Source organism: Pieris rapae, chromosome 11 (genome assembly GCF_905147795.1).
Source record: "Pieris rapae chromosome 11, ilPieRapa1.1, whole genome shotgun sequence".
In the NCBI taxonomy this organism is placed as follows: domain Eukaryota; kingdom Metazoa; phylum Arthropoda; class Insecta; order Lepidoptera; family Pieridae; genus Pieris; species Pieris rapae.
Genome location: NC_059519.1, coordinates 5,402,650 through 5,540,593, shown reverse-complemented (window position 1 = coordinate 5,540,593; position 137,944 = coordinate 5,402,650). Strand labels below are relative to the sequence as shown.

The 137,944-nt window shown below is 32.4% G+C and overlaps 7 protein-coding genes and 1 long non-coding RNA gene across 8 annotated transcripts; 3 read left to right on the top strand and 5 right to left on the bottom strand.

Moving 5' to 3' along the window:
- Nucleotides 1–34,417: 34,417 nt before the first annotated feature.
- Nucleotides 34,418–40,248, bottom strand: LOC110998926. The gene is made up of 7 exons (XM_022267738.2): nt 40,136–40,248; nt 37,752–37,869; nt 37,324–37,394; nt 36,961–37,036; nt 36,347–36,493; nt 35,620–35,779; nt 34,418–35,119 (listed from the first exon to the last, which is right to left on the bottom strand). Exons 1-7 carry the CDS (start codon nt 40,229–40,231, stop codon nt 34,981–34,983), a joined length of 807 nt encoding a protein of 268 aa, XP_022123430.1. The 5' UTR covers nt 40,232–40,248; the 3' UTR covers nt 34,418–34,980.
- Nucleotides 40,249–42,094: 1,846 nt separating this feature from the next.
- Nucleotides 42,095–73,131, bottom strand: LOC110998919 (huntingtin). Its single transcript, XM_045630210.1, has 42 exons — nt 72,892–73,131; nt 72,670–72,811; nt 72,428–72,549; nt 72,023–72,240; nt 71,447–71,578; nt 70,722–70,855; nt 70,244–70,430; nt 69,554–69,699; nt 68,963–69,097; nt 68,366–68,472; nt 67,517–67,641; nt 66,501–67,153; nt 65,903–66,084; nt 64,860–64,979; nt 64,236–64,491; nt 63,428–63,599; nt 63,077–63,319; nt 62,661–62,836; nt 60,477–60,998; nt 59,440–59,600; nt 59,263–59,356; nt 58,869–58,980; nt 58,486–58,580; nt 58,009–58,254; nt 57,014–57,395; nt 56,370–56,547; nt 55,671–55,818; nt 54,884–55,066; nt 54,322–54,440; nt 53,832–53,963; nt 53,345–53,497; nt 51,532–52,896; nt 50,944–51,135; nt 50,267–50,415; nt 49,811–49,938; nt 49,147–49,486; nt 48,616–48,785; nt 47,857–47,992; nt 47,109–47,425; nt 46,567–46,802; nt 45,321–45,520; nt 42,095–44,904 (listed from the first exon to the last, which is right to left on the bottom strand). Exons 1-41 carry the CDS (start codon nt 72,954–72,956, stop codon nt 45,349–45,351), a joined length of 9,045 nt encoding a protein of 3,014 aa, XP_045486166.1. The 5' UTR covers nt 72,957–73,131; the 3' UTR covers nt 42,095–44,904; nt 45,321–45,348.
- A 6,102-nt stretch (nt 73,132–79,233) lies between these two features.
- LOC110998918 (pyridoxal phosphate homeostasis protein) lies at nt 79,234–81,019 on the top strand. The gene is made up of 5 exons (XM_022267729.2): nt 79,234–79,452; nt 79,538–79,710; nt 79,857–80,041; nt 80,218–80,459; nt 80,869–81,019. Exons 1-5 carry the CDS (start codon nt 79,360–79,362, stop codon nt 80,935–80,937), a joined length of 762 nt encoding a protein of 253 aa, XP_022123421.2. The 5' UTR covers nt 79,234–79,359; the 3' UTR covers nt 80,938–81,019.
- A 230-nt stretch (nt 81,020–81,249) lies between these two features.
- LOC110998928 lies at nt 81,250–98,249 on the bottom strand. The gene is made up of 5 exons (XM_022267739.2): nt 97,999–98,249; nt 88,881–89,262; nt 88,513–88,680; nt 82,662–82,797; nt 81,250–82,305 (listed from the first exon to the last, which is right to left on the bottom strand). The coding sequence occupies exons 2-5, from the start codon at nt 89,101–89,103 to the stop codon at nt 82,170–82,172; spliced, it is 663 nt and encodes a 220-aa protein (XP_022123431.1). The 5' UTR covers nt 89,104–89,262; nt 97,999–98,249; the 3' UTR covers nt 81,250–82,169.
- LOC110998929 lies at nt 85,983–87,348 on the top strand. Its single transcript, XR_006750514.1, has 3 exons — nt 85,983–86,068; nt 86,490–86,584; nt 87,235–87,348. It is a non-coding gene; the product is annotated as an uncharacterized LOC110998929 (long non-coding RNA).
- Nucleotides 98,250–107,052: 8,803 nt separating the features above from the next.
- On the top strand, nt 107,053–108,858 carry LOC123689538. The gene is made up of 3 exons (XM_045629967.1): nt 107,053–107,841; nt 108,265–108,348; nt 108,673–108,858. Exons 1-3 carry the CDS (start codon nt 107,053–107,055, stop codon nt 108,856–108,858), a joined length of 1,059 nt encoding a protein of 352 aa, XP_045485923.1.
- Nucleotides 108,859–111,186: 2,328 nt separating this feature from the next.
- On the bottom strand, nt 111,187–116,531 carry LOC110998941. The gene is made up of 5 exons (XM_022267756.2): nt 116,445–116,531; nt 116,200–116,284; nt 114,543–114,652; nt 113,579–113,756; nt 111,187–111,271 (listed from the first exon to the last, which is right to left on the bottom strand). Exons 1-5 carry the CDS (start codon nt 116,529–116,531, stop codon nt 111,216–111,218), a joined length of 516 nt encoding a protein of 171 aa, XP_022123448.2. The 3' UTR covers nt 111,187–111,215.
- Nucleotides 116,532–117,702: 1,171 nt separating this feature from the next.
- Nucleotides 117,703–120,116, bottom strand: LOC110998932. Its single transcript, XM_022267746.2, has 4 exons — nt 120,000–120,116; nt 119,356–119,529; nt 117,862–118,024; nt 117,703–117,776 (listed from the first exon to the last, which is right to left on the bottom strand). The coding sequence occupies exons 1-4, from the start codon at nt 120,090–120,092 to the stop codon at nt 117,703–117,705; spliced, it is 504 nt and encodes a 167-aa protein (XP_022123438.1). The 5' UTR covers nt 120,093–120,116.
- Nucleotides 120,117–137,944: the final 17,828 nt, after the last annotated feature.

Genomic DNA, 137,944 nt, shown 5'->3' with positions numbered 1-137,944 from the left:
AATTAGAAGAACAAATCAAATGTTAGCAATTATAGCTCACTTGCAGCTAAAATGATCCCTTTAGTTTTTCCCAAAGTTATAAATTGTAATATTACATTCTTGTTTCTGATATTCCCAAAGGTTAATTACACTTACAGGGATATTGAAGTGTAACTTATATTTAAGTACCTTAAAATAAGCCAAGAATTTATTTTTGCAACCCCTAATTGTATGTTAGTTTTAGGCTCATGTATTATTCGATACAACCCAGTTGTTGTTGTGTTTGTTAAGGCCCAGTATCAAACAAACTTTTATTTAGAAAACCAGTGAAACAACCAACCTTTTTTTTATATTTTTCGGAAATCAATTTCTGACCCCCTCGTCGGGGCAAGGATTTAAAAGTCGCGGGGAATGTGGGGTTCAGTCCGTATGGTGCAATGGACACCTGCCCACTAAAACCCAACAGCCCCATATTCGGGAGGTGCTTTAGCAGTATCTCAAACAACCAAAATAACTCAAGTTAAAGAGCAGTTCTTAAAACTATGGTTATCCTCGTTAAACTGTCTAAATAACCTATCAATAAGTAATAAGTTATAAATTCAAACATATCGTCCGCATGTTACTGAGTTTAACTAAATCCCAGACCACGTAAGCGGACCAAAAAGTTTTGTACATAATCACAGCTAATCTTTCGCGTCACATTGAGAGGACGGAAAATGAAATATTTAGTTAGTAGAAAGCAAACTTTACCCCACAGTAATAAGCTATATATTACCCTACACTAGTAAAGCTAATTATGTAGACATTTCGTTTAGAATAAAATGTTATTCATCCTTTGTCATCCTCACGAGAGTACGATGAAACGAAATGTATTGCGAAATATTTTGTAGGAAGCATGTACTGTTGAATACGTCTGGGAGTTAATTTTGTATTTTGCTTATAACTTATTTAACGAAATATTTGAATGCGCATTTCCAATGTGGCAAAGTTTTGTATAAATTATTGATTTACTTTTAATGGTAGTTCATATTGTGACAGAATTGTTCGAAATATAATGTAAACTGTACTGTCATTTTAATATGTAAACCTAGCTCTATAGAATAAAAGTAAGTACCACAAAATATTGCTTATATATAGAATAAGCTGTAAAAAAGTCAAGTGGAGTGTAGCAGCGGGGAATACTGGACTAAACTGGTTTTCAGGCTATATAAGCACGGCGCGCTGTATGGTCGGGCGCACTTCTTCGACGCTCGCACTAGATATAGGACGTTACTATTGTTGTTGAATTAGCGGTTAATTTCGTGTAATTTAATTTGGTTATTTTTAGTAATTTTATTTGTTAATTTCTTACTTCAGTAGTGGGATTCGTTCTCATTTCTGATTAGTTTAAATTAACGCCCACGTGGTTTTATTTTAGTCAGTTTGAAACGCGAGTGTTATACGTTTAATAAAAATAATGGAGGGTAGGCGGTGAACACGTAAAAAAATGACGGTGTGCCCGTCTCTGGGCTTGAAGAAATGTTACAGTCGATATTAAACCGTCAACCGACGCAAGCGACTGAGCTGTGTCCACCGGTGGTGTCACCACAACTGTGCTCAGCAACACCACCGCGAGGAGATCGGCCCTTTGCATCGACATGCGCAACACCATCGGGTTTGCTGCTTTCTTCCGTAAGCGACACTCGTTACCACCTGGTACTGACGGGTCGCACAATGGTACTGAGAACGCTCCGGTGCCAAGTTCAAGCAGCGCATCCGAGTCAAGCACTGATCTGGTACTTAATCAGGTGACCGACAAACTAGTAAGTGCGTTGAGCACAATTCTGGTAAGATCTAACTCCATTTATATTTCTAATTTTGACCCGTCTTTCAAATATTTCGATATATGATGTGAGGAGGAAGACTGTGCGCGGTTGTCTAATTATTGGGATGACCGTGAGTGCTTATCTCTGATTGGATATTGTTTGAAAGGGGATGCTAAAGTGTGGCTAAATGAGTGGCTTAGTAATGATCATAGTTGAGAGACAACAGACTCTGATAGTTATCTCATGTATTGCGTGTTGTACGAGGAATGAGTGAAAAGTTAATTGTCGCAGTAGTTATTCAGGGTATTAAGGACCCACAAGTTCGCGCCGCCGCGACTTGTGCTAATTTATCATCGGAAGGCTTAGTTAAATTCCTCTCATTATATACCAAGCCCCTAGAACCGCGCTCTATAATACAAAATCACGTTAAAAGGCCAAATTTGCGAGATAATTTCTGAAAACGAGATAATTTTCAGTCTAATATTAACTGTTCATGTTTCATGTAAGGAAATTGGTCATATACAAATTTTGTGTCCTAAAAAAGCTAAGTATGAAACCGCACCAGAGACTCAATCTACAAACAATTCAAGCTAGATAAAAGGCAGTTTTCTAATATCAAAATTATTTGCACATTTTGTAAGAAGGTAGGACATAAAACGGAGGACTGTTTTGTTCGACAGCGTTCCGAGTCGAGCGGTAGGCTAAATGTTAACTTTACATGTTAACAACCAGATAAAATTAAATAAAAAAAATCGACACCACTCCCGAGATTCGTAACACCTGAGGGTCACTATGAGTACATAAAGATGCCATAAGAATTAGGCAATGCACAGGTTGTATATCAACGAATTATATCAAATACGTTACGATTTTACATAGATTCAGGCAGAGCCCTTGTGTGTTGTAATTGTGTATATGACGTATTATTACCTAGTAAAACAATAGAAGAGGGTTTAGGTAAATTACATGATGTGTCAGAGATGGGGGTAAGGGTAAGGGTTCAGGCAGGCTTTTTCATTAATTAAAAAAAAATGTAACTTTCAGACTACGGAGATCGAGTATCTATGCCGAGTCATTAGCAATGGTCAAGATATGAAGACATCGTGCATTGCGAGGTTGACTCGCAAGGGTGTGCATTTCAATGGCGGCGATTTTGCATTTGTGCCAAGCTGTTGGTAAGCTAGACTCCTGTATGCGCGGACCATATGTGGTTTTAGCGACGTTGTCGCAGGACAGATATGAACTAAAATTAGTCGCTGGTTCTTATGGTAAAGCTGCCGCGGAATACATGTTGCCCTGGCGCGGGGAATGGACCCCTGATGTGTGTGCCGCATTCTTTGAGAGTAAGTAATTTTTACTTGCCTTTTCAAAACTTATGTATGTTGATAAATGTTTGTGAAAACTGTCATTTTATTAGAACTGCTTATCATATAGGTAGTACCTATTTTGGTAAAGACCTGCGGGAGTCTTGTGTGATAGTAATGGAGTCGCTCTTACTATCAAAAGCAATGGAGTCGCTCTTGCTTAGTGTGATGTACAGTAATGGAGTCGCTCTTACTGTTAAAGCAATGGAGTCGCTCTTGCTTAGTGTGATGTACAGTAATGGAGTCGCTCTTACTGTTGAAAGCAATGGAGACGCTCTTGCTATGTAAAAAAAAATGAACTAATGTTGTGTCGAGAGTAATGGATGCGCTCTTACTTTCGATGAAGTTATGTTAATTTAACGTTATAATAACAAAAATGATGTAATTTTTAGGTGGCGCTGATGATGACGATAGTCCTTCACCACAACCACCGCACGTGATACAAGAGTCATCAGCAGGTCAAGTTTCAACATGCCAACCTGCCTATCATCACACGGGCGAGGACGCACCGTCGTCAGGAGAGGCCGAATAAGCTGTAAAAAAGTCAAGTGGAGTGTAGCAGCGGGGAATACTGGACTAAACTGGTTTTCAGGCTATATAAGCACGGCGCGCTGTATGGTCGGGCGCACTTCTTCGACGCTCGCACTAGATATAGGACGTTACTATTGTTGTTGAATTAGCGGTTAATTTCGTGTAATTTAATTTGGTTATTTTTAGTAATTTTATTTGTTAATTTCTTACTATAGTCATTTATGTCTAATGCCGAGATCTATAGAGCGCACTTACACTTTGCTCAGACTAAACTATCGAGTTAAGTCATATTTGGTATTTATAGAGCAAACTACGAATCTCTCGGAGTGTTGGCTTAGCTTTATCTCAAGTCCACGAAATCGACGACTTACCAAAAACTTTGACTATAAGCCTAACAAAAATAATGGCCCAAAATTTACTTTGCCATCATATGTTTTACTTGACTTTTTATTTTGTCGTATCTGCCCTATAGCAGTGACATATGTTGACAACAAAATTCAAACTAACTTCAACTCTCGCTTCCAATCTGTTATTTTCGTTTGCCTAAAAATATTAATATCTTAGATATTTAATCTTCTCTACCGTGTCACATACTGTAAGTATCTACACTATCTATAAATATCAATATGCTGTAAGATAAATACAAAGATCTTCATACACTTCATTCACTAATTAGGTATAAGCCCGCGGCAAAAATTTAATGGTTATCTTAGCCAATAAAAGACATTCCTAAATGTTTACTTATTAGACTGTTTACTTTTTTAGCTGGTACTGATCATGACAATAATAGTGAAAGCTGGAGACCAAAGAGGGCAAGAGCGTCCACTATAGATGCCACATTTAAATATGTAAATCAGCCGGGAACAAGCCGCAACTGGACTGAAGAAGCTGGGTTGACGGAAACCAGTGTTATAGTCACCACTAAAAGTGAATCAGCAAGCAGAAAAAATAAACCTTCATTTGAGGACCTTAAAAAAAAATTGCTGTGGCAAGAGTTGGACAACAACAAAAGAAAATATGAGATAGAAATGGAACATTTAAAATTAAAAAATCAGTTAGAAATAGATTCTTCAACAAAAAAATAAATTATCATTAGAAGCTTTACAGTTAAAAAAAGAATCGGAAAATAAATGATTAAAATACAATAAGTTTTGTTTGATTTTCTTTATTACCAAAAACGTAGTTAAATTGGGCAATCACGGATTGCCGGAATGCTAGACCGGTAGGATATATTTCATTGTTTTTGTGTTCTTCAACTTCTGGTGTCTGATCAGCAAGATCGCCATCGTCATAAGCATCCCATCTCTCTATACCTATATTATGCAGTACAGCATAAGCAATATTTATATTACTGGTATTTGTCAATTTTGACCGTAGTCCTAGCTTCATTTTGGTTGTGTTCGTTCCGAACATATACTTTTGGTATTCGGGGCATATATCGGCTGCAGTTCCTACCCTTTCAATGTTTTCTATTAAAGATAGAACTCTCTCTCTATATTCTCCATTATGTCACTTTCGATAAAGCTAGGTCCAGGTCCAAGTCAAAGCCAGTCGTTGTTTTAAAGTATAATTAAAGATTTGTAACAGCTCACACAAACAAAAACAGCAAAAGTGAAAAAGCGATTGAAAATCTTTAATTGTAAATACAAGTTGTCATAACAATGCGATCCGTTCTACATAACAAAAAATTATTGTCATCTCTGTAATTATGTCATTTAACTTTTAAATAATATATTAATAGGTAAACATGTAAAATTCTAGTTATTGCAATAATAAAATAAATAGATATCAATAAATGTGTATCGTTTTAGACGTTTAAATATTTGTTATTGTTATACTTTTTTAAAGAATAATAAAGAAGGTATTCCGTGAAATGAAACATCACTTTGTATTTTGTCATTTTCTGTCTTAGCTTGTGCTTAGCTTATTCTTACCGTTAAAATGTCTATAAATACCAAATCATAGTTTATGCTAAGTGTACACTAAGCTAAGATTTTCGTTAGTAAAGTTTGAGCTAAGTCAAAGCGCGCTCTATAGATCTCGGCATAAGACATAGTTATAGTTATAGGTAAATAATATAGAAAATAAATAAAAATAAGATGATATTAATTTTAATTAGATAAGTAAGCGTTTGGAGATGGGCCAATGTAAAAAGTTATATTTTATTTTTTATTTTATTTTATGTCTAAGACAATCCTAAGGCGATGTCAATGTAATTGAAGATGGTTGCTGCAGCAGCCAGTCACGGGGTCTCTTGTAGAATGATTACGCGACCCCAAATTAGTTTTAGAGGGGTTTAGCAGGTAGGGCTTTTAAAGCGAAGTCCCACACTGTATGCGGAAATGCATTCCCTTCAATAAAAAAAGACATTTATTTAAATTAAATAATTTTTCCTCACAGTGGTGGTGGCCTGAAAGAGATCGTTCGAAAGCGATAAACCAGCCAGTTGCCTTCCTTTTTATTCAATATTTTAATAGCGTATTTCTTGCAACGAAGTGTTAACAAATAAATAAATATATTGTAATATAATCTTGCAAGATTAAACATTCGATTCCTGCTTAAAAAATTGTCTGAATGTGGCAGAAGTGTTGAAGAGATTTGCGCTTAATAATATATATTATTAAGGCCAAAACTGTTTGTTTTGTTAGATATGCTAAAGGCCAAAGTACCATATCCCCTCAAGAGGTCTGGAGCAAACACATGTCTGTATCTGTATCGATCATTTTATTTGTAGGCAATATATTGTGGTTTTTGACATCGGTTTCCTTACAAGGTTGTCTGTTCCAACACACGACCAGAGTTGAGAGTCAGACAACTTCACGTAGCTTGTATTGTAAAATAACCAGGTATAATTTAAACAACTATGAACCTTATATGTTTTATTAATTTCAGATTTCATAAATTACTGAACCTGAATTTTACACTCTCATCAATTTGACGGATAGCTGTCAGTGGGTTTGTTAAAATAGTTCAAACAACATGATATGCCGTTGCAACTTTCAATATAATGGCGTATTCTAACTTTATTTAATTTAAATCAAGGTTAGTTTAGTGTACCCATTACGATGTTTATTGACATCAACTTACAAGTCAACACTTAGGAACTTTTTACACAATTTAAAAAGTTTTTACACAATATTTTCTCAAAGAAAATATATAAAGGGATAACTTTTTGATTTATATGTTTTCTTTGTCATTCTAATATATATTTTTAAAACATAAACACATTATTAAGTAATATAATAGTTGACGTGATTGTTAGCCGTTTACCGTCGTCGTAGCTTCAGTTAAGAACATCTTTCATGCGTGTATATTATCATAAGTAATGGCTTTGAATGTGTGAAACTATCCAATTAATGCTTGCATATAAAACAATTTAACCGAAAGATTGATAACAATAAATATAGTCCGTTAATATTTCTATTTCTTATTCAATTGCGGATCCAGTAGCGGTTAACTCAACAAAGATCACGCAAGCAGCTCGTTAGTTGTTCCTATAGTAACGAGGAGTCGTTATCTCGTTATACCAGACCGCAAGATTTGTTTGAGATAGAATCATAAATTAAGAAAATATGCTATTTTCAACTAGCTTTTAACTTAAACCAAAATTAACCTAAGATAATTATTATACAATAGAGACAAACAGTGTATAAAAACATTAAATCCAATGTAAGTATTATTATTCAATTATTGATTAAACTAAAATTCTTTCCGTATTTATAAAATTTAGCGCAGCTAAATAATTCCTCTATCTATACTGTCGAAGTTGCGGGTCGGGAATTGTAATAGTAAAGCCAGCCCGTGAGTCCGGTCATGACGCGCCCAAATTAATTAATTGGATTTATTTTGTTTGCGTTTAAGTAAAGTTTTAAATTATTGTTCTTTTGTTTAAGAAAAGAATGCAATTAATTTAAATGTACGTAATTGCCAATAAACCTGCAGCTCACCAACACAATGAGGAACTAGACAACGTAAGGTCCATCAAGAAGAGTCTGATGCCTTTATAGTAGGAAATGTAATGTAGTTCAGATATAACATTAAAAAGGATGCTGGCCTGAGAAGCCACTTACCATTGAGTGTGCTTTTTATTTGTTATATAAAAGTAAGTAAGTAGTAATTCTTAAGCTTCCCGGGGCTGCCAGCCGTCTCATCAAAGGTCAACACTAATCTACAAATCGGTGACTGTTTAGATTTTTTTTATATCTGATTTAATAATCAATTTATCTAAGTTATTTTTATCTAAGTTAAGTAAGTAAGCCATGTAGCTTCCACAATGCGTTAAAAGGAAGCGATGAGAAATATGTATAGATTTTAAAATGTGACAAATGTCTAGTAGTTTTATTTTATTGAACAAATAACTTGTATTATATATCATTTTTATGCAATAAGTATTTAAAAGTATTAATATATACAAAGAATAAACCTTACTCATAATATACGAAATAGTAAATAAAAAAATACATTTAATAACTAATGATTCAAATTTTCAGTAATTAACATGACATTTAACCACAAAACCGTTTACCCTTGGCGATATATTATCATGATTTATTGGTGACTTTTATACAATAGAACCACAAACGTTAGATAATATATAAAAGGACCTTTTGCGGTTCAGGGATAGCGTAGTAGAAGTATTATCGGTAGCACATAAAACCAAAGGTCTGCGGTTTTAATCAGCCGAAAGAAACCGCGCTTATTTTATTACCATAAGTAAACACGACCGTTTTAATTAAATTTGGGTGAACGGATTAAGTATGTATTTGAACTTGAAATTATATTCTAAATCAACCAACCTCAATACCATAGTTCTATTTATATTTGGCCCACCGAAGAATTAGTCCATGCTAGCCCAACATTACAAGCCATTGTTATCCGTATGTAAATTTTATTTAGGAAATATTATTAAATAGTATTTTTTTTAATTTAAAATTAAATATAACTGTATAGCTTGGATTTCGGAAGTTGGTAAAATATCGTCATGGACTAGGTATCCATTATATACATATACATATAACCCACTCCTCAGTCTTCCACCAAAATATGGACAGTACCTTATTTATTGGTACTTGGTAGATAGTACTAGAGACCCCAGAGCGGGGTCCTCGCTCAACGAATAAGTATCGCCATCGTTAAAGATACACTGCCACAGTGTATCTTTAACAACTGGAACAAACTTTTTGAATTTTTTTGAATTTCCTTTTTAATTATTTTTATTATTACTACGCAGGTTAAGAATGTAAATATTGTATATTAGATTGTCATTATTAGTAATAAACGTTACTATAATTATATAATTACTATTGCAATAGTTTAATACATCTTCCTAAAATTTGCTATTAATATCATACAAAATATTGTTAACGGGTTTAATTAGTACTTAATCATATTACTTACATAGGCTATTGTGGTATTGGTTACATACGTTACTTAATACCTCCGACGGTACTAATTTAATAATAAAGTTGTGTTATTTAAGGTATATTGAGACTTCCCAATAATAGAAGATAAATCTACGTTTAATTATTTTAAAGGGGTTATGCAAGGGGTTGTTAATAATTTAAGTTAAGAAGTTAAGCTTCGCGCTAAAAATGACATTTTTGCTCCGCGAATATTTATGAAAATATTATTAAGCCTAAAATATTGAGTAGTAAGGTTGTTTATACACAATTTTTCATTTTTGTTATGTATGACAAACAATTGAGTATTCAGTCCCACAACTGACTGTTCTAAATCAGTTGCGGTTGAATATAGATTGTTTTAAAAGCTCCGTAACTATAATACTTGTAATGAAGAAAAATTTTGTGCGCCAACCTAAATGCCTTGTGCATTAAATGAAGATTTCTTTCCAAAGAAATTCCAACCCTTTTATTCATAACATTTCAATAAATGAATTTGAATTACACGTTAAAAGAAATCTGTTTGCTAAAGCCTTAAAACCAATTTAATTATTTCAGTGAAGTTCACTATCATCATCTCTATATATTTAAGTCAAAATGCTGGAAAATACGTAACACGCCTGGATCTCCTGGTTGCTTTTCCAGATTTGGGGGCGATTATAAACATCGGCGTCTACTCAATTAGTAAATGTAAATTGGAAGCAAACAATTATTTATTAATTATCTGACAAATTGGTTGGTCCATGATCACTTAAATGCTTGTGGTGGCGTCCATGCGTCGGGTTGTCTTACTCCCTAAAATATGGCGAGGTAGTCGGGTCTTGTGTACTTGAACGGTCGGGTGACTGGTGATAGATTTGGATCGATATTTTTACGTCTATATATTAATTATTTTCAGCCTTTAATCACCTTGAAACTATGTGTGTTGTTCCCACAGTATTTAAGTTATCCTTCTATAATTTTCGCTTGCCGATGGCGGCGATACGATCGCTTTTCTTATATTGTTGCTTACAAACATTCTGTGAAAACTAACTTGGCAGTTTTAAAGAGTAATGGTTTCTTACAAGTTTTTCTTCGTTTTTCAAGTCTGGCATTTAAGAACTGGCAGAGAATTAATTAGTGTATGTACTGAAGTTCATGAGTGTATATTATCTACATGAATGGATGGAGTCTTTAAACGCTATAGAACATGAACACTTTTATATAAAAATCATTTTTCGCTAAATGTATTACATTTTATCTACTCGCGTGTATACAGCCTAATCATTTTATAAAAGAAAAGGGAGGCCAACGCCGACGTTATCTTTATGTGAGACTTATCTGGATATTTTTCTTGCTATTTTGTTGAAATTTGCTCCGAAATTGTATCTTGTTTTACCAATTTTACGCAAAACAAAATGGAGACACGATGTGACAAGTTATCTAATACATTCACGTCATGGTACTTGCTGTGTTTTCCTACATAAGTGAAATATATCGGATTGTATGTGAGAAATAACATTATTTTAATATATATGTAATAATTCAAAATAACAAAATCTTTACGAAGTAAACGCTATGTATATGCATGTTTTAACTAACTATGACGAGATTTTACTTGCTTTAATGCAGTGTTAGTTTGTTTCCTATCTCAAAAGTACTTAAGATAAATAATTGTCACAAATCACAATAGCAGTTCCTGGGTTAGGAAATAAGCGAAATCTTATTCATTACATACGTAATATTAGTAAAAATAAAGTAAAGCCACTTGCTAATACAATTTAATAGATTACATAGATTCTGTCAGTCTATTTTTATCTATTCGTTTTTATTCAGGTCTGTCCAAATGATTGATATTTAATTAAATATTTTTATATTTGCTTGGATGGCAGCTATGATAAAATGACTTTTTAAAAACCCTTTTTTATTATTTTATTTATTATTCCTGTTCGCTGGCATAAAAGGAAATTATATTTTTACGCCTTTTTCATAAGTAATTTTCACCAAGTAACTTGTGCCTGAACAATAAAAGAAAGCGGAGAAGACTTAAGCGTACTAAATATACTAAATGAATATAAGCAAACATTCGTATCATTTAATCAGACATAATATGTTAGCTTCACAACAAGCAAAGTCAGAGAATAAATAAAGTCACGTGGACATGAGGTAAGAGCCTAATTTGATGGGGTAACTTTTAATGGACGCCAAGTAAGTTGAGACGTTATCTCTAACTTTTTACGAGTTCTTAGTAATAACTTTTACTGTTTCATTTGGCTGAAAATTAATTAGAACTATTTAAAACAGATAAGATACCGCAGTAATTTATATATAAAATAAGCATAATATCTAATATTCTTTATTAGTTTTATTATTCTAATCAATATGCATGTACCATAAATAACGGTTCGGTGGACGTTGATACACAATTGATACTAAAAAAAGAAGTCCTGAGTATGTACCTCTTTATAATGTCTCCTTACCAGGAAGAATGACACATAATATTGTCAGCCGTAAGGATTTGGAGAAATTCTATTAGTATGGGTACAAAGAGGTTTTCTCAAAAAACGCACAAAACACTCACTATAAAATTTTAAATAGTAGACCTAACTAATATCAAATATCATTAACTAAAATTATATATCGAAATAAAAATGAATCTTATAACCCAAGTAAATCTCAACAATGACTCATCAAAAAATGTGAGGATCGGCTGAGTAAAAAAAATATTTGGGATGACCAAATATTATAAAATAAAAATTATGTATTTCGAACAATGCATATAAAGGCAATACGTGTATCCGATACAGTATTTACTTGACTTGATGACTTGCAATATTAATGTAATAAACAGTGCTCTCTTGTCATTTGATAAAGTATTTTTTTTATTTGGATTTTATAGAGTTGGATATCATTAGTTGGCGGTGGCCCTGAGTGAAGTAGCGTCTCGCTAAGCACAACAATCTTCTTGAGGCTAATTTAGCTTTTCCCGCCTTAACTTTTATTTTATTTGTGAGCATTTTTCTGACATCACCGTGCGACTGCCATCCCTGAGGTCGTGGGTTCGAAGCGGGTCCTTGAACCGTACACTACTAGACGTATTACTAATCGTCCGCTTTTAATACTCGTCCGATGTAGGGCTTCGTGAAGAAAAGGCATGCCGCCTTAGACATAAAAAGTCGCCGACGTGTTAGGCACCGAAGGATGTTGACCTATTTGCCTACTAGAAAAAGCCAATGATCTAAATACAGCACTAAGGCCTAACTTTATAAGGTTGGACCCAATTTTTTTTAAATAGTACTAGATGTTAAGAATAACCTAACAAAAAATCTGATTTCTATTCACGTTGGCTTTGCTTTGCATGCCGTGACTGTAAAAGTCAGTGAAAGGTGAGTAGTTACAGACAATCGAAGACGTTCACAGCATCATAGATTAGAATTCCATACCTCTTTTTTAGTTTTCATCTTTATTCCTAAGCGGCAACTTTTATATAAACGATATGAAAATGCTAACTCCTACTGGTAACTACGAACTCGTCACCTATTTTACATATCATGAATCGGACATTGAAGCGGGCGTTAATGTGTCCTGTCATTTTGTTGCTCTGATATCAGGATGATCCTAAGAAAAGATAAAAAGAAACAAATAGAATCTTATAATGTCTACCACACATTTACATTTAATGTATCGTGTAAGGAAAAAGAATAGAATTGCTACAGATAATGGCTCCCTTTCCCTTGGGAAATCTTAATTTTTCCAACAGGCAATTTCCCTCACTGTCGTTCATCACTATTATAACGGAGATTTTCCGGAAAATATATACAATGCAATATAAAATGTTCTTGGCAATTAGTTCGGTTGGAAACCGCAGAACGTTCACAGTTCCGCTCTAGAAAAAATAAAAAGCTTTACTCGAGAAAACTCCCATTTTTCTTTCTATCGAGGTCTTCTGATATTGTCACAATTGTAACTATAAACTCACATTTTAAAAGGAAGATTTGTAGAATAACGGTTTAAGGATTAAATATCTTTAATATTACCTATGATCATGCGTCTTCCTGCATTCCACTTACATGGGTTATAGATGTTTGGAATGAAAAAAGTTAGACGACGTATTCATTCCGTATTCGTTTATTGTAATTTTAAAAATATGTACTTTAGTATATAAAATAATTAATACAAAACAGTTTTCGGTAAAAAGTACTCAGAAAGTGGTTCTGTAGCAACCTGTCATACATTTTGGATATTTAGGATAATATCTTGAAATGCGTAATATTTACAATATGTTCTGAATATATTTTTGGTATAGCCTATAATATAAACATTTCTATTAAATTTATATATATATATATTTATATTTATATATATATAAATTTAATAGAAAGTCTATACCAAAAATTTGTTAATAAATAAATGTTTAAATGTTTAAATTTATGTTTTAAATTTTTGGATAGTTACAGAAAAATAGATTATTCAATTAAAAACTAATAACAATGTCCATTACACTGTATGGGTCTAAGTGTATTTTACCATGAGTTTAATATTTAAAAGTACATAATTATCTTTACAATAATTGTTTAATAGTAACGGCAATTACTTACAATTACGCTGATGTATCCTAAAGTTCTGATTACTAAGGGACATAAGCCTGTTGCAATTAAAAGTATGACTGAGATTATTGTACCCTACGAAACCTTAGAGTACAGAGTACGAAATATACAGAGTATTAAAATTGGCACCAGCGTGCGGCTGTCATACCTGAAGTCGTAGGTTCGATCTCCGGCTGTGCACCAATGGACTTTCTTTCTATGTGCGCATTTAACGATTGCTCGAACGGTCATGATCATGAAACAGATTCAGAAATCTGAGGCCTGAGACCTAAAGAGGTTGTAGTGCCACTGATGATTATTATTATTTTGAAATTTCAACTCTATTATGGGTAATTTTAAATATGTACCTATACTCATATTTTCACATATTTTCCGTACACACGGATTTTTTTTACGTTCATACGCAGAATGGGTCTCAGCCAAAATCGAAGAGAAAATGAATCAAATAATTCATATTGTCTAATTTGCTTCCCGCCGTTTTCCAAAATATATTGTGCTATCTCCAAAATTAATATTATGAAATAGAGGCTTAAGGGTTCATGATTCAGTGACTAATAGAAAATAATAGCATACCGTCTTATCTGATATCGTAAAGGTTAAAGAAATGCTACAACTGTTGAAATAACTTCGATAAATTTAATATAAAGAGCAGTGTTGGCCTAGTGGCTTCAGCGTGCGACTCTCATAACTGAGGTCGTAGGTTCGATCCCCGGCTGTGCACTAACGGAGTTTCTTTCTATGTGCGCATTTAACATTTGCTCGAATGGTGAAGGAAAACATCGTGAGGAAACCGACGTCTTAGACCCAAAAAGTCGATTCAGAAATCTGAGGCCAAGACCTGAAATAGGTTGTAGCGCCACTGATTTTTTTTATATAAAATGGAGACTGTGCTTATTTTTTGTATGTTGGATTGTGAAGGATAAAGTAAGTAATTTTCAAGTTCTCATTACACTGAACATAAATTGAAAATATTTGCGAAATTAAAGCGAAACAATATAGCTGGGCAATGAGTTGCGACTGTTAAAAAAACATATTTATTTGAGAACGTGATCGGAAAAACTGTTCTTTGTACTCTCTTAATAGAATTTTATAAACGACACATTCCATACGAATGAATGATTTTTCGATTCACATGACTTTCGATTTCATATTTAAGTAAGAAAGAAAAAAGATATACCTAAAGCGTCTAAGAAAATACACTTTGCGAAAAGGATCAAGTCAAGCAAACACTTGTTCCGTGAAAGCCTTTATGTCCTTACCCCTGAAACTAATGAAAAACAATAAAACCCTTCAATTGTTCAATATCTCTTGCTCTTTCATAAATCCGTTGAGTTATGTTTTACCAAAGTACTCAAATCCAAACGCCGAGAAATAAACCTTAAGGGTACCATTATACGGGTTATTATAGCATACGATATATGCTTCAGTAGAGATTCGATCGTGGCGTAATGTACGGCTGATCCCAAGTTATGTAAGACTACAGTGACTTCACATATTATTATTACTAGTGAAATGTCGTGATTTTCCCAACTTTGATTTAATTTTATGTTAAGGCTCTGCTTCCAGTATTATTATTAATCCTGGAGGCTTACGTGTTAAAGAATCTCACCTCAGTCAAACAATGGAACACTAAACACACAAAGTCAGAATTCGACTTTACATGAATTGAAATCTAGCCTGTACAATAATAAAGGCTAATAAGAAATATTATGTCGACTTCATTTTTTACAGTACTAATAAATAGCTTAAATGAAGGTAATGTTCATTAACAGTTTATTAAAGAAAACCCTTTTTTACCGGATTGCAGTATTTATTTTTATCTTTTTAATTATGTTTTCACACTATGTCCGTGTGTCCGAGAAACCGCACTTGCACTTTTACTACGCTACGTTTTATAACTCATAAGGTTTAGTTCTCTTTAGCAGTTTTATTCCATAATAATAACATTATTAGTCGCAACTGTTTTAATATTATAGTATGAAGGGATTTCCTGCAATTGGGTATGATGTACAAAACGGACGTATAAAAGAACTAATATTTAAGTAGGTTTAAGACGCACATATAGTGGGATTGACCAATGTTACTGGGTTTGTGTCACATTACCATGACATATCTAATACATTCGTGTTACGAAATTGACTATGGGACTATGTCAAATACTTCTTAAATTTTGACATAAAGGAGTTAAAGTATAACTTCATATGTCTTAATTATAAAAATTCTTATAAATCCAGTACAAATGAATAGTTATTTTCTATTGTATCTATAAGCAAACCATTATACATTAACAAGTAACATACTATGTATTTAAAAATATATGTATTTATGTAACTTATATAAAGGCAATAACTAAAATAAAAACGCAAAATATTTACAAACATTATTACTATTTATTTAATGTTCACGCATATATTCAAACGATTTAGAATTTATCCATACTGTACTAAAATATCGAATCAACATAATAAAAGTCTAAATCCCCAATTTGTTTGAAAATTCATATGTAAGATGTTTTGCATGATAAATTCACTCTAGTCTTTATATATACTTTTATACATACATTAACCTGGATCGAGAACAGTTTGTTTCCATTAGATTATCTAAACTTAAATGGGGAGCTTCTACAAGTTGAAATAACATTGAGTCGATATTTAAGAGTTAATGAATAATTAGCTATTTAATAAAAAAACATACAGACATAAAATCTACCAAGTACATTATGACGATTAAACAACTGTATGTTTAAAGCACCTGTATCTTAATTAAAAAACGTTAAATAGCTCTCTCCTTAGTAACTTATCATTTAAAAAAAATCAAATACACTACACGCAGTACTCGTCGAGCGAGTTTGGTTATTTTGCCGAAGCCGCGTACAATTAAAAATTATTTGAAGAAGTCTATTAGGTATAGGGTATGCAATTATTTAATCAATTACTATCTAAAGTTTGACAAATTCAAAAAACGCATTAAAGATGCATGTTAGAGAGAACATAGTACTACATTTGGTACGGCTAATGGCGACGTGTATCTCGCTCGTTTTTAATTAATAGTGTTTTAAGGTACATATTAAGTTTCTCATGTAAATAAAAATACATTTTTTGTTATGAGAAATAAAGTTCTGTAAACGTTTACATAAAGTACTAATGATAAAATAGATACATTTCAAATATAGGAAACTCAACTTCTTTATTTTATATATGTATATTGCACTGTGTAATACTAACGAGTACATTTTGTCTAATGCAAAATGAATGCATGAAAGCTTGAATTGATGTTAAGTGACTCATACACCGCCAGAATACAAGTCAAGATACGGTCTTTTAATATTTGTATGTAATGAATATTTTACTACCATTGAATTAATGCCTGGAGCAACCAGTCTGGAACCAACTGGAAAAGTAACCAATGTCTGGAAATAGCTTATTATTAACCTCACAAAGGATTCTGAAAACAATACATTTATTTTTGGAAATTAATTTACTGTGTGTATTGTTGTTCGGTGACGTATTATATTATTTGGTTTGTCATTGTAAAGATCCCTAACCAAATACATATTATATACAATATCATTTATAAATACTAAAAGTACTAATATATGTTATATTAACACGATGTTCGGGTTATTAGTTTTGCTGGCAACTTAAAGCGATTCTGTATTCATTACATAGTTTGAAAGCTATTAGCATCACTCAATGTTAAGTACTATTAAGTATACTAGGATATTAAGCACTACGATCCGTATTTCAGTTCGTATTAAGTCATATACTATTTTATTACTATCAAAATTTTTCACAACAACGAAAATGATTTAATAAGAATAAATTTAAATGGCGTTTATTATGGGTTAAATGGTTAAATTTACTATGGTTCTGGAATCACACTGACTGTTAGGCAAGCTTGCAAGCACCAAATGTCACCTCAGTTGCTAGTAGGTCGTCCCGATAGTATGTGATTGTGTTCATTAAATAAATACCTCAGTATATACTATATTTAAGATATAGTTTTACTAATGTAGGAAATCAATCTAATTTTTTTATAAATAATAAAGTACTCTAATGCGATGATGCACAAAATGTCTTCAGGAAGGGAAAGAAAATAGGAGAGTAGACGGTCAAGTCAAAAGAATACCTGTTTAGTAAGGAGAAAATTCGGAACCGACTTTAGTAATTACTAAATAAATTATACGCCAGTATATACTAAGTCTATGGACAAAACAAAACTATCGTAACAGTTTTCAGTTCTGCTTCCTGAACAAGCACAGACCTACACAGAACTTATCCTCGTTAAAAAGAAAGCTATTCCAAAAGAAGTCAAGAGTTTACTAACTGTTATAGTTATATATTAACCAACGGGTTTACAGCCAAATGAAATAAATTTATTGTCCTACGGATTTGATGCATGTAATTTTTAAATGACAAGTCTTACAATTACATCAAAATTTATGACGTCAGTAAAAAAAGCAATTGTTTATGAGCTGAGGTGATCTATGGCGGCTGAAGAGGGATGAGAGTGAAATATAGCCTCATATAACTTTGGACAGCCTTTCTCAAGATAAGCACTAATTTGCAATTCAAATATTTAGAAAGAAGACAAAAATTTGGATAATTTAAAAAATATCTAAGGCCTAATCTTAATATTGCGATACTTGAAGGTTTTACTTATGATATATAATTAATATTTTGTTATGAAATATTGTAGTTCTTATCATTTATTGATAAACTTTAAGTAAACATTTTAGTACTGAAATTTACCTTATTTGGGCGCGGTCTGATGTTCATTTTATGGAGCAGAAGCTCCTATGGGTTAGGATTTTTTGTTTTGGTTTGTGTGAGTATACTACTGTATACTACAAACTACTAAAATATCACAATACACGCCTTCAGTAGTTGATAGTTATCCAGTATATACGGCTGGTACAGGACATAAATACCTCTTTGAACAATAATCGATGTGTATGGGTCGATTAACTAAACGATTTAATTATTGTTATCGTGTTTGTTTGACAATTGATTTTTTTTTATAGAACAGGGGGCAAACGGGCCGGAGGCTCACCTGATGTTTTTCGTGTATTTTGTGTTATCGAAACCTCAAATTAATAATTGAGAACAGAAAATCAAGTCAAAAGGGTGCGAGCCGAGCCTTCACGCGTTCTGCAGTACAAAACTTCGATTAGGTTTGTATTAATGTGGCAGAGAAAAGGACTATTTTTTTCAAAAGCCCTCAACGATCATAATTTAATTTTTAAGGCATCTCAAATTGTGGAATGTGCCAAACTCCGCAACACATGTTCCAGTGTTTGCGGGAGGGTGTTGCTACAACACGTGATGTCAAAATGAAGCAACTTGCCGAAGAAAAAAAAGAAGATCACAAATGGGCTAGACAGGACCATCTACTAGATGAATATAGGATAGAAAGAACTAGCTTTTTAGACGTAAAAACAAAATAATTATAATAATTATTATTTATTTTCTCACAAAGCTTCATACATGATAAGTTACAACTTTTTATTAATGTAAAATATAATCACGAAATAGATACAGAAATCTGAGACCAGACCTAGGAAAAGTTGTAGCGGTATTTTCATTTGAAACTAGGCTGAAAAAGGATTATTAATAAATTATTAGGGTAACAATAAGGAATTGTTTTACATTTGATATTTTAAACGAACACCAAATCACACAAAACTAAGACTTCCATTCTTAAAATAATAATTAAATATTGAACAAAAAAAATTCATTTTCCATTAATTAGTCGATAGCAGTTAACACAGACATTAATTAACGACATACTAAAATCTGTCACGAGAAATTACCGGAACAACAGTACATACTTCACTCGAATAACTTTTCATACTCATAATTTTTACACTGTCAAATATAAGATAGACCAGTGTTGGCCTAATGGTTTTAGCGTGCGACTCTTATCCCTGAGGTCGTAGGTTCAATCCTCGTCTGTGCACCAATGGACTTACTTTCTATGTGCGCATTTAACATTTTCTCGAACGGTGAAGGAAAAAAAACATCGTGAAGAAACCGACATGGCTTAGACCCAAAAAGTCGACGACGTGTGTCAGGCACTGGAGGCTGATCACCTACTTGCCTATTAGATTTTAAAAATGATCCTGGAAAAGATTCAGAAATCTGAGGCCCAAACCTAAACAGGTTGTAGTGCCACTGATATCTATTCGGTGTATCAAAGTTCATTTTCATAACAATCACACACGATCATTTGAAACTTTTATACTGACCGGGATAGTAATTTATACATACATATATTCATTTACAGAAACTTGTTACTTTTTACTTTAACTTTAAAGGCCAGCATTCAGCAACGCACTCGCGAGCCCTCTGGCATTGAGAGTGTCCATGGGCGGCGGTATCACTTAACATCAGGTGAGCTTCCTGGCCGTTTGCCCCTTGTTCTATAAAAAAATAATAATAATAACTAAAGCCTTAGTTTTATATAGGCGCTAGCGACCCATCCCGCTTCGCACGTATAACCCTGACCCGCAAACCTTGAAAAATTATATACTTTCCTCTTGAATCATTCTAGATTTGTGATAACCGTAATAAATTCCACCGCAACCATTAAATTCAGAGAGATACGTTTTAAAGGCAATCGCGAGCAGACAGGTATATAGCCACGGCGGAGGTTTTGTTTTTGTAGGTATTATCAACATTTTAAGATCTTTCTTTTCTGTACAACTCAATCATTTATATCTCTCATTTTATGAAAGCATGAAGGCAGCGTTCGTAAGAGATGTTTCCGTTTTGCCATTTCTCTGACTTTGAAAAGACTACCACGATAATGTTTGTTATTTTTCTGTTTATTATATTATAGTCTATATAAATAACGGGCTAATTCTTTCTTTCTATTGGGCCCTTTAAGTATTACGTAAGCAGGTCTTTGATTTTCTTATTTGGAGATTACGTCATCAGGAGCTATTTAATTTTTTCCACAACAACAAGAGGAAGGTTTAATATGTTGCACTAAAAATGCTTACGTGAAATTGATGTGTGAAAAAAGATCTAAGGTGGCACATATTTTTCTTTTTAAAGACGAAAATATTGCTTGAAATTGCGTTTAGTTTTTGAGTTTCTTCGTAAAATCAAACCCCTTCTCTTTATAATATTAATAGAGATAATCTGTGAGTCATTAACTGTTTATCAAGTTTCAATCTTGATAAGACTCGTGATTTTTGCTTTGGGGTTTGTCTATTAAAAAATACTATAAAAACCAAAATACTTTAGATAAAATCATTTAAAGGATTATCTTAAACTTTGTTATAAAGATAAATAAAATGATAACATAATTTTGTTTATTAAACTGGGATCTATTGAATCTACGTAAATATTTTGATAGTTTTCCTGAAGGTAAGCGAAGGATTTCACTAAACCTGTTTGAGGATAACGTACCCTTAATTTATTTTCGCAAGATTCCATATCGTTATTTCTAGTTAATATATTATATAAATTAATATTGTATTATATAAATATTATATAAATCAATTTTTGATACAGACAATATTTCACAATTGATAATAATACCACTTACAAGATAAAAGCAAGCAGAATAATCATAGTGAAAATTATTGTAAGAAGCAAACCATTATATGAGCCACACAATTCTACATAAATTAATAGTTAAAATCTAAATAAATAAACTTGAAGGAATATAATAACCTTGAATTTATAGCCTTGAAACATTAAAAATATTATATATGTATAAGCTTAATAATATTAGTAGCGACATAGTTTCATTTTATATTTTTAATTAGGTAAATCCGTTTCAAAGCAGTTGCCTACTTGTAAATAATAAGCTCATTACGACACAAACGTGCTTAAATTCTCAAAACTAAGGTCTCTTATGTACTAATATTTCGCTGTCTTTATCTTTATATATAAATTACGTGTCATGTTGTTCGTCCGCGATGGACTCCTAAACTAGCGAACCAAAATCAAATTTACACACCGTGTGCAGATTGATCTAACTTAAAAAATAGCATAGCTTACATCTCAATTTATACCCACAATATCATTTTATTGCAAATATTTTTTTATTATTTCATACAATTCTAACAGATAGCGCTGTGTTGATAGTACCAACGTTTCACATAAGCTATACATATAAGTTCTCCTGCCGTTTCCCTTAAATAGTTAATACTAGGTAATATCACAAAAACGTTTCATATACATATAACATCAGCACTGTTATGAATTAAAAAAAGTATTAACTGTAAAATGGGAAATCGTAGCCAAAATCGATTTCCCGTATTTCTCTATTGAAAACTTTAAGGAAAAATGTCCTGGTAAGTAAGTCATCTTAGTTTGTTAGTTTGTTTGTTAGTTCCTTCTGTTGAGAGAAAGCGTTGGATTCAGGGGATGAAACCTGGTCATACTTTCGAGGAGAGGGCTTTATCCAGCACTGGATGTAGACAGGTTAAAAAGATACTACTATCCTTGTGAATAATACTTAGTTCATTTCAAACGCACATAAGACTATCTATTACCTATTTCATTAATAAAAAACAATTGCTCTATGTCAAAAATAACAAATTGTCGCATCACAATCGTTCGTGTCTAGTGCCCTTAATGTAATATATTTGACACGTAGCCTTCGTAATATAGATGTTGCTTTGTTGTTAAAGGCACTCATGTGTACTTCCTGGGGCACACACGTGCGACTCACCGACCGACGAGCGGCAATAATGTGAGCTCGTTTCTTTACAATATGGTGCTTGCTTTGTTTCTGCATATTAAGAATTTTAGACACCTTAATATGATATAAATTGTAAGAAACGCTACCAGAACCATAAAAGGTTAACTTTTAAAAACAGTAAAACCGATATATACATTTAATTTAATGAAGTAGAAGACTTGTTTCTTAATATAAAGGAATAAAATTAGGTTTTTAATTTTTTTCTTTATCAATTTCTTACTTCAGACTTAATAATAATATATTGTCGTAAATTTAATATAAAAATACAATCTTTATAATAAATATTAGTTTCCATACTAAACAACGATACTAACTTCATCTCATATCCAAGTTCACTCATTCACAAGATTTCAAATAAAAATATTTTGTCGAATTTCACACTTACACCAATCTAACTAACTACAACAATTTAAATTTGATTCCACCTCCATTTGGTTAAATGAACAAAAAAAAAAGTCCAATGGCAAACAGTTTGGCCTATTTCTTGATGACACTGGAAGAAACTAGCGTTTAAGGTACAGGCTAGGCCTAGTTTAAACGCTAGTGCTCATAGATGTATATTATATATAAGGTTGACCACAATGAATGTTGTAATATGTGTAATGTGGTATTGTTTTGGGTCAAATAAAGAAGCTTTTTATTTTTAATTTTTTTTTATTGAATACTAATATTAAATATTATTTTAATAGTACATGTGTCAATAATAAAACTTTCAAAACAGTATTACTGTTTTTAGGTACTAATCTAGTAACAGTACCTACTACATACACCAAAATCCCGAGTGACATCGAAGCCAGGTTGTGTCTAAAGTAATAAGATAAAGGTGCAGATAAGAATAAAGCCTATTGTGGACATAACAATACATTACTTAAGGCGTCCTCTCGATATCCGGCTTTCCCCGGATATCCGGCCCGGGTATCAAGGGTAACCGTTTCGAGACGTGAGCTAAATTCATATTATCATACAAGTTTTGGCCATTAGCCATGCTTTCTATCGTTATGTGGATAACGACTACACATAAATGTGAATTTTCAAATAGAATTTGAGGGTTATTGCTAACGAGGATGTCGTAAAAGCTAGATTTACTATGAGTATGACTTTATATGTTAACGTCGAAATAGTCTTCTCTAAATATTTGTATTGTTACTAAAAATGTACCGCAGATATCTTTTAGAATATTCTTGGGAAGTAATAAAATTATTTATTACTTCTTTATCTATTTGATGAATTAAATAAAACTTGAGTCTAGATTTACACGGGGATCATATTTTTTTATTGGGAAACAAAATTATATCGAGATAACTTGAAATTGAGATTTATTATCATTTTTTGTCTGTGGTGTTTTTTAGATTTATAAACAAACGAATAAATTTATTGTATCCTGACTGGATTAACATTATTCAAAAATGTCGCTTGAATTTCTTACAAAAATATTCTTAAGCCCAGAACTCAAGCAATATTTTATGGAAAATAAATTTATGGCGAAATATTCGTAAATTAGAAAAGTAGAGTTTTCTCAACCCCAGTCCGTGTTTATGTGAAATGTTGGCGCGTATTTGTTTCAACGGGAACACGACTTCGTACTTTTCACTAACTTTTGCTATGACTTTTTTATTGCGGCCTACAAAAACATGACACCAGTTTGATAATGGAATGCAAAAATAATGAGACAGTAGGAATTTGTTTTTATGATGATTAATGCCTTTTTTCTGAAGGTTTAACGATAAACTTGAATTATTGCTTAGGTTTAAATAAACATTTTCAGATCATATATACAAATGTATCATCCATGTTATAACATAAAAATTAGCTTTAGTTAATTAATTAATCAAACGCAAACGAAAAAGAGGGAGACAACTTAAAGGCTAAAATACAGAAACAGCAAGTGGTAAATGGCAGAGAGTGCAAAAAGTAATGGCGGGATTTGGTTGAGACCTTTGCCAAAAGGGGCGCGTAGATACTTAAAAAAAGTATGACATGAATGTGTTTAATTGTAAAAGTATCTGAATTAAAAGACTATTTTTACTATTTATTAATCGACCTCAAGGGTTTTATTTATAGATAAAACAAAAAATGGTTCAATGTTGTTCTAAGTAAGTTAATAGGAGCTTTTGAACCGTTTTTAAAAAGGAGATTCGATAACAGTGAATTTTGATTGCATTCTATAATTCATGAATCTTACATAGGACGTCTCAAGGCGTTGATGCGAATTGGATTTTAATGTTTGATGTTCACTCAGATCGTTCTACTCCTTAATTTATAATATAGCACGCAGTGATTGATTTATAAGCGATTGATGATTATAAGCGAAAAACAAGTGTTTAGTAGAATCAGTAACGACGATTATCATTTTGATCCGATCAAAAACTACAAGTTTACAAATGTCAATGTTTTTTTCTTTTGTTTCTGTCTGTGTATGTTTAATCTGTTATATATTTTGAACAATGTATAAATAGACTCAAACTAACATTCCTAATGTACCTACGTTTTTACAAGATTAAACATCTCTGGGATTATATCAAAGAAGAGTATCCTATATCCTATCCTATCCTATATAACATTGTGCGTATGTTCTATTCTAGTATATATATTTTTTATGATACAGCATTAGTAAATACATATAACACCTAATTTTCACCCCTCTACGATCAACCCCTATTTTTTCAATTATAAATGATATACATGGCAAAACGACGTTTGCCAGGTCAGCTAGCTTTTTCATAAATATATTACGAGGTAAAGTATATTAATTTCCTTGAATTTATCTCTCAGAGATTCCCTATATTTTAAATTATAGATTGCACGGATAGCCCTCTTTTGCAGGATGAAAATAGATTTGACATCAGCAGCGTGACCCCATCATAATAAGCCAAAAGTCATTAAGCTGTGAAAGTAACTAAAATAAACAAGTCTAGCTGTATCGACATCATTCAGTGAGATTTTTTTAACCGCGTAAGCTGCAGAACTAAATTCGCCAATCCGTTGATATGAGGGGACCACTGAAGTTTTGAATCCATGGTGCCAACAGGCATACAAATGTTACGTTAAGTTTAAGAAAGATAAAACGTATTGTTTGAACAATATGTATTTTACTACACAAGTTTTAATAGCATTAGAAGCGTTTGACGCATAATGACAGCTCAACATATCGTGATAATTGTGCGTAACTTGCAAACTATAAAAGGTCATTGGAATTCATGCATAATTACAGCGTAAGACTCTTCTATGAAACATTCGCTCAAATTTTATGAAAAAGCTTTTAATATATTGTATTATTAGTAAATGTTAGAATATAATAATCTTCTAAATCAAAACTATATTCTGTTTATCATTTTGTAAGTAGTTCTGGCTATAATTTATTTTTAGTTAATAAAAAATTCTTAACCTACACAATAAATAAAAGTATTTTTAATGCTGGCAAAATTTTACTCTGTATTGCGAAACTTATTTGTTAAGTGAGGTAAGCACCAGCCGTTGGTCACCTTTACTTAATAATTAAATGAGTTTAATCTTGATGTGGTATTTTAGTGTGTAAGCATTAAAATACCAATTTAAATATACAATAAAAATATGAAAATCTGTTGGCCTTTCGTCATCGTTTAACTAGACATGAAAAATACTAATACATCTTTGTATTTGTGAAATCATTTAAAATATCTATTAAGTTTCAGATTAATTACTACTACTAATTAATTTTTATTATAATCCAAACAAAACAAAAAATCATTTATTCATATAGGTAACACTTATGAACGCCAAATAAGAAACAAAGAAATATACATTAAATGAAATTATTCTAATTTTACATTTACTGCCAGTTTTCAAATCAAGGGCGTAGAACGGAAGAGAAGAACTGGCAATAAACTCTCCGCCACTCTTTTTAATCGCCAAGTTTTTTTTTACACAGTGTTTGTAAGGAGCTGCAACCTCTATCTCTTGCATTATATGTTTTTATTAGCTTTAAATAAATTTGTAAATGTAGGTATGGTGTCCTTCACATAGGGAGCCCCACTGGGAAGACATTTAGAAAATCTTAATCTTAAAACAAAGACGAGCAAAACCTATAGAGCCATTAATACAACATTCTTAACATTAAATAATTAAAGGAATCGTAGCTTGGAATGAAGTTAATCTTTCGTTATAAGAGCATGTTAATCTTCACTTCTTTTGTAAGGCGTGGAATCTGTCGGAGTGAGAAATGGTAATTTAATGAGCCATTAAGGAATCCTTTTGTGTAAGGAACAGTCTTTGTTTACTAATCTTTTGATATAATATCCTTTCCATGTATTGACATTTTATTGTAAAGAATATATAGTTCAGATTATATATAATACCTCTATTAGGTATCGTAATATTTAGTAATACAATATATTCATATATATAGAATACTTGGTCACGCAAACAATCAAGGCTTATTGAGATTTGGCGTGTAATCGGGAATATTAATTGAAGAAAAAAAGAAATAGAAGTACCTCTCAACTGCAGAGGAAAAAGAAGGAATAAATAATGAGCATACACGCTCCTCAAAGGCCGGCAACGTACTCAAAAAATAAGTGTCCATGGACTCTGACGATTGCCCTTTTTAGATATCCAGTAGGATCGTTTGATATCTAAGGCACCATTTGTAAGCAACCAACAGAAATAATAAAGGTCTGAGTATCGGGAAAAAATATAATCACGATTTGCCCTCCATTTGTTTCTAACGCAAAAAAAAAATAGTCACTGATTTCATAACTTGTTTTCTTAAACGTGTAATAATAGCAAGATGCGATTGCAATTTTTTATCTACAATAAGTACAGCCACACTCTATCTAGTATACATTGCTCTCTTATACAATTTGAAATCAATTTTAACATGCACTCTCAATAAAAAGCAAGATAATGACTCACTCTCAATGAAAAGCAAGAAAGCAGATACTATTTTCATAACAAAATTACTGTTCGCAGTTAGGTGAACGCAGAGGCTATCGAATTTATTTATACAAGTGTCAAAGATAACGGTAAATAAATGTAAATGAAAGTGTTCATTTCATTTATTCGCGAGCGTTATGAGTGCGAAGCCTATCATAAAGCGGCAGAATAAAAACCACATTATTTTAACGGTTCCCTCTTATGACCCCAGTGCGTGTGATACTTATATTCCCAACGTACACTCTTATAATATTAAAAAAAAGAAAAAGGAATCGGTAGGTCTTATGTTTATCTTATTAATGCAATGAAGTGGCCAACCTAGGAGTACTTTTCTGGGATCGTAAGTTCGACCCCGGTTTTGCTTGGTCAATGGACTTCCTATGTGCGAATTTAACACTCGTGCTAGTTTTAATGTTCGTACGATCGACGGTGTGTCAAGGACAATAGGTCGATCACCTACTTGCCTATTAGGAAAGATCCCGGAACAGATACAGAAATCGGCGAGCTAAAAGGTTGTAGCGCCATATGTATAACTTTTATTATTAATTAACCAAATCTATTAGAACGAAAAAATATTATATTTATATGTGTTGATTTTCCTGCATAATTGTTTGAAGTGAAACTTCTTTATCGGCGTTGGAAAAAAAAATCGTTAAATTTTTCGGTTATGCGCTTTTTCTTGTCTACTACCTGGTTAATTCGAAGAGATTCGAAGCCATTAATAACAAAAATATATAATTCTATTAAAATTAATGTAATATTTTAATAGTAATAAGGTAAAATGAAATAATTTTATTATTTGTTTTCATGTCTTTGTTTATAACATAAAAGGCTTTTGTTAAAATTTATCATATTTAACTTGATTTAACCAATTTCTTAAATAACTATTCTCAGAGGAGATAGCTTCGAAAAACAATAAAAGTATTGGCAAAATCATTTAATCCGTTTTTCATTCTCTAAACATTTTCAGTATTACCTACGTATATGTAGTACCAGCATTGTAATCTGCATAGCTCAAGGTTGAGCTTTCGTAACGCCAGAAACTCGAATCGAGTTGAATTCAACATGCTTAAATCGATTCTCAATTAGAGTCATTAAAAGCTTCACGAACTTTAATCGAAGTTCAACGTTAATTATCTTGGATTTCAGCATTGAGAGCTTACGTAATAACCCGCTATTTGTCACCTGTAAGCTACGTGGACGTATGAGGGGATGTTTAATGTGGTATTTTTGGGAATAATTGCGTTAATTATGATGTAGTACACACATTTAGTACACGATATGTTTTGAATTCGTTTGTTTACATTTTACAACGATTAAACCAAATTAGAAAAATCTAGAGATTCTTGTAATGTTGATGTGTGGTTGATATTTAGTGTAAAATGCTGTGTACAGATGTAATTGGGTTTTAGATTTTCAGATGTTGTTTAGTGTGTAACAACTATATGTATCTAATCACTCTGTTTTCTGTTTCTTTACCTAAATGTAAAGATAAAAATAAATAAAATTCTGTGATTGCGTTACAATATCGCATGAAACATTTATTAATTTTTCAGTATTATATTATAGTTAAAATAGACTTTTAAAATTATCACACATACAATACAGGTTTTTTTATTGACTCACTTCGCTTCGGCGACTGTCTGGCTGAGTGGCTTCCAGACGGAATGGCAAAAGCGAACTGCCTATAATACTTTCCTCTCGGAGACAATCACCATTACCATATTTTCTTTGATCGGGATCTACTTTTATAAATTTTTGATATAATGTATATAAAAATATAGTATAAGCTCATTATTACGACTACCAAAGCTTATATTGCGTTGATCCATTTTTGTCATTCCACCTTTCACACACATACATATATAGAATATACATAGTATCATGAGTTACTATTAGCTAAAGGATCTGAAATAATGTAATTTTAGTGCAAGAAACCAAAATAATATATATCCTGTAATATTTTTATAATTAGACTGGGCTTAAAATATTGTTTTGAAAGAAAAAAACACATTTGAACTATTTCGTAATTGAAATGCTTTTCATCAGCTATTCGTAGAAGCTGGATACATAACTTGTACTTTGTTTAACTACGTATGGCAGTACAACGATCCTCAGGTGAGCGTGGGGTGTGATTTATTGAGAGTAATACCGTACTTGCCGATCCCCTGATTTACGCAGTCAATAAAGGTTTATCAAATGCCAGCACTTTTCTTTTCCAAAAACTACCTCTTCGTTTTATTAAAATGTCTGTAAATAATCTTATATCTCCATACGATTTTCCAGATTTTAAAATGTATATTGCGTCATAAATGCTACAGTTTTAACGTGAAAAATATTATAATTCAAAAGAGTTGTTAAAAGGGATCCACATACAAAACAACTACAAATGTATATTATAGGAATACAGCCATGACCCCTACATCGTAGACAAGTATTCTACGTGCATTAGTGTGCCAAATATTATATTAAAATAGGCCAAATTTTGTTACTCTGTTATATATGAGGTCAGCTCTGTAACGAGTGGTGACGTCACAGGGTTGACTCTGGTATAAATTAACGGCCGCTGTCTACCAGCGATGATTGATGGCCAGCAAAATTACACCAAACCGACTCTTACATATTTTAGACACATTTTATAAAACCCCAAGTTATAAGCTTTTTATATAAAATAAAAAGTAACTGTTAACGTTGTCTTTGGTTTTGGTATCAACTTTTTTGTTTATAAATTGATTCTGTGTCTTGAAAAATACTTGTACAAACCATCAACGTAAACCTTACTTTAAGTATTTATAGATTTTATGAAGATCTTACAAAATACATCATCTAGTTTAGTTGGTGACACATACTACTATTCCCACCATGGGTGCATCCTCGACAAGCCTATCTTACCACTGACTGACTGACACTACTTGTAAACAGAACAATGATAACGCAAAACGAAGAACAGTGATAACGCGAAACATTAATATTTAGATCATTAAAAAGTACGGATAGAAAAAAAGACAATACAAAATATCCTAACCAAACGCTCCAACGCTTTATTCTGTGTGTTTCATACTCGTCGTGTTGGACGTTCATTGCATCAAGGTATGAAAGTTTGTACTTGTCTCTGGGCACAAACAGATACACTTATTAGGCAAAATTTGTCGGTCTTATGCGCCGTGATAATTCGGCCTTTAATATCGTAAGTTTATATCTTGCACTCCGCTGTCAAACACGTCAAGTTCCATGTATATGTAATCAGTCCGACACTTCAGTGTGTAGAGATACAAAGCACATTGATTACTAGCGCTACTAACAACTACGGATTGACAGGTCAATACGTGATGTTTGGAGGTTAGCTTAGATATATATTATGACAGTACAAATAAAATATATACATATATATGTATTTATAATTGATATGCAATATCGAACGAACCTACGGAGAAGCCATTAGTGGCAGCTTCCGTAGCCCATGGATGCGATGTGTGCGAGTGGGTGCGGCCTTTAAGAGGCATACTTTTATTTTAATTTTGGAGGTCGTACTGATGAGGTGGATCCATGGTGACTCCACTAAAGGAAATCTAGAGAATCGATCTGTGGAGGAGTTCCAGCTATCGTGGTGGCGCTGATGTTACCTGGAATTATTACGGTAATGCAACAGGAACAAACAGGATCAGCCCAAACAGTGCTTCAGGACACTCTCCATAGTACACTTTTTAAAATACAAATGGCTACTCGTCTCGTAATTCCAATACCCATATTCGCATTAACAACAATAATGTTACGGTTTTTACGGTGAAATATTCCATGGCTGTTGCAAATTATTATAATTATTTAGTCTATGTATATGTTACAAGTACTAAAATAATAATTTGTAAAAGTTTTCTGTATATCAATCTCCATGCAACTAAAACTTACCCTCCTAGACACGACACAGTTGCATTATTAAATTCTTTGAAGTGTTATACAATCCGTAAAGCTCTCTCACAAACTTCCTCATTATTCTGTTCATTACGAAACGGCGCTTGAGAAAAGACGTATCAAAACACTGTCTAGTTACTGTCTTTGTGAAAATGTGGTTTATATTTCATACTATTAACGAGTGTACAGTTACCAGATTTATATTGAATAGTTTAATATTTTACCCTACAGATTTAATAATTTGAAAATGGTGAAATTGAATCTTGAAGCATTTGCTGAGCTGCATTTGCGGAAAGTTTTTTTTCGTAGTGAAAATTATCTAATACCGTATTAAAGTTAGAATTTATGAAAAGCTATCGAACTTATAAATAACTGTGGATCGATATGAAGTATCTGGTCAGCCATACGGCCTAATAGTACAGCTATTATAATAAGAAGGTAAATTAAAGAGATATTTTCAGTTCATTGTTTTGCTAAGTTCAAAAGACGTTTTTCAACAAGGCCGTTAAAAAGCATAGAGTTTAGAGATTTGAGTAGGCTTAGCTTTTGTGTTATGTTTTAATAGGCTGTAATTATTTAATCTATTTATATATAATAGAAGGGTATGGATTTTTTCTAAATAATCGCTTTAAGGGCATAATACGCATACGGGCGCACTGCCATGGCTATAACTAACTAGCAAATGTCTTATTGATTATAATATGCATATGACCTAAGTATTATTATATTCCCTTTTAATATTCTGACTGTATGACCTCATAAAAACATAAATCCTTGATAACTTTTATTTTATTCACTTTCTTACTTTATTACCTTATTCAAAAACATACACATAACAAAACAAAAAAAACAGGTTACAAAAGTTATAATAAGGCAACAGGCGGCCTTATCGCTAACAAGCAATTTCTTTCAGGGAACCCTTATGTGTACCCTAACAAAGAAAAAGAAACATCAACAGAGGCTGGAGTAAAATAAATGCAAAATAATTAACAAAAACCTCAGAATAACAAATATAAAATAAAGTGAAATCTAAAGAAAAACTTTTTTGAATATATCGAATTAGTCAGTATTTAGTAAAGCAAAAAATACATAATAGGTACATTACCATCAAAAGAATGATCTTATTTACGCCTTATATCTATAATTATACTGTACAAATTTTATAATGTATAACATTTCATTAGTTTTTATATCCAATAGTCAATGATATATGTACATTATTACTGAATAATGTACATATATATATATATATGGACTGCCATACAAGGCATTTAACCGTTTCTCTTAAACGAAGATAACTTAAAGTGAAAAAAAAGGACGATCTTTTAAGATAAAAACGCATTCGTATAGATTTGAAAAACCTTTTAAATTAATATTCTTCGTGAGAGAGCGATGGAACACCTGCGGAATAATTAACGAACTTCGAGTACTCAGGAATAGTTTTATTATTGTGACCTAGAAATACTTTTTGTTTTTTGCACAAAGTCAGAAACGTGAGAGGAATTGTATTTATTGGGAAGTGTTCACGATAGTAAAGACATCCACTAAGGCTGCAGTCGACAACTTTTATGGAATATTTAACGAACAGGGCTTGCAATTCGTAGGTATGCTCTCCTATTCTGACGACTATTATGAATTATTATTTCTGCATTTACGCAGGGCTGATCCATAAAAATGTAATGATAATGCTGAAATGTGTTTGTCTAAACTCTATTCTAAAGAAACAATTTAAACAAAAGTGAGTAATTAATATTTTTATGTTTGAAATGGTCTGCAATTTCCTGCTCAAAATGTATGTCATTAAATTGTGTGAAGGACCTTCGAAGAACAAACTAGTAAATATCATCTTTATTTTAAACTTGTGTCTGTCATCCTATCTCAACTTAAGTATACATTTATAATGAAGCAACAAATTTGAAATCTATCCAAGTTTATAACGCTAAGCTAAAAGAGTACTCAAGGGTCAATACGCCTACACCAATAAAGAAAGTTGACTCGTTATGGTACCATGCCATTACCAAAATGTTCTTAAGTTTTTTCTAAAGCAACCCTTACAAACTTCCAAACATCTCTTTAATATTTTATTTTCACGTTCTTTAAAAGTAAGATCAGATTAATTAGGCAGGTGAATACGTTTCACAGTTTTGTTTGGCCCGAAGCTGGACCGAGATTCAAGTACTGCACTCAGAATTTTAGATTCAGTCTGATAGATAGATTATTCATTTATAGCAAAGGTAGTGTTAGGAAGTCATCTCCGAAGCAATGTATAGCCAAATAAATAAATACAGCCTTTATTGACAATCTTGTAAGTTACTAATTAATCTTATTTCTACTTTATATGCTACTTATACTTATTAACGAAATTTAATCAAGGTAAATGTAAATCTTATCACTATTTCCTATTAGACACCGGTTTCTTGATCGTCTTGCTTTTCAGCATAGGCCTCCCCAAGTGTTCTTCACAAAGGTCTATCTCTTGCTTTCCTCATCCATGTGGCTCCTGCCAACTGCCACAGAGCCAATATTAATGTAGAATTCAGAAACATCACAACTTATAGCGGAAAGAACCACTGCAGTTGACAGATTTTTTTACTTTTAATAGTTATTAATAAAATAAAAAATTGGTAGACATTAATTTTACTTGGATGGAACGGGAGATTTGTTTCAATTTTGTGTTTTTCTATCTTAGAAGTAGCAAGAGATAAATATACATAGCACGCTGTTGGGCACAAAGCTTAGGTCTCGTGTTTTTATTCGGTTCATTTTAGAGAAAATTTCAATTACTTCAATGAGTAGCTCAGTGAATGAGCTCTCTTTGAGCTAAATCGGGTACTTTTGTACTTAAATCACGAGGTATTGTCTGTATATTTGAACGATTATTTTTTAATGAAAATTGAAATAAAACCCAATTTATTTAAAAACTTAAATATATTTACATTGTTTACCTAAAATAAATACATATTACATGGTCCTTAAGAGGAAGTTAAGGTCGAAAACTGTGTTATTTTATTTTTAACTCTTTATATAGTATGCAATAATTAATTGTAGTGTAAACATTACGCTAATTTATTAATAAAACGAAATAAAAATACACATGGTTATTTAAATAAATGCTAATAGATTTCATTATAAAACTATTTCCTGCTCATAGTAATTTTGAAGTTTAAATAATAGTTTTCATGATTAAAATTTCCTAATTAATTTACAAATTCTTAAAACATCATAATCTATTACATAATAAATTTGATCGTTGTTGAACTGTATATGTAAGATAATTATAAAAAAGGGTTTAAAATTGCACATCTTAAAATTTATTAGGAAATCGCAGCAGATATATGCGATTTATTTTTTTGAATTACGAATGTGTGCTATGTCCGTACAATATTATAATAAAATTGATATTGTTACTTGTCGCTCCTTGTGTAATCTTAAATTGTATTTCAATTAAAACTTTAAACTCATGATTTTATTTAAATTTAAATATCAGGGATCACAACAACAAAATCACAAAAGAATGTGACATTCGTAAATCAATACAAAGCGCGATTAGATTAACTATTATAATAATGAAGTGGTCTTTTACTTACATAACTTTAACATAGTTCAAAATAAAATACAATTTTCTCTACGAATAATAATAAGTTAATAATGTGAAATAGTAAATCGATTTAAATGTGTTATTTCAAAGATGTCCATCTAAGGAGGAAAATGGATGTCATTTAAAAATTAACAAAAAGTGTTATTCCTGTAGATTGTAATTGCTTTTATTTTTAACGCATCAGTAAAGGAAGACAGTTCCATCTGAATGGTTCTCAAGCTTAATGGTAGGTGGTGGTGGATCTCGCTCAAGCAAGTAACTGCGCGTCCAGAGAAGGGCTACATTTCCCAAAGAGCAGAGACAGGACCCGAGTATCAGCCTGTTGGGTAATTTATTATAGATGAAAAGTACGAAGAGAGAACAATATTGTTCGTGTCATGTGTGTCGTTTTTTTTTTTAATTTTATGACAATAGTTATAACTGTATGCCAGTTTCAAGTAAAAGAACTACACGCGAGAAGAAATATAGATACATATCGAAAGGAAACAAAGGGATAAGCTAGTTAGAATATTAATATTCACATAAATATTAAATCTTAATTACACTAAAGGCGGGAGATTTTAGTCGGAAACAGAACACGTAGTAAAACTGCATTGTATTCATCCCTTGCAGGTATAGCAACGTTACAAAAAAAACATTCTACTATGAATCCTTAATTCGATTTATAAAAGAACAAAATCAAAGAGTATAACTTCAATTTTTGTTATAAATTTTACGTACACATCAGAGACAATACTCAACGCCAATAATTTCTATTTGAACAAGTAAAGTTAAGTAGTATTAAACAAATTAATTCCTGAATTCAAAAATATATAGTACCAATATGAGAAGCCAAGGTGTGGTGAGGGCCTCAACAAGCCCAGGGCTGTATAAGAGAAGGCAAGGTGGTCATTCCAACCAGACACTGCCCAGTATACGCCAAAGAACAGTAGGAAAGTCACACCGACAACAGCCGCTGCCACATTGCTCCATAAACATCCTGCAAATATAATATTAAAGATAAGGTTTGACCATCTCCAAATCACTAAAATCATAAAAAATAAAATTATAATAAGCTCGATTGGGGATATTTCATTGGTGAACAGAACTTATCTGAAATTGAGTTTGTAAATAGCTGCGTAGCTAAACTGATGGAGTTAAGAAAATTGCTGATTGCTGTATTTTCAAGTTGATAAAGTAATTTAACGTTTCTTCGGCGAAGTAATAATCAGTAAAGTCGTAATCAGCTATTCGATTAATTTCCCAGAAAAACAGTTTAGCACATATCCTTTATAGTTTTAATTTCCTTTAAAAAAATAAAAATCAATGACAAGATATTTAGTATTATTCGTAATATATCGTAACATATAGCCATAAAATAAAATATAAAAAGTATATCTAAAACCTACAGCTTAAAATTGAAACATTCTTTTTTTTTTGTTTTCGCTAGACTATTTATCGAAGAAGTTTATAGGGTGTACTAAGGATATATAACATGTCCAAATTAACGCAGTCACAGTATGGGGCAGTTTTATTATTGTTTTGTGTTAATAAAAAGTGAATGTACCTGGCAACCCAAATATAGGTTCCGTAGGATTCTTGGTCGCATTGAGAATAGCGAGTCCTGCCGCGCATAAAGCCACGGCTACATGCGCGATCAACAACGTGACCAGACTTATGTACAAACTGTACGCTATTACTGGTGGGGTCTCAACTGAAATTGAAGGTTAAAAGTATGGTATAAAACATATTTTTACACTAAGGGCCTTTTTCACAGTGTATGGATAAAGTAACAAATAGCTATGCAACACATAAATTATTCGAAAGATAAAAGTTCCGAATAAGATACTTCGCGTTTCATGACAAATAGCGCTATCTGACAGTCGTCGCAAAAATACTGTTTATCCAGTTACCAATAAGTAAAAAATAGCTTATTCAGAACTTATCCAGACATTGTGAAACAGACCCTTGATGTTACTTCATTCATTTGTCAGAAATTACTTTTTTAATTAGTTTTTCAAGCGGTAAAACGCTTAATATACGTTTAATTCGAAACATCTGGGTTCGATTTTCAGCGAAGCCATTTGCTGCCTCTGTAAGCATAAAACGCTGAACGCTTTGCATAAAAAATACTGAGCGACGTAGCATATCCTCATGAAAAAGAGACATCTTAATACGTACGTGGATTGCTTGTATCGACAGTGGTTACCGACACACATGCCTGGTTCGGTCTGTAGCCTTTGGAAAGAGCGCGTACCTGTCATGAAAAGAAATAAATAAAAAAATTACGTTATTATTATTTACCTTTATTAAATTTGTCTGAATCATAAAATTAAGAAAATGTATGTTTCAGTTTTTAATGGAAAAATATATAATTAATTTACCACGTTATTAAACGCTAAATTTTTTTCCTTATATTTAACTCTGAGATTTCCGTAGAAAGTGCACAGAAACTATATTTAAAGAAAATAATATGGGATAAATGGTATACAGATTAAACTTTATACCAGAGGAATCAAAACACGAAAACTGGACTATACTAACTTCTTCTTCTCTTGCTTTGGCCTCGGTCTTGCAACTAACTGCGCAAGCGTTCACGTCAGATACACATGTCACTGAAACCCAATATTATGTGAATACGGAGAAATTTGGATTTTCTATGTCGGATCTTCTAAAAAGACAGCTCTTAAAAGTATATTCGTTAAGCTTAACTCAATTGGTACAAGTCGATCACACTAATGTCGTCGTTGTGATCGAGATTCTAAGGAGGGTAATAGTCACAATATATGTCCTTAACAAAGCTACAATTTAATGTTAAATGAAGTCAGGAGACACTTGACAGAATCAAAATATTTTGCAATTTCTTTGCTACACAACTATACATAATTTATACTCTATAAGTAGTATTGCTGTATTTTTTCCAAATAACAAACAATAAATAATCGAAAGGCAATACAAAGAAATGTACCAACTATAGAGCTTGTTGTATGAAGGTGTCACTAGCAGATTCAGAACCAACTCCCCTTGGAACAGACCGTATTGTACTGTACTGTCTTTGTACTGGTCGGTAGTACTTGCACTTGAAACCACCTGCCAAAAATAGAAACGTATTATTTTATTTGTTGTTTTAGAAATAAAATAATATTATTTTTTTCTATTTTCTAGAACTTATATTGATAATTTAAATCGTATTAGAAGATCGTCAAATAATTTGGTAAATCGGAATATAAGCTACACGCTATTCTTAATGGACGGATAGATAGCCCTTGTTTGCTATCGTCAATTTCTTTTAAAATCGCTCCTCTTCATGCGACAAGATACACAAAATTGTTGATGTTAAAACATTCGCGAATTACCTGCATAATTCGCCAATGTTTCGGGTTTTATCGAACTACAACACCAATTATCAGGATATTGATCTTCTCAACCTCAAAGATGTTGAAGAAGCGGGAAGACTGATTTTGTTTAAGTAGTAATTTGAAATTTTAAGTATTATTAGTTGATTCAATTGTAAAATTTCAGTTTCTTTAGTTGTTTAATGTATCATCGTCTATTAATGTACTTACTTGTTTTCTATGTATTGTTTATCTATGTTATCTGTTTTGGCTTTCTGTATTGTCTTAGTGTTTTGTTTTATAATATGTATATAAGCTGTAAGATTACATATAATTTAATAAATAAGCTTTAAATTAGCCTTTTACTGAGGCCCATATAGTATATAATAATTAAGAGTTTGTTACTCGGAAGGTTCTGACCAGCTATTAATTTCATCATTATTAAAAAACCTCGTATAGAGACAGAGAGGGAAATAAAAAGTAACTCTAGAGAAAGCAAACGTCGTAAAAATCAGCTAGCAATAATATAATTGAAAGAAGTCTGCCCCTTTCATGGGAATAAATCGATTTCAATCTATAAAACTTTAGTCTCTATTGTTATTAAGAGATTGAAGTTCCCTAATCCCTAAAGACTATTGTTCCCTTATACGTCTCAACAGACGGACAAAGGATAAATGGCAAATTAAATCGACTTTTATTAATTAGATCCTTAAAGATGCTTGAATTTATTTAGAACAATAAAATACACGATGTTTTGATTGTTTTAAATTAGAAATGTACGATATCGAAGATATAAAATATGTATCCAAACTATGAAATAAACTAACTTTATACAGACTGATAACTACTGTTACTAAGTTTTAATAAACATTTTGTCGTTTACTGTATCGGTTCATATTATGTACCTAATCCGTGTTACCATTGAGGCACCGCTGCTCATAAAAACACATATCAAAGCAAAATATATTTCTTTTGGGATGTAGTTTCATGTAAAACGTGATTGGAGTGGACGGGCAACAGGTTATGAATAGCAAGTGTCCTTCCACCTGCGTCCAGTTGTCTGAAAATTCATCCTATATTAAACGAATCCTCAAGGTACGTTTGAAAACTACATAATTTAGGACAAAAAAGGCTATAACAGATAAGAAATAAAATAATTTAAACAGACAAATCTTATAGATGTAAGCATTAGTTACGTTATATTTCATAATATAAAATACTTAATCCGTTTCATACATTACAACGCCTGTATGTTGAAGCTACTTGCAATCAAAAGACAATAGCAAATACATGTTACCAAAACCTGTACATAATATTAAATAAGCCATTCCACACGCAAATTCACGCAGACAATAATTAGTTAGATAATTAAAATCCATTATATTGTTATTCCAATAAATATCCACGCTAAATACAAAAAGGTGTAGGCAATCGAATCACGTCCCTAAAACCCCAGTTTATTTCTACACAAATTTAAAGCGACTACGTGACCGAATCTATTTTATGCTCCTGTTTTTATTTTCTGCTGAATTTAATGTTTGTTTTATATCAAAGTGTCCGAGTTTGTTAAAATATTGGCATGTTGCGCATTTTTTATGGCCCAATAACGATTATTATTTTTTGTAATCAGCTTTTATTTAACTTTTTTTTATTGCAGCCTACCAAAAGTTATGTTATTTAAAGTCAGTAATATAATGAGTACACAGTTTGAATGGTATCAAAGAACTTCTTAGACAATAATTATACATAATATTATATATAAATAATTATACATAATAGATAGTAAATCTATTATGATGATGATTACTCTAAATGTTACTCTACTAAAATTTTGTATAATAATATTACTAGTAGTTAGTTCATGGTTAAAATTATAAAAACGTTGGGCATGGACCAAAGGCGAATGACAGATCATCCCTACCATCGGAGTAGGTACCTGGATGGCGAGCGGTTTTGGGTAAAGGAAAAACATACGCAACGGTATAAGCATTCTTCGTTCCAAGGAATTAGATGTCACATACCCATCCTTCGCTGGCGAGTGCCACAACAATTAATAGAACACACAAAACTCCTGACAGGAATGCACCAAATATGTAACCACGGCGTGTTTCAGCCATGTCCGCTATCTCACTGATAGAATTCATATCGATAGAGTAATTATCTGATAATTACGCGATAATTTATTAACTGTATATTGAGTCATGTATTACAATTATAGTTAAGGTATGTTATTAGATACGGGCGATTTTTATATTGAGCCCATCAAAGCATTCTTCGTAGTTTTTTGTTTGTAAATCTTAAATAAATGAGAGGTATATGGTATCGCTCTGATATGATCAGTACTTAATTGATAAATTCAGAACAGAGACATCGCTTCTTTACTTATTTATTTGAAAAAAGCAATATTAATATTTTAATTATAAAACTACTAACCTTGCTCTGCCGAATTAAACTTTACCGAGATTGCGCTGGTTTCACCTTCAACCCTATATGACACAGATGCAGAAATGTCTATCTTAAGTATTCGTTTTTTGCATGATGGTAAAGTATATCAGGAACTACCTATGCATAGGTACTATTATCATTAATACGTATAGCAATTTGTACGTAACAAAATAACTGGTCACCTCTATATATTTAAAATAAAGTCGTGTTAGTTACACTATTTATGACTCAAAACCGATTTGAATGAAAATTTGTGGGGAGGAGCTTAGAACTAGGAAACGGACATTTTTACCCCTGTTTCCATTGGATGTGAAATAATACGAGGTATAACAATACAAAACAAACAGAAAAAGGAAAAATGTATTAGGCTCGCCGTTCATTTGTTAAAAATGCTATAACAAAGCGCACCTGACAGCTAAACTTTATGTTATCTATGGTTAATTTTTGATTGAATATTTGACTAATGAACAACGAAATGACGACGATTCTAAAAGTTTTGAAGCTGATATGTTCAGATATTTTGATTCGAGCTTATCGTGCCGACATTATTATTAGAAATTCCATGACCAAGACGATCGAATCGTCCCCCACAAGGCCGAAATGTTATATCTATTGCACCCATTTGGATTTTGAACCGATTTTGATGAATATTCAAGTGAATTCGGGAATAGTTGAGATTATTTACAATTAGATGTTTTAAGCGTCAAATTTGGTAAGGTGTGTGTACAGGACAACGTATGTCGGGTTCGCTAGTTGAGAATAAAAAAAGAAAGAAAAACTTTATTACACATAACACACATTGCACAATTGATAAATAAAATTCACAAATATTTAAATAATTTATTGCAGAAGCATTACAAATATAATTTAATAAAATACACTTTACATCACACAGTGCTACTATTAATTTAACAATACAAGATTCTTTTTAATAAATTACCTGCATTCTACAAAAAAATGTAAATTCAAGTTTTGCAACTTTTGCTTAGCTCATTAGACATAGCATCTAAATTCTTCTATCAGTAACACGCGCATTAAATATTTTGACTTGCTAGATAAGCGTATAGAAATGAAGTGGTGAGGTAAACGAAGTAAACTTTTCCCTCCGATGCCTTCTTACGCTTTCTCCTTAGCGTCTTGACACCTAAGTACGACTACAAAGTTCGCACACAGTAAGTTCCCTTAGAAATAACAGCTACTTAAGACTTACATGTAGCAATTTTGAACATTAAGATTTGATTAACGACGTCACGCGAAGGTAACATAAAAACAATTAATTTTTTTTTGAAGTGAAACTTATTTTTTTTGTGGGACCCCCTACATCCTACATCCACGCAATCAGGCAGATATGTGACCAAGTGGTTAAGCAGCAGGGGAGTGTCGAAATCTTCCCTTTCCTAAAAGGGACATTATTAACTTGGAGGGTTGGCGTCTCCCGCCGGGCCCGGGCGACAACTACTCTACTACAACGGAACTATTGTCATAATATTTATGGGCGAGTTGGGACCCGCTGCCCGCGCCACCCGCGTTACCTCTGTCTCTGACATGTCTGACAATCTTGCCGCAGAATTTGGGTTTGGAAGTTTTGATGTGCAATGGTCTCGCAAGAAAATCTTGAAATTAGTCGGATTGGTGAATCAGGTCGCGAGAAACAAAATTGCAAACAAGAGCTTCGTTCGATTGCAAATGTATTTAGAATATCGGTTTTCGACATAACAAAGAAAATAAAGCATTTGAGGACCCAATATAACGTAGAATTAGGTCGAGAGGCTCTAGCCCGTTCTCAAGATACAAATATCTAGTATAGATATGTTACAAATTGGTATGAGTTATCACCACAAAAAAATAAGGTCATAAAGAAGTTTCGGATTCGGCTTCCGGACTCCTGGATTTTATATAATAAAAGTGATAAAAATAAGTGCATCAGTGCTAAAAACACAACAATTGTCGTGTAAAAACATTTGCAGGAATTAGTCGCCAAAAATCTACGCGAAAAGTGGAAAATACATTCTGCCTGAGCTGAGCGTGCAAGCAAAAGCGCGGAACAAGAGATTGAGATAGATAATATAAGGTGCAAAATCTGAAGAGATAAGTCAGAAAAAATGTTTATCTCTGCACTGAGTAGAGGAAAATGAAATAAATAATGCAGAACTCCTACTGGTCCTGAAGTTCTTAATGAGGTGGTTAAAGATTGCACGCTGGACAACTTTGATAAATGGGAAATAAGTGAAGCGCTTAGACTTTGCTCTAAAGTCGACCAGAAACGCGGCCTGCGTTATTCTCATAAAGTTTACTCTAGCATGGAGAAAAATTGAAATCTTAAAAAACAACAAAAGATTCCCTACAAACATATACGTGTCTGAAGACTACCCCAAAGAAGTACTGCAGAAAAGAAAATAATTAAAATCCCTACAACAAGAAGAAAGAAATAAAGGAAATCTAGCCCTCAATCGATTTGATCGACTCATAATAAAGGAAATAAATTTAAATAAGGGAAAAGAGAAAAGAAAGCGCACACCATCTAAAAGACGAACGCAATCCGACTAGAATCAAGGCAGACGGCGCCAAAGAAAATGATTGTAACCAATGCATTTGTAAAATGACATGCAAAGTTTTCTTATGATGTTATCACGTAAAATGATCGTCCTTAAACATTTTAGAGACAATCAAATTTTTATTTTAAACCTGTGGGTGTGAGGTTGTAAATGTGTGGAGCTGAGAAAATCTAGAATGAAACTAACGATTGTGTTCAAGGACAAACTGAGGTCATGTTATACATGACGTCACGTTTCAACGCCTATTAGAATAGAAATGTTGATCAATCAGAGTAGAACGTACAACGATTTCGTCTTTAATTAAAAAGTCACACTCCCCTATTCCTGATTTACTTTTAAAGCTGTTATATTTAAGCGGACTTTTTAATACAGGGAAACCACTAAGTAGTTATAACATTTGGACCACAAATTGAAATATTATTAAAATATATTTTAAAATAAAAGATGGTCTATTATTCATGCGATTCAAAAGGGTGGTAAATTTACATTTAATATATTATGTATTTACTACTAGTGATTTGGCTATAAATTAAAAATACTAATAATATAATCTTATAATAGTTAGTTAAGTTAACACAATTAGCTTAATAACTAAGTGATTAGAATTAAGGAATGTAAATGAAAGTGAAGTAGAAAATCTAAATTTCTCTGTTCCCCATATGATTGTATGAATCATTATTTCCATTAGGTCGTTAGGTGCGCAAGTCCCGGCACGTACGTTTCACTCCAAAATCTGCATTTTATACCGTGGAGGAAAATCATGTATTGTACGTATGAAAGAATCGAATAACGATTTCTGCGCATCTTACTCGGCTAACTTATTTTTTGGGATACGCCCGTACTCAAACTAGAATTTAATTAATGTTAATAAAAAAGACCAAGTGAAGTAAATGATCAAAATACAAGATTACCTAAGTGAAGACATACATTTTTTATTTATTAAATTTCTGTAATCTCACGATGTAAATGACGTCACTAAAGCTAATAATGCGGTTAACCACGACATAACTGAAAACTATTGGTACTTTAAATTGTAAGCAATAACATCAACAAAAATGTCAGTACATACTAATATAGCGGCCACAAATCACAAAAATCTACTCCCGACATAACAATTTGTACTGGTTGCAGATTTTTTCTAAGTTATCAGCGCAAAATGCAGAATATTTCTGTCTCTTGTTATCCCATAGTATGAGTAAGAAACAGTAATAATTTGGCAGATCATTTGCACGTCTTGTGTGTGCATTTCACTAATAATTTAAGAATCTATCTTATATATATCTAACAGATAATTTATAAATGTAACATACATAAAACAGTCAAGTCTATACCAATTATTGTTTCTATATGGTGTGACATAAGCTAAATTTAGTTCTGCATGAACACATGAGTTAATTGTGAATACAATTTTTAATAGTAGTGCACAGACAACATTTCTTGTCTATGATTACTGACACATGTCAATTGTCAACAAATGACGTTCTTTTATTGCCAATTATTTTTTAAAATATTAACCACATAACATTATGAATAAAATTTCGTATAATATTATATTAGTCTACAAAGCAAATATTAATATTTCGTGAAACAAAGGTTTTTGATATCCTACCATCCTAGATAACCTTTCAATGTAACTATATTACCTCATTTGTTAGTTCTTTCTTTTATGGATTTCTCTACCTTATATTATTCTTACGAGCCAAGCATTCTATAACATACATCACAATAGCGCTCGCCGTTAGAACGTTGTTCTAAAATCATTAAACGCATTTGCTCTTTTGTAGTGGCCTCTGAAAACATTGTTAAACTTAGTAAATGGAAGAGAAATTATGCTTAAGTAAAACTTATAGCTAAAATGTAGCATATTCATGCTATGGCATATAATTTATTATTATTAAGTCTGTTTCACAATGTCCGGATAAGTTCTAAATAATTTAATTCTTATTGGTAGGATAAACTAGTGTTTGTTGCGTCTGTCAGATAGCGCTATTCGTCATGAAACGCGAAGTTTCTTGTTCGGAACTTTTATCTTCCAAATCATTTATGTGTTGCATAGCTATTTGGTACTTTATCCATACATTGTGAAACAGACCCTTAATATGCTAAATTTATTTATTATCTACGCATTTCCGCATGTCAATTTTTTTTTAATCTCAAAAAAAAAGAACAATATTTTCTATGAACATGGGGTAAATATCATAGTTACCTTTTCTAATATCTTATTTCACTTGCCACTAGCTAGTAACATCTAGCAAGCATTGTCTTAAATCAGTCAAATACTCGTTATCTTCACACAACTCTCGCAATCTGAGCAACTGTTGGTCTGTAAACTGTGAGTGAAGAGCCACTAGACAAAGCAACCGACGCTCGGAGAATGACATAGTATTTGTGCTTCTGAATAAGTCGCTGAAATATTATTATGAAGGCAAAATTAACTTTTTTATAGCATTAGTCGCAAGCCTTCTGGCATTGAGTGTCCAGTGCAGTATCACTTAACATCAGATATATAACATCAGATATATATAGTAGGTATCACTTAACATCAGAAGAGCCTTCCAGTATGAATCCTATTTTATACAAAAAAAAGGGTGCCGTCACGGGACGCCTGGCAGATGTGAAACATCGACATTATTTTGTAAAAGTAATAAGCAGAAAAGAACAGATTGTGATAGGAACTAAATATGTCATAATGATCAAATAAAATATTACGATTTTTTCCCAGATAACGATGTCTATTTGTTGAATAAACATTATTTTCATTAAATATTTTTAATGTGAAATTTACTACTGCATTTAGACTGTATATCATATAGTGTGGCGACGCGTCGCCACGGTATGCGTCGCCACGCCAGAAATCGGTTTTACGTGCGGCTATAGATGTTTCACATCAAATTCAAATAAAACATGCTTCTAAATAAAATGTATTTCGTCTAATACCGTCTTAAAGTTTTAATTTCCGGAGACATTGATAGACTTATATTAAAATAATATGTCTATTGGTAAAATTTAACAAAAATCTTAACTAACATTGGAAATTTATTGAAAATTTGACAGAGATATTAAAAGATCTAATTTCGTACAATGAATTTTGTGAATGTATTATAAGCAGAAAAATATAATAGGACTATTATGGGCGTTGGACCTCTCGTAAGCTGTAGACTATTTTTGCATGCATTGTATGCAAAAGTTGTTACGCCATGGCTTTTAAACTATTTAATCATCTTACTAGAAGTAACAGATCACTGACGTGCACCTTGCCTTTATAGCGTGGGTAACACCAATTATATATAAAAATTAATATGATATAAATAAATATAAATATATATAATATAAATTAAAATTATATATATATATATATATATAATTCCACACAATTATATTTTTAATTAATCTATCTAATTGTACCTCTTTCTTAACAAATAAATGATTTCATACAACTCTATATTAAATACCTGAATATCCCAAAATCTTGTTTCACTTGCGAATAGAACCCACTATGGAACACGTGTAGTGCCAAAGACTGCGTATGCCTCAAAAGTGGGAGGGGCGAAGCGGCGACTAAAAGTGGCAATAGCACATGTGGGAGGAGCTTAGGAGAGACCCTCCCACTGACTAATTGTCCTAAAGCCTCAAATAACCAACCGCTGAGAACTGGTAATTGAGATTGAGAAAGTGATGTTTGGAATACCTGAAAGATGTGAAGAACTAACTCAATTTTAATTTTACAATAAGGCGTAATGATTTCGTACTTAATTTCATTATGAAAAAAATGAGAGGGAAAGAGACAGAGAAATATAAAAGAGATACTTCCTATTTTATTTCTATGAATGTTTTGATTGGTTTGAATATACATATTTATTTAAATATTTACTATTTTATAGGAACCATTAAATAAACTTAAAAAAATATTTATAATACATTCTTTCCTACCATAAGCTGTTAAAGAACTGTCCAACTAAAAAAATTAATAAATAATGCAGCGAAATGTTCTTACCTCAAAAACAACCTCACAGTTAGCGATAGCTGCGCGCACGCAGACGTCTCTATCACTCAAAGGGTCAGGCACAATTGCCTCAGCCATTCTGCATGTATCTAAAAGCTCTATTAAGACTCGGCTTAGTGTCGCAGCAGGCGGTAGAGTTTCTCTTAATAAATGCCGCAATGCATTGCCACATATACTTTGTACGTCGGGACGTGAAACGTGACGTAAGGATGCGTATAAGCGCGTTATACGTTCCATTGCGCTCATGAGTACGTCAGGATCCATGTCTGATACTTCGCGACGGCCTGACGATAGGAGTTTGCTATCCGCTGTAAAATAAACATATTAAGAATGTAACGTTGTTATATATTAGGTACTGTTTCATCCAGATTCAATAATTGTATGTAAGAAAACTAATTCAATATGAAACGGCGGGACCAATAGAGTGGGAAGCATTTTCAAGATTTAACTTTTATTTTTACAATAGTCATGTAAGAGAAATATGCAATATGTTAAATGTAAACGCAGATTTTCTCAATTAGTTTTATAATTAAATGTTTTGTCTTCAGAGTGAGAATTGGGAGACAACGTTTCCACTTTTAGGAGACTTATAAATATACGCAAGAAATAATGTAAGTAATAATGAAAGTAGAGTATACGAGAAACTAGAATTAAACAAAACCAGTTTATTAAATTTAAAAAAAGTTCCAATATATTCTATATTATAACTACTAAACTAATTATGAAATCGTAAACTTACCAGAAAACAAATGAACAAGAAGTATTTGAACTGCGTGTTCTTCAGAGAACTTGTTCATGTTTTCTAAAAGTTTTTCTACGAGAGTTTTCTTGATATCCTTTGGCAACACTTGTCTTCGTAACACAGATATGATACCCTGGAATGTTATTACTGTTACATCAATACTAAAGAAGTATTGGTATATTTATTGGCATTTTTTGTGTAACTCAATTTAGATTGCATCTAAATATTTTACCTTTAAACTTTATAAATAATTCATTGGATAATAGTTTATATAAAACTGGGTTCCCGTAATTAAAAGAGGCTAGGAGCTGACATTGCCACAATATTACTTACTATATTGCTAGAGCTTATTAACGAAGGCTCCACAATCAAGTGAGGTCTAGATAGAACTCTTTTACACCAAATGCCTCGTAAAGAGATTCAAAACAAATATTTTTTGAGCCGTTTGAATTTGTGAAAGAGTGCAAGTTAGAATTAAATGCTGGACAGTGATAAGTGTAAAAAAGAACACAAAGACGGCAGGAAGATACTCTGTCCTTAATACAAACTGTAAGTAGTGTCACATTTTCGCGTAACAAATATATTTATTAGTAAATTTAATTAGGATAGAGGTAATTTTAATTATGTCTCTGTGAAGATACAATTTATAATAAAAAAATATTACTCGTGGGTCATAAACATCAATATTTGAGTTATCGTATCTTTATAAGCTTAAATATTTCAAACCCCATTTAGACATTAGAAGTTGCGACTTACCCTTGCAACGAGTTCCGCACAATAGTGGTGGGGGTTTGCAGCCAAGAAATTAGCGGCTAAAAGGGTTTGATCTGGCGCCAGAGAGAATAGCACCGCCCAATATAGACTCTGCTCGTAAACGGATATCCGGGACGGGTCAGCCAATTGACGTACTACAACTTGTCGTAAATCTATAAAATAACAGATTGTAATAAATACTACTTATGTACATAAAGACTAAATTAGTTATGTTTTGTTATTTTTTTTAAATACACATTAGGGATATATAAATTTGATTTTTTTTACGTTTTATTGTTTTAGATTTTGTTTGTATATTTGTTTTAATTCAAACTTGTCTATTAGTCTTTATTTAAACATAAAACAATTAATACTAGCAAAGTATTTATGTCCAATTTTTATGAAATAGTAATTTATTTTAAATCTAACTTTCGCTTCGTAAAAAAAAATAATCTTTACATTATGTAGACCTTAACTTAATTTACGCTTTTTATATTCGTAAAACAATAAAATATGTATAGATGCTATTCTTGCCTGGCAATGTATCACTAGCGGCCGCATAAGGCAATTGCAGCAACCATCCCCTTAACGCGGCTTGTCGCAGCGGCGCATAACTTGCCGATAGAGACTTCAACAACTTCTCATGCACTGCCGTTAATTCCTGTTTCGTGTCGCCTGGCGCTGCAGCATGCAGCACGGGGAGGCAATGGGCTAAAGCGTGTAGGGCCGCTGAAGCAGCGTGCGGCCATTGAGCGGCGTGCAAGGCACTTAGTTGAGTACCAGCCCGTCGCCATATATTGGCCGAACTGAATACTGAGCTGGTATTCGTAATAGCCGATAGTAGGGCAACACGGGCTGCGAGACCAGTTGGTGCCTTAAAGAGTGGTATCAATTACGTAATAATAATTAATAATGGGCAAAAAGAGAAGAAAGGGAAAATAGGTATGTACTGTGTATTTGGCTTTTTTTATATTAAGCTTATTGATTACATTTTACTGAAATTCATTTTGAAAGAATTAACATGCGTAGTAATTAATACATAAAATAATTACAAATTTAATTTGTTTGAATCTAGTTTCAAGTAAAAGAAAATAAATCTCGTAAATACAGGTGGCGCTGACAAAATGTTTAGTCAAATAAATATAGTTGATTATACATAATGACATAACTGTAAACCTGTAATAGGTTTTTTATTTACCTGTGGTTCAAGCATATCAGTAGCGACATCCATCAATAATTGTACGCAACTGTTTACGTCTATCTCCGTACACTTCCGCTTGCGTTTCACTTCTCTACGTACACGGTAGTGGGCCTCGTCTACAAGATCTAAAAGAAATATTTAGTTACATGAAATAGTTTATTTTGAGTATTCTAATAATTACAATTCGCAATTTCAATAATTTTAATAGGAAAATATAAAACAGTTCCAAAATTTTGCGTCCCGGAAAGATGTGCAGTTAACACGTAGTCATTAAAAAATGGCAAGGCTGTTACAATAATTATACGTAAACGTAAACAGCACTTTGAAATAAACGTAAATACAAGGAAGTGGAGGAAGAAGAAAACTTGACCCACGTACTTAAAGTGTTATATAGTGTCGACTGATTTGGCCGAAAACTAAAGAAAATAATTCCATATAATAGTTGAAACATACCCGAAGCCAGTTTAAGGTACTCGGTACTAAACTGTGCGTACTGGTACCCGGCAATGTTGTCTTGTTGTAGTGGGACGCGTTCCAAATTTATGTCCTCAAATATTCTGTACGCAGATGTCCCGACTAGGATGTTTCGCAATCTTTGCATACTACGAAATTAAAATTTATAAAAATGTGGATTGGGAGATGGTTTTATAATTCTGTATTTTTTTATATTGGGTCAAGAATGGAACAACAAAATCATACCACGAATTCTTACATCAAAGGTAGACTGTATTATTCAATACATTATAAATTAGACGCCATTAACATGCACGTCAAATTACAATAATTTTTGAGGCTATCTTGCTTATAGTGATCACGAATTTATATACACCAATAAGGCAACAGCTAAGTTTGGGATTTAGATTTCTGTATTCGTTTCAAAATCATTTGTCAATCTAATATGTAGGTGATCAGCCAGTCCTGTGTTTCTGATCCTGTGTTTGACACAACCAAAGTCTTTTTGGGTCTAATGTAAGCCGGTTTCCTCTGAACGAGAGAATGTTAAATGCGCAAATAGAAGGTGCACAGGTGCACAGTCGCACACTGAAGCCACCAGAAGAACACTGTTGTATGGTTATATATTCAATTCATGCAAATACATTTTCTATGTAATATCCAAGGTTTTGTCTTACCCATCGTTCCACGGTAAATAGACCCTTGGAACATGTAGTATCCCCTTGCCTCGTACGTAGGGTGCGGCCGTCACCAACAACTGACTAATGCCACGTACCGCCCAATGTGGCCCGTTGCCTTGTAACGCCCCCACTAAACCAACCCAAATCTCTTCAAACTGTTTCTTTGAGGACCAACCTATTAAGTTTACCCTATAAAAGATAAAAAAAAATTTGATTTACATCATCGAAGTTCGGATAACTTTTTAATTGCTGAAAAATGCTACTTAAATGATATATGTTTGGAGTTCTATTGAATTAGTAGTAACTATAGTAGTAACTAGTCGATTTTTGTTTAGTTTTTTTGTAATGTTTGTTTTGTTTAATAATTGTTTCGATTGATATTTGTATGTGCTCTAAATGAATGTCATGTTTGCCTCTAAGTGCTTGTCACATTAAAAAATTGTATTTTGTGTTTGTTTTTACCAATGTATTAGTGTGCCGAGCGTTGGCAAACTTTATCAATAAAAAAAACTGTTAAGGTAGAATAATGTAGTGGAATAAATGAATAAATAAATGTATTTTATGTAAGTAAGGAGAGACTAGTACCTGAACAAGAAAGATTGCAACACATCCATATCCTGAAGCGCACGTAAGGGCAATTCAAGTGGGCCTCGCGTCTTCACTTCTCCACTCGCCCACGCTATAGGCGGTATTAGAGACATAGTACTCACAGCTTCAAAACGAGCCAACCTTATAATCAAACTTTCTATCACCTTCTCGTACTTTCCCAATTTTTCCATTTTCACATAGAAATTCTCCTCCCAATATTCAATTAATGTAATCAATTTGTTCCCAGTTATCATTATATCCGCTTTGGGGCCGTCGTCCCCAAGTATATGGGACTTTGAGATCAGCGGCTTTCGATCCTTAACTAAATATTTCACAACCGCATATAAACAGCATATAGCTGACTGTACCCTGTTTAAATTACTGTCAATGTTCAGTTCGCACCAAATCTCCTCAAAGTTCAACGCTTTCGCAACATTCTTTATGGTCACCCTTAAAACATTGTCTACACAAATATTGTCTGTGGGTAAATTCGCGCGAAACGACACTTCCGCGTTCACTGGTGCTTCCACTACTTTTTTGTTGCTTATCAAAAATGACATATACTGAAGAGATACAACGCTAAAAATGGCCAAGTTACGAGCTAAGGAACTGGGTAATAGATTCTCTATACATTTTTCGACCAGATCGCAGTCCGTTTCGTCTATTACGGCGATGATTTTGTCTAACGCCTTTAGGTAACCAGAAAGAATTGTTTGTATAGTCATAAACTCTTGGTAAAACAATTTGTCTTGGAACACTTGATGACAACGCCGAGTGTACCTGTCTATTGTCTGCTCTTTGTTAAGGCTAAAATTCTCGGATTGGCTCAGCGGTCGGTTTTGTTTTGGGAAGAGTCTCAAAATGTCTGCCAACGACTTGTCCAATGTAGATACACTGGCTATGTACAATTTCGGCAACTCTGGCACTGATATTTCGCATTCCTCTTCGGTAATTGTCAAACTGCCGAAGCTCTCTTGAACTTCATTGTCAATCGAAGTCATGGGAATAAAGAATTGGGATTTTGATTCTTTATTATCGCTCTTTTTGAAAACGTGTATGTTGACAACGTTTAATTTATTACTGTCAACGGACGCGGTCATTTCTTCTTTACTTCTTGCCATCTCTCTTTGCTGCCTAATCGTTTCTTGTTCCGTCTCTTTCAATTCGTTTACTGATAATGCGCTGAGAAATTCCCTAACGAAGGTATTACATGTGACTTTGAAGCATACACTTATTATTTTTCTGTCAAACTCTGGACAGGACATAATAGTTGTGAGATCTTCCAGAGGTAATTTCGAAAGTAAGTTCGCTAAATCATTGTATCGAGAGACTTTTGGTAGAGAATTTTCACGCTGACAGCACCTAAAATATAACTTAAATCATTACATCTGAACAAGATCTTTGAAGTTATACTTCTTTTGGCGCGATCGTGCAAAATGATGAGAGTGAATTTTTACAATGCGCGCGCACACCGACACCTAAATTCAACATCGTAAAATTCGTTCTAGGTGGCATGAAAATCGATAACTATGTTCAAGTTGTATATTCTAGTATTTTTATATTTAGAAGACCTGTTTCATAACAGTACAATTAAACAGTGTGAATAAATATTATTTTGGTTTTTTTATATAGACGGTGATAGTTTTTACTAAGAATTTATTAGTATATCTATATATTTTAAATATTAGCGATAAAACTGATTTGAATAAACTGTTAAGTACAGACACTCCTTTTTTTAATAACTTTGTCTTACATTCATTTTTCTTATTACAAGCATTTTTTACTTTAATCCGAAATAAATTATAGTTACCCAGTCTTAGCTTGCAACAACAGCCATTGTTGATCGATTGTCGTAGTACGAATCGTTTGAGGATTAACTATACGCTCTTGCGCTAATGCCAGAGGTGACAAATCAAACACAGTTGATGCCAGAGCGTTCAGCTCTGAGACTAGACTTGCGTATCTGAAAACAATTATGAAAATAAATAAATAAATGTAAATTACAATAATTTAATTTTAAAATTAATAAGTCAAAACTATATTCACTTGATACTTATTATTAAAAATTTCAAAATCAGAACTAATCTTATTTTCTTTAATTATTAAAATATCTAGCCCTAAAAAGAGAAGAAATGTCTTAGACTTGGGTCATTGAATACACTTAATAATACATCTATGCCGGAATTCATATAAGCAACTATTAATTTGCGATACAATTCAGCGAAAACATAAATTCCTAGGAAAACCTAATTCTGCAATTTATGTAGTTAATTAATGTATTTCGGTAGTTAAAGAACCTTTGATGCGCCCGGTCCCGCTGCAAAAGTTCCAAGGCCACTTGAACATCTTCCTTGCTGAGCTGTTTTTTCACGCCATCTTCACCCATATCTCGTAAATCTTTGCATCTCTCTATCGCTAGCTGCGAGAATCTAAAATGCAGGGAAATGTTTACAGAGTAATTTAAATCGAGGGTAGTTTTGAAAATTTTGCCTTTACCGTTTAAATTTTCAGACATACTTCATACCTGGTTGATATAACACACTTAGCAATTTATACAAATTACTCTATTGTCTTATGATAAGCTTAAATATGGAGGGAAATGTTTACAGAGTAATTTAAATCAAGTTAAACCGAGGGTAGTTTTGAAAATTTTGCCTTTACCGTTCTATATATTTTCAAATATACTTCATACCTGGTTGATATAACACACTTAGCAATTTACACAAATTACTCTATTGTCTTATGATAAGCTTAAATATGGAGGGAATAAAAAAAATATGTTATTACCTTGCACCAATGGAAGGCTCCAACTTGCCAATGATTCTACATATGAAGAAAACCAAAGGTCCTAACTGACTCTCATGACATGAAGATAGCACTTTATACGTATTCAAAGCAAATTCACCCTGAAATTAAAAGTATTTAAGATAACTACTTATAAAAAACGTTAAAAAAGTACTTTCGGTGGTATTGGGGAACCATTCTCTATAAAAAATCCATTGACATTTTCTCAATTTGAACCAGTGGTTACACTTTAGCAAACAAAATATCGTGAAACGTAAAAATATTTATGGGTACGTTACATATCCATTGCACTCCCTTTACCCCGCATAAGCCATACCTGCATTTCTCTGACGCAACACTATTATAAAAGAAAGCGGACAACAGACATGGACACCTTTGATACTTGACATCGCACAGATTAAATCCTTAAATTAGTTATCTATAACATAGATTATTGCTTCTTGTATTGGGCGTGGCAATAATGGAATTTTATAAATTTATATTTCTTTGGGATTCACCGCTGGCCTTCACTTAATTGGTATGAAGACTTGTTTGTGTTAAGTACCTGTAAACAAGGCTGACACCTAGCAGCGATTGCATGAAGCAGCAAGGCACTAGTAGCGGAGCATCGTTGCAGGGCCGACAGCAACGCGGCCACAAGTGGTTCCGTGCAGTGAGACACCAGGGTATGTGCACGACTTCCCACTAACCACGATAAGTGGACCACTTCTCCTAGACCGTTTTCGACCTATGGGAGAGCCTTAATTATAATACGTGGTTAAACTGAAAGTAAAATTATACAAAAGCTGTTTCTGGACACCCAATTCACCATTTTGTTTACACTATTCGCCAGCTAACAGTTTGACTGTTAATTAAACGGTTAATTAAGCTAGTTGGCTACGAAATATATACCTTGATTTGCTTGTTTTTTAATGGGATATAGGAGACTGATACGAGTTAACACGGCCAACCAATATCCATATCATTTTTATTTAAATTAAATGTCGGTAAAAGGTAAATATTTAAGCTATTGTATGCACTTTCCATTGTACAAAAACAATTCACAAGGATTCAAAGTAATTCCTAAAATACAATAGTAATTTCATAGTATAGGCTGTGTTTAATTTCTACACAGGCGATATAGACAAATTTCAATAGTCTATTGTAGTACACAAATACAAAAAAAAATTAAAATATAAACATTTTATTTATTTTTATTTATTTATTCACACTTCGTTGCTAGAAAGAAACACATTTAACACAATATATATAAATTACAAGGGATGCAACGGGCGGCCTTATCGCTAACAAGCGATCTCTTCCAGGCAACCCTTTAGTGTTTTGATACTCACAAAATACTCGCAGTAAGCTAACGCTACAGCCAGTTGTGTGGCGTCAGCGTGATGGGCGTGCGCGTAATGAGTGGCACGAGCACTTAAAGGCAAACTCCGGGAGAAACCGATAAGTTTCTGCCAGTATTTATGAGAGAGGAAATTTAACCTGCAATTAAATAAATTGGTCAGTCAGAATCTTCTGAATTAGTATTGTGACTAGCTATTTAGGCGGTGTTTAGACTCAGTGATTCCAAAGGTTTAACAATGTATACGCACAATTAATACGTATACTTTACGTACGGACGTTGACAAAAAGTATGGTTTTAGCAGTGTTGAAAAGAATGTCGAGCTACAAAAACCGTGACTAATTTTATCAAATAATTACAAAATGTTTATTTTTAAGTGACAAAGCTTCTAGTATATATTTGAACAAAGAGTAACGCTAAAGCCAACGTTTTTAAAAACAGGGCGCAAACGAACAGCAGGCTCACCTGATGTTGAGTGATAAGCCCAGGCCCACTCTCAATGCCGGCTCACGAATGCGTTAACAGCCTTTAAACAATTTGTATGCTATATTGTATCTTTTCTTGAAATACCCTAAGTGGAAATGGTTCGGAAAAAATACTTATATATACCGATATTTAATAATAAAAAAAACTCAAATTCAAACTCAAACCATAGACAATTTGGTGAAGTATTACAATACTAGTATGTTACCTGATAAGTAAATGTGACCAGTGCATAGTTAGGGCAGTCCGGGCCCTCAAAACTCGTCGATTCAGATCGTCAAGTGGAATATTCTCTTCGGGACTATAAAGGCCAGTATTCAAACCACTCTGTTCCTGGTGTAGAAGGTTTTGGGCACTCTTTGCTGTTAATGGGAACCCGCAACCATCTGAAAGTGTGTTTATTTGTAATTACACACATCGCAATGAAATCCAAAAGGCAAATTATAAAAAGACACCTCATCATAACTTCTAAACATAACAAAATAAGTGGAAAAGAGTAGGCATGGCACCCGCATTGGGAAATTTTGTTTCAGTAATGTCCAGTCCATGAGGAAACCAACAAGGAGACCAACAATATTCCCCATCCTCTACGCCGAAAACATTTATTTAACATGTCTCTTAAAATTTCTCAACGAAATAGATTGAATATATCAAAGGACAAGGACTAATGATGACTCATCGTTACGAGTATAGCGGAGTCCGTAATGGCTTCGTTCCGCTCGCAGTGGAAGGCTAGTTTTATACTTATTAAAATTAATTGTGTGAATAAATAAATAACTTAGATCTACTATATTTTATAATAATTAATTTTAAACCACGTTCAATGTATGTCAGTATATCTTATATACTCACTTGTCAAATGCAGCATATGTTTAACTTGCACTACAAGTCCAACGCTCACAGAATACAGTAATTCATCATGTTCTGACAGCGCTTCATAACCAGTTGTTACGTCATCCAGCTCTATCATGGCATACGTTAACGTTTTGAAGAGAAATCGTACTAGGATCACATCGGGAGATAAATTCGCACAAGTTTCGTTCACGTTTTGGACGTTTAACGGGTCAATGTTGGGTTTAACGTTGAAGAATATTGATTGAGGTGCGATACAAGTCGCTTTTAGGTAATTTATTGATAGCAGGATCTCGCTTTCTGGAATGAGTACGAGTACTTTGCGAAGAAGTACTAATATGATAGATAAGTATCGCAACTTTAACTTTCGTGGTGTTGTTGCCTAAAAAGAATTTAATATTGAAATTTATATGAATATTTTATTGGACCTTAATTCCGCATTATAAACATGTAACTTTTTGTTAGACAAGAGTTGCTTATTCGAACTTTTAAGCTAAGTTTTGAATCAGTATCACTAGTGTGAATATATATAATATGTATATAAATAAATATGAAATGTTGCTAATGGCAAAACTCAAAGACGGCCCCGTTCCAGGTTGAGTATTTTTTTTATTTGTTTCTTGAACTCTGATGTTTTCAGTGGAGAGAAAAATTATAAAATATGAAATATTTTTTATGTAATAAGTACTTAGGTTTTTATTTCGGAAAAGCCAATATTCTTTATGTGGTAGCATAGCAAAATGTTCTATATATTTGTAAGAATCTACAAAAAAGGTAGTCTACATAATAAAATGATATTAAGTCTAAGTTCGCGGGGTTCAAGTCATAAATAAAAAACTTTTTTTTAAAGATTTCTTATACATAAAAATATATTTTTTGACCTCCCTCTTTTATTCTATGCTCTATTAGCATTACGGATTAATATGTAAATCTTAACTGTTGAAAAGTACCACATCTATAAGAATGTTTAAATATTCTCTTTTTACTATTCATACCTGCTCTGGCGGAGCTTTGAATAAAATCTTAAGCAACATCTCAACTCTCGTCTGTTCCAGAAGCACATCCTTTGATATAATTTCCAGCAACGCCTCAAGCGATCGTAGCGCGTGCGCGTATTCGCATTCAGCGCTGCGTTCAGCGAGCACGTGCAATAACGTATCACTTGCGAGTTCACACCAACGGTACTGATTTTCTGGTTGCTCTTGGGACAGAGATATAACACACGATACTACTTCTAACACCTGTAATGAAAACATTAATAACAGATCAATCCTAAAAGTAAGGAATTCTCCAAAAATATTAATAGTGTTAGAACCCTTATAACCCTCATTTCTTCATCAATTTAATTGTTTCTAGAAGCAAGTATAAGTATTTTGCGCCTGATCTAATTGCAAACGTCACGTTTAAGCAATTACACAGGTAAATTAATACAATTTAAAATGTGACGAAGGAACTAGTCAGAATTTGTATACCTTAGGTAGATGCATCGTTTTTTGCAACATATAAAACAGAACTTCTCTGGTCGCTTGAATCTCTTGCTGTTGGGCACGACCTAATCCACCAGTACCTGAAATGATTAGGCATTAGGAATCACACAAATAAGCCTAAAAATTCATTTATACTACCAATCTGTTCGATAGCCTAGTAATGTTAAACTTGTTTGATAATTCGTAAATTAACCAGAACAAGGCGATTTTCATGAGCAATTCAATACATAAAACTGATTTGAGTCTTTATATTTATATACTTTATTTATAACTAGTAAACAACTTTTTACATTATATAATAAAAAAATTGTATTAGCGTTAAAATATGCCATAGTTATTTTGTTTGCATTAGTCAGAAGAATAATTACCTATACCAGATCCTCCTATATTGCTGAAAACCTTTAGTGCTACGGGTTCTAAGCCCGCGATACATTCGTCTTGAGCACCCGATGCCATCAGACCATCACACAGTTGAATAAGCTTAAACAAATAAGAAAAAAATATCACGTATTTTGCAAGATCTACATTAAGCTAATGAAAGCTACTACGTAAAATATTAATTAAAATGTAAGAAAAATTACATCTGTCTGTAATCATGTGTTAGATAAAATATTCAAAACCAATAGCCAACTTAACTTACTTTAAAATCTCAAACTTAACTAAAATCGCTAGTTAGAGAGTTTTTACTTTATATGACCGCAATTAAAATATATATATTTTTTTATTATTACTTATTACTAATAAGAGAAATTGTGAAGGTACCTTAGGAATTTCAATAATTTGCTTCGTGTGGTGCTTTGATGAGGATAATTGAACCAGAAACAACATAATACTTTTGACTAAATCACAGCAATTCCTGAAATATTTTTTAAGTTTATAAAAATAATACAAATGATTATTACGATTCAATTTTATTAATGGTATAATTATAATACTGACGGTATCTCATGATGCTCAAGCAGTTCCAGCTGCTTCATGAGAAAGCCAATGAAAAGCTGGTCGGTATCCAACATGCAGTAGTTGACTCGCAATGCCAGAAGCCTTCCAAGCAGACACAGCACTGAGCTCCATACACCAGTTGCGCTGGCTACAGTGTACGTCTATGGACCAAGAAACCAAATTATAAGGAAATCATATAATATAATAAGTAAGTAATTTAATACAATAAGGGCCTTTTTCACAATGTATGGATAAAGTGCCAAATAGCTATGCAACACATAAATTATTCGAAAGATAAAAGTTCCAAATAAGATACTTCGAATTTCATGACGTATAGCGCTATCTGACAGTCGTGAAACGCAAAAATACTATTTATCCTATGAATAAGTAATAAATAGGTTATTTGGAACTTATCCGGACATTGTGAGACAGGCCCTACTAAGGACCCGTTTCACAATTTTATAAGTTATATAAGTTTATAATGTAAATATAAATGTTGTTTTTGTATGTAATGTATTTTCTGTAAATGTTTGTATGTGTTCGTTAGTGTGCCTATTGTAATAAATAATATATTAAGTAATGTAATATAATTATAAGGTGCTGCCAATGAAACATTTTCTTCGCGAACCGAATGTTCTAGTTTATTTACGAGGAGTTTGATAAAGTATTAAACGTATTGTCAGCGTAAAATATATTTATAAAAATCGCATTTAGATCGTAACCATGCAAGTAATAAATTAGCAATACATTTTTTAACCTGCATTGTGTAGTCGACATCAATCTATCAGATTTTGAAACTGATACTAAGAAAAGATTCTAGCACCACTCATTGTGATTAGTTATAACGTAAATATCTTCCACTTGATCATGCAAATGGATGGATAAGTGTATGACAAGTACCATCAGTCAAATTCTCATCTAAAACCAGTCCTATAGCAAGCTTGTAACGCCCGCCCCCGCCTCCAATGTATGTCACCCTACTCTGAACATTAAATGTGTTTGGTACACAAACTTTTCTTTAGACCTTTCAAACTCACCTTAAGCGCCTGTATGACAACCGGCTCGAACAAGCGAATATATCTCTCCAACTCCTTCTTATTATTTCCCCATTTCCTTTCCATCCTGTTTTTATTGAAATTCTCCAACGCAATCAACAGTTCTCTCTCTCTAATAATTCTCGGATTTTTCTCCGAAAACTTCTGACTTGCATTGGAACAGACGCTACTACGTCTAGACTCAGACTCAAAACTTATATTATTTATCAGCATCACGTCGTCAAAGAAACAGGATTTTTCTTTCTTCTCCTCTTTATTGGCAATGCTCATGAAATCAGCGTACTGGTTGATAATATTCGTCCCGAAAAGGCATTTTAGGAGCTGAGTCACGCAGTATACTGTATTTTCCGGGCAAAGGGGCATGATAACTTTTAGGTAGTAGAGTAATTCTTCAGTGATAGGACCTATTTCGACTTCAGTTGATAACTCTAGTTGTATTGCTAGAGATTTTAATGTAGTTGAAAGGAAATCGTAGAATATACTGCCTTTTGCGTCGAGGTTTATCTAAAACAGACAATGTAATGATCACTAGATGGCGGTTATTATATATTAAACGCGGTATTGTTTCAGCCAACAGATTGTATATTAAATTCAACTGTCTATTTAATTAAGTTCTGTGGAAGACACCGGTTACGTAATGGAGGGTTTCTACGCTAGTAGGACCAAGGGCGGCCTTAAGGACAACCCAATCTACACACCAAGCTCGCGCTACATTAGCTGTGTGCGCATGTGTGTACGTGCGCGTCACCTCGCATACCCGGCACCGGCGTGGTACACCGCGCCGTACAGCACACAACCTTACGGCGAGTAGGGGGGACAACACCGGACTTGAGACCTGGGCAGCACAGCTAGGTCGCTGGGCATCTCTCAAAGCAACCGGGGGCCTCAGTTTTTACGTGACGGGGTTGACCGCGACCCGGCCCCCTACCAACGGATTTGACAGACCTCGATTCGAACCCAGGACCGAGGGTCGCTCCTCGGCTCTCACACTAATTAATCGAGATATCATCTGAGCGCTGCGAGTCGATCCCTGAGTCTCACGCGCTGCAGCTCTCGTGAAGGGCTAAAGGACCGTCTCCGTACTGCCTTGCATTAGCAGGGCGCGAACTACCACATCACCCAAAGGGGGCACACGCCCCGAACGGGCCTTAACACCCAAATCACGAGGGACGGTGTAACAATATCAAGAAGATTGCAATTAAACTAATTTTAATTTTCCTGATCCCTTCTTGGGGACTCCTAAGAGAGCTCGGAAAGTAATATTTCAGATAAGCAACCAAAATCTCGATCGTTGTTACGAAAATACTATAAGTTTTATTTTATCAAAGACAAAACATTTAAAAGCCAAAGTTAAAGAAAGGTAATGCAACAAGATATTGATGTGGTTGTTTGTTTAAAGTTCTTCAAATTCAGACAAATAAGACTGATCAGCTATAGAGAAAAAAAAACATATGTGCAATTCACACATGGTAGAAGTGAAACCTTCAAAAACATTTTTTTTATTATTAATCATATATAAATTAATCATTTTCCATTATCTAAATGTGTGTGTTCTTTTAAAACAGTATATTTTAATGATAAATTTTAATTTATAAGTTTAATATAAATTTTTAATTTGGGAAAAACTAAAACATCGAAAGTTTGAAATTCGATCAAATGAAAAAGCGGCAGTAAAGAGAGGCTGTATAATGCCTGCTATCTCATTTTCTCCCACGTTAAATCATATGATAAATTGATGTTTCTGTCTCTCTTTACCGCTGCATCCGGTTTGAAATCACGACGATTCGAAAGAAGTTTATCAATCTCATTTTCTCCCACGTTAAATCATATGAATTAATGTTTCTGTCACTTTTTACTGTCGCTTTTTCGTTGCATCCGGTTTGAAATGAAATCACAACGATTCTAAAGAAGTTTCACTTCAAAAAAATCAGAAACGGATACAATCTGAGGGCTATGTAAGGTTATACGGCCACTACTATTTCTAGTTGTTCTTATGAAATTTAAAAGCATAGTTCGATATAGTTCGTTCGTTAGTTAGTTCGATATAGTTCACTCAATATTCTTAATCCTCGGATTCCCTCGGAGTATCAGCGATTTCTCCGCTATTAGAAGTGACGGGAAGGATAAAATCATTTATATTTATAGAATCAAATAAGTTAGCTATACCTTATGATTAGAATAAGTTGCTCTCAAATTATCGTAGAGCTTCATATAAACGGGTTCAGTATAGAAATGTCCGACGAAGTTGGCTTTCAAACTGTTCGGAGGCACGTGCGGTTTCTTCTTAAGACCTTTGTCGTCAACCGTATCAGAACTTAAACTGCTTTTCCTCGGAGTTAGTTCTAAAAAAAGTAATCGGTTTTAATAATACTCACTGTTCTGTTTTTGTACAAAAATACTAAATAATGGTTTCTAAAAAGTTAAATCTTCCTCCTAAACGGCTGAACCAATTTCGATGAAATTATGTACGACCGATTGGATTCAATGATAGCTATATTTTCAATAAGTTTGAAATTTTTGTATTAAAATCGTGTTTACCTATTCTATTGGGTCCGCTATAACTATGTATTTTTAATTATTACCTTGTGTCTTCCGCCGTACTGGGCTTCCAGGCAAAGCAATTCCACTCTTATTGATATGGACATTAGGGTTGACCTCCTCAATCAAATGAACGAGAACGTTCAGCATTTTTAGCGTCACTTGGAGGAATTTCTCCGAAAGGCTGGCAACTCTATCATTTTCCAAGTGTTGCCACTTCTCTTTCACTTCTTGTGTTTCGAATATGTCACGATTGGATTTGTCCCGCATTATATTATGAATTTCAGCTACAAAAATTGTAAGTTTTTTAATTCTCAAAGGAGTTAGTACAACAAAAAACATTTATCATAATATATAAAATATATTTTTGTTTAATCCATTGAATTTCATATTACCTGGGTATACAAGCCGGCATATATCAAGACAGGTGGTGTGGAGGGGCACAGTACCAGGGCAGCATTCAATTCTCGCCAGACAGTAGGCCAAAATACCCAGACCGTGGTATGCGCTATGATGCCATGGTGACCACCGCTGACATATCTCACGTAAGGTGGAAAGAAGGCCTTGCTAAAAATAATACTTTATTTACGAAAAAAATTATTATCTTTGGTGTATACAGGTATTCGGTGAAATATTCGGTAGTCGGCTGATCATTTAAAAAAGCCTATGAGATACCTAATATAGCTGATCCTACAAAATTCTCGTGTCACGCACGAATAATTAAACAGCTCCGAAATGGCTCGACCGATTTTCGTGAAATTTTGTGTGCATATCGTTTAGATCTGCGAATCGGACATATATTGTTCATCCTAAATGTGAAGGGTAGGTAAACCCTTAATTATTTTTTATTTTTTAAATAATTTTTTTTTATGATCCAGCATACAAAAACACATACAACTCTTAATTTTCACCCGTCTACAATCAACCCCTATTTTTTACTAAAGTAGATAGTAACTTTTATTGAACTAAAAAAATGTTACCTAGAAATAATGCTAAACCGTATGCCAGGTCAGCAGTTACTAATAAAAACAAGAATTTTTCGTTGGAAAAACACAATATTTTTTGTGAAATGAATGTACACTGTAATGCACAGATATCAATTTACATTTATTGAGGTAATGTATAAAAACTATATCACAGGTTCCTACCCATTTGCCAATATATTTTGAATAGCCAACTTGATATTTATGAATTGGCCCTCACCGTATAGTTCTTACAATTAGAAGCCATCAGTCGCCCCATAATATCAGATACCATCACTATCAACGTGTCCTTATCTTGCAATATATCCCCACTCTTCATCTGTTCAGGTAGGTCCTGATAGAAGTACATCTCTCTCACTCGCTCTAACGAAAGGCGTCTATCCTCAGAGGAAAACAATCGACTCATCTGCCGTGATGTTTCCGTTAGCATTGTGATAGGGGTGGTTCGAGGTTTCGGGTGAATAATTGGTGTGATGCTAGAATAAAATTATTTAAAAAAATAAAACCGTCCTGAAAGCTATTAGACAAATTGGACAAAGTAATTCCTGCCCTTTCAGTCGCAATTTATAAAATTATGTTTGTTGCCGACATTGGCAATGGATATATTAAAAAAAAACTTGAGGAAAGTTATGTTTCAGTCCAAATAATCCTCGACGTGTGTCTGACACATGTCAATAAAAAAGAAATTGGCGGAATTGTGATTTACACAAAAGTTGCCATTAAAAATAAAGTGAAGTGAAGTATATCTTTCTATTCCATTCATACGTAAAGAACAAAATAATGAGTCCAATTTTATGTATATTCCCACTATTTTTATTCTCAATTCATTTGAATTTTAACCTACTTGGCAATAGCTTTAGCTGCAGCATTTCTCACTTTCTGGTCCTGATCTGCCAGCAGACGGAAGAGCGTGTTAAGTATCGCCTCACTATGACTCTTATATGCAGGGCACAGCATAAACAATCTGAAAAAGCAATGTACGATTGAAAATAATGCTAATTGTCACAATTATAATAACTTACTTTTGAATTATCTACGTCTGGATTCTAAAATTCTATTTCTAAGTGTATTTATAAAATTATAAACCCAAAAAATCACACGACAATAATTCGGACAAAATATCCAAGGGGAAATTGATTGACATTCAATATATGACTAATGAGTTTGTACTATAAACTGTTATTGGCTGTCAAATCTATTTCTATAGAAAAAACTTAGCAACACCGACTAGTATGTTGGTGGTTCGCTGAATCTAATCTCAAATCTAAAGTGCTTAAGATAAATATTTCGTAATAAGCCGAGGTCCTTTCGGAGATACCTCTCCTAATACCTACTTCTAGAAAAAGTAATGGATCTTTTGATCCACTCTTGAATGTGATAGATAGATATGACACCTGTTATATTGAACTTAAATTTACTTAAATAAATTGTATATCAAATAATACTGCCTGTACTGTGATTTTTCAGCTTGTTGCTACTAAAAAAGTTCGGTGGTGAACTTTGTAATTTTACCCTTGAGCGCATAAAAAATAAAATGCTACGTATTTTTTTGTTATTCCTACAAAAAGCTAAATCTTAATATTTACTTACTCAAGTGACCTAATACAAAAATAACAAATATTTAAATATCACGAACAATATTCCTCCAACTAATTCCAGGATTTGTAAACCTTTAAAAAAATGTTCTCTTTAATTGTGCGTTTTTGCTGTTTGTGATGAAAAGTGACGCACTTATCACTCGCACTGAAGTATATGTATAGAGTCAGATGTTCAGACTCATATTGAAATTAAAAAAATTGCCCGGCCAAAGAGCTTTTTAATCTCTGACATGTCAAAAAATAGCTGTCAGAATTCTATGGAATTAAAAATCAGAGTTTCTTCACCTACCTCTGATACGGTAGTTTTTCATAAAACTGCACAAGATTAAGTCGACAAAGCCAATATGAATTATCTGCTACTGTGCCTATTTCTGCCAGAGCTGATCCAATCGAGTGACACAGTGAAGGTGCCAAATAGGTTAATGTAGATAATGTGGCCGATACAACTGAGTGCATTTCATCATGCAAACCCTGAAATAGATATAATAAAAAATATATTTTTAAGTAAATTAAAAATTTGTATTAAATCACTGATTTATAAGACCTCAATTTCACAAGTGTGGAATTTATGTTGGATAGGCGCTAATAAATAAAAATAAAATATTAATTATAAAATGACATAAAACACAATAAAAAACGATTAAGTTACTAACAACTAATTGCCAGTAAAAATGCTATCTTCTAATCCCCTCCAAGTATCCCCTCACATCAGTGTATACTTATTATAGAGAACAACGCGAAACAATATTCAAACAGCGCCTATAGGAAGAGACATCATTTGATACAAATCGATTCGTTAAATTATTATAATTTGATAACATTGTAAGAAAAAAATAACAGTTTTCAAACGGCCTTATGTTGTTATAAGTAAACATTAAGATACTTACTTTTAATATAAGATCGACTAGTTTCTCAACCGCAAGGACATCGGCAATATCTCTCGGTAGCGCAGTATAACTCCGCCAGTTAATATAGTCACCCTGCGCTACATGCAAAGCTGCTACCAAATAACTCCCCACACAATTGCGCACTAATCCTCGCACCTGAGGATCATTGTGGTCACTCAACAAAAGCACTTCACTCATATGCTGATACTCAATCTCCTCACTCTTACTCTCAGACTCTACTACTCTCTCTTTTATAGGTTCTTCTTTGACTTCTATGTCACCAAAATGGTCGAATTTCATATCCAAATCTATGCTTGAAGATAGGACCCCACTACTGGTCATAGGGTAACCGGTTGACTGTCCGTCTGTTGTTGACGTTAAGTTACTGATAGTCATGTTCGTATCAGCACTGAAGCCGCTGGCAACTAACTTGCTATCCAGAATATTACTTGCTACATCTTTAGAGCTTTTCAACTCGCTTTCAAGCGATTTATCTAATGATTTGGCGTCTTTCTTTGAAGTTAGTATGCTATCAGAGCTTTTTAATAAGTCCTGGCTAATAGATTCTGTAATTGAATCTTGATAGCAGACATTTCGCTCGAGAATAAATTCGTTTATGTTATCCTGATTTGAATCGGTACCTTCTGATGATCCTAGAATATTTTTTATATTAACTTTTAACCATATGCTATGATAACTATTATTAAATACCCTTTCATTTTTTTCTTTTAAATTTTATTTTTTATTGTTTTATAAATTTCATTGAAAGAAAAACACTTTTTTACGGATTATAGTTATGTATTATTGTATTTAAACTTATAATTATTTAGACATAATTTTAAATTTAGTTTTACGTTTCGCGTGCTTTACAGCGTGCGTAAAATTATGTCTAAATAATTATAAGTTTAAATACAATAATACATAACTATAATCCGTAAAAAAGTGTTTTTCTTTAAATGTGTAAAAGTTATGTTAATAAAAGACAATACTAAATTTCATTGAATTTAAAAAAATACCTGAGCAGTTCAATAGCTTTAGATCAGCATCCTTGTCCAGATAGTGTGTCAGTAAATGTGGTGCCAATCGCAAAAGCGCACTCAAACATGACAAAGCCGAGGACTTAACAGACACACGTACTGATCTGAAATTATTCAAATTATCATTAAATTTATTATTTTACTTACAAGGTTATGAAACTCCAATAAAAATATAAAAAAAACATACGGTGGCATAATATCAACTTATTGCTTCTAAATACATCATGGTAATTATAGAATTTTATTCTTATATCATGAATTTTTGATCTTCCCGTTTCTAACGCTTTTTGACTTCTGTAACAGTCCTTTTTAATACTAGCTTACTAGAATAGCTTTTAGATGTTAGATGCATTGTAAGTTTTAACTTTACCTAAGCAGTCTTATACACTGACTTTTAATTCAGTAGAATTCTGACAGCCAGCATTTTCTTGACATGTCAGAGATTACAAACCTTTTTGGCCGGGCACATTTTGCAATTTCAATACGAGTCTGAATATCTGACTCTATACAACTTTATTTGTTAATTAATGTATCCTTTTTATTAAGTGCAGAGCTCCACATTAAAAATGGGTTAACGGCGAGTGACATTAAGCCCCTTTTCATTACAAACAGTAAAAACTTAACTTAAAAAAATTAAACATTACAATAAACATTTATTAAAACTATAAAACAGCAAAATTAAAACAACATTAAACTACTAAATATAAAAATGCATACACGTAAAAATATCAAAGATTTGTAGGTACAATGCTGTCATTGCTTCTTGAATGTAAAATTAGTCGGCGAAGTATGCACAGAGTATAAATAATTGCAAAATCGCTCACTCACCTATCAGACACAAATTCCCCTCTAGATCCAGCCAATAAGAATCGCGAAGTAATAAGCCGCGCGCAATATAACACCCTCGGATCCTCATTCGATCGGCCTATATTAATCTGTTGACACGTAATAATTTTTAATCACTCTAAATAACTGCTACTTTAGTTATTTTTGTATTTACTCAATATTTAGCATATGTTTGCTTATAACAATTGGAGTGTTTGTCCAAGCATCGACGTTCAGTGTGCAGAATAAAGTACTTTTTAGGGTTTCTACTACAAAAAACATAGCTTCAACTTTTCCCCAACACGTAAAAAGTTATCAAATTCTTAAACTTATTTTTTTTTTCCTATTTAACTTAAATTATTGCAATTCTTAAAGGCCGGCAACGTGCTCGCGAGCCCTCTGGCATTAAGTTTCCATGGGCGGCGGTATCACTTAACATCAGGTGAGCCGCCTGTCATCAAATATTATTGAACCCATTTAGATTAAACTAAAACGGCTCCTAAAGATAGAAGAGAAATTATTTAAATAAATATAATTTCGATATCACTTTTACTCTCAATATTTACAAATTCTACCATAACTGTTTTTTTTTAATTATACCTTATTAACATATTCTCTACTAGCAACATCGTCATCATCAGTATCGTCGCATCGTTGGAATCGTTCGGACAAGGCACGGGATAGCTGCACCGCATCCACCTCACTATCTATCTCACTCTCTGGACTTTCTGGAGTCTAAATCAGGAAATAATTTCACTATTCTATTTTATACATTGAAACACCATTATACAATAGTAAACAAAACATTTAAGTAAATGATTGGTATAAATTTACATGTTAATGGTTAACGTATTATAATGTTTAAAGAACATTATTTCTCATTACAAAAAAATGTATGTTATTTACATGAGAAACTAGATACATATATATATTTATCTTGTTTCTCATGTAAATACAAACATACAAATATTAGTCTACTAAGTTTACTCTGACATGTATATTTAATGCCTTTTTGAATTTGTTATTGCAAATTTTGGACAGTAATTTATTAAATTATTGCAATAAATTATAATGTATACACATAAATATTATGAATGCCGTTAAACTAATTTTACTTATTTTGTAGAGTTCACTCATAGACGCCACTTAAAAATCAGTTATTAATATATAATAAGGGGATTAATAATTTACCTGTATGTTAAGGTCATCTATACTCGATGTAGGTGTACCAATTCTCAGAACACTTCCCAATTGTAGAGCTCCAGTTAGGGCGAATTCCGTTTCCCGTGATTCCAATGGAAGTTGTGTTACATTAAAGGATATCGCACTTGTGTAACCTTAAACATTTGACTATTGTACCAGGCGTAATGCCTATGAGCTAAATTCTGTTGTTACAATCAAACAAATGACGACGCATTTAAGTAATTATACTCATATATAAATATAAATAAATAAATAAAATAAATAACATATACTTTAATATTTATTACGACAACGACACAAAAGAAAACATCTAATTCTGAATACGAATAAAACTAATTTTGCTAACTCCTTTGGTATGGGAGCGTAAAAATTTTACGTAACGACTTATTTTAATAAAACATTACGATTCGTTACAAGGGGACCTACGCCTTACGTAACATTTTAAATAACATTAAACCGGTAAAATCATAGGTATTTTAGCTATTTTCCGGTAATTTATGATACATAATAGTGATTTTTAAGGAATAGTCAATTGGTGGTCACGTAACGTTATAGTGGGGGGAGGGGTCAAACATATCCTAAAATTTCGTAACATAATTGAACCCTTCCTATGTTTCAATTATGATATAAATAATTAAAACTATACACATACAATGCCAAAACAAAAAGCATGCTTACTGCAATTACGGCGATGTCCTTTACGTGCGTTACGTTGATCTAATGATACGGATAATGGTTTGGATGCAGTGAGACCCCGTTTATGCGGCCCCGGGAGCCCCAGTAATACATAAAGGCACTCCAGTACTGCATTTTGCGCGTTATGCGAGTTTGACGCTTCTATGTAACATATACACAGCTGGTATAACTGAAAATGGAGTTTCTTATAAGACCTTTGAGCTGACCCCAGAACCGCAATATTAATTTTAATGTCTATTAAGAATCTTAAACTACAGTTTAGCTCTTTTGTTTTCTTACTAGAATCACATAAGCTAGCAAATTTAATTTTTTTCTTTCAAGCTCTGGTTTCATTTGCATTTCTATTCATCAAAATGTATTGTAGTATTAATATGTGATTAGATAATTTATTAATAGGTTTCATAACATACTATATTAAGCGCACAGAACTGTAACTAAACAATAACCATTGTAGACTTACTTCCAAATAGTCCTGTACAGTAAATAGATCACTTTCAGTAAATTTATTGACATCATTAATTTGAAATACAGCTTTGATCACACTAAACCAGCTGATAGCTGTTGTGTCTTCAACTGGCATTGGCCACAATTTCTCTGAAACCAACAAAATTAATATTAAATTTTAGTTTTTAATGTTAATTGTGAGATGAATTCTCTCTATTCGATTCTCGGTGTATAATAATAAACGCCTGCTTTGTTACAACAATAGCTATGTATATTTCCAACACTTCTTATCCTTAAACAACCACACAGCTTACAATTTAACGTCCGTCTTCGTCAAGCGGATCGGTCCGAAACCTCACTTATTTTAGATCGTATCAAGACTACCCTTCATTATGTTTGTCACTGTCGGTATCGAATCAATCAACTAACTTACATCGAGTAAAACATATTAATCAAGTACAATCATCAAAATAAAGTAGCTTGTAAATTGAATATAAATATTATTTAAAAATAAACGTGATTTAAATAATAAATTTGTAAAATAATAACAAGTAATCTTAAATTCATTACAATTGTAAATCCTAAAATGCAAAGAGATTTAAAATTAAATTTTGAAATTAAGAGATAATGCACCTCTTTAAATGAATAAACCCTTATTTTATTTTATTTAAAAAAAGACTAAATCTTAATGAGAACCAAGACCCACACTAGTCGGAATGTGTTTTCAACTGTAATATTTACCAAAAGCTTTATCCAGTATCTGTGTAAGAAGTGTCTCCCTGTGCACACATAAATGGCCAAGGCAAGAGCTTATTGCGCGTCGGACAGATGCTTCCACACATTCTACACGGCATATTAGAGAACGAGAGAGATCTGGGAAAAGTAGAAAAGTATAAGCAGCAGTTCAGAAATAATTCTAACAATGATGCATTTTCATAATATTAAATGTTATCAAATTTTATAGTCCTTACCATTATTACACACATGTACTATGCAAATACATTTCTTTATCCATACTAAAATTACCTAAGTACCTGACTGAGAGACTAAACACAATTAAAACTAATAATAATTATATTGAAATTGATTCAAAGATAATATTTGATTTCAATTAGCTCACTGTTTTACCACACAATGAAACTAAAGAGTTTACCAATGGTCTAGTTTTGTAGTTGTCAAAGTTGCGATTGTATTGTTGGATTGTATGTAAAAAATTGGAAATTTTAATTTTGTTTCACAATTGTTTTTTATTCTTTTAATAATGGCACGGGCCACACTGACCCACACACTTATTGAAATTTAGTAAATTTGTCTTACCATAGATTTCTTCATCTGTACTATATTCAGCTAAGGCATTTAGTAATCTTGGTAAATTGCTTTCTAAAGCTTCCACCACAAGCTGCAACTCAGTAGTGCTTCTGATAATTTGACTCAGTTTTGGGAACAAAGCTTGTGCATGGGATCTTATTTTTCCCATACCTGGGCGTAACCAGGACTCTCCAAGACAGATTCTGTTGATGGCAGCACGATTCCATCTAAAAATCGTATGCCAATGAATTATATTATTATTAAAAATTTATGCACTTTTGATTTGATAAGATTTTCATACTTTATTATTTCAATGCAATACCTATAACTAAAATATATGATATTTTTGGTAGAAACAAAATGTTAAAGTGTTTTAATGTAGTGTTTTATTCCCTGATAAAATGTAATAATTACCTTGCATTCTTATTGGCATCAATATGATTTAGCAAGATAGCATTTGTCTTATATGCATTAAAAGCAAACCCACCAACAATGACTCTATTTAATGCCTCATCTCCCACCAACCTTACTTCTGCCTAAAAATAATAATGATACTCGGTTATAGATATACTAATAAAATTGCTTTGATATGAAAATTATTAAAATTAAATTTCTATTGTTGTCCAAATATTATATTATAATAATCAGAATATTACGCTTTCATGGCTGGCAAGGGATAGTAGAGTGGGTACAGCCGTGCTTAATAAATTTGCATAGTGTCGAGCGCAATTGGATCGAGCTCCTAGCGCACCCAGACAGCGACCCAATGTTCCGGCTGCAGGTTGCAATTCATGACCTCTGCAATAATAATAAAAAAATTACCAGGGAATGAGTAAAACGTGCACCAATTGAATATGACACTATATATTATAACATACTTTGCAACTCCTTCATAGTTTTTCAAATATTCAAGGGATTTCTCGGCTTTTTCGAGTAAATTCATAGCTGCGTTTTTGCGGCTACTACTGTTTTGACAATGTTGATATCACAAACATTATTGATTATAGATTTGCACCTATATTGTAATATTCCTAGAGTATCATTATATTCATGCGGGAGAAATAATGAAATGTTTTGATAAATGGAACCTTAGTAAATGAGAAGCAGTACCTCTAATTACGTTTACGTTAGTAACATTAAACATGAAAACAGAAAAAAATGTCATTTCAAGTTTTTAGAATCTTGACAATGGACAGTTTATTTATATTTTAAGTGTCAATTCTTGCAACGGCTGTGCGTGGCGGCAAATATGTATTCTGAATTTCTGAAGCTAATCTGTTCTAAGTTAATACTAATGTTAATATTTAACAGAACCAGAAGCATCAAGCAGTAGCAAAATTATAAAAATAGCCCTTGCCCCTTAGGTACTTACGAGTTACGAGTTAGCTAAAAGCTAGTTGATATTAAGAGGTTCACTTTTTTTGATTATCGTATCCGAATCAGATTTTTATTTAAATAAAATAATTGTGTGTTACAGGAGGCAGACAGGCAGGAGGCTTACCTCATGTTAAATGATACCGCCGCCCATGGACACTTGCAGTTTGCACTGCTGTGAATTTTAATAAATTAGGCAGATACATCCTAGTTATACATAATATGTAATAGGTACCATTTGGTATAATTGTAGATAGTATTATTTCCAGCTGTCGCCGTTGTGGCCGATACTCATCATACTACATTATAGAGAACTGGCGATTTTCCTTGTACAGTAAATATTAGGATATATCAAGGCGTGATGAAAACTATAATATTATTTGAACTTTTAGTAGTTTTCATATCTACATACGATTTGTATCGCCAGACGCCCACTTCAACTTATGATAACTTATCCAAGATTTCATTCATTTAACAAATATTCATGCCATAAAATCTTCAAAAAAAAGGAATTTTATAATTATTGCACAAACTTTAAGAGATTGAAATATGTAATAACAACTGCCACCTATGACCTAGTCATAAGTTTAACCGTTGCGAATCTAGCCATTAACCAATGAATGCTCACGTCTCACTGTCAATAGATTCAAGTAAGACTTGTGCTATCTGATATAATATATATGAAGAGGCAGGATGGCCTTCATCAAAAGTCATGTTGTGTGATGTATGTCGGTAGGTAGGTGTTCTTGTTATAATTACAGTTGTATAATCAGCACGGGGCTTAACAATCGAAATGCACAGTGAAATAAGCAATGTACAATCTAAGCAACACGCCATCAACTTAATTATAACACTAGATTAAACTATCACTCAGATTCAAAGCGATTCGTCACAAGCGCGGTGTGCGGGCGCCGTCTCGAACAACAGTCTGTCAAGATGGCCGCTCTCACAACCATCCACAATGACGCTTCGCTAGGCTGACATTGACAACCTGATGTCTGATGTTAACGGATGCGCCTACACGGCCAGACTGACATTCGACCGTCCTCGGGCGATTTTCTGAGACAATTAGTTGCAATCGTACATAGTCCGTTCGGCATCCTGACAGATGACTAGCTTTAATTATCACCATGCGCTATGATACTTAAGACTTAAGGCGGGTGTCTCGCTACAATTAAGCCGGATGACACAGCCTCGTTATTAGACAGCATGTAGGTTAACTGTTCACAATTGGTATTATTAGACAAGTTAGTCCTTTGGAGGATGTGACTCGGACGACAATATTCGTCTTACCATAATCTGCAAAACATCCAGAACAAGTCAGTCAACTTAAATGACTCTGACTTCGACGACATATTTCGTCTCATAGAACAAAACTACAGTGACAAGTCAGTCTCGTACTGACTCGGACGACATATTTCGTCTTATAGTATTGTCTTTTATTTACATAACTTTTACACATTTTTCACAAAAAACCCTACATCTTTTAGTCGATACCAACTCCGGGGAAATAAATACAGATAACACAACATTTTCTGCAGCTGTAATACTTTTTGACATTTAACACCTTTGTCTTCAGTCACCGTGACCACGCACGCTGTAAAGCACGCGAAACGTCGGTTTAAATTTAAAATTATGTACAAATAATTATAAGTTTAAATATAATAATACATATCTATAATCCGTTAAAAAAGTGTTTTTCTTTAAATATTTCGTCTTACCACAATCTCCAAAACATCCAGAACAAGTCAGTCAACACAAATGACTCTGACTCGGACGACATTTTCGTCTTATCATAATCTCCAAAACGTCCAGAACAAGTCAGTCAACATAAATGACTCTGACTCGGACGACATTTTCGTCTTATCATAATTTCCAAAACATTCAGAACAAGTCAGTCAACATAAATGACTCTGACTCGGACGACATTTTCGTCTTATCATAATCTCCAAAACGTCCAGAGCAAGTCAGTCAACATAAATGACTCTGACTCAGACGACATTTTCGTCTAATCATAATCTCCAAAACATTCTGAACAAGTCAGTCAACATAAATGACTCTGAATTAGACGACATATTATTTCGTCTCATATAACAAAAGCACAGTGACAAGTCAGTCTCGTACTGACTCGGACGACATATTTCGTCTCATATAACAGAAGCACAGTGACAAGTCAACCCCGTACTGACTCGGACGACATTTTCGTCTCAGTGACAAGTCAGCACGGTACCGACCCGGACGAGATACTTCGTCCGACTGCCTGGCAAGAAAGATTCCTGCAGGTCGCTCCACTTACCTACGACCACGAATCGTCCCGCTCTGCACGAATCCCAGTTTCATACAAGCTTTCCCAAGTCTCATCGGACTGTACAGAACATCCTAGGCAGTCAATTCGTTGTTTAGAGTATATAGCAAGATTATCATTATCAATTTCGACACTTAACCCTTGATGAAGTATATCTCTACCAATAATTCTAGGCAGATATATTATTGTCGGAAATCACGTGAAAGAGTAAACTAATCAAGCGATCACAAATTTTAACATGGGCCCGAATTTGAGTCGTACACTGTATATAATCGCCCCCAATGCCGCTCAGATAGACGAGACTTTTACACACAGTACCCAAGAGTTTACCTGGATAACTTTCTTTCACAAGAGAACAGGACGATCCGCTATCAAATAGAAAAGGAACAGGCTCACCGAAAGATGTTGTCAAGATACCCTTTGAAGCACAACATCGATCATCCTCTCCAATGGACGGTAAGCACTCGGACTCGAGGCTCGACTGATCCCAACGCGTCACGACGTTTTCGGCATTCCACAAAACGATGTCCGATATTCGGCAAAAGTTACATCTGCCAGTGAACCGCTCGGTAGTACGAAAACGCTTCGCCTCAGGTTCGTTAGCTTCGACACCGTCTAAACGCCGCTTAAGAGATACGTCTCACAGGATTCGGAACAATTGAGTGCGAGTTTTGATATTGTACGCAATCAATTCGCGTCTTATCAGGCTATCCTTTTGACAAAGCACAGAAATAACGAATCCGGTCACCACTTCTTCAGGCATCACAGTCTTAGGTATTCGTTTCGATTAAGTTACATAGACGAAGAGCGGATTCTGAAGCTGTCTCCTTAGCTCCTAATAGCAATATTTCGTCAAAATAGTCCTAAATTTAGGTTACTTATACAGGCAGCCGCTCGTCCTTTTAAAGATGTAGTAAGAGCCATGAGCAAGTCTAGTCTTCTAATCGTTTATTACGAACGATCGCTTCGGTAATATTACACCAACCATCTATGTCACAGTTTGGTTTGTCTGGATTAAATGGTAAGAATTATGTTGCCTGATTAGTACTCACAGAGAACATGAGATAAAAGCATTCACATGTTATTCGGCAATTTTTTTTTTTTTGCATCCGATTTTGGTGTTTCTTGCTCAATTCTAGCCTTATCCGATCCCACTTCTGATGAAGAGGCAGGATGGCCTTCATCAAAAGTCATGTTGTGTGATGTATGTCGGTAGGTAGGTGTTCTTGTTATAATTACAGTTGTATAATCAGCACGGGGCTTAACAATCGAAATGCACAGTGAAATAAGCAATGTACAATCTAAGCAACACGCCATCAACTTAATTATAACACTAGATTAAACTATCACTCAGATTCAAAGCGATTCGTCACAAGCGCGGTGTGCGGGCGCCGTCTCGAACAACAGTCTGTCAAGATGGCCGCTCTCACAACCATCCACAATGACGCTTCGCTAGGCTGACATTGACAACCTGATGTCTGATGTTAACGGATGCGCCTACATATATAGACCAGTGTCGATAATTTTTGAAACAAAAAAAAATTACAGTAGGATGAAACCCATTAGAAATGCAGGGGAATATGATCAAAATGAAAGGAAAAATAAATTACGGTCGATCCGAGTTCGGGAAGTGGGAGGGGGGTGACTTTTAAGGGGGAAAAATTGTTTATCTTGATTTCCGGCGAAACTACCAGTCCTATGGAAAAAAGTTATATGGCAAAGTTGTAGGTCATAAAAAGATCTACAACTTTGGTATTTACAATTTTTTCACATAACCTCAAAATTTAGGTGAAAAATTCAAAAAACCAAGTTTTTGGTTTTTTATTTATATCTTTTTTAAAAAGTTTTTTTTTTCTACGAAATTTGGTGAAAACTTACCTTCTTATGTCCCAAATATACTGTAATTTATTTGATTAAAAATATTTATTTTTTCGCCTCATTTTAACTTAATATCAAAAAAGCACCCTAATTTTCAATCGAAAATTCTGACGTCAAAATTTCAGCTTTTTTCAAAAAGTTTGGGGGCTTTTTGTTCGTTGAAATATCTACTTTCTGATGGTGTAAAAAAAAATATACATTACTGTAGGAAATATTATTAGAAAATGCAAAAAATTGAAAAAACCTCAAATTCGAAAATTTTCTTTTAATTATGTACAATTTTGAGGTATTTATTAAAATTTACACTTTAATTACTCAAAAAACGTAAGATTTCATGCTTCATTGATAAACGAAAAAATTGCAAATTAAAATATACTTCTATAATTAACAAACAAATAAGTTAATAAAGTTAATATTTAATAAGACATCTACAATATTTTGAAAAAGTTGTAGAATCTTCTGTAAATAATATTTGTAGATGCCTATTTATTGCTGTTTTAAGACCCGAGTGACCTTCGGTGAATTTTGAATTTTTCTTTGAATAAAGTAAATTTCTCACAAATCACTTAGAGTAACTCAGCCTGCAGGTGTATTTTTAAAAACGATGTTGTACACTACTCTGTCTCTCGAATACTGGCTAACGGTTTTTACAGCTGCTACGAAATAGCAGGTAGCAGTAAGGCCCAGACCCTCCTAGGTCCATCCCCACTTCTCAATGAAATAACTTACACTGGGCTAAAATTCACAAAAGGTCACTCAGGTATATAAATTATCTTAAAACAGCAATAAATAGGCATCTACAAATATTATTTACAGAAGATTCTACAACTTTTTCAAAATATTGTAGATGTCTTATTAAATATTAACTTTATTAACTTATTTGTTTGTTAATTATAGAAGTATATTTTAATTTGCAATTTTTTCGTTTATCAATGAAGCATGAAATCTTACGTTTTTTGAGTAATTAAAGTGTAAATTTTAATAAATACCTCAAAATTGTACATAATTAAAAGAAAATTTTCGAATTTGAGGTTTTTTCAATTTTTTGCATTTTCTAATAATATTTCCTATAGTAATGTATATTTTTTTTTACACCATCAGAAAGTAGATATTTCAACGAACAAAAAGCCCCCAAACTTTTTGAAAAAAGCTGAAATTTTGACGTCAGAATTTTCGATTGAAAATTAGGGTGCTTTTTTGATATTAAGTTAAAATGAGGCGAAAAAATAAATATTTTTAATCAAATAAATTACAGTATATTTGGGACATAAGAAGGTAAGTTTTCACCAAATTTCGTAGAAAAAAAAAACTTTTTAAAAAAGATATAAATAAAAAACCAAAAACTTGGTTTTTTGAATTTTTCACCTAAATTTTGAGGTTATGTGAAAAAATTGTAAATACCAAAGTTGTAGATCTTTTTATGACCTACAACTTTGCCATATAACTTTTTTCCATAGGACTGGTAGTTTCGCCGGAAATCAAGATAAACAATTTTTCCCCCTTAAAAGTCACCCCCCTCCCACTTCCCGAACTCGGATCGACCGTAATTTATTTTTCCTTTCATTTTGATCATATTCCCCTGCATTTCTAATGGGTTTCATCCTACTGTAATTTTTTTTCATTTTTTACTATTTTTGAAGGCTTCGGCACTGGTCTAATATGTATTATTTGTTATTATTATTAATCAGTTTCATGAATTGAATAAAAGGGTTAGAAATCGACTCTAAGTCTACTGTATAAACTTGAAGGAGAAGCCATTCACGGTTAATTAACTAAACTTAAATGACAAATGTCTTCAAACGTCGAACAAGATATCGACATAATGTATGGTTTAAAAACGGTTTTGAGTCGAATAGAAACTGCGGTATCTAAGAGAAGTAAGGTAAATACTGGAGTTCCTATTAAAATTAAAGAATATATTTAGTATTCAATCATAACCTTTAAAATATTTTTACTGGTTTGCACAGGATTTACCGCAAATAGTACCGACATTAGTTGCTGTTTCTAAGATAAAGCCAGCATCGTTAATAATACAAGCATATGAAGCTGGACAGCGGCACTTTGGTGAAAACTATGTGAATGAACTGTCAGAAAAGGCAAATGATCCCCAAATACTGGAGCTTTGTAAAGATATTAAATGGTAAACCTATTTTTAAGCATGACTTGCCTTTGATGAGACTATTACAGAAATCCTGTACAGAAAAATCCACAAACTATTTTAAATATAAGTTTTGTTGACAAGTTTAAACTTTCGTAAAATTAATGTTTTGTTATTTTAAATTACAGGCACTTTATTGGTCATTTACAAACAAATAAAATAAACAAACTACTTCAGTCACCTAAGCTTTACATTGTTGAAACAGTTGACTCTGCAAAACTTGCAGATAACTTAAATAAGCAGTGGGAAAAATTCCGCCAAGGAGATGATAGGCTACGAGTTATGGTGCAAGTTAATACAAGTGCTGAAGAAGGTTAAATATTAATTTTGTTATCTCATTCTATTAATTTATTTATATAATATTCTGGAAATTACTCTATTGTGTTTTACATAATTGACCTTTGATCAATTAAAGACAGATTGCAATAAATCTGACTTTTATAATAATAATTATTTAATGTGGAAATTTACACAAATTTATTATTTCAGCTAAAAATGGCATAGAACCTTCAAAAGCTAGCACATTAGTGAAGCATGTGTTAGAAAATTGTCCCAACCTTAATCTTAAGGGTCTTATGACTATTGGCCAATATGATTATGATGTGACTCTTGGGCCAAATCCAGATTTCTTGTTACTTGCCAAATGTAGAGAAGATGTTTGCCAAAATCTCGATCTGGACATCAATGATGTTGAATTATCTATGGGAATGTCAGCAGATTATGAACATGCCGTATGTCTTTAATTATTGTTTATGCACTAAACTGTGTCTACACACTTTTTTGCTGTAAATTTACTTAAAACAAAATAATTACTTTAAACAAAATGAATTACATCAAATATTATTTTATTTATATAATGCTTTAATAAGAATAACCTTGGCTAAGATCAGTTAAAAAATCTGTGAAAATTAAATAGATTTACAAAATTATCAAAATTTACAGTAAATATATTGGAAAAATAAATATAACACTGAGATAAATCTGGAATCAACACTAAAAATAATGATCAAAGTTAAGGTTGCCCGAAAAACTCTTGTATTTTTACTGATCATTACTTTCACCCTGCTGCCCCTTTCAGCTTTTGCCTTGTTCGAGGGTGATGAGACAAATAATATTTACAGTTGTTTATTTTTGTTACAGATTGAACTGGGAGCAACAACTGTTCGCGTTGGTTCTACAATATTTGGTGCTAGGCCTCTAAAAAAATAATAAGACAAAACTAGCATTAGTAAAATTGTGATATCTGTTGTTCTTTGTTAAATAATATTATTGAAATAAATTTTATCACTGATTAATTATTTGAATATAAGCCATTCTTAAAGTTAATTGTCTTTTGAAATGTGTTTTTTTATTTAGCAAAACATAAAACTGGCTTCTAGGATACAAATCACTACACAGATGGTTAAAAACCAAACACAGTATTTATTTTAAGAGAAAAAATATTCAACTGAATGTTTTGTGATTAAATAACGATGTTTAAGAAAACTGTTATAATGCAGATTCAATTATGAAAATAAGAAATATTTTTATAAAATAATATTTATTTTTGAAAAGTTACAAAATAGAGAAATAATTACAGAAAACTTAACCTAATGGCACTAATATAAAATAAATGAAAATAATTTTGCGCTTACTCTTGAGTTCTTAATACTGTTAAAATCAGTGAGGTAAATATTTACCTACAGTACACTGGTATTCTTAGCCAACTTCTATAGCCAAAATTAAAATTTTATACAAAATACATGTTGACCAGGTTAAAACGAGCATCTATCACAATTATTTCATTTTAAACTGCGACGTTGCACGGTTTAGTGCCGATACGACTTTTCGTATTTACACGCAGGTTTTACTTTTTTAATTTATTTTCAGTGTACCGCTGGTATACAAAGTTAAAAAACTATACACATTGATTAGAATACTACTATACTATATTGTTGGAATTACTTATCTATAGACATTGTTACTTATACATAAAATGTATAAGTTTTATTAATATTAATGGATAACGGGTTTAGAATTTTGAAAAAACAACAATATATTTAATAAGCAAGTGAACGAACAGTAATAGACATAGTTCAAGGACAGGCTCATATTATTTTATTATAAAATTACTTTTTCTTATTATAGGAATAACAATCGACAGTACAACATTTACTGGACGGATTATTACATATTCAGCCTTATTCGCCAAAATGGCAATACACAATAGACGGCATAACTCATATTTGTAAACATTGAGAACTAAACTACAATCATTGTTCACCTTTCATGGAATAACTTGGTTTATTATCCGTCTTTAAGTACGTTATTATCAAAACTTTGCACTATTAAGATTTAAAAAACACCGCATCGAAATGTAAACCTCCTTTAGGTTAAGTGACTCCACTTAAAAAGTTAGAGTTCGAAAGGTAAAAGTTCACAAGAGATTCTTTAGATTAGTCTTAGTAGAGCATGATAGCTCCATTCAATTTTTCCTCTAACGCGGGGGCAGCGACGTCTGAATCGGGCGCATCTGACATTGCAATTAAAATGCACACATTGTTGATAAAAGCTGATATGCATGCTGCTACCACTAACCTGTAACAGTAAAAAAGATGGAATATTATTAGCGTCACTCAATATATTACATACTTTAAAAATCGTAAAAAAGTTCAATTTAAAACCTATAGATTCCGTCGCTTTAATTTGATTTGACAACTTTTGAAACGTCACAAAGACATCAATAATTAGTCATTTTTTAACTACATTCTAAACCAGATTAGATATTTAAACATAGGTTAGTGTGGTATTAAGTATATAAACATTTTTGTTTCTTCATTAATAAATATGATTAACACAGCCGTAGTTTATTTGAATTATTTCTTGCTTCTAAAGCACATAGTAACGAATAATTACCAAATAACATTATGCCAACTGAATGATAGTGGTCTTACCAGAAGGACAATCCAAGATCCGCCGTTAATTCGGAAGACCATGTATTTGCGAGGTCTTCTTCAGACATAACGTTATGCTGTAGACGGAGGAAGAACTCGGTGAGCCACACTGACATTGCGCCGAGACAGAATAGTACTGAAATTACAGTAACGTAATAATGTATAATGTGTAAATAATAATAATAATTAAGAAAAATATAAGTTTTTTAGGCGTTAAATGTATTTCTTAATATCCTGCCTCTGCAGAAGGCATACATAATAGAAAGTCTAATGGTCTTAAATTTATTTGCGTAAAGATAATAATTGTTTATTAACAAAACATGTAAATCCTTCAATTGAGGGTTCAAACTCAATATGTACTCAGTATAATGACATATACTGTTTTAATATTAATTTTAAAGGTCGAATATTATTTTTTAATAAATCGTGTTAAACAAAAATAATCACTTATTTTCCTTAGATCTCAATACCGAGAATATAGCTCATTAACGATAAATTTATATTTCTTTGCTTATGCGGGTAAATAACGTTGAATTATAATTTAAGCGTGGAATATATATTTATTCAACAAATTAATTAGTTATTTCGTTAAATATTCGTAAAGAGAGATATATAATATAAATGAAATATGATTAATTTTTAACGTTAATTTAAACAGATGTAAAAACTTGATTAACGAGATCAAATACCAAATTAACGTGTCAAAAATAATTGCTCATTAAGAAAGTTGATTAAAGCTAAGTTTAACCTGAAGGTTGTTACTCGGAGGCAGACGTAGGAACATGAATTAAGAAACATGAAGCACTCCATAATTATTCATGTTTTTTCAAGTTTAGTTTTGTATTGTAAGTATTTAATAATAATAAGCTTCTATTTGTCCACATCTTATTTTCCATATAACATACAAGTTTATCATTTTACGATGCGGCTCCCTTCTAGGAGAAGGCCTCTTCCAACGTTTACACCCTATTTCTTTAGAAATTGTAATAAAAACTGGACTGTAATAATAATATTTATTACAGGTATGTGTTATAGACCAGTGCCGAAGCCTTCAAAAATAGTAAAAAATGAAAAAAAATTACAGTAGGATGAAACCCATTAGAAATGCAGGGGAATATGATCAAAATGAAAGGAAAAATAAATTACGGTCGATCCGAGTTCGGGAAGTGGGAGGGGGGTGACTTTTAAGGGGGAAAAATTGTTTATCTTGATTTCCGGCGAAACTACCAGTCCTATGGAAAAAAGTTAAATGGCAAAGTTGTAGGTCATAAAAAGATCTACAACTTTGGTACTTACAATTTTTTCACATAACCTCAAAATTTAGGTGAAAAATTCAAAAAACCAAGTTTTTGGTTTTTTATTTATATCTTTTTTAAAAAGTTTGTTTTTTCTACGAAATTTGGTGAAAACTTACCTTATTATGTCCCAAATATACTGTAATTTATTTGATTAAAAATATTTATTTTTTCGCCTCATTTTAACTTAATATCAAAAAAGCATCCTAATTTTCAATCGAAAATTCTGACGTCAAAATTTCAGCTTTTTTCAAAAAGTTTGGGGGCTTTTTGTTCGTTGAAATATCTACTTTCTGATGGTGTAAAAAATATATACATTACTATAGGAAATATTATTAGAAAATGCAAAAAATTGAAAAAACCTCAAATTCGAAAATTTTCTTTTAATTATGTACAATTTTGAGGTATTTATTAAAATTTACACTTTAATTACTCAAAAAACGTAAGATTTCATGCTTCATTGATAAACGAAAAAATTGCAAATTAAAATATACTTCTATAATTAACAAACAAATAAGTTAATAAAGTTAATATTTAATAAGACATCTACAATATTTTGAAAAAGTTGTAGAATCTTCTGTAAATAATATTTGTAGATGCCTATTTATTGCTGTTTTAAGATAATTTATATACCTGAGTGACCTTCGGTGAATTTTGAATTTTTCTTTGAATAAAGTAAATTTCTCACAAATCACTTAGAGTAACTCAGCCTGCAGGTGTATTTTTAAAAACGATGTTGTACACTACTCTGTATCTCGAATACTGGCTAACGGTTTTTACAGCTGCTACGAAATAGCAGGTAGCAGTAAGGCCCAGACCCTCCTAGGTCCATCCCCACTTCTCAATGAAATAACTTACACTAGGCTAAAATTCACCGAAGGTCACTCAGGTATATAAATTATCTTAAAACAGCAATAAATAGGCATCTACAAATATTATTTACAGAAGATTCTACAACTTTTTCAAAATATTGTAGATGTCTTATTAAATATTAACTTTATTAACTTATTTGTTTGTTAATTATAGACGTATATTTTAATTTGCAATTTTTTCGTTTATCAATGAAACATGAAATCTTACGTTTTTTGAGTAATTAAAGTGTAAATTTTAATAAATACCTCAAAATTGTACATAATTAAAAGAAAATTTTCGAATTTGAGGTTTTTTCAATTTTTTGCATTTTCTAATAATATTTCCTATAGTAATGTATATTTTTTTTACACCATCAGAAAGTAGATATTTCAACGAACAAAAAGCCCCCAAACTTTTTGAAAAAAGCTGAAATTTTGACGTCAGAATTTTCGATTGAAAATTAGGGTGCTTTTTTGATATTAAGTTAAAATGAGGCGAAAAAATAAATATTTTTAATCAAATAAATTACAGTATATTTGGGACATAATAAGGTAAGTTTTCACCAAATTTCGTAGAAAAAACAAACTTTTTAAAAAAGATATAAATAAAAAACCAAAAACTTGGTTTTTTGAATTTTTCACCTAAATTTTGAGGTTATGTGAAAAAATTGTAAGTACCAAAGTTGTAGATCTTTTTATGACCTACAACTTTGCCATTTAACTTTTTTCCATAGGACTGGTAGTTTCGCCGGAAATCAAGATAAACAATTTTTCCCCCTTAAAAGTCACCCCCCTCCCACTTCCCGAACTCGGATCGACCGTAATTTATTTTTCCTTTCATTTTGATCATATTCCCCTGCATTTCTAATGGGTTTCATCCTACTGTAATTTTTTTTGGTTTCAAAAATTATCGACACTGGTCTATTAGTCAAATTGCATGCATTTGGATTGGATTGTATTTAACATTTATTAAAGTAATCTCTTCATTAACTGATGCATACAATAGTTAAATTTAGGATACTACCACCACATACCAACGAATGGCGTCGTAGCCATGCATACGCCCTTTAATTTAAGAGACAGTTTAGTAAATATAACTCATAAGCGTTGTCATTTTAGTTTGGAGTAAAAATGCTTCTGGACAAATTATGGAGTTTCCAGACGTCTATTATAAAAAAATTGAATTCGACGTGGTCCACCGTGGCTCTTACAATATAACTGATTGCGCTGCCGAACTCATTAATTGTTGGGAAATTATTAGGTAAAATTTTGAAATATTTTTGGGTTATTTTCCAGTATTTCATTAAAATTAATAAACCAGAAGCTTTAAGACATATGCATTGATTCGATATCTAAAACAGATAGTATCCATAGCATAAAGTTAATTTTTAAGCTATTGCATAGATTTTATCGCGGGCTTTGAGCGCGGCGACTGAATCCCGTAACGAAAAAAACCTAACACGATGACGTAATATAGGTGCAGCCGGTACGCGTTAGAGTGAGACAGACTATATAGGCGTGTTTGTCTGGTAGAGTGGTAGATTGAATTAATATCAAAGAAAAAATACTGCATAAATAAAAAGTAAATAAATGATTATAATTTCATAAGTTGATTGAAAATGCTATGCAATAGCTTTACCGCGGCAGTCCCCGAGTGCCACACGTGTTTTTATTTTGTACAGGCCAGATATAATATGTGACTACGAAGAACGATACTACGAGTCTGTGTGTGGAGCCCTGCGCAAGCACTGCAGTGGCAAATTTGGAGCAGTCGATGGTACTTAAAAATTAATTAACGGTAACATTTGGTATACAAAAATAGTGGCGCTACAACCCTTTTAGGTTTGGGCTTCAGATTTCTATAACTGTTTCACGATAATTGTCGATCTAATAGGCAAGTAGGTGATCAGCCTCCTGTGCCTAATGAACGCCGTCGACTTTTTGTGTCTAAGGCCGGTTTCCTCACGATTTCCATCACATTTTGACGCGAATATTAAATACAGTGTAGGAAGAAATTCCAATGGCGCACTACGACCTCATGCTAGTCGCACGCTGAAGCCCCTAGGTTGCTGCTCAACGTTTAGTAAAATATTTGTTTTAAAAATAACCATACTTAGCTTACGCTAGTTTATGTAAAATAGGTGTCCAGACATTCATCTCAAACGTGTAACCTTAAAAGTGATATTTTCATAACAGGCAATAATTTATCAACAGAAAATAATAAATTAAAGTGAGTTATGTCATTAGGTACGGTCTTACAGTCCTATTATTTACTTTATTAGCATTCCTTTTATTTTCTTTATTGAATGGTGCCTACTCCACGCACGAATCAACTTGGCACCTGATTTGGAGATAATCACATTTGGCGAGGTGCCTAGTTAACTTTTGCGTGTAGTTCTTTAAGAAAATATTTATTTGTGTTTACAGTCAACTACGGCAACATCAAGCCATTTTCATTATCATCATTGGTATGCGAGAGTCACCATATATACACGCGTCGTTACGTCAGTATACCCCGAAACGATTCTAGAGCTATGGCTATCTTGCGCGCACTCAATTATACAGATGATTTGGGCGGGGATATAAATACACGAAGATCTGTTTAGAAGAAGATTTACGATAACTTAATGTTTCTTGGCTATTTATGTGGATCAAATATAACCATAGGTTAGTATACTAGAGGTAATAATACTATTGTTTGTAATGAAACAAATAAGAATTAAGTGATATGAAAAATTATTCAACCTATTTGAGGTTTATTATTATAAAGAAAGGGGTTACTTTATAATGAAACTCCTTATAAAATAATATAAAAATTAAAATAAATTAAATGGATAACTTAAACCGTTTTTATTTAAATATAACTGAATCGGAGAGAGCACTCCGATACTATCGACATATTTGTATGTTCGCAGAGTGAATTCACAGTAGCGATATCGTGTATATTATGTGTTTAATATTATATATACACTTTATTATATTTTGTTAAATGATTCTCGACATTATCGCATTGGCATAGTCTGTAAGGATAATGTATGTATTTTTGTAATAAAGAAATAAATAACAAAATCTACACACAAACGATCTTTTTAATGGCAAGTCGCGAGCATAAGCTAGCTACTAAAACCACGAAATGAAAGTACTATCTGTCATAGTCTGTGGGGAGGTCGGATCACTTTCATTTTATATAATTCATTGACAATATCTGTTACGTGTCGCGGTCATTACAATTATAGCTTCAGTTTTTAATCGACTATTTTTTTAGTTGGCTTCTTAGCATTTCTTAGCTGGTTTGGCGTCAGAAGTCAGATCCCACAGACCCCGAGTAAGACAGTTTCTATACAGTGAGAAAAGAAACTCATTCGTTCTTATTCAATGAAACGGAACGTTTTATCGTATCGCATGTCTGAGATTGGGTTAGAGAAGTTGAGGCCAATTCCAATCAAGCAAAACATGCAACCAATTGGTCTTTCATTTGACGTTTTCGGCCCCACAAGCTTTATTGAATAAAAATCTGTGTAAGTAAGTGGAGGAAGGTATAGGTATATCCTGAGACCGATGCTCTAATCGATAGCTCGACCAAGGTAAGAAATATGCTCTAGCAAAATCAGAAAAAAGCAGTAAATGCGATTAAGACGAGAAATAGTGAGCTGCATTGAACTCATGCTCGGTTCAGATCTTTCAAAGATATTTTTTTTACATTACCTGTTGCACAATTAGTGAGTAAAAGTGGGCGTGGTTGTGCTGAGTGTCTGGCTGCAGATGCCAATGCGGCTAACACAGCTGCTCCCGCGCTAGCTGCTAGGGCTACTGCTAATTGGGCAGCTGTACCACACCACGCCCATCGGCGGGCAGGATGAGTTCCCGCGCCTACTGAAATAAAGATTATTGCTATCATCATCCAGTTTAAGTAAGATCTAAGGCTAGACTTATTTCTAAAAACCTTAGTCTCGTCTTGGTCTTAACTTAAATCAGCAAAAGCTGACAGATCGCGAAACTGGCTTGATTTGCGTGCTAGATTTTAAGTACTAAACATTATATCAACTCAACTTATAATATATAAATATACCTACTACTTAAATCGTGTGGCCTCCACCCATATCCGAAATTCAATTCTTTGTGCCCCTCAAAAAGTCCAAAGTTAATCCGGCCCTCGGATTCAGTGTTTTGCAACCGCCTCGCTCTTGCATCTACCCAATGCTGGGTTCCTAAAGATGCAACCAATAACGCTATACATAGACAGGACCCAAAGAAAGTCGCAAAAATCATGGACCGCTTGAACAAATTCAGCTTCATTTTGGTTTAGTTTTGCGTAGTACGCGCTGTTTCCGCTAGATGGCGTTATGTCACATTTCTTCGTTAAGTGATGAGTTTTCTAGTGAACGAGCGTGGGAGCAAATACAGCCATTGTTTATCATTACAGAGATTTTCTATGCGGTGAGACTGATGGAAAATCTGAAACAATACAATATGTCATGTCAATAGCACTGTAAATTTGTAGATTATAGAGAAAGTCTACAAGGTTAACGAATGCCTGCGACCTCACTCACAGAAATTATTACTTTAAGACAATTCTCCGAAATAAGTAATGTATATTTTGTACAATAAAACATTTTATAATAGTAACTAACTTTAATTAACGTTTAAATCTTATCAAAGTTAGCCAAAAGATATAATTACTACTAATTTTTATTTAGAAAAATATTTTCACAAGTAACAACGATTAAGCGATATGAAACAAATATAGATGTTATATATTATGTGTTAAAAATATCAGTTTAATAGATGTAAAACGCCTTCGAACAGGAAAGCGTACTTTAAAATTACTAACTGCCAACGGTTAGTCATTTAAATGTTTGTAGTATTTCGAGGTAATAACGTATTAAACATACAAGTATGGAGACATCCGGAAGATACTGGATTTAAACGACGTTCCAATGAATTAATAGGAATGTAAACAACATCAAAATCCGCTATTTTTTTAGTCTAAGCTAGGATTGTATTTATACCTATCGGAAGGGAAATGAAATCTAGGTGTACAACTTTCTGGATAGATCACGCCATACACATGAATGAGGACCGGTTTGTAATCCAGTCTTGTAACAGCTGATTTCACCATTGATGTTTTATTTAACACCTCGTAATGTGTACGACATTTGAATACTATGACGACGACCATAGCATAGCATTTTCAAAGCACTATGACTGTATAAAGTATAATTTAAAACTAATATAAAGCGAATTTCTTTTAAGTCATTAGTTTTCAGCTGATTAGTTTTAACTGGACATTTTTGAGGCTCATAACGCCATAAGAAAAACGATATATCTTAAAGAAAAACATAGGGAGACGAATAGTTAGAATATTAACTAGTGTGTTAGATATATGTAAATTAGTAAGTGAACATACCTAAAAATCAGATAATTACAACTATCTGAGCCACGGCCTAAAACGATCATTCGTGAAAACGTCATGGACACAAACAATTTTATAAAGTATGAAAAATCGTATAATTCCTGCGCACCTCTATACGGTTTTCACTAAAACAAACTGTGTGCTATTAACCTTAAAGTAAAACCATCTGAAGAAGTTATTATGGTTCCCCTGTCGCCGTCACGATGGGGTGAGCATGACTGAACAGCTGCTCTTCCGAGTTCCGCTTGTATGTGAAGGTCGCAAAGGGAGAACTATACACTGGCGTTTAATAATCGGGTTGGACTTTACGGTTTGACAGAGCATACGAAATTTGCTGATATTTCTAATTCAAATTACATACTATATTGAGCTACTAAAATTTAGTATTTTTTACATTAGATGAACGTTTCCCAATTCTTTTTGTATCATGCCCCAACTTAGTATTTCTAAAATTGTTATGGCCCTCCTATATAACACTTAATTTTGATACTAAAAATTGAATTGTTGTCATAAAAAACTTAAATGACTTTGTTCTAAGAAGACATTAGTCGAAAATTGTTAACGAAACACAATAAGAAAATTTTCAAAACATATTGAAAAACGTTGAGTCCATTTCCGAATTGGCCCACTTAACAATTAAATCCCCGTGTAGGGCGTCAATCCCACGTTGGGAAAAACTGCAATAGATAAAAGGGGCTCATACGTGCCAACAAAAGTATGACGATTTTTCTTACCAATTCATTCACAGCGTTCGAAACGTTCATAAACAACCTGCCTAAATACTCTGTCGTTATGAGTAAAACTAAATGCCTGCACAGCAATATTGTTGGTAGGAAAATGGAAAGTGATATTAATATTATCTTATTATGAATTTTAAGTATTACTAGTATTAAAGGTACAGGGACCAAACTTTTTATTTTGTTTTAACTTTATTTTTATTACATTTTAATTATTATGTTTATTATTCCTATGCAGGTTAAGAAAATTGTAAATACTATAATAAATGTTTTAATGAGCGATAAATACAGTATTACTAAATTATATTATATTGCACCTACTATAAACTGTATAGGATTCTTTTGGGGTAGATACATTGTTGCATCATTATCAATGATAGTTTTTTTACCTAAAAATATTCTTAACAAGTGCACCTCCAGTTCTATAACCCAAAGCATAACAAACTACGCAAGGGCGATACAAAAACTTACAGATTTGTTGCCATACATAACAGTTACATGTACCGACATTCTTTCAATACAATCAACATGCAAACGTAGAAACATAAGATTCATGTGACGTCAGCAGATTAGCAAAATTAACATTAGTCACGGATGGAGACATTCGCTAACCATGCGAAGGTCAATGTGAGATTTTTTATACATATATACGAGGGATTATGTAAGTTATGATATATATACGATATTTGGAAAGTATTATCAAAGTAGTATGTACTAAAACCGCTCTAGGAATTAGACGAATCAAATCTAGACCCACTTTTTAATTTAAAAAGACTTTATGTACAATATGAAAACTGCGAGCGCAACTTGATATTAAAAATGTTATGGTTAAATCATCCACAAACACTAAAAGGCCTTAACCTCGTCTTAAATATTATTTTACCTGATGAAAACCGCAAATAAAACCTTCATTAAGGAAATAAAGACAAGTTCTGGTAACATATATAAATATGGCACTATACGATGTTCTCTGCCTGACACGCATCGGGTTTGAATCCCAGATATTTGCATATTCTTATAATATTTTGCTTCACCATACCTCGACCGACCGATAGCGGTACAAGACAAAAGCACTGTTATCGGAGGCAAGGCTTCGGATTGAGAATTACACGTAACTTTAATGCATTAGTTTAACGTGATTTTTTATACAACAGAAGGCAAACGGGCAGGGGGCTCACCCGATATCAATTAATACCGCCAATAACACTCTCTAGCCAGAGGGCTGGCGAGTGCGTTGCCGGTCATTGGTACGCTCTAAACTTGAAGGACCATTAGTCGAATTGGTTTTGTTTCAGTGGTGGTTACGAAGCTCGAAAATAAATATGACGTCATAGATACACGACCAGACTGGACTTACTAATACCGTTAACTCTGGAGTATAGATATATCTGATATTGATGCAAACAATAACTACCTGAACAGTTACCTCCAAAGAATTCAGGTTTATCGCTATAACCGATCGCTGCTATAAACATTTATGTTATTGCTGATGTTACTCAAGTATTCATGTTCAATGTTTTTATATGTATACATAAGTAATCTCAATCTGTAATTGATTGAACGATAGATCACGAATTAGTTATCTGTACAATACACGCCCAACTGAATTGTTGCGACACTGCAATATTTTTTCCATACACACTTAGTTTAACCGTAAGTTGTATTGGAGATTAAAACTCATGTATTATTTTTATCAGGTAATGTTCAATCACCAACGGATCTTTAGTTTTTTGGACATGTATCAGGCTGAAAATTCTCCACTCGTGATTGGCACAGTGAAGAGAACCAGTCCTCGAAGGCGATCCTACACTTGTGGTCCCTACAGGTCTTACCATCACCTAGTCACTGAGGCATGCCGAAGACGGGGGAGTGGACGACATTGTGCGGCGTCACTAAAGCGACCGTCCGACCCTCAGAAATCAATGGCGCGACTGCAGAATCTTTCATATAGGTCTCATTGAACACGAAAGATACGCTTTACTAAAATTCCTCCCCCCTCCACTTAATATGACCCCTCACTTAGCATTTTTTTAAAGAAAATTCACCAAATAGAAAGCGTTCACAACCGTTTGTTTACTTTGATTATTAGACACCTGACCTCTCTGATAAAAGAATGTATTGTTAACAAAACTGTTACAGTAACTGTTAGACAGCCATGCTTAATTGATCTGATTTAGTGCGGAACTGTTTACATTATCTACTTGATTGATTGCATCAATAGTTCAGCGGTTCATGAATGTCGTACCGTACTATAGCCCTTTATTAATACTATTTTAAAGACCCGTAACAATGACGCGATATGTTTACGTCTGGGTCAATGATAATAAACTAGTACTCAATCGCTCAAAATTATACCTAAAACAATACCCACACAATTCCGCGAATAGTTAGCTTTAGATAATGTACCATGCTGATGCTTATAAGATTCGTTCCTATACCGTTGTAGAGTTGATGCGATGCGATGGCAAGAGTAGGGCATACCCTATCTGACCCTTCCCTATTGTGAATGATGTTCGTAGCGTATCTCTGTTCGTACAACGACGCTACTTCTTTAAGGGCACATAACGCGTTCCAAGCCATGACGCTTTCAATAATCCTTTGAACAAGTTCATAGTATATATGATAATTAATCATCATTCTACAATGAAGACGTAATAAATGTGTCTACTTTCAATTTCGTAGCGACCATTAAAATTGGTCCAATCTACCAAATTGCGACGTTTTCACTTATAATTTGCTTCGTGTTGCGCGGCGGAAATAACTTAAGCCGTTATTCACGATTTGTAATGGATTAACGATCAAATTTTTGATATGATAAAAATATATTATACATTTTACACGTTTTATTTAGTACCTATATCTTATACGGTGCAGTTTCATTTTGGGAATCCAATGTTAATGAAGTGACAGCGAATTTGTATGTGTAAGGAATTCCGACTATATATTGAGTCTAAATTTTTCTTGCAAAATTCTAGGAGCCATATTTTTCTTGAGGATTATTAAAATCAAATAGCTCTTATAGACAACACAACACAACACTAAAACATACATTCGCATTATTTATCCTGCTCACAAACTTTAGCACATCTTTCTATTACAATGAAACTTTCTCACTATTACACATACATTATACAACAATGGAGGTATCATGAATGTAATGTATAATATGTTTATAATATTCATCACGAATTTAAATAAGCGTGAAAGTAACCCACACCGAAAAAGAAAGACAAGAGTACATAATAGTTGTATATTATGTGCCACAGTAAATTTTAACCAAATTTTTGAAGGAAGGACAAAGAAGTTATTAATTCTATAGAGGCTCACTTGAATGTAAGTGATACACACTCATGACCACTCGCACTGCCAGAAGGCTCGCAAGTGCGTAGCCGGACTTTTACATAATTGATACGCTCTTATCCTTTTTTTATATCGTTATGTAACAAGAGGCAAACGGACAGACATTTGTAATAAATAGCCCAAAATTTGATGTTAAGTGATACCGCGCCCATGGACACTCACACTACCGGAAATACGTCAGTGGGCAGCTGGTTCCACATAGTGGTGTCGATGGACGTCGAGATGATACGATGATGAAACTGAGCTGCAGGTCCAAACAAGTAATAGGAGCGTCTAAAGATGTTTTTTGTTTCCACTAAAATCGATATACCGCAAATAACATTCTAAAAATTAAACATATTTTCAGGTGCCCCAGGAAAGTGTCGAACGATAATCCCATTTACTGAAATGAGATGCCTAGGGACTGATTATGTTAAACCAAGTCTTTAAAGAAATAAGAGGCCTAGGGACTGATTATGTTAAACCAAGTCTTTAAAGAAATTATAGGCCTAAGTAAGGACAAATATTGCGTGCTACCAGAAAACCATTTGATATTGCTATAACGTAACAAAATGAATGTATTCGACCATTACACGAATTATTTTTGCTATATATAATTTAGGCGATCATTATTAAGCAAACACGCAAAAGAATCATACACAACTTTTATGTGTAACATATATATTATACATACTTAATAAATAATAATTACTAAATAACGAACGGGTGAAGGAGATAGAGATATTTATTATCTATACAATAGTAGTATCAAATTGTTTTGTTTTTATGCAAAATGACAAAATACTTTTATTTAAGCAGATTTCTATAGGGGCTCGGTTACTGGGGTTTCGTTTCCACTTATCACGTTATCACTTATCTATTTTTGGTGTATTTTTGGAAGATGTTAAATAACGAAAGACTATATATATATAAACTGTTTACATAATTGATATCATGAATAACCTATAAAAATAATTTAATGTTTTGATCTGTCGTGTGCATTGCAATACGGATTGAAAGGTATAGGGCCATACTGTTTTGCTTATTTTAAGACTTATAAAAATAATCACAGATTCTGTAGTCAAGGTTATTTCATAAATATAAAATCACTTTAAAATACGCCTTAAGTGTATATCAATAATTAGATAGTGTTACTTAATTAATAAACTAGGGCGAGCCTAATTAGCTATCACAACAAATTGTATGCTAAAAACCGGTTAACTTAAACGGACCTGTTTCCGATTGCACTAAATTATTCGTGTTTTTTCTCACTATATTTAGCCATTACTTCTTACTCAATAATTAATTATACTAATGGACATAAATTTTAATCATTTCACTTTTTACATTTTTCGTTATTAATCTATAATTATCTGTTTTAAATTAATTCGAATTCGTTCAGCTGTTAGGTTCATCTCTCTGTTACCGCATAGTATGTATAAAAGTAAAATTAAGTTTAATAACGAAAATATAAATGCTTTAGATTATCATGAGATAGTTATCTAATACTATTGTAACAAAGAACAAAAGCAAATTTTACGTAAGATCACCGGTTCCGTGGCAATGTAGACGGGTAGCGGAAACTGCTATTGTACTAAATTAGAAATATCTTTGCTTTAAAAAAATTATTATATCTATATTACATATTATATATTTATATGTATATCACATTTAATAGGATTATAATAATTGCATAAATTAGTATGATTATTCCTGGTTAGTGCTTTGTAACAGGTATTGTATATATATTACAGAATAGGTTTTATATAGTTTCTTATATTCAGAAGTATATTACAAGGAACCTACGGGTTATAAAACGTAAGGCTCAGCATACAATTGAAGTTAAGTATGTTTTATTGTTTAATGTATTTAAAGTAAATTTGCAATTATAAAAAACAGTAGTGTTGGTTTAGTGCATTCAGCGTGCGACACTAATGACTAATTCTCTAAGGACTTTCTGTCTATATGCTATATGCAGTTAAAGGAAAACATCGCAAGGATACCGGCATGCCTGAGACCCAAAAAATTTACGGTGTAGGGCACACAAGGCCGATCCGATAATCTTGAAACAGATACAATAATCTGTCAGACCTAACAATTTTTTAGGGCTACAATTTTTTTAGTTATCAAGCAATCCCAGACTTTCGAAGTGAAAAATGTAGATGCTACTTCTACGAAGGTTAATTAAATAGAAAGCAAGTGAAATTACTTAAGACGTCCCATATCATACGCCGCACATACAAATTAAATCGCGTAATTGCTCAATTGTACTCGTTCTATCACAGGCGTGTGAGTAATTTTACACATTTTACATTGATGGCGGTAACTATTTAGATACGTTAGATATAGCTTGGATAGGTGTAACTGAAGACAATTATGTAGTAGATAAGGGCTATACATTATGAAAGATTCAAGAATATAAAATACATACATTTATGAAGTACTAATGTATCCAATCTGGCATTGAAACATAAAACATTTACATTTTGTAAAATTAATATCATAACTAGCAAGGTAAATTAATCAATGAATAGTTTTTATACCTATCATAATCATACAAAAACATGTGGCGAAGCATTCACCATGAGATTAAAGTTAATAAAAATAAAAATAAATATAATATTATACCTACTAATGCCTTATACCTTATAATATATATACTATAATTATAATATGTGTGCATCAAATACCATAAACCTTATATGATTATAACACGATTAAACACACATGTGATAATAAATAGACTAATTTGGATTAAAGAAATAAATATTAACACAAAAATAACCAATCATTTGTGTTTAGAAAATATATATATATATATATATATATATATAATTACTTAAGCATTGTTAAACTACTTAAACAGTAATATTTTATGTAAAATAACTATAATCACTTAGGTATAGAATCAATATTCAAGGATCATACTGAATTATTCACATTTTAAATTTTTAGATTAGTGATATGTACCATATTATTATGAATTAATAACATAATGATTAAGGGTTTTCGCAATATTTTAAAGGAATAAGACATGTCAAATGTGCAGCTAAACTTGACATTACAGGGTTTTTTATTGGACATATGGGACCCTAAATTTAACATTAATAGTATTAAGAAAAATCAAAGGATGTATTATTCATTAAAAATTGTCAAGGCATTGAGTAATGAAATGAAATATTATTTTATTTAAGGCAGGTAAAAAGCAAGAGATGTTGGTAACAAGACATGGTTTCCAATGATGTGAGAAAAATATTGATGCAATAGCAACTTGAGACATTGTCTGCTCAATGATTTGCTTGAAGGAGATAATAAAACTTTAAATGAGCAATATTTACCATAGTTATGATAAACATAACAATTTATGTTATGTATATCATAATAAATAAGAAATATTTTAAGTTAATATTTTAGGTAACTTTTGTGATACCGAACACAATAAGCTGATGATATTATTTGTGAAGAACCATGTTCTGCAAATAAGTTAGAATATAAATTCAGGTCAAAGCGATACTAGAAAAGAAATGCAGTATTTTCACCAAATAAATATGTTTAGTACCAACATTGAGATTATTTTTAATCTCTTATACTATTTAGCCTTTAGGTAAGAAATGGTAATGTATTACATTTCGTATATCATGATGTCCAATTAAAATAACAAAACATTATAATTAAATTAAAAAAAAAACAAATTGTACCCACCTGAAACTTTACTGACGACACGCAGGCGGTATTCGTATTTCGTATTCGGCCTTGTTTTGACTAAACAGGATATTGAATACCTACAACTTTAACATTATACCTACACTAACCATTAGCTTTGAAGTTAAAAAATGAACTAAATAATTTAAATCAAGAAAAGACACTGTGAACTAAGATGTACAATGTATTAAATTGTTGTATATTATAACAATTTGGCGTTAAGAAACGTCCTAATACAACTCTCCAAATACTCGGAATGACAATGACTGACGATTGAGTTATGAGTATTGACAACTGACAACTAACTACTTACGATGAGTGACGCTTTACCATTAATGTCAAGCTTTTGTCAATTGTAATTATGTGACTTGTGAACGAAGAGTAATTGTAGAGATTAGTATGGCAAGACTAAGATACTAAACTGCTACAAGAAATTTACGGCTACTAAAAGCTAAAAATTAAATAAATACAATTTAAACAAAACTCAATACGGTCCGGTGCGCCACACACTGGCAAACACTGGCACCCATTTAGACCCGGAATCTCTTAGCATTACCTCAAGTGTCTCTGTGGCTTTGAAGTAAGTTGCCTTGGACACCATCACCTCTATTGCCAAAATAGTGCAGATACATTTTCTCGTCACGCCGCACTCAAAGCCGCTCTCTTGCCTCTGACAATGTTCTATAAATTTTGGAGCCAACAAGTATCACTAGATACGATGTCAGACGGCCCAATGGGATGTCTTTGATCATTAGTATGATGAGAAGGGCTTTGGTATGGGAGGCTACTTGTGTTGACACGTTAGCTCCATCTTACCTTCCTAGGACAAGCACAAAAGTTGGCGCAGCATTTAATTATCATTATTATTACTATGTAGGTTAGAATATTGTATATACTGAATATGTCCTATGTGTAATGGCAATATATATGTATTAATTTATTGAATAGTTTCGTTCATACGGTCTAGATCAGCTTATCATAATGATTGTACCAAGGCGTAACAGTAACCAATATGAAAACATCAACGATGATTTTAATGCACATGTAAATGTATTATAAACATAATACGCAACACCTGGGCTCGAATAGTTTTATTTCACCAGTTATTATTAGGCGATTACCACGCCTTTTAATCAGCGCTCTTTACCGTTCATAATTATATCTTTATTTAATTGTATTTAAATAATTAGGTAAACTACTAACCAGTAACGCAGGCTTAATAGGCAATAGAAAATTAAAAAGTATAGCCCTTTCTCGCTTATTCACGAGATTTTTGCAACTATTATTAATTTGCTTATGTTGGTAAGTAACAAGACGTCTGTAACGTAGGTACAGTGTTATAACATGTCTACGCCATAAATTCATGAATTACACCAAATTAAGATAAAGTTCGGCAAGAACGGTTACAACTTTGGATATTATGGGATTTAAGAGAACAAAGAAAGGTTTTGATATATAGTATTAGGAAACCCATCTATTAATCAATTAAGCTAAACAAACAGATCCAACCTCACAATTAGGGCAGGCAAGGTCACTAGTTAATCTTCAGTGCCTACCGAGTGCTTATTGTTGTTTATTACCCGAGACGTTTTAATCAGTAAATGGAAATAATGTAAATTTTAAAGACAGGACATGACCTGAACAAGAATGTCGATGATGTTATACTACGTAGGTATCTTTGATTATGAGCTCAGAGACATAATGACAATGGGAGCTAACAGTGACGCCGTTGCTCTGACATATATATTTTTATCAAATTATATTTTGGTTATTTACACCAGCTTGTCCTTGTAATGTGTAAAAAAATGTACAACAGTTCTTTTAATTTCGTTAATATCAGTTTCAGAAGTTACTTAGTTACTACTTTCGTTTCCCGAGGGAAGAAGTTGGAGTATGCCGGTATGCGTAATCGAATTTACCTTGAAAATACTTCGACAGATAACAGATATTTGGTTAATAGCTCGCGATACCTTAAAGGATAATTTCTTAGGTAATATTATTTTGGCTGCGAAGCAATTAATAATAATGTAATACCTAACTCATGATAATGTTAAGTTTGTACTGAACGTAACCATGTTTAAAATAAAAACGTTGATCACTTACAAATTAATTAAAAACTGTGGGTTAATTTGACCACTCGTGTATTTTAAATACACAGTGCTCGTGAAAAAATCTATTTATAAACTGGAGTAAAGTCAGTTGTGCTGAAAAAAGCTCATTTAAGTGGAAGAGCGATGTGACGAGCGGTGAGCCGGAAAATTGCCCAACGAACATGGGGCAAACTGATTGTGCAGATCAAGTCTAATTTCGTGTTTGGGGAATTTCATAAGAACAAGCAACTTCTATTATGTATTCATTAAAACTATTTTATTTATAATTTAAGGAAATGAAGTATACGCATTACCCATTTGTGTTTCTTTTTGTTTTCTGTTCTATCATACATGTATATTTATAATTAATATATTTATAGTAGTTTAACTATAATATGATTAAAAACATAAAATGTTATGATTTTTTTTATTCTCCCTGTAAAATGAAATGGTATTCCAAATTTGGCGACTTTTTCTGCAAGCAGACAATATCTAGATTTTGGTAGATGTTATCTTACTAAGCCAAATATTTCTCACAAGTAACATTTATTTATTAGAGTATTACGCAAGAAAGGCTTGTCTAACTTTGAAAATAGAATTCAAATTAAATAAATAGTTTTGAATTACGGTTTCCACGCGTAGTGCGGGTAATATAATATGGATTTGTTTCAATACAAATTACCTGCGATAAGTACAACCTACACTGAATACTCGGAAAATATTCAACGATTTTTGCAAAGCTTATGGATCTGTTGAAGTGGTCTTTAAGGATTATGAGGGTACGTATTGTGAACCAAGATTAATACACTCGTACCCGAACGGATTAAATTAATTCTCGCTCCATTGATGTAAATTCATATTGAAATCATAAAATGGCTTGATATGCGGTTTTATAAATCTTGAAATATTTTAAAAGTGGGCAATTCGCAGACACGTTTTTGCCTTACAAATCATTGTAGGCGTTCCTTTTTACATACGAGTAGGTACATCAATATTTCATATTTGCGCAAATTTAAGTCTTCCACGATACTGAAACTTTTTGCCTCATACTTTAAATTTAAATTTTTTCAGATGTAAATAATGTTTGAAATTATAATTTATTTATTGAAAAAGAATATTGGACCTATAAGCTGCACCATTAAGTATTAACTGTTACTACATTTTTTAAATTAAATAAAAATAATAACATGGTGTATTTTAAAGTACACGTATCATATTATATTATTTTCCTTGACACTTCTACAATACATAGTCTGAAGCACGAGATAACCGCAGTTAAAAGTATATATATTATTAACTTTAATCGCAGTTTGAAAGTAATAGCTGGGATTGCCAGCGCGGCAAATAAGAAGAGCTTCAGAAGAGCTTCGTTGGTCTAATCATACACATCTAGCTATACTTTTGTCATTTGATAGTTACATTCAGAACTTATACACCTTAGTATAAAGTCCTGAACGATATTACTTTTTAAGATGAAGATATAAATATACAAAAAGAATATAATATGAATTAATCTAAGACTTAATTTACAATTATAAAAAATAAACGTTTTATTTCTATGTAGATCTTGACGATCACGAGTATTAAGGTAAAAAAAAAATTATGAAAGGTGATCTTTCACACGTCCATCGCGTCCAAGCCCTCGAATAGATAAGAACAATAGCCCGTAGCCCCGTAATATTCCGTCGCGTCAAAGAGACATCAGGCGATATATTCTCCACGACAATGTACCTGCCAATCAAAAATTACATCAGATGGTACTCTAAAAGTACGAAACTCACGAAATTGTCAATACTTACCTTAATGTCCTATAACCCCTAGATGGGGCAGTGAGTCTTGATCGCGATCGGTCTTGAGCCTCATATTACACCTCGCTGCAAGTCTTTCCGGCTTTCTTTGCCTCATTTCCAATTGTATGGCGTCCGGTTTGCTCGGACGGCCACGCTTCCGCTTACATTGCGAGTTCCAATCAAGCGCCTGCTTGGAAATATGATTGGATTGGATTGAATATCCCTTCGGAGTACATACATTTCGAAATTTAAATGTTACATTTAGCTTCACTAACTGAGATATTTTGCACAAACAGTGTTAGAGCCAAAGGGGGAAAAAAAAAACTGAGATATTAGGTAGTGGACCGAATCCTTATAAAGTAAGTTCACACTGATATTGACACCAGTTCGTTTAATGAATGTCTGAAAATAATGTCTTCAAAATTGGTTTTTGTAATACGTAAGTGATAAATTACATTTGAGCATTGGTTTTATCAATATCTGAGTTCGAGACTGCATCGGATAAAAGAATAAAGTAGTTACAAAATTAAATTTATAGTAAACAAAAATAAAGTAGTTAAAATTTTTTGCCATTGCTTCTATAGATGTAGACCGGTGAATTTATCAGTTTTGTGCACCGCACACAAGTGGTTTGGTGGTAGGACCCATATGTAGATTATATATCATATAGGAGTATGATATATAATCTACAACGGACTGAGGAAGTATGCATTAGTATCAATGAAGGGTTACTAATTGTAATGAAATAATAAATATTGAAAATAATATAAATAATTCAAATTGCATCATTTTCACAATAATTTTTTTTAACCGTTTAAAAATTTTGGGGGGGTTGGTCGACAAAGTTTAATCATAAATATTAAATTTTTAAGAGGATTTTATTAATTTAAAAACAGCTTCATGTAATAGATTAATTTTTGAGCTTTGGAAAGAAGTGGCAAAAAGCACGATATTCATTATGATGTAAAGTACAGGCCAGTTCTTGTGTATTAATTTAAAAAATCTGAATGAAACAATAACTAGTTGACTCGTCTAAATGTGAATTAAATTTTTACTACTTTACTAGTTTTAAGCGAAAAAAATATTTCAAACTGATTTCTTTTCACGTTTTATAATAAGGCCGTATATGTTTAATTGAATCACGAGTGTAGGTGTCGGGGTGGTAGGTGGTTCATAACTGTATAAAGAATCGTTTGTCCGAACTTCAAGCGCGACTTCATTTCCGTCCCTCTGACTCCTAACAAACCGGATGCTGCGTTTTATACACGAGCGGTTGTTTTCCTTTTCATAAAAGTATTCCTTTTTTAAATTTTCTACTTTATTATCTCGTATCTTTCACAGAATCATCGTATAATTTTAGATAGGTATAATTAGTATTTATATATATAAATAAAAAGGAAGTATATTTTATAAAAATAACATTGATGTCGACGAATGACTTTTTAGTCATGAATGTGTAGTTTTTAACAGAAATAGCGAAACCGACCACTACAATTAGTATGATTACAAACGCAATAATTATATTATAATGATGGTAGAAAAGAAGATATAATTATATCAGTTAAATCTAAGTACATATATCTAGGCCTAGTTATACTCTCGTATATAGAAGAACTGATTAGAAGCGAATTTTCTATATGTTATAGGGGGATTGCAGGTATCGTAATATTTTCATCTCCGGAGAGTTGGAAGCCGGCCAATGATATTAGATTTATTGATAAGAGATTGGATAACGGGGTAATCATATGAGCATTAATGCATGATGTATGTGGTTCTTTTTCTAATAGATAAATCATTTATCTACTCGCCAGTCTGGTTGTTGCCTTCAAAAACTCTTTACATTGGCTACCTACCTTTATTTCCAAAATACACTAAAACATCACCAAAGATGCGAAGCTGGGACATGCTAGTAAGTTATAAGTAGTAGCTTTAAGTAGCACAAGCTCGAAGCAAAATACGATTACAAACTTCTGCTTATGAATAAAATTGTTTGAGACGCAAGCTGCTGCAAGATGTTAACTAGTTCTTGCCAACAGTTTCGCTTGCATTAAACTTAAATAACGTAAATGACGACTGTGTGTATAAAATTCTTCATCAAATAATGGGATATCAGAGAAATTTGGGATATTTGAAATCTTTAAACAATTGCGATATTAAAAGGAAAATATTGTTTTACTGTATTGTAGTGAGTTTAAACGCGTTTTATATTTAAACAGGTCGACATGATTTTCGGTGTTATAAATTTTATAAGTGTCCTTAGCTAATACGGGTACGGGCAATAGGCTGTATAGATCTAAATTAAATGAACAATGTATTCAAGGTATTTAATTGGTTAAGTATTAATGCTGTATTGGTTAAAATCGCTTCGAAAATTAGCCATTATTTGTCGTAAAAAGTAAATGACAAAAAAAAGTTATTGTGGGTTATCCATAAGAGATAGACATATACCATCATGGACTTTTCTGTAGACCTTTTCAATGTGTACAATACTTAGTACATTATTTTGATAAAACTCGTAGGGTTCAGCCTGCGTTTGCAATGTAAGCGGAAAAAATTTAATTATTTACGACATCACATTAGAAACCTCAAAAATAGCAATACTTCTCCACTATTTAATGGATGTTATTATACATATAAACCTTCCTCTTGAATCACTCTATCTATTAAAAAAACCCGCATCAATCATCCGCATCATCGCAATCCGTTGCGTAGTTTCAAAGATTTAAGCATACAAAGGGACATAGGGACAGAGAAAGCGACTTTGTTTTATACTATGTAGATGATGTGACTATGATGATGACTATAAGTTACCCGTTTAAATATTATGTAAGAAAATATAGAGAGCTAAAAGCCTTGCGCCATTAAAAGCGTTCATTACGTTCACGTAGGGAACACTGTACTAATAACATATGCTTAGTAAACTTATATTTATAGGCTAGGAAGTTTTAATAGTTGAGAAATTTTTCATTGTACGTACTAACAGAAGCATCTGGTGTTACTGATTAGAATTTATTTGAAAATTGTTACAACGAACGGTTTTAAAATAAACTGCTAATGAAAGCTACTTGTTTCACGTTTTGGTATTTAAATGCTTAGCTTTATTAATAAGGTACATAAAAATAGAAAATCTAAATATAGAATAATAGGAACTATCTTAATATATGTAAATCTCGTGTCACAATGTTTATCCTCAATGGACTCTTAAACCACTTAACCGATTATAATAAAATTGCACACCATGTGCAGTTCGATCCAACTTGAGAGATAGGATAGGTAAGATCTTTAATTATAGTCGCAATTTTATTTTATTGCAAATTATTTGTTTATTATTTGATACAATTCTAACAGATAACGCTGATAGTATTGTCTTTTATTTACATAACTTTTACACATTTAAAGAAAAACACTTTTTTAACGGATTATAGATATGTATTATTATATTTAAACTTATAATTATTTGTACATAATTTTAAATTTAAACCGACGTTTCGCGTGCTTTACAGCGTGCGTGGTCACGGTGACTGAAGACAAAGGTGTTAAATGTCAAAAAGTATTACAGCTGCAGAAAATGTTGTGTTATCTGTATTTATTTCCCCGTAGTCGGATACCAACTCCGGGGAAATAAATACAGATAACACAACATTTTCTGCAGCTGTAATACTTTTTGACATTTAACACCTTTGTCTTCAGTCACCGTGACCACGCACGCTGTAAAGCACGCGAAACGTCGGTTTAAATTTAAAATTATGTACAAATAATTATAAGTTTAAATATAATAATACATATCTATAATCCGTTAAAAAAGTGTTTTTCTTTAGATAACGCTGAGTTAAAGGTAGTTTAGTTTAGGTCCGTGTCGTGGTACCAACGTTTCACATAAGTTCTCCTACGGTTTCCCTTGATTAATTTACTACTATGTAATATAACAAAAACCTTAGCCACAGCAACGCTTGGCCGAGTCTGCTAGTGTTATTATATAATTATTTTAGGGTTTTTAATTAAGATAATTACACATTATTAGTGATAAATTAAAATATAATATTGTAATGATATTCTAAGGCTATCTGGGATGAACGAAGTTGTTTCAAGTTTTTATAGCTTAAGGTACGCAATACACCGACAGCTTATGAGAGTAAATTATACATGTGTGAATAGATGCCACTCTTTTTAACCACTTGCGTAAAGTCATCGTAGTGTTATTTTATAAATATATATACCCTTTATTAAAAAAACTAAATCGTTCTAAATGAACAGCTTAAACATAAGTACTATTTATATTTTATCTTATTTTCTGACGTTTATAAGTGTACTTGTTTACCTTTATGAATAAAGTTATTTTGAGTTTGAGTTTGTCTATTGCTATAAATATATATATCCTTCAATTTTCAATCTATAAAATTAAGTAATTACTTCAGTTTTAGTGGATAACATGAAATTAATTTTTTATCTACGATGAATATCAAATGCATTTGTGACACTGTTATGGATTATGGTATGTCTGTCTTTTTGTATATGGTGTAGTAGTTCTATTCATGCGAAATAGGCGAATATGGAACATAGTAATTACCAACAATAAACATTCTACAAGACGTTTTGTTATTCATCCTACTGTTCTTGAAATAGTTGGCTAAGGTTGATAGATTTTGATGAGTAAAACAAATTTAGGTTTTTTATTTTCCAACGCCATCCGGGGTTGAAGATTCAGCATATGAAGTTTATGAAAGTCTAACCCTGAGTTATACTCTCATTACTCTTTCGTCTCTTTCTAAAAAATGTGATAACTCTGTCATGGAAAGAGACACAGGAGTAAATTGAGTGACTTATAATGGCACAATTTCGTTTAGAGTAAAATGGAGGTATCCTATAATTTACATAATATTTACTACATTTAGCTTGCCTTTGACTAGTATATGTTATAAAAATAAATGTTTTATTTATTAATATACAAAGCCGCAGGAAAAACCTATAAACAACTTTCTATATACTCGCTGTATCAAGGCACTAACTATTTAAGTAATTGACTAGTCATTGTAATTATTAAAACAGAATGTTGATTCAGAAAGACATGGTCACTTGAAGCACCATTTTAACAATAAACGTAAGTAAATTAAATTATATCAATGGTTTTTGTAGTTGTATAATTGTAGTATTTAAAATAAATTATTTTCAGGAAAATGTCCAATACGGAGTATTTATCCAAGGACATTCTTGAAGAGCAGTATATCCGATCGTTTTCTCCGTTTCATTACGTCGAAGTAGCTTTAGGCACAAGTCGTATCCATTTACGGAACAGATTTGTCACCAGCCCGACTTTATCCCAAAAAGTATATTCTCTTATTTGCACTGTGTTGACTTGCGCTCTCCACGTCTATGTGACAATTACGTACTTCGAAAAATACTATAAATATCCGGTTATTTACTACACTTTCGTAACCTTAGCTAGTATGCACTTTATGACATTCGCCTGCAATATTATACATCTAAGATTTTTCAATAGCATAGAAAATCAGGAATTTTACGTGCAAATGCAACAGTTAGACAGGATGTTAAAGGTTCACGATTGTTTGAATCACATGCAGTATTTATATAATATTTATACAGTATCTGCATCTACTCTGATCTTGTTTATCACCTTTATCTGTGGCATATTTCTGCATTATTTATTAGCAATTGGTTTTATCGGAATTCTTTATGGAGTCCTATGTTGTGCCCTCGAATGGATGCATTGCGCAAGCTTGTTGATATATTTCTATTTGCGTATACGTTATATAAATGCGATAATATCGAATCATTTAGAAGGGAAATTGGTTTTGTCAGAAATTGAACACTTTCGACTACCAAGGAGAAGCTTGTTGCGACATTTAGCATCGTCGGTGCATGATTTTGAATCAAGTCCCGTGGATTTGTATGTTGCGGCGTTGTTTGACGCTTACTCTACTTTTCAGAATCTTTACAGATTTCAGGTAAAGTAAATTTTAGTAATTTTATATATTATTTTTTCGACATGATATAAAAAACGAGTTGACGATGCTAGCTGTAACGCAAGTTCGCCTCTGTACTTCGGGAGCAAAAAACCTCTTTGCCGAGAAAACGTTGAGGTATTAAACTGAGGCTAATAAATGGACTACCCGGCCAGTTATTAGATACCCGTCGTTTTAAGCAACATAAAAAGTAAATTGAAAATCTATTTTTGTATGCATTTGTTGCACATCTAAGCAAGCTTTTCAAATGTAGCATATCATCATTTAGTAAGAGATATATTAGAGACATTATAAAAAAAAATTACGCTGTCTTTCGTTTGGAGGTATTGGAAACTATTACATCGAAAGGATGCTTTTTATCAAACAAATAAACAATTTTTTTTATATGTAGTGGTTATTTTTCAGCTCCTATTATTTGTCGGCAACTTCTTTATGCATTCTCTTCTGAGTTTCTCCGCTGAAATATTGTCAGCGCAGAAAGGGTTAATTGTAAGTATATTATACTTAAAATAAATAATAATTCAGTGGCGCCTATATATTTTATAAGTAGGTAATTCACTAAGCTAAGGTAAGGTTTAAGGCCTCAAGTCTGACAGATATATTCGAGCTGAGTTATGCCGGTTTATACAAGATGTCCCTTCCCCGAACAAGCAAGTCTTAATAGATAGACAGATCACTGATACACAGACGAGGATCGAACCTATGACTCCAGGATTGGAACCACTAGGGCAACACGACTAACGAAACATAATAAAGTTTACATTAGTTTTGGTTAGCCCTAAGATATTAGTTTTAAAGGAGATCATTTTACAGAATAGAGAAACATGGATAGAGTTCACGGACATGCCAGCTATTTCATTGATATCCATGCTTACAGCCACAGCAATCAGCATTCGTTGTGAATTATTTCTTCGCGAAGTAATGCGTACAAGGCGGCTTTGTGTAAACGTACTTGCAAGACATTATGATGGTACTGTTATACTTTTTTTCCTAATCTAATAGGATAGGTATCCAAAGGGTAGGTTGATAAGTATACTAAGCGGAAGCAGAGGCATTCTCTGTCCGTTACAAACTTACGCATATTATTTTTAAAGAATTGTAGATTGAAAAATGCTTTATTTGATATATTGGACATCATAGTCGTATTTTTTAATCAGCTACCGAATTTGTCAAACTTATTGATGCAATATATACTAAATAATAGTAGTTATTGTCTTTCTTATCTTTAGTTTTAATTAAGTTACATAAAACTTTAATTTCATCATATGCTTAATGCTCAAATACTAGTCATCGAAAGAAGGGCCTTTTAGGATAAATTCACATTTGTCATATAATTTCCTATATAAGTTATATGCTTACATATAATATAAAGATGTGTGTTTAATGAAAATCTAAAATTCATGATATGTGTATCGCGCGCGTAGTCAATAATTGCGAACATATTCAAAATAATTTAAAAATATGCATTTCAGGTGTGATACGAGATAAGGCAAAGAGAATCCTGCGCACACTTGATGCTCGCCCGCCTTCACTAAGTGTATATGATATGTGGCATATGCATGCTGGTACTTTACCAGCGGTTACCAACATAATAACTACACTTATGGTCGCTATTCTTCAATTTGTCTTATTGTAGGCAATTAATACTATTGATTTATTGAATAATACTACTGCTTTTTAAGTATAGTTTTAACTCTTTTCCTTATTATTTGAATTCAATATTTTCTGGTGCACTTAAAGTCGTTGTACACGCGAGAACTGTGCATTTGAATAAAACTTTTGTGACTAATATATATGCAATTCTTTTCTGAGAAGATAAAAAGATAAATTGAAACTTGTCAAAGGAGACTAGAACGGAGCATGCTAAAGAAACAGAAAAATTAATAAAATAAGACACGAGGGGCAGGGTATGGAGCAAGAGTCTCTGACGATCGATGGACCATAAGGGACCGGTGGGGTGGCCCTATTGGGAAACGAAACAAAGGAAGACCGATCACGAGATGGGCGGACGACATTGCAATAACGGCTGGTTCAAGGTGTATACACCTCACCCAAAACTGAGATACTTGGAGTTCCTTGAGGAAAGCTTTCACCTGTGGAAGAGTTCTTGCAAAATAATTGGGAAATAGATAAAAAAGAAATTGACAAAAATTTGTATAATTTACTTTTCTTAAAAAATATATATGTAAAATTAAGTTTACTTTGTTCTTTATAAGAAATAAATAGGTTTTCTTATTTTATTTTTTATTTATATTTGTATCTCGAGGGCATTTTGAACGATGCGTTGTAAATGCAATAAAATTAGATAAAATATTAATACATATGTGGTTTTACTTAAAGAGTGCCAGATTAACCACGAGGCAAGAATAACCGGTTTATTTATTTGTAATCCGAGCTGAACATTATCTATACTAATAAATATTATAAGCACAGAAATGAACATCGTTCATCGATGTTTTAGACTATGTTAGGCTGATCGTGAAACAAACACACTCCGACTCTTATGCCTGAGGTCATAGTTTCGTTCCACGGCTCTGCGCCAATTTGTTCGGATTAATACCTGCAGCTGAGTTCATCATCGGACGTCGAGGCAGAATACGAAATTCCACCCGTATCACCTCGACGTCCGCCGTTCCACAACTGCGCGTTTTTCCAGGCAGCACCACTCTGTGGAACCAGCTGCCAACTGAAGTATTTCCGAACCAATTCGACTTAGGGTCCTTCAAGAAAAGAGCGTACCAATTCTTAAAAGGCCGGCAACGCACTCGCGAGCCCTCTGGCATTGAGGATGTCCATGGGCGGCGGTATCACTTAACATCAGGTGAGCCTCCTGCCCGTTTGCCCCCTGTTCTATAAAAAAAAAAAAAGACTTTCTATGTGCGCATTTAACTCTTGCTCGTACGGTGAAGGAAAACATCGTGAGGAAACCGACATGTCTTAGAGCCAAAAAGTCGCCAGCGTGTGTCAGGCACGGTAGGCCTATTACTGATCACCTACTTACCTATTAGATTTAAAATGATCATGAAACAGATTCAGACATCTGAGGCCAAGACCTAAAAGAAGTTGTAGCGCCACTGATTTACTTATTCTAATAACATTGGATGTTCTTATTTCCGAATTATTAAACTATGTCAATTTTGTCATGTGAAGCCACCTCCTAGTTACATAATTGGTCGAATACTTATTGCGTCTTCGATCACAAAAAGTTTTATAGTATTTTTTTAAATTTTAACATAAGTTACAATAGACCTTATAAGTCCTGATGTAATAAAACTCAGGATATCTGTAACAGATTATATTTCCTACAAAATTCGTCACAAAAGCAATATCATATATATATGATTGATTTTGCTCAGTCAAGTAGTACTCTGGATAACGTAGCTGTTCGCTACGGTTATGAAGTATATCCACACTGAAAAACAAATATTAATGTAGTTCGGAAAATGTATATTAAACATTCAAAAATTCTCAAATTTTAAAGTTGAACTGTCCAGGTTGGATATCATTATATAATGTATACATATGATTTATTATAATACATAAAATTTAATTATATATTTTAATTATTAAATTTTAAGATAAGTTATTAGGTATATTTTTATGTATTATGTTATTTGTTTTGAATAAATACTTTTATTAATGTATGTATTATTATTATGTATGTCTTAAATGTAAATAAAATACATAATATGTTACATAGTAATACATAACATGTATAATACATAATATTTTTTATATAGTATCTTTTTTAATAGATGTATATATAATAGCTGAATCTGCTAAAACTATGCAACAATAATATATTAAATTTCATGCAAGATACTATGAAGTATATTATTCTTAAGAAAAATTGCTTACAATTTTTTACATTGAGGTAGAAAAACGTATAAATTATGAAGTGCAGACTAGCACTAAAGGGGTAAAAGGTTATCGACTAGACTTAATCAGGATAATACGATATAATTTATTGCACCTCCCTGATATATTACTCGAAAAAACGATTACTTTCAAACAACATTAATGTGAATTAAGTTCTCGTCTTGACTAATGTCTATAGTCTTCGTACTAAGATGAATTAAAAACCCTGTTGACCCACCATCGCTTGGCAAGTCCTTTGACAGCCAAACGATGGTTTTGACACAAATGTTGCTACGCATACTAAGGAGCTGAGGTGACATTAAAAATAATTAAGCAATTTCATAGCGTCCTCTACCTGTTTATCAATAATATTAGCTCTAGTTTTTAATGTAAATATGTTATACAACTAACTTTAAACTGCCTCAGTAAAATATTGTTATGATTTTTTACAAAAGGAACCTTAAGCTAACAAAATACAATCAATCATTAACATTAATTAACTAATCTTATAACTAAAATTAATCTAAATTAATAATATGTGGGCGCCAGGAGAAGTTTTGGTTTATCCTACCAAACCTATTGTAGTATATTGTTGTGTTTACAATATAAACATATTATCGTCACTTAATTTACATTATATGAATATTAAATTTGAGGGTATTTCTCAAAGCCCTCAACACAGTTATAACCCAAGAACTAAAATTTTTTATTACACAAAATATTAATATTTAATATGTCACAAAGACGTCCAAACAAGTCTCTTCGTTATACCCTCCTCCTCCTATCACAATATATTATTTCTATTTTCATTATTTACTACTAATAAATTACATGAAAAAATTTTGATACAGTTGTGTAGCTCTCATAACTATTTCGCTGAGAGCACAGAATCGTGAAATATCGTTACGCTTTCCGACACAGTGATAAAATGATAAGCCAATTTGCTGTCTGACTTCACATAGAATTACCTCGCTATAATATAGTTGCTGGGCCAGTGTTATTTGTTACTAACGCTTATAGTTGAATAATGTATTTATTAATTACTAGCGGATCCGACAGACGTTGTCCTGTCTACACGTGTTTAATTTCAAAATTTCAATTTTTAATAAGCCATTTTGATGAAAATTATTATTCAAATGTTATGACAATATCTAACGATCCAGCACATGGTCACACACGATATAACACAATGATAACAAAACTTTTTTTAAATTTCGGGACAGACTAAAATTAAAATTCGAATATTATTTAAAATTTGACACTGCGATGGTAGCGCCGTCTGTCGGATCCAATGTAAAACATACCAAAATCAACAACAACTAATAAATTGAAAATTAATTAAAAAAACATTGTCCAGCGGACAAAATTGTGAATCTAAACCATTCCCAGATCCCCTTGAACACACACAAAAAATTTCGTCTAAATCGGTCCAGTCGTTTAGGAGGAGTTCAGTCACATACACACGCACACAAGAAATATATATATTAAGATAAGCGAATAAAAGAGATACTTTTTGAGTGAAGTAAATGTTGTAATATTTAATTTCGTGTCGACGTCGTTCTAGTCTGTGAACATTACTTGTTGATTTATTCTTTTTTCAAACTAATTAAAGTCTACGTTATTTTCTATAACATATAAAACAAGTTGTTTACATTAAATCTAAACAGTAAAAGTTTATTTGCTTTGAAATCAAATTATTTCTCAACTAATACACCACGAGTAATGACGATGACAAAATGCTTACAGTACACACTATTCTAAATTAGTAAAAAACGCTCCAACAATATAAGAGTTACAATTGCCTGCAAACTTAATTTATTATAAATACCTTATATTATTTAGCTTGTAATAACGAACTTACAAAACAGATAAGCAACAACTAGCACCAGCAAAGCAGACCCCGACAGCCAATCGAAGTCAGACAGTATACATGCTGGCTTCAACAGGCATTCGCACGCGGTCATCAGAACCATTACGAAGCCAATTAATACCCCAAGAAATGTTAGCCAGACGAACACTTGAATTAATCCTTCGTCATCCTGAAAGAGCCATAACTGTGTTATTCTTTGGTTTACTGTAGTATATGTCAGCGCATAGTTAAAAGTTCGGTTTAATTGTTTACTACAGCGGTTTAAAATTGCGGGCTTGGCAATTTTTTTCTTAAGATGCCGTCCTTGGTTGTAAATCTGATATTCCTATGATTAGTGAGTTATTCCTGTACGCTAGATGGGATGAGACAAGATGTCCAATTGCAACGGCAATCATGGTACAAATTAAATACCTCTAGAAAGGTAGATAAAAAATTAGAGACAAATTTATTACCTGTACCAAAGATTACTAAGGTAAATTATTAAGATTACAAAGTAATCATAATAATTTACCTCAGTATTTTCAGAGCGATTAGTACGTGAGTTTGATAATTTTAATTTTATAATTATTTGGTTAATTGATACCAACTCCTAGGGATATAATCTGAGATAAATAAGATTGTTGTATTAAAACAGAAGTAATATCTTATTTACTTTAGACGATTAATTGTATGCAATTTATTTTAAACAAAAATTGATAGATTATTCCTAGATTTGTATAGTTTTCCTAATTACTTTTTTTGTAAAGTGATTTAAGGTCTATAGAAGGCTACCTCAATGGTAATTAATAAAAAGTATTTCACTTTTAATGTGAAAATCTCATACCTTGAGGTCGTAGGTTCGACCCCAGCTGTGCTTCAATGGATTATTCTGTCTCATTTAGAATATTGACAGGATCAAAAGGCTGAATATTCTAAAGAACACGAAACTTGAATCAACTATGTAGGCTTAACTTACCGCTAAAGTAGCAAAGAAAAGCACGACTCCTGTGAACATAAATATTAAGGATACGATCACCATTCCGGTAGGTATGATGACACTTGTCGCTGACAATGCTTGATCAGTCGCTAGAAAATATTTAAAAAATGTTATTTCCTCTTCACCCACAAAGCTTTGAAATAAAACTGTATTTGGATGCTGTAAATAGCTATCTAAAGTGTGAGTACAAATTCAAAAAATATGTATATATTAGTGGGGCATAAAGAAGGCAGAGTTATATTTAAACAAATAAACCATTACATTTTTTGTAATATTAAGGAATTAATAATAAAAATGATTAAATATTACAGTAACTCGGGCCGTAAATACTTTTACATAAAATATTTTCATTGTTACAATTTTTTTATTATTTTGAATTTGGAACACGTATTTTATTTTAAAACTTCTTTCGATTTTGCGCCATTTCACATATTTTTTCGTGATCATTATCAAATTACAATAATGAATGGGGTATTAAAGTAAATAGGATTTCAGTGATCGCCTTGCATAAACTGGATATATCGGTCATAATCCAGACACATCAAATGCTTGATTATCAGCCATATGTTCGTATATCGTACTATCAATAGATACAGCAAGATTCGGTCGTCTGTCGAAGACCATAAAAGATCGGGGCCTTTGCGTGCTGTTAGAACTACAAAGTCTGTTAATGCTGTTAAAGCCAGAATTCGTCGTAAATCCATTAGGAAGCTAAAACCTTATCAAGAGAAATGCAGTCTCTGTCGTGTATTATAAAACAAGACATGAAGCTCGGTGTTTATCGACGATATACATGCCCTAAAGCATTTACAATTAAAGGGAATGGATCGATCAAAACGCCTTCAGTCGCGATACACAGGAAATCCACATAAAAATCTTCTTTACTGATGAAATAATTTTCACGATCGAATAATACTAAGCAATGAATAATAAGTAAAATAATAAAGTGTATGCTCTTAGTTCTAAAGAAGCCGCTCAAGCGTGTTTACCCAAGCCTGGCTTGAAACCAACCTTCCGGGCTTTATAAGCGCTGGAGACTGGCCTTCATCTATGATTTATTCTGGCGCTATCATTAAACACAGGTGAGCCGCCTGCCCGATTGCCCCCTGTTCTATAAAAAAAATCTAGCCCAGACCTCAACTCTTTAGATTTCAAATAATGGTCAGCTAAAGAGAAAATTGCCTGTTCTTAAGAACCTCAGTGTCCTTAAGGACACGGCGATATTGAGAGTCTTATAAACTCTTTGGAGCTAGTACTGGCAAAATTTCCCTTGAAAACAGTGTGTAAAACCATATCTTCGTGGCCAATCACATTAAAGGCCTATGGCCATTTCCAATAAAATATATTTTTAATTTTTTGCTGTGGCACTTATTGTATGTATGAATTTTAATAATATTATAATACTTCATAAAAAAAACATGCATTTTCATATGTAACGAAACATGGCTGACTTAGGTATATTATCTTTTTATTATTTTTATTATATAATTATCTTATACATTGTTAAAGTTACATTTTATATTATATACCAACTTAATTATTATATAAGTTTGAATTGAGGTGTAAAGTGAGTTTTTGTAGCAAGAATAGAGAACCGAAAATGACGTAATTTCTTAAAAATGAAAGAAAATCTTACCTTGAATATCCGTAACACCTTGCGCTTTATTGTAATTTATATTTGATTTCTTTTCTAATACGCTTAAAAAAATTACGCCCGACATCTACAAACAAAGAAAATTAGAAGATTAAGCCCCAGGGATCTGATCAATCTGAGAAAAATGTGTTAGTGCGGGAGAAATTTACACTTATTTTAACACTAGATAATCACAAAGCGATCATCTTAATACATCTGAACTTACAGTACGTAGTTGGTAAACCTACAATAGAAATAATTGATATAAGCATCATTCCAACTCGTAGTGATACTCCGAGACAGCATTTGTCTACTTCCGGAAATATTTCACACATTATCTTAAAATTTCTCAAAACATTTATTTGGATAAAATATTATAAAGCCTGAAAGATGTCAGAGACGCATCAGGCGCGGCATTTAGTGCAAGTTAGGATTCGGTTTTGAGTGATCATTTGACAGTAGACCTTTTTATTAATTGGTTTTATTGCTTTCTGTGGTTTTACAATTAAAGAATAGGTTTGATAATGACTTAGCTAGATCATGTCGCGTATTCCTCAATTACGTTTAATTATTTTCACATGATTAAGTTGCGTGCTAATGATGATTAAAAACATTAAGGAAAATAATTTACTTGAAAAATAATAATATTATAGGAAGAATCGAAATGTATAACCATTTCAGCTTTAAAAGCGAGTACGCATTGGGCGCTCGGCGTTGCGTTTCAAGTGGTTTTTGGTAGGATACATACAGCGCGCTTTACAGGCGCTCGATGTTCGTTAGTAGGGCGTATATACTGCATACTCAGAATATACGCTCAGTTCGAATATTTCTATATCTTGAATAGTTAGTTGCTTTTCGATTTCATCGTTAGAAATCCATATCAAAATAATCGTTCTCCATTTTCGTCATCGTACGTCGATTCTTTACTAAGCCCAAACTCTGCAAACGCATGTGTATACTACAATCAGACATCGTAGTTTTGCGCAATTTTAATTACAATGCGCTTTCCCAAAGCGCGCGCTTCTAAACGCCTAATGTGTACTCTCCATAAAATTTTCATACTTCCAATAATACTTCCTTACTTTCCATACTTATAATCCATGCAGATCTTATTTCACAAGGCTGTGTTAAAAAATCTTCAATGCTTATTGAATTCTTCACAGATTTTTTTAGATTTAAATTTGGCAAAAATCATTTCACATGGAAACAAAAATCTAATCCCATGCATGTATTGTATATGTATTGTATGTATTATTGCAGAAATAAAACTGTTCCTATGAAAACTGTATCTTAGACAAATACTAGAAATGTTTAATAAACATTTTATTTTCTCCTTAGCAACAGTAATAGTTATAGATTATATTAATTATTTATTTATTGATCATTCGTATGTATAATCAGAATATAATATTTAACCTGTAATATGAGCGTACGACGAAAATAATTAGTAACTACAGTAAAACAAAAGACTTCATTAAATATATAAATTTATTATTTACAAGATAATTACAAAACCTCTTCATTTAAATACTTTATTGACATCCGAAGACTGTTCACAACTATCATAAAATACATTGTCACTGAAACAAAAAAATATATAAATACCTTAATAAAAGGCAGTCTAAAACCTTATCTAGAATTTTAGTTTATTAAATATAAACTTACATAAAACAATAACGACCATCAACACGAGTAGCACAGCACCTGCTACGACACAATTTGCATGAATGAAGAAGCAGAAGATGACCAGGATAGAGAAGAGTAGCACAACAGTACTACTGTACACTACCACGCCCCATTGGTAGATCTCGATTAACACTGGTAAGTTCTGCAATAGAGTATAATATTAATTAATCATAAGCCTTAGTTGAAGCTACTGTTTATTAACTATTTTATATGTATTCTGTGTATTAATGAGAATTGGAAAATCTTATTTTTATATAAGATTTACTGATGCAGGCAGAGTTACTGATGTTAGTGGGTGCGTTGCCGGTCTTTGAGGAAGGACTATGCTCTTTTTTAACAAGCCCTTGCTGATGTTGGTCAAAACCAACAAAGCTGGTATTTGGGAGCAACGGTTCAGAGATGTGAGCAGTGTTCCATATGAGTTCATACTTCAGCCTTGTAGAGCTGCTTGCAAAATCACCCAGCTTTTTGGAAGCCAGTTTACTTTACTGTAGATTTGGATTTCTTTCGATATGCCAACTCCAAGTATACTCAGGCTGTGTGAAGTACTAAGGAGAGCGATTGCGCTTTCATATTGAGAAGACACGACAAACGGATATTTCTTGGCAGAAAGGCAGTTATAACACGTTTTTGCAATAAATTAAATGTGATTATATTTAATAAATAAAGAAAGGTTTTATTGAGTAGGATTCTGTGGTCCCAAATGTCGCTAACTTCAATCTATTTCGAACTTTTCATAGATGGGTAGTGTACACAATATTATCCTTTGAAAAAACAGTTTTCTTTGTTCTTTTCTTAACCTCTTTTAATCTTAAACAGGTCCCAAAGGACCAACACAACAACCCACAAAGTAATGAAAATGGGTCACTATACAATCGCATCGATCGTAATAAAAAACCTACTACAACGCGGTAGACACAAGGGTATTTTGCAATAAGTAGAAAAACAAAAGTTAACGCCTCGTTAATTATTCTGGAGAAATTGATGGCGTTCATCCGGCATATTAAAATCTTTTCAATATTTCTATTATTGTTTTTCTATTTATTGTGATTGCTTCGGCTCTTTTACCTAGAGACAGGAAACTATATTCAACAACAGTGAAAACAGAGATAAATCGTCTTAGTACTTCTTATGAAATATTATATTTTATTAGTATTTGAATTCTACTGCGTTTATCTGGCCTGTAGGATATTTTAGGAGTTAAGGTTGCGCCTTAAACTATAGACTAAACGGGGTGACGGTCTGACGGGGTCTATATATGGCAAATTTTCAATTTATAACACTTTAATTTATACCATTTATAAAAGTACATGCTTTTCTTTTTCCTAATTATTTTTTCAAAGACTTAAAGAACCGTATTCGATATTAGAAAATTAGAAATTCATTCACGTTCACACACCGATTTGCACTACAGTTGTATAAAGAGGTCATTAAGAGATAGCTGTGATATTGGAAATACAAAAGAAAACTAACGCAACAAGCTCCAATAAGTAGTAATGCACTGACAAAACATAGCATAATAGACACTGCACCGAGCACAATTTGTATACCGTTTTCCGTGGCTGAACTATGGTACGATAACACAGGATCCATATCCCAGAATCCACGTGTATGGGTGACATTTGGCGCAAATAGGAGGCCTGATAGCTGCAATAAAGTTTAAGTTATGATTAAGTTATTCAATTATTTTGTACCTTAAAAGACGAAGCACGTCTATAAGCACTGTTGGAGTCTGTAAGACTAAGCAATAACCGTTTTCTTATGATGAAAATAAGGTATTTTATTATTCTATTGTATGTACGTACACCCATTTATATTTTAAATAGCTAAAAATATTATAAACAGTAAACAGGGTAACCGAAACTACGATCAATGTAATTAGTTACGATGATACACTTCTATACCTTTTATTTTCTTTTAACATATATTTGTCGTTGTGTACAAATGTAGTACAAAACAGATATACATTAAGGACCTCTACTGTACAAGGTGCTTCCTTTGAAACGTATTAGCAGAAACATAGTGATCAATTTACGAAGTTTTCCTAACAGATAAGCATTATGAAACGGGAGTTATCTCTGTTGACTTGTAAGTACAAGTCAAGTAAAGTTACTTACGAATGAAAAAACTGCGATCATTACTGTGCCTGCGCGCAGGAAGCAACAGAAACAACAGCTGATCACAGTCGGCAGTCTATCCATAAACTTCATTTCGGCGGCATAATATATTTTTAATTTATGTTATAATTATTGTAAACATGATTTATTATAATGACACTGACGTTTTATCTTTTTTTTGCGTACAGTGAAAGAGTATTTTTGTTTATCAAATAATTAGTAAATTTTTTACTTTCTCACGCTTGTAGACATTAAAAATCAGGCTACAAAGTAAAATACGTCATAACATATTTTAGGTTATATCGGTTTGTACTAGAGTATTATATTTTAGTACCCATGTATATTAAAGTATATGTCTTCGTAATCAAAGTAAATCTAACCCTTAATCGATCAGCCTATGATCAACCTTAACCTATGAACGAAATTTTTTTTAAATATTGTAGAATTGATGGACTATTTGCTTTTTTTTTTTAAAAGAGTACCGAGAGATTTTTAAGTCCGCTTTTTCTCTCGGATAACACCCTCTGTCTTCTTTGCCGATGAGTAGGGATGCCAACAGGTTCGAATTTAATGACGTGGAATAAGTGTAAACAAACGTATTTCATTTCATTTCATTTCAATATGATATAAATTTATACTGTATTACGTATACAGAATTGACACCCAAAATAAATTCTTTAATATATCTTAATGTAAGTACTACGCAAATAAGACTTTATCAAATTACATTTGAGAGTGTCAATATACTGTGACGCAAATAAACTCCTTCGCTCCTACGCAAGACTTGTTAAACAGAATTTCAAAATAATATTTATGTATAATTCTTGTGTAGATTAGTAAACCTCTTAAGTTGGGAGAAATAAACATTAAATAATTACAATTTGATGTTGAACATCTGTAATATTTAAGATAATTGTGTTTACGTAAGTTCTGTATTTTCTTGTAGAAGTTTTAACAAACATACTACTTATTTTAGTATGTTATAATCATTTATAAGTTATTATCATTATAGAAAAAGTCAAAAGTAAATAAATTACTTGGGTTTTCAACTTCAAAATACTAAAACATAATATGTACTTATCATAGACTTGTAAACAAAAAAATAAGGTTTTTGTTTTAAGTCTATTTTATGGGAGATGTGGCTGTCGTATTTTGACGTCTGTTAAAGTGATTTTCAAAACATTTAGTTTTACACTATAAATCAAAGTTGCAAATAGTAGTATTTTATTTATTTATATCTCTACGATTTGTTCCAATTGCTATGGGAATAATGCCCCTCTCGCTTCATCCATTTTTTTTTATTCACCATGCATGTTCGTCGGTAATGGATACCTTTTACTTGTCCTTTCTCTAGTACGTCCTTTATTTGGCACAGGTATGTGCCTAAGGCAATAAGGCCTACCTAACTCGACAACCCATCTTCATCATTGATCCTACTTATTAACCGCTTCTCATTCATCCGTTCTACATGGCCAAACCACCTTACCAAGCATACCCTTTTGTATATGTCACGACGTCCTCTTTTAACCCACACATGAATCCCACTATTACTTATCCTGTCACATTTCCACAGCATTAATTCTACTTTAATTTTGTATCTGCCACACCCAACATTCAGTATGTTAAATTTACATCTAATAATATACAAAAAAATTACGACAATCAATATATACCTTTAAAATTCTATTTGTCACCTTCAATAAAATATGAGAGAATAAAAGAGCCGTAAAATCATAATAAAACAACGTCTAAAAGCATAAAACACATTGGGAAGAAGGAAAATCGCGTAATTTCGAAGGCCGGGGGAAATCAAATATGAATCCGTATATACCTGAGTTCGCCTCACTGACTCACGGAGAAATGTTTTATTGGACAACCCTTCATCTTATGAATGATTGTTTTCATATTTGCAGAAATTTCTAATACATACGTGACTTATTGGCGTCGTATGGACGATCTGTCTGGGGCAGTTTCTATGTTTCAATTAAAATAATTATAATTTACCTACTTTGTACAAGAATCACCTTCTTGTTCCTGTCACGTAGTTTGATCTAAAAAGATCTTTCGCCGTACGACTTATTGTTGCATACATAAGATGAAAAATGGTTAGCTAAGTCAAATAAAACATATTTTTATCTCCTCACATTACTATGAGCAGTGTTAGCCTAGTGGCTTTAGCGTGCGACTCTCATCCCTAAGGCCGAAGGTTCGATTCCCGGCTGTGCACAAATGGACTTTCGTTCTATGTGCGCATTCGCATTGGCTCGAATGGCGAAGAAAAACATCATGAGGAAACTGCTTTTCCTTAAACCCTGATGGCGTGTATCAGGTACTGGACGCTGATCATCTACTTGGCTATTAAATTGAAGAATGATCATGAAACGGATTCAGAAATCTGAGGCCGAAACCTAAAAGAGGTAGTAGCACCACATTGATTTTTTTTATTACGTAATGAATAAAAACAATTTTTTTTCTTAATACACTCTGCTTACTGATTAATTTTTACTCCCAGTAATAGCAAAAACCTATTTAGCTTAACTATTTTCAATCATACTTAACTTACTTGATAAACAATATAAAATACATAGTAATACTATTATCGAAGTAATCTTCTTATCTCAGAAAATATGAACTCAATATAAAGAGTAATATTGCAAAATATATTTTCAATGCAACCGGCGGATTATTTTATATGCGACGGAAATAGATCCCTTGTTCAGCCTATATCGAGACGGCCTAGATGCTCCCAACAGGGCTGCACTCACTGTTTTAATATTGTGGCCCCATTTGTTTTTTATTATTCTTATTAATTTTGTGTAATAGGTTTTAATCAATACATAGATTTAAGGTGCACGGTGGTTTAAGGTACATTCAGGGACTCCCCTCCTCCTTTCCAGATAGCATATTTTTATGGTATTTTTTCGATATTTCCAGAAAGTTATAATATGATCAAGAAAAAAGCATTTGGTCATTTCTAAGGCTGGCGTGACTTACCAACTTAGCTTTTATCTTAGCTTCCATCAAACAAGCATGCAAAGGCCTGTGCTTTACATATAGAAAAATATATTCTAAAAAGTAAAAATGTATTCTAATTTGAAACTATAAATAATGCCTTCTTTCTTATTCCCAAAGCTATATTAGGTACTTAAGAACAATTTAAGTTACTCTATATATTGTGAAGTCAATATTCAAATCTTTGATAATATATTAGCAAACAAGCATTTACAGAGGGAATAACTAGTACAAGTAAAAAAAGAAACCTTTAGGAGTGGAGCACTTACAGGGTTCCGGCTTTTAGCAGCTTTCATCTTACATAATATAAGGGACCATATACATATTCACACGCGGCTACCTTTTCTTAATTTGAAATGCCTGAAGTGATATTGAAGGAGACTTTATAATTGTATGCTACGTATAAAACATATTTTATAAAGGTATTAATTTAATATTATCAATTAAATAATGAACCCTTCATGGTTTAGTTTATATTTTCCATAAAAATAATTAATTAATTACAATACTAGAAATACGTATCGTGTCACAGGCCGTAGATTGCGACATATACATATATCTAATAATATTAATGGGCCCTGAAGCGGGGCCCCTCAGATTACAAGGTCGTTTCAAGTCACTTCTGACAATAGCTTTGGAGACTTGTAGTTCAACAATAGCATGTAGTATGTCTGTTACACTCGAGACAACGAGCATTTAATATTTTTAGGATCATATAAAATACTGAATTATATTATTTAAAAAAAATACAACTATGTACAAGTAACTTGAAGTATTTTGTGTTGTCTGGTAGTGTGGAAGTCACGGACGAGCACGACGGGGCTTTAGGAAGCTATAAACGAATACAGACTAATACATAAACTACTACAGACGAATACATAAATGATAAACGGCACTTTGAGCATTATTTAAAACCGATCATTTTCATTGTAAAATGACATTGATTGTTATCTAGTTAACTTTTGTTTTTGGTGGTTTCAAAAAAATGTCGCCAAAAACAGTTTTATATGAGAAAAAATGTCTGTGCTAAAGTTCATATATATATCTCATCTAAGATTGAAACATAGGAATTTAACAATAAATAAAAAATGCATTAATTAATGTAGAAATAACTATCATTAATAATTATTATTTATAACCTACGAGTTATATGGCTTGGCCACTAAAACGTGGTTTATAGAAATTACAAAGAACAAGTGCTCGCCTAATTGAATCGCCAACAATCTTTCAGGCTTGATTTTCAAATTCAATTTATACACAAACCCTTTTCCAGCTTTTATTGTTCTAAGAAACAATTTTCATTGAACAATCATAACTAAATAAGATGTATTATTGGTTTTCTTTAAATTTTTAATAGAAAACACTACAACACTGTTTCATTGTTCTTGGGACTGTGGTATCTGAAAAGTAAATAATAATTTTATATTATTTAAATTTACATTTATATAGTCTGAAGATTTACATAGCTCTTTAGCCATACACGAGTTATTATAAACACTTTTATATATTCAATTGGTTTCTCATACATAAGCATATTTAACATATATTGACTATTAACTTTCCCATATCGACATGAAAATCTACTATATTTATTTTTTCTTCAAAACCAGCTCGGCCTTATTCAACATTTACCTCACAATACATTACACTTGTGACCTTTTTTTTAATGAAACAATCATTTCGTCGTTATCTTTAATACGGTATTATGACTCTGTTAGCAAATTTAGCTTACGCTTGAAACGTATGTGGGTGCCAGAAACACAAAAAAATATTTCAAACCTAAGTATGTATTACTAGTATTTAAAATCTGTTCATTTAGTTCCAGAGAGGCAGTAAAGTGTATGAAGAAAACCAAGAATATGTATAGTGCACAAGCCTTATTTTGGAAGTCTTTGAAGGCCAAGCAAAGATCTTGCCTTGCCAAAGGCAAAGGATCTTCTAGTAACTATTTACTGGATCCGTTGTGTTTCGACCACGCCAGCAAAGGACCTTTAAAACTTCTTGGCTTTTGTATAATAAAAAAGATTTTCTTATTATTTAGGTGCTTCAAACTTTTGGAGTAACAGAGGGTTTTCGTTGTATTATTTTGCAAATAAGTTTGTTTTTATTATAATATTCTAAGGTGATTCCAACAAATTTATTTACTTAAGTGGGTAGAACTTTTGGTAATAGGAAAATTATAATGAAATCTCTTTTGTTAGTAAAGTGACTTGAGTACCGAAGTATGCTTATTTAGCGAACACTCCTGAATGAGGTTCCACGAATAGTTATAATAACTTTTTTTTTCTATATACATGTGTCTTCACTAAGACATGGAACATTACGATCTAGCCTAACTTAAGACTAATAAGTAATTTAAGTCTAACCTAACTTACTAAAAAGGATTATTATATAAGTAAGTGTCCAATAACACTACTTACAGTCTGTATTGAAGGGAAGAACAGAGTGTTCTTGTGTTCTATTTTACAGACACTTAAATATAATGTTATGATAGCGTGACACTTAAATGACAGCAAATAGAAAGTTCCAAAGCCAGCATAGTTTTTAACGTCCCAACAGCTAAATCTAGTGCAGTTTCTGAAGTCACTTGAAATATGTTTGAGAACAAAAGAAATAATATGTTTTTAATACACATTAATTATTTGACTGTTTTTCCTATATTAGCTAGCCCTAAATAGACCTAGATTTTTGCCAAACAGATATTTAGCAAATAAGAAGTTTTAGATGATACGGAATTTCAAGTAAAACTTGTAGATATTAACAATTATTTCTAAGATATAATTTTTGCGCAAAACCACTAAATTTTAATGAGTTGAAAAACACTCTTCGTAAGAACCTTACCTAGCCATAATCTGTTTGCAAGTTACCTCAAAGTTCATAAAGTAGATAAGAATTTAAGAATAAGTTTGGAAAATTTTATTTAAAAGAAGTTTACTTTACGCTATATAAATAGTGCTTAAAATACACTAACATAACCAGTTAATATTAAAACATTTTCACTAATGAATTTGATATGATTTCTGATTGGGTTCTTTGAACAAATAGAATAAAAACGTCTGCTACCATACCATACCCTTTATTGTTTTGTGAAGTTATGAATTTGTTTACAAATTTGTTATGTGTATCTTCAGTTACACTAAACACCAGTGGTTTAATAGTTCCAGCTGTCCACTGAAGTATTTCCGAACCAGTTCGACTTAGGGTCCTTCAAGAAAAGAGCGTACCATTTCATAAAAGGCCGGCAACGCACTCGCGAGGCCTCTGGCATTGAGAGTGTCCATGGGCGGCAGTATAACTTAACACCAGATGAGCCTCCTGCCCGTTTGCTACCTGTTCTATAAAAAAAATTTGTGCTAACTCGATGTAATGAAGACCGTGAAACACTATCGTATAAGTTACTTAGAATTGTCAGATCTTATGTAGACGAGTAAGAAAGTATAGTTTTATTTAAATGAAAATAGTTTATAGAACTTGTTTTTTTTTTGAGACGTCTGGAGACAACCAACAAAATGTATTGTTTTATGAGCTTATTAAAATGATCTAATTACAATCCTTCAACATTATTGACCTATTTTTTATACTTTGTTTTAATTTGCTTCTTTCGATTGATATGGAAATTAAATCAAAATCTTTCAAGTTTTATGTTTTGAAACTGTGCACTATACTAAAAGCTATATATAAAAGCTAAATATAATATCCATACACACGCCCGTTTTCATACAAGCCCATCTAATGCAATGGTATATTATTATAGTCCAAATTTAGATTTAAGCAATAACGAATTTCTGAGGCAACAAAATATATCCGGAATAAAATGGATTCGTAGTAGTAATTATACATTGTTCGATCTACCAATTACCGATTTTCGATGTGCAATGTATACAATGTAATTACGTATAAACTCGATCCCGCGATAAGTGTCACTCGAATGTGTAAACACGAGCAGAAATAACTGCTTCCAAAAAATAATAATGAGTTTGTGATTTTAGTAATATTGTGTAAGTTAGTGTATCATATACACTTATTTTTTTAAGTAGCGAATCAATGTTTACATGTTTATTAAAATTCCCTAAGGTTTATAACAAAAATATGTAAAAAGTTAATAATTTATTATCTACATCCACTTTTAGTGAATTTTAGTTGTTAGTACTTGTAGTATATTGATAATATTTAGGCAATAATAAAGTAATAAACATATCTGAATAACAAAACAAACATTGTTCTTAGTAGTTATTGTCTTTTATTTACATAACTTTTACACATATAAAGGAAAACACGTTTTTAACGGATTGAAGTTATGTATAATTGTAAACTTATAATTATTTAAATATATTTTTAAATTTAACCGACGTTTCGCGTACAACGTGCGTGTTCACGTTAACAACACCGTTAAATTTAAAATTATGTTTATGATTAATAAGTTTACAATAATATATAACTTCAATCCGTTAAAAAAGTGTTTTTGTTTAAAACATTGTTCTACTCAAATAAAGCCAGTTTTCTATAAAGCAAAATTAAGCGTCTAGAAAAAATTTAAAATATTTTCCGCGGTGTCACAACTATTGTTGAGAGTGACCCATTTTCCGGATTCTAGGCTGACTCTGCGAAATTTTAATAATCTGGATTAACAAATTAAAATAAAATTGCATTAGCTTTACCGGAAAAGGTTTAATCCTTTTAAAGTTGAAGTGCAAAGAGTTGCGAACGATTTTTTAGAATTCCATGCATTTTTGTAGATAAAGTCGTATATTTTCACAACAAGTCGGGATGTATTTTGTTTAATAATATAAATTTAATTTTTTAAGTAACTTTTTAAATTTAAATTATGTTGTCGCCTGGTAGTGATATTGTCCACAGAGATGGTATTTAACGAATAAGTATCGCAATACAGCAAGGGAATTGCCAGCATTTAGGAACACTGCCATAGGCACCATGTTTTTCATGTTTTTGTTTTCTCTCCGTTTTTAATTATTATTAGTATAGTAATTCAAATTGTATATAGAAATAATCATGATTTTTAACTGAACTATTGAATATGAACAGAACAACATTAGCATCGATGAAACTATCCCAATGCTTATTAATACTTATATCTACAAATCTCGAAAGTTTAATCTATCTGAAAAAACGTTATACATTCCCACAAAAACTGTTGTTATTTGCGTAATAAAAAAACTAATAACTTCAAAACGACTGCTCTGGGAAAACGCACGGAATAAAAACATATTTCATTCAAAATAGCTGACAGATGGAATTAATTTATCATTCGCTTTTGACCTTTATCTTCAGGGACGGATTTAGGATGTGACTGCATTTTGAGGCCCAGTAATAAACTAACGAATGAAAACAAATGTAATATAACTAAATGTGATTTTTCGAGAACATTTGAAATAGTCCAACATTTCCATTAACTCCCGTCGCATTGCAAATCCTTCTTATCAGAGTTATAGATTATAAAATACGTAATAAAAACAAGATAACATTTAGAAAATTGATTATCTAAGTAATTCTTACAAATATGTTGATTACACATTACATACATGCCTAGCCTATGTAAGCTATTTATAGAGTTAATGCGATTACATCTGTCGAAAACGGCCACGCGACATTGTATTGTAATTTTGTATTATCTAGTTTTTGAAACTAAATCTTAAATTACAATCCAATTAAAATATCCATAGTACGTAGGGCCTCTTCTAAATTATAGTCTGTACCTTTCTGGCCCCTTCGAGATAGAGTCGATTGCGGGACTACAGGTGTCGCAGATTATATTTTAGGAGTCCAATCCCGCTATTAGTAAAATCTTTATTAATCGCTCAAACGTTTATTTCAATTGTTATGATGTTTTTTAAAGGCACGTATAGTTTACTTAATATTTCATACCAAGTAGGTAATAATTGTTTGTCGAAAATACTTCTAACTTTTTTGAAGAGCTTCAATAATGTACAGTCCTTATTATTAACGTATTATAGGTTTTTTTTTTATAGAACCGGGGGCAATTGGGCAGGAGGCTCACCTGATGTTAAGTGATAGAAGCCCATGGACACTCTCGATGCTAGAGGGATCGCGAGTGCGTTGCCGGTCTTTTAAGAATTTGTACGCTCTTTTCTTGAAGGACCCTAAGTCGAATTGGATTGGAGTCGAAAATACTTCAGTGGGCAGCTGGTTCCACAAAGTTTTTGATTTGTAAGTTCTTATAGGATCAAACAGATATTTATTTTTTATGATTCAAATAATACGTTCATAGTTTTGAATAACTACTAATAATATATCAAACGTGTAGTGAAATACCTAAAATTTGTATACAGTAATAAATGCAGTCATTATCTATAAAAGGTCAATTATTTTAAGTCTCACTTAGAAAATCATTAATGAAAATTTCATGAAGATGTAAGTACGTTTACCTAAGTGCCGTTTTAATGAAATCTGTCTAACATGGTTTTGGTAAATACAAGCAGTAATTTGGTTATCGTTGTCAATTAGTAGCGCTGCCTTATCCGAGCATTTAAACCTCAGCGAGCGTTACTAGTGAAGATTACATTATTACATTATGTCGCTACGGTCTAACGAGGGTAGACCGCGGCTTACACCGTCACGTACTATATTAGTTAAAATAAATAGGCAATACGTTTTTCAAGGAGTCTACTTAGCGCTCAGTCTCTGAGGGCCTGAACTTTACTCTAGTTCATTCAGATTATCCTTAGCACTGATTCTTGTATGTCATAAACGTTTTGAATTTTGACGTACGGAAGGCATAGTTCGCGCGTAGGTGATAATAGGAATTTAATATGCATGTTTGTATACAGCAGGACGTACTGAATAATTATTCATACTTATTAAATTAGATTGTTACCTTTAGGTGTGAGTAGAGGTGAAAAGTTCCTAGTCCAAGCTAAATTTCCATAGCACTGGGTAAGACGTAAGATGGTTCAAGTGATAACATTATTTCATGCTTGTATTACCACGTTTACATACTTAATTTCTGTATAATATCTAACATTATCATATAAATCAACATTTATTAATATATATAAATTATTGTACAATAATTATTGTATAGACCCCGAAAAGATGTTTTTATGGAGAGGTTTATGGTGGCATTAGGCACTGGCTTATTTAACTTCCGTTCGAGTTTATATTTCTATTACGTAGCAGAAGAAAACATTGAATTCAATTCATGACCATGGGTGCCGTATGCGTATTCTCCTCCAGCAATTGTTGAAAAGTTTCTACTTAAGATTTTTTTTAATAACAATATTTTTATAATGATAATAATTAATAATCGCACAGTGGTAGAATTTACTCGAAAATACATTTTATCAGTTTATATTGAAAGTGGATGCATCAAGAAAATCAAGTAAAAGCCCGCCTGCTTGTTTGCCTGCTATAAAAAATTGTGTTCCCTGATAATGTGTAAAGAAAATATATATATTTTTTATAATATAAATTGACTGCACTAACATATTACTTAATTAGTACTAAAATATACGCCTGATAACTGAAATACAAGCAAAATGTTGTTGCTTATAAAAATGTTTGTCTTTCCGTTTAGTTCGTTGGGACGATTAAAATCTCACAGCTCTAAGAAAGTAGGTCAGCAGGCCACGTGCTGCAATTTAATATATTTTATACACCCAATGAATGTAACATTTATATTAAAAATTCAAACTCATCCCAACTATGATTTTATTTGATTTGGTTGATTTGCTTCTCAAAAAAATGGCGATATATAATTAATCAGTCTATTGGGTAATCCGCCATGTCATTAATACTTGTTTGGAATACGCCCAAGCTTAATAATGTATCCACATTCTCAGATTAAAAACAATCTGATATCAGACCGTTACAGTCAATCGATCTCCTATCTGCATCCCAATAACCAAACCCTACGAAGACAATCCATTGTTGGCGACGGATGTAATGCAATCTCTTCGCTCTTTACACTCATATTTCATAATCAATATAATCTAAATAAAGTAAATAAAACCGTACAAATAATATTTAAATGTACATGTCTATGTTTGAAATATATATATCAAATAGTTTTTTTAATTGTTTTAAAAACTAGTGGAAGCTAAAATCTTAAGTTAGGATTTTGGCACAGTTGAACTGTCATTTTCATACAAAGGTACACAGGTCCACATACACCAATCCGACCTACCATGGATTCATATTAAGAAAATAAAACTACAAATTCAATATGTTCTCATTTAATCCACGACAACTTTTTACAAAATCAAATACATTCATCTAAATATTTACAAAATACACTAATTAATTCACTAGTAATATCATGTAGGCCCGTATTTCAAATCTGATAAATTTTAGTTAAAGTTTTCATGATAACTGACACACATGCTATAAACTGTGATTCAGAGAGTCTATAGAAAAAAACGATACATGAATGACGTATTTTAGTAATTAACATATGTATTTCACTTCGTCTATAACTAGTAGTTCTTATCTAGATGCTAAATGAAAGTTTGACATTTGGTAAAGGTGCGATGTTTGTGAATACAGGCCCTAATATCTGAGGTATTTTTAAACATTCAGTTACAAAACGTTCATTGAGAAGCTACATTCTAAAAAATCTTTTTACATTTATACACATTTATAACGATTTGACCTACTTTCCCTCGTTCTAAAATATAATTCAGTATTTTATATACAGATATCTATGCTTGTAATACCAGGAACGAATTCATATTAAATCACAAACACTGTTTCTGCTAACCGATGATTACTACAATGCGATTACGATACTAAAATACTTCAATGGTATATCGGAATTTATAAGTTTAGTCATCCTTTTCCTTTTTTTTCGTCTTGCATCGTAGCATTTGAATTAAGAATGTTAAGACTTCAGATTTGTATTATATTTAATTCACAAATGATCGAAATGATAATAAAATTCACAAAAGAATTGTATATATAATCTTCGTTATAATACAGGCCAAAGAGGGAAACAAAGGAGTTTCTACAGGCAGATTCTAGAAGGCTCTTGAACATTTGGTCTCACTTCTGTAAATTAGTAAATTATATGAACTGTAAAATTTGTAAGATTCTTGCATTTGAACAAACTTGCGGTTATTAAATATTACAAACTAATGTTGAGCAAACCAATCTAAAATATATATTTAAGAGCGTAAATGGAAATCATCATGCCATATTTACAAATTTTTGTCAAAACATATTTTATTTACTGAATTATTTGAAGCTAATATAATTATTACTTTATTAAAATTATAGAAATATATAATATAATAAGAAAAATATGCATGTACATCCCCATGATCATTATTGTTTTGTGGCACGCAAACCATGGATAAATTTAAACTTTAAAAGGAATAAGAAATGTAACGAATTCTAAATAGTAATTTTATCGATATTCCCTTGATAGTATTAAATATTCCATGTCAACATAATATGGCTGAAACATTAGATGTTAAGGCGTGAAGGAATGTAAGGCCCGCAATTCTGAGGTCACGAATATTCATCTCATTTAGTGATCACCTTGTGCTTCAAACGCCTACGTATTTCAACCGGATTACTTATGCAATACCTCAATAAATTTACATAGGCTTTGTGTAATATTATAAATATTTGCTCTAATTTCAATATTATTCGTCTACTTTAATAAATTGTATTAACGAATTAATTGTCAATGGTATGCTTTTGGATAGAAAAAGATTGATGTTTAATTTTAACTCACCTGACAAAAACGGTGTTTCTTAAAAAGGCTAAGCTGATGTTATTTGTATTAACGACGTAATTATTTCTTCACTATTAATGCATACATAAATGACAATATATATATCTATATATATATGGTATATATATATATATATATATTGTATAAGTATAGTATATATATATATATAGATTAAATTAACTATAGACCAACAAAATTGCAGCTTTTTCGTAGCATTACGTAGCTATCTTACTGTAGTTTTGTATTACAAGCTACGGCACAGTTATGTTACAAATGATTTTTTTTTAAATTGAAGTAATGTAATATTATTCAAATTTATACCTACATATTTATTAAAGTCTTAGCAAAAAAAAAATCTATTAGAAATTGCCAACTTCGGCTTTTAATCTGACGAATCTTTGGATTAACGCACTGTTTCCAAGGCGTTCCAATGCGGCCATGTTCTTTAAAACTGACCATAATTTGATGTATAAAGGTTTGACATCTCGGCTATATGAGAGCCAGTCTAAGCTCTTATAAAGTCCGGAACGTTGGTTTTAAGTCAGGCTTGGGTAGTTAGTGCCAGGAGAATCCTGCTGAACGGTATATTTTTTAAAAGTGAGAGGTTTTACAACATGATGCAAAACTGTAACTTGATACCACCAAACCATCACTGATGCAGGATGCTTGCCATATTGTACATTTCCAATCACTTGAGCAGCTTATATATATATATATACGAGCGGTTACTTTAACATTTTGCTTATTGTGGTGTTATTCAATCGTGAAAATTATTTCATCGGCAAACAGGTTATTTCTGTGATTTTCACCTGCGTCAAAAGGTTTTTTGATCGATCCACTCTTTTTAATTGTAAATATTGTTTTAGGGTATGTCCTATATCGACAATAAACATCAAGCTTCAGGTCTTCTTTTATTATCCACGACAGAGTCCTAGCGGGAATCTTAATTTTTCGCGATAACATTTTTTGCTTCCTAATAAGGTTTAGACGAATTCGAGTTTTAACAGTATTAACAGTATAGCCCCGGTTTTGTCTGGTCTTCGACAGACGGAGTTGTTGTTGTTGATAGTGCGATATACGAAAAAACAGCTGATACTAGCTTTTGAGGTGTCTGGAATAGGATAATTTGCGCAAGGCGATCACTGCAATCCTTTTTTCTTTGTTTCAATGTTTAACATACGTGTTCCAAATTCAAAATAATTAAAAAGTTGAAAAAAAAGAAAAGTTTAATGTAAATTTTTGGCTAAATCAACGCTTGTATTATTCATAACCAATGACAATAACTCTCTCTCTTTAGTCGGCAGCTCATGTCTGAGCGTCGTGGTCAGCAACGAAACATGTAGAGCGGAAAAACTATAATCTGCTTCCTTTGATTATTTTTTTATTTAGCAGGTTATTGTCACTGGACTTCGGTCCAGCGCTATGACAATAACAATGACCCAATAAAATGAAAATATAATACATGGCTGTCTTTAATATTTGTCCATGGCACATTTCTGACGACATTTTCCAAGTATACGATAAAGTGTTAATCGGGTAAATAAAAGAATCAAGTGTGGTTTAAACCACCTGTGAGTCAAGAATAGTAAACTGTAAAACTGTAAAGCACTGATTCGTAGTCCTTTTACTGTTGAATGTTTTGTAAACAGTAAAAATTTCCACGAAACCCAGATGGCGTTGTTAAGTGCCCCCACTTAACACTTGGTAATGACACCATTACTCTTGACGAGGGGTTAGATAACGACACGCCGTAAGACTTATAATACATCTTAGATGTTTCCGCTAAGTCAACATCGGTGTTATTTACAAAGTAATTACTTTAATGAGTACACAAATAAAGCATTAGAACCAATAGTAATAAGGACTTCACGGCGGCGACCGCCGAACTCATTATTAATTTTGTATTTTATGGAAATAAACATTATTAATCAATATAAATGCGTCTTAAATGGTATCGATTTTAAACAGATTTATTTATTTCAAATCAATCAAATTTTAATGTATAAAATCAAGAACCAAAACTAGAAAAAAAACTCATCAGATCAATAGCTGGGATCTTCAGAAAACAACTTTATAAGTAGAAATAAAATATGCTTATAGTTTTAAAGAAAAAACAAAGTGCTATTCCATTGGCATTTTTATGTATATACATAAAAAAATAGCAATGAAATATTGTATACTAATCATACTAAAACATGCTATTATATGAATAAATTAAACTTTTAAATTAATTATACAAAGTACGACACTTTGATCCAAAAACAATCACGCTAAACAATATAATTATCGTAAAAGTAAATTAATTATTCCAAAATGGGTCTTATTTCTGTTATTTTAAGGTTCAATGTCGTATTTGTAACAAGTTAAAGTAAAGGTAGCTTAGTGATTTGACAACGGTCTCCGAGAGTGTTTTTGTCAGCGATAAGTATAATGGAAATTCGATTTATTGCGATATAGAGGGTAGAAGCCCATTATAATTGTTACCTAGAGACGTAGGGTTAGTATTATTTCCAATTATGGAGATATCATGGAATAATTAACGGCAAATATTAATCTGTATTCATCAAGTCGGCCGAGTACATCTCTGGTGTGGTATTAGTAATGGAATCAATAATTGAGGAATACTATTGTATAAGTATTCATTTTTTTATTGTAATTCTTAAGGAAACAATGTAGGAACATTTGAATGGAGATAGAGCATAAATATGATGTGAACTGGAACAATCCATACTGACGAACACATTTATTCTGTCGAAGCACAAGTATTACTTAAAATTTGTGTGCACTATGTGGCGCATACACGGTATAAATTTGTATAAAAATAAACAGATAAATAAAGTCGTTACTATAATTAACGGACGAAAATAATCTTGCAAATAGGGGTAATAAATGCTCTGGACAAATTGGCTTGACTATAAAATATTTCTTTGTGTTTAGCGTATATATATATAACACAATATTCGTAATCAAACAAGAGAAAACTTTAATAACATTGACAAAAACACTGATACACCAAGCAAAAAAAAGAATTTTCTCGTTTCCATCTTCGTAATATTATTAAGTTGAAGCGACAAATCCTAACGATCCTGTTTGATGGTCTCCCTACACTGTCGCCTTTTTGTTTATTAAGTTTTCTTTATAAAGATTTTTCTCCTCGGTTGAATAATATATTACTCGAAACAATTTTATTGAAACAATGATTGGTAAAAGATACCTTTGTGGATACTCAATTCTTAGACGTAGTATGGTTAGATAATGTTTATGTTCATATCACTATATGACTCTCACGTACTTCGATTTATTTGGCCGCTTTTTCTCAAAAGTACTTTCGTTGCATTATTTCAATTTGCAGTACTCTTTAATATATTTTGTTCATATTGTATTTATGCTGTGATGAAAAGAGACAGGTTTTACTTAAGTTAAAACGGCAATTAGGCTGATTTAGTATAAGTGTTTTGTGTCTCGTTGTACTAAATTATAATTTATCAGTGAGATAAGTAGAGATTTGAATATCAAAGTTAGCTTTTCTGTTAAAAACATTTTTACAATTATCTGGACAAATAGAAGACATGAGAGATCATGTGGATCAAACGATTTAAACTCTTGATAGTATGACTGAACTATCATAGTTATAATCTATCTATTTTCTTCTAATTTATTGCTAAGAATAAAACGATGCTTTAATGACAATAACTTTAAAGTGAGACCTTTTATAAAATTATAGATTCCTCTTCCATTTACAGAATGAAAAGCTTCCGCAATCAAAAACAAAAGAGCACAGTTTAAGTAATTTAATTCTCAGCGAACCTGTATTTAAAAGATACCTTTTAAGGTTTCGTAATTCGCATTTCATAGACCGCACTCTGTGCACTCGAAGCGGACAGAATATATTCCGATATTTTTTTTTAAATAATATTGTTGTCACTTTTGCTGTTTTTAACAATTAATTTTACCAAAAAGATGTTGGGGCTACAAAAGCGGTTATGAATGCCTCGAGATACAGTTTTTGCCGTTTGATAACGATATTTATTCAGACCTTCAAACAAACTTTTTGTCAACTTAGGGTAACACGTAATTGTGACTCCACCTTGTTTATATTTGTTCGTAGCTGAGCCGACTTTGATACAAATTACAATCATTATTTATTTACACTTTATTGTATATCTAATGCCAATACCAAGAAAACAAAGTACACTTTATAAGAACAAACAAGAGCGCTATTTTCGATTTTATTTTTTGTCTGCTATTTCTGCACTTCAATTTGGTTTCTTTAGTATAAGGGGTGTCCAAAATGAGTGTCCCATACGCAAATTAGAATTTACTCTTTCGGTACTGCTCTTCGATATGACAGACAACACATAATATGTGCGCATAAAGAGGATGTTAAATTTATAAAAAAGGCTTTATAGGCAAATAGTTGTTTTTTCTAATTTCATGTTCTTTCAGGGATTTGACAATAAAAACTGTGGCAATTTAAAATTAAACTACATATAAAAAAATACGTTTTAGCATAAATAAATATTTTCCTTAACTAAATTATTGCCTTAACTTATAACTTCCTAACATAAAACTATTCACACTTTCTTAAATCTACTAACTAGTGATCTTTTACAATGTATAATCTCTATATGAAACACGTAAAACACGCAAATAGCTTATTTATAAGTAATTAAGACATTTTATAAGTTTAGTTTATTTCTTAATGTCAGGCATGAGAACACTAAAAAATAAAAAAAAATAACTTAGTGCAGACGTTAAACGCCAATCAGCGATTGCTCTGACATCACACACTTGCACACACATATTTGTAAGAGAATCTGTTTACATTATACTTTGTTATGTAAACGGGAATCTCTGTAGCAGTGTCATTACAAGTACACAAACTGCATAAGCTAATATCATTTAGTGTGGATTAATAAAGAATTAAATACTAGTTAAAATTTACGCAATACAATTGTATAAATAATTTGACACATTCGTTTCTTTGGTCGCTTAATTCACAAGAATCGCCTCTTCATTAATTCGCCTTCTTTCCAATTATTTATATTCTACTAGCAGACTCGGCCGAGCGTTGCTGTGGCAAAGGTTTTTGTTATATTACATAGTAGTAAAATATTTGAGGGAAACGGTAGGAGAACTTATGTGAAAGATAGATAGCTTATGTGAAACGTTGGTAATTTTAACACAGCGTTGTCTGTTAGAATTGTATCAAATAATAAAC

Bases quoted from the DNA above. Each gene is read 5' to 3' on its own strand.
- LOC110998926 (XM_022267738.2), bottom strand. From the start codon at position 40,231: ATGGCTGAAACACGCCGTGGTTACATATTTGGTGCATTCCTGTCAGGA. The intron at 37,037-37,323 runs GTTAGTATAGTC...TTTTCATGACAG, and splicing joins CCAAAGCAAGAGAAGAAGAA to GTACGCGCTCTTTCCAAAGG. The intron at 36,494-36,960 runs GTACGTATTAAG...CTTCAATTTCAG, and splicing joins TGTCGATACAAGCAATCCAC to TTGAGACCCCACCAGTAATA.
- LOC110998919 (XM_045630210.1), bottom strand. From the start codon at position 72,956: ATGAATTTACTCGAAAAAGCCGAGAAATCCCTTGAATATTTGAAAAAC. The intron at 72,812-72,891 runs GTATGTTATAAT...TTATTATTGCAG, and splicing joins AACTATGAAGGAGTTGCAAA to AGGTCATGAATTGCAACCTG. The intron at 69,098-69,553 runs GTAAATTATTAA...TTCCTGATTTAG, and splicing joins TAGATGACCTTAACATACAG to ACTCCAGAAAGTCCAGAGAG.
- LOC110998918 (XM_022267729.2), top strand. From the start codon at position 79,360: ATGTCTTCAAACGTCGAACAAGATATCGACATAATGTATGGTTTAAAA. The intron at 79,453-79,537 runs GTAAATACTGGA...TGGTTTGCACAG, and splicing joins CGGTATCTAAGAGAAGTAAG to GATTTACCGCAAATAGTACC. The intron at 80,042-80,217 runs GTTAAATATTAA...TTATTATTTCAG, and splicing joins TAATACAAGTGCTGAAGAAG to CTAAAAATGGCATAGAACCT.
- LOC110998928 (XM_022267739.2), bottom strand. From the start codon at position 89,103: ATGAAGCTGAATTTGTTCAAGCGGTCCATGATTTTTGCGACTTTCTTT. The intron at 88,681-88,880 runs GTAGGTATATTT...TCTTTATTTCAG, and splicing joins GAGGCCACACGATTTAAGTA to TAGGCGCGGGAACTCATCCT. The intron at 82,306-82,661 runs GTAAGACCACTA...TTACTGTTACAG, and splicing joins GATCTTGGATTGTCCTTCTG to GTTAGTGGTAGCAGCATGCA.
- LOC123689538 (XM_045629967.1), top strand. From the start codon at position 107,053: ATGTCCAATACGGAGTATTTATCCAAGGACATTCTTGAAGAGCAGTAT. The intron at 107,842-108,264 runs GTAAAGTAAATT...GTTATTTTTCAG, and splicing joins AGAATCTTTACAGATTTCAG to CTCCTATTATTTGTCGGCAA. The intron at 108,349-108,672 runs GTAAGTATATTA...ATCATTTTACAG, and splicing joins CAGCGCAGAAAGGGTTAATT to AATAGAGAAACATGGATAGA.
- LOC110998941 (XM_022267756.2), bottom strand. From the start codon at position 116,531: ATGTGTGAAATATTTCCGGAAGTAGACAAATGCTGTCTCGGAGTATCA. The intron at 114,653-116,199 runs GTAAGATTTTCT...AATATTTTCTAG, and splicing joins AGGTGTTACGGATATTCAAG to CGACTGATCAAGCATTGTCA. The intron at 113,757-114,542 runs GTAAGTTAAGCC...TGGCTCTTTCAG, and splicing joins TTTTCTTTGCTACTTTAGCG to GATGACGAAGGATTAATTCA.
- LOC110998932 (XM_022267746.2), bottom strand. From the start codon at position 120,092: ATGAAGTTTATGGATAGACTGCCGACTGTGATCAGCTGTTGTTTCTGT. The intron at 118,025-119,355 runs GTTAGTTTTCTT...ACTCTATTGCAG, and splicing joins TACTTATTGGAGCTTGTTGC to AACTTACCAGTGTTAATCGA. The intron at 117,777-117,861 runs GTAAGTTTATAT...TTTTTGTTTCAG, and splicing joins GATGGTCGTTATTGTTTTAT to TGACAATGTATTTTATGATA.